General features: G+C 44.6%; 3 protein-coding genes and 2 long non-coding RNA genes across 12 annotated transcripts in view; 4 read left to right on the top strand and 1 right to left on the bottom strand.

Annotated features, from left to right (window-relative positions):
* The window catches only part of LOC125089979 (uncharacterized), an 11,082-nt gene extending 6,032 nt beyond the window's left edge, over nucleotides 1-5,050 (top strand). The window contains exons 2-3 of the long non-coding RNA XR_007124116.1: nucleotides 2,977-2,980; nucleotides 5,036-5,050. This is a non-coding gene — a long non-coding RNA (uncharacterized LOC125089979). The remainder of the gene's footprint in view (nucleotides 1-2,976; nucleotides 2,981-5,035) is intronic.
* Nucleotides 5,051-11,902: 6,852 nt separating this feature from the next.
* Nucleotides 11,903-22,256, top strand: LOC125089973 (ribonuclease P protein subunit p29-like). 3 transcript variants are annotated; one of them, XM_047712516.1, is made up of 7 exons: nucleotides 11,903-12,033; nucleotides 14,834-14,886; nucleotides 17,948-18,171; nucleotides 18,854-18,931; nucleotides 19,095-19,156; nucleotides 20,738-20,839; nucleotides 21,819-22,256. In XM_047712516.1, the coding sequence occupies exons 1-7, from the start codon at nucleotides 12,027-12,029 to the stop codon at nucleotides 21,953-21,955; spliced, it is 663 nt and encodes a 220-aa protein (XP_047568472.1). In that variant the 5' UTR covers nucleotides 11,903-12,026; the 3' UTR covers nucleotides 21,956-22,256. The 3 variants fall into 3 exon arrangements, with proteins under 3 accessions (XP_047568472.1, XP_047568470.1, XP_047568471.1); XM_047712514.1 differs by lacking the exon at nucleotides 21,819-22,256 and having other exon boundaries at nucleotides 20,738-21,193; XM_047712515.1 differs by lacking the exons at nucleotides 11,903-12,033; nucleotides 21,819-22,256 and adding an exon at nucleotides 12,757-12,994 and having other exon boundaries at nucleotides 20,738-21,193.
* A 28,057-nt stretch (nucleotides 22,257-50,313) lies between these two features.
* Nucleotides 50,314-52,953, top strand: LOC125089977 (protein C19orf12 homolog). The gene is made up of 2 exons (XM_047712518.1): nucleotides 50,314-50,476; nucleotides 51,932-52,953. Exons 1-2 carry the CDS (start codon nucleotides 50,368-50,370, stop codon nucleotides 52,165-52,167), a joined length of 345 nt encoding a protein of 114 aa, XP_047568474.1. The 5' UTR covers nucleotides 50,314-50,367; the 3' UTR covers nucleotides 52,168-52,953.
* A 10,757-nt stretch (nucleotides 52,954-63,710) lies between these two features.
* On the bottom strand, nucleotides 63,711-102,480 carry LOC125089981 (uncharacterized). 2 transcript variants are annotated; one of them, XR_007124119.1, is made up of 4 exons: nucleotides 102,381-102,480; nucleotides 97,010-97,062; nucleotides 96,031-96,104; nucleotides 63,711-63,843 (listed from the first exon to the last, which is right to left on the bottom strand). It is a non-coding gene; the product is annotated as an uncharacterized LOC125089981 (long non-coding RNA). The 2 variants fall into 2 exon arrangements; XR_007124118.1 differs by lacking the exon at nucleotides 63,711-63,843 and having other exon boundaries at nucleotides 95,724-96,104.
* LOC125089972 (uncharacterized) lies at nucleotides 72,764-92,931 on the top strand. Of its 5 annotated transcripts, none has more exons than XM_047712513.1 (4): nucleotides 72,764-73,153; nucleotides 73,274-73,332; nucleotides 83,457-83,602; nucleotides 92,222-92,931. In XM_047712513.1, exons 1-4 carry the CDS (start codon nucleotides 72,869-72,871, stop codon nucleotides 92,455-92,457), a joined length of 726 nt encoding a protein of 241 aa, XP_047568469.1. In that variant the 5' UTR covers nucleotides 72,764-72,868; the 3' UTR covers nucleotides 92,458-92,931. The 5 variants fall into 5 exon arrangements, with proteins under 5 accessions (XP_047568469.1, XP_047568468.1, XP_047568467.1 ...); XM_047712512.1 differs by having other exon boundaries at nucleotides 72,765-73,189; XM_047712511.1 differs by having other exon boundaries at nucleotides 72,765-73,189; nucleotides 73,274-73,334; nucleotides 83,447-83,602.
* Nucleotides 102,481-143,769: the final 41,289 nt, after the last annotated feature.

Raw genomic sequence — 143,769 nt, 5'->3', positions numbered from 1 at the left:
TAGGACTTCTAATACTATGTTGAACAAGAGTGGTGAGAGTGGGCATCCTTGTCATGTTCCTGATCTCAATGGGAAGGCTGCAAGCTTTTTCCCATTGAGGATGATATTTGCTGTGGGTCTTTCATAGATAGATTTTATGAAGTTCAGGAATGTTCCCTCTATCCCTATACTTTGAAGCATTTTAAGCAGGAACAGATGCTGGATTTCGTCAAATGCTTTTTCTGCATGAATTGAGAGGACCATGTGGTTCTTCTCTCTTCTCTGATTAATTTGTTCTATCACATTGATTGATTTTCGAATGTTGAACTATCCTTGTAACCTAGGAATGAATCCCACCTGGTCATGGTGGATAATCGTTTTAATGTGCTGTTGGATCCTGTTTGCTAGGACCTTGTTGAGAATCTTAGCATTCATATTCATAAGGGATATTGGTCAGGAATTCTCCTTTTAGGTGAGGTCTTTGCCTTTTGGGGGATCAGGGTAATGCTGGCTTCATAGAAAGAGTCTGGAAGTTTTCCTTCTGCTTCAATTTTTTGAAACAGCTTCAAGAGAATAGGTGTTATTTCTTCTTTGAAAGTTTGGTAGCATTCCCCAGGGAATCCATCAGGTCCTGGGCTCTTGTTTTTTGGGAGGTTTTTGATCACTGCTTCAATCTCATTAGTAGATATCAGTCTATTCAGGTTGTCAATTTCTTCCTGGTTCAGTTTTGGGAGTTTATAGTTTTCTAGGAATGCATCCATTTTATCTAGGTTGCTTAGCTTATTGGCATATAACTGTTGATAATAACTTCTGATGATTGTTTCTATTTCCTTGGTGTTACTTGTGATCTCTCCCTCTTCATTCATAATTTTATGAATTTGGGCTTTCTCTCTTTTCTTTTGGATTAGTGTGGCCAATGGTTTATTGATCTTATTGATTGTTTCAAAAATCCAGCTTCTAGTTTCATTGATACATTCTACTGTATCTCTGGTTTCTACCTCATTGATCTCTGCTCTAATCTTGATTATTTCTGTTCTTATGTGTGGAGTTGGTTTGATTTGTTGTTGATTCTCCAGTTCTTTAAGGTGTAGAGACAGCTGCTGTGTTCTGGATTTTTCAATTTCTTTGAGGGAGGCTTGGATGGCTATGTATTTCCCCCTTAGGACTGCCATTGCTGTATCTCATAGGTTTTGGACCGAGGTATCTTCATTCTCATTGGTTTCCATGAATTGCTTAAGTTCTTTTTTGATCTCCTGGTTGATCCAAGCATTCTTAACAAGGTTGTCTTTAGCTTCCAGGTGTTTGAGTTCCTTCCAAACTTTTCCTTGTGATTGAGCTCCTGTTTCAAAGCATTGTGATCTGAGAATATGCAGGGAATAATCTCGGTCTTTTGGTATAGGTTGAGTCCTGATTTTTTACCCAGTATGTGGTCTCTCCTGGAAAAGGTTCCATGTGCACTTGAGAAGAATGAGTATTCTGTTGTTTTAGGGTGGAATGTTCTGTAAATATCTATGAGGTCCATCTGGTCCAATGTGTCATTCAATGCTATTGTTTCTTTATTGATTTTCTGCTTTGATGATCTGTCTATTACTGAGAGAGGTGTGTTAAGATCTCCTACTATTAATGTATTCATATCAGTATGACTCTTTATCTTGATTAATAGTTTTCTTATGTAATTGCCTGCTCCCATATTGGGGGCATAGATATTTACAATTGTTAGATCATCTTGGTGGGTAGTCCCTTTAAGAATGATGTAGTGTCCTTCTGCATCTCTGACTACAGTCTTTAGTTTAAAATCTAATTCATCTGATATGAGGATCGCTACCCTGGCCTTCTTTTGAGGTCCTTTGGCATGAAAGATGCTTCTTCATCCCTTCACTTTCAGTCTGGGTGTATCCTTAGGTTCAAAATGGGTCTCTTGTAGACAGCATATGGATGGGTCCTGGTTTTATCCAATCTGAAACCCTGTGCCATTTTATGGGCACATTTAGGCCATTCACATTGAGAGTGATTATTGCTAGATACGTTTTTATTGACATTGTGTTACTTCGAAGTCTTTCTTTCTGTAGATTGTCTCTATATTTTTGTTCAATGCTATTCTTAGGATTTTTCCTCTTCTATAGAACCCCCCTTAATATTTCCTGCAGTGTTGGCTTGGTGGTCGCTTACTCTTTTAAGCAACCAGTCTTGGAAACTCTTTATCTCTCCATCCATTTTGAATGTCAGTCTTGCTGGATAAAGTATTCTTGGTTGCATGTTCTTCTCATTTAGTACCCTGAATATATCTTGCCAGCCCTTTCTGGCTTGCCAGGTTTCTGTGGACAGATCTGACGTTATTCTGATGGGATTTCCTCTGTATGTAAGGAGCTTCTTTGTCCTAGCTGCCTTCAACAGGGCCTGCCTACAATTATAATTATTCATTCTTACTATTAGGTGTCTTGAGGACTTTTGAGAATCTATAATTTTGGGGGGAAACCATTCTGCCTCTAGTACATCAACTCTGGTTCCATTCGTGAGACTGGGTAAATTTTCATGAAGAACTTGTTCCACTATATCTTCTAGACTTCTTTTTTTCTCCTCCCCCTCAAGGAATCCAATAAGTCTGACGTTGGAATGTTTCATGGCATCATTTATTTCCCTGATTCTGTTTTCATGGCTTTTAAGCTGTTTGTTCCAGTCTTCCTCCTGACCCTATCTGATCCTGATCCTTCTCTCTATCTGTTTGTCCTCCAGATCACTAATTCTATCTTCTGTCTCAGTTACCCTTGCTTTGAGAGAATTTAGATTAGATTGGAACTCATTGAGAGCATTGTGAACCTCATCCCTGGTGGCTTTCAGTTCTACCCTAACATTGTGAACATCATCCCAGATGGCTTTCAGTTCTGCCCTAATCAATTCTGTTTGGTCCTCCATGGCTTTCTCCAACCTAGCTATTGCCTGGATAATTGTTAGCCTGAATTCTCTTTCCAACATATTGTCTATATTGATAGCTGTTAGCTCTGTTGCAGAAGGCCCATCCTCTGTATTTTTCTTCTGTTGGGCATTCCTCCTCCTAGTCATTTTGGTGAGAGATGGCTGAATGGATGTAGCTGGATGTATCTACCATGGTGCAGTCAAAGTGCACCCTGGAACGCTTCTGAGCAATCAGGATTCCCCACCCAAATGAGAGAAAAAAGAAAATATAAAGAAAAAGAGAGAGAGAGAGACAGGAAAGTAAGGGAAGATAAAAGAGCCCAAATGGGCCCCAAGGTAAGATTTATGAAGTATACAAACAAAAACACACAAACAAAAAGACTGATAAGAGGAGTTGGGGGAAATTGGAAGGGGAGGTGAACCATGAGAGACTATGGACTCTGAAAAACAATCTGAGGGGTTTGAAGGGGCGGGGGGGTGGGAGGTTTAGGGAACCAGGTGGTGGGTATTAGAGAGGGCACAGATTGCATGGAGCACTGGGTGTGGTGCAAAAAACAAGGAATACTGCTATGCTGAAAATAAAAAAAAAGAGTATATGACAAGAGAAAAAAATTATACACATATATATATATATATATGCAAAAAAAAAAAAAAGAAGAACCTCATCAAAAAGGACCCCAAGTATAAGATTTATATACTATCAGGACAAACACAAATACACAGAAACACTGCCCACTGGCGTCTTCTGCACCTGTAGATATCCAGACGTGTATAATTCTGATTTCAGGCTGATTTCATGGGTGATCGGAGTTCTTTGCAATTCCTATCTTTAGGGTACAGGTTGAAACGGTGCCTCTTCCTACTTCCCCGCCATCTTGTCTCTGTCCCATATTGTTTTATAAATGTACCATACAATAGTTCCCAAAACTAATTACTCACAAAATCACCTGGGAACATTTTTTTTTCATTTTTTTTTAAATTTTATTTTTTATATACATATAATATATTTTTATCCCCAGGGGTACAGGTCTGTGAATCACCAGGTTTACACACTTCACAGCACTCACCATAGCACATACCCTCCCTAACCCCCCTCCCCCATCAACCCTCAGTTTGTTTTGTGAGATTGAGAGTCACTTATGGTTTGTCTCCCTCCCAATCCCATCTTGTTTCATTTACTCTTCTCCTACCCCCTCAACCCCCCATGTTGCATCTCCTCTCCCTCATATCAGGGAGATCATATGATAGTTGTCTTTCTCCGATTGACTTATTTCGCTAAGCATGATACCCTCTAGTTCCATCCATGTCGTCGCAAATGGCAAGATTTCATTTCTTTTGATGGCTGCATAGTATTCCATTGTGTATATATACCACATCTTCATTATCCATTTGTCTGTTGATGGACATCTAGGTTCTTTCCATAGTTTGGCTATTGTAGACATTGCTGCTATGAACATTCGGGTGCACGTGCCCCTTCGGATCACTACGTTTGTATCTTTAGGGTAAATACCCAGCAGTGAAATTGCTGGGTCATAGGGTAGTTCTATTTTCAACATTTTGAGGAACCTCCATGCTGTTTTCCAGAGTGGTTGCACCAGCTTGCATTCCCACCAACAGTGTAGGAGGGTTCCCCTTTCTCTGCATCCTCACAAGCATCTGTCATTTCCTGACTTGTTAATTTTAGCCATTCTGACTGGTGTGAGGTGATATCCCATTGTGGTTTTGATTTGTATTTCCCTGATGCCGAGTGATGTGGAGCACTTTTTCATGTGTCTGTTGGCCATCTGGATGTCTTCTTTGCAGAAATGTCTGTTCATGTCCTCTGCCCATTTCTTGATTGGATTATTTGTTCTTTGGGTGTTGAGTTTGCTAAGTTCTTTATAGATTTTGGACCCTAGCCCTTTGTCTGATATGTCGTTTGCACGTATCTTCTCCCATTCTGTCAGTTGTCTTTTGGTTTTGTTAACTGTTTCCTTTGCTGTGCAAAAGCTTTTGATCTTGATGAGATCCCAATAGTTCATCTTTGCCCTCGCTCCCTTGCCTTTGGTGATGTTCCTAGGAAGATGTTGCTGCGGCTGAGGTCGAAGAGGTTACTGCCTGTGTTCTCCTCAAGGATTTTGATGGATTCCTTTCTCACATTGAGGTTCTTCATCCATTTTGAGTCTATTTTCATGTGTGGTGTAAGTAAATGATCCAATTTCATTTTTCTGCATGTGGCTGTCCAATTTACCCAACACCATTTATTGAAGAGGCTGTCTTTTTTCCATTGGACATTCTTTCCTGCTTTGTCGAAGATGAGTTCATCATAGAGTTGAGGGTCTATTTCTGGGCTCTCTATTCTGTTCCATTGATCTATGTGTCTGTTTTTGTGCCAGTACCATGCTGTCTTGATGATGACAGCTTTGTAATAGAGCTTGAAGTCCGGAATTGTGATGCCACCAACTTTGGCTTTCTTTTTCAATATTCCTTTGGCTATTCGAGGTCTTTTCTGGTTCCATATAAATTTTAGGATTATTTGTTCCATTTCTTTGAAAAAAAAAATGGATGGTACTTTGATAGGAATTGCATTAAATGTGTAGATTGCTGTAGGTAGCATAGATATTTTCACAATATTTATTCTTCCAATCCAGGAGCATGGAACAATTTTCCATTTCTTTGTGTCTTCCTCAATTTCTTTCATGAGTACTTTATAGTTTTCTGAGTATAGATTCTTAGTCTCTTTGGTTAGGTTTATTCCTAGGTATCTTATAGTTTTGGGTGCAATTGTAAATGGGAGGGACTCCTTAATTTCTCTTTCTTCTGTCTTGTTGTTGGTGTAGAGAAATGCAACTGATTTCTGTGCATTGATTTTATATCCTGACACTTTACTGAATTCCTGTACAAGTTCTAGCAGTTTTGGAGTGGAGTCTTTTGGGTTTTCCACATATAGTATCATGTCATCTGCAAAGAGTGATAGTTTGACTTCTTCTTAGCCGATTTGGATGCCTTTAATTTCCTTTTGTTGTCTGATTGCTGAGGCTAGGACTTCTAGTACTATGTTGAATAGCAGTGGTGATAACGGACATCCCTGCCGTGTTCCTGACCTTAGCAGGAAAGCTTTCAGTTTTTCTCCATTGAGAATGATATTTGCGGTGGGTTTTTCATAGATGGCTTTGATAATATTGAGGTATGTGCGGTCTATCCCTACACTTTGAAGAGTTTTGATCAGGAAGGGATGCTGTCCTTTGTCAAATGCTTTTTCAGCATCTATGGAGAGTATCATATGGTTCTTGCTCTTTCTTTTATTAATGTGTTGTATCACATTGATTGATTTGCGGATGTTGGACCAACCTTGCAGCCCTGGAATAAATCCCACTTGGTCGTGGTGAATAATCCTTTTAATGTACTGTTGAATCCTATTGGCTAGTATTTTGGTGAGAATTTTTGCATCTGTGTTCATCAAGGATATTGGTCTGTAGTTCTCTTTTTTGTTGGGATCCTTGTTTGGTTTGGAGATCAAGGTGATGCTGGCCTCATAAAATGAGTTTGGAAGTTTTCCTTCCATTTCTATTTTTTGGAACAGTTTCAGGAGAATAGGAATAAGTTCTCCTTTAAATGTTTGGTAGAATTCCCCCGGGAAGCCATCTGGCCCTGGGCTTTTGTTTGTTTGGAGATTTTTGATGACTCTTTCAATCTCCTTACTGGTTATGGGTCTGTTCAGGATTTCTATTTCTTCCTGGTTCAGTTGTGGTAGTTTATATGTCTCTAGGAATGCATCCATTTCTTCCAGATTGTCAAATTTGTTGACGTAGATTTGCTCATAGTATGTTCTTATAATTGTCTGTATTTCTTGGGTGTTAGTTGTGATCTCTCCTCTTTCATTCATGATTTTATTTATTTGGGTCCTTTCTCTTTTCTTTTTGATAAGTCTGGCCAGGGGTTTATCAATCTCTTTAATTCTTTCAAAGAACCAGCTCCTAGTTTCGTTGATTTGTTCTATTGTGTTGTTTTTTTTGTTTGTTTCTATTTCATTGATTTCTGCTCTGATCTTTATGATTTCTCTTCTCCTGCTGGGTTTAGGGTTTCTTTCTTGTTCTTTCTCCAGCTCCTTTAGGTGTAGGGTTAGGTTGTGTACCTGAGACCTTTCTTGTTTCTTGAGAAAGGCTTGTACCACTATATATTTTCCTCTCAGGACTGCCTTTGTTGTGTCCCACAGATTCTGAACTGTTGTGTTTTCATTATCATTTGTTTCCATGAATTTTTTCAGTTCTTCTTTAATTTCCTGTTTGACCCATTCATTCTTTAGAAGGATGCTGTTTCGTCTCTATGTATTTGGGTTCTTTCCAAATTTCCTCTTGTGACTGAGTTCTAGCTTCAGAGCATTGTGGTCTGAAAATATGCAGGGAATGATCCCAATCTTTTGATACTGGTAGAGACCTGATTTAGGACCGAGGATGTGATCTATTCTGGAGAATGTTCCATGTGCACTAGAGAAGAATGTGTATTCTGTTGCTTTGGGATGAAATGTTCTGAATATATCTGTGAAGTCCATCTGGTCCAGTGTGTCATTTAAGGCCTTGATTTCCTTGTTGATCTTTTGCTTGGATGATCTGTCCATTTCAGTGAGGGGAGTGTTAAAATCCCCTACTATTATTGTATTATTGTTGATGTGTTTCTTTGATTTTGTTATTAATTGGTTTATATAGTTGGCTGCTCCCACTTTAGGGGCATAGATATTTAAAATTGTTAGATCTTGTTGGACAGATCCTTTGAGTATGATATAGTGTCCTTCCTCATCTCTTATTATAGTCTTTGGCTTAAAATCTAATTGATCTGCTATAAGGATTGCCACTCCTGCTTTCTTCTGATGTCCATTAGCATGGTAAATTCTTTTCCACCCCCTCACTTTAAACCTGGAGGTGCCTTCGGGTTTAAAATGAGTTTCTTGTAGGCAACATATAGATGGGTTTTGTTTTTTGATCCATTCTGATACCCTGTGTCTTTTGATTGGGGCATTTAGCCCATTAACATTCAGGGTAACTATTGAGAGATATGAATTTAGTGCCATTGTATTGCCTGTAAGGTGATTGTTATTGTACATTGTTTCTGTTCCTTTCTGATCTACTACTTTTAGGGTCTCTCTTTGCTTAGAGGACCCCTTTCAATATTTCCTGTAGAGCTGGTTTGGTATTCGCAAATTCCTTCAGTTTTTGTTTGTCCTGGAAGCTTTTAATCTCTCCTTCTATTTTCAGTGATAGCCTAGCTGGATATAGTATTCTTGGCTCCATGTTTTTCTCATTTAGTACTCTGAATATATCATGCCAGCTCTTTCTGGCCTGCCAGGTCTCTGTGGATAAGTCTGCTGTCAATCTAATATTTTTACCATTGTACGTTACAGACTTCTTTTCCCGGGCTGCTTTCAGGATTTTCTCTTTGTCACTAAGACTTGTAAATTTTACTATTAGATGATGGGATGTGGACATATTCTTATTGATTTTGAGGGGGGTTCTCTGAACCTCCTGGATTTTGATGCTTGTTCCCTTTTCCATATTGGGAAAATTCTCTCCAATAATTCTCTCCAACATACCTTCTGCTCCCCTCTCTGTTTCCTCTTCTTCTGGAATCCCAATTATTCTAATGTTGTTTCGTCTTATGGTGTCACTTATCTCTCGAATTCTCCCCTCGTGGTCCAGTAGCTGTTTGTCCCTCTTTTGCTCAGCTTCTTTATTCTCTGTCATTTGGTTTTCTATATCGCTAATTCTTTCTTCTGCCTCATTTATCCTAGCAGTGAGAGCCTCCATTTTTTATTGCACCTCATTAATAGCTTTTTTGATTTCAACTTGGTTAGATTTTAGTTCTTTTATTTCTCCAGAAAGGGCTTTTATATCTCCCAAGAGGGTTTCTCTAATACCTTCCATGCCTTTTTCGAGTCTGGCTAGAACCTTGAGAATCGTCATTCTGAACTCTATATCTGACATATTACCAATGTCTGTATTGATTAGGTCCCTAGCCTTTGGTACTGCTTCTTGTTCTTTTTTTTGTTGTGAATTTTTCCGCCTTGTCATTTTGTCCAGAAAAGAGTATATGAAGGAGCAAGTAAAATACTAAAAGGGTGGCAATAACCCCAGGAAAATATGCTTTAGCCAAATCAGAAGAGATCCCAAATCGTGAGGGGGTAGAAAGGGGATAAAAAAGTTCAGAAAGAAAAAAAAAAAGAAACTATTAAAAAAAGAAAACCAATAAAAAAAATAAAAAGGAAATATATATATATATATTAGATAAACTAGTTAAAAAACGTTAAAAAAGAAAAGGGTAAAAGTTAAAAAAAATTTAGCAGAAGTGAAAAAAAATTGAAAAAGAAAAAAAAATTAAATTAACTGCAAGGCTAGAGAATCATGGGGAGAAAGCCATGAGTCCCGTGTTTTGCTTTCTCCTCCTCTGGAATTCCGCTGCTCTCCTTGGTATTGAAACTGCACTCCTTGGTAGGTGAACTTGGTCCTGGCTGGGTTTCTTGTTGATCTTCTGGGGAAGGGGCCTTTGTAGTGATTCTCAAGTGTCTTTGCCCCAGGCGGAGTTGCACCACCCTTACCAGGGGCTGGGCTGAGTAATCCGCTTGGGTTTGCTCTCGGGAGCTTTTGTTCCTTGAGCGCTTTCCGTAGAGTTCCGGAGGGCGGGTATGAAGATGGCGGCCTCCCAGTCTCTGGCCCGGAGGAGCCGAGAGCCTGGAGCCCCACTCCTCAGTGTGCCCTCAGAGAACAGCGCCCAATTACTCCCGTCACCCTGGCCTCCGGCCGCGCTCCGAGCTGACCAAGCCTGCGACCGGTTCAAGGTAACCCCGAGCTGAGAGCTCACTCCTCGGCTCTGTCTCTGTAGCCGGCTTCCCCGTTCTAATACCTGTGAGCTCTGCGACACTCAGACACCCCCGATCCTTCTGTGACCCTGTGGGACCTGAGGCCATGCGGACTCCGTGTGGGCTTCAACCCAGTTAAGCCTCTGGAGTGATGTCCCTCAGTGGAACAGACTTTTAAAAGTCCCGATTTTGTGCTCTGTTGCTCCGCCGCTTGCCGGGAGCCCACCCCTCCCCCCGCGGTCTATCTTCCCGTCACTTTGGATTCACTTCTCCGCCAGTCCTACCTTTCAGAAAGTGGTTTATTTTCTGTTTCTAGAATTGCTGTTCTTCTTCTCTTTGATCTCCCACTGGATTTGTAGGTGTTTGCAATCTTTAGATAAGCTATCTAGCTGATCTCCCGCTACCTGAAGTAGTCTCAGCCTGCTACTTCTCCGCCATCTTGACTCCTTCCCCAACATTTTTTTTTTAATACAGATTCTTAGAACCCACATACTAACTAGAATTTCCAGGGATGCTGAGGAATCTGAATTTTTCAAGCTTACCCTGTGATTGCAATGCATTTAATTAGCCTACTTAATGAATTAGCACATACTCATTTATTTAATCCACTCTTGTGGAATATGGAGTGGTTTCCAAGCTTTTTACTATTGTAAATAACAATTGCAATAATACCAATATCTGTAAGGACAGTTACCAATATTCATACATTTATTTCCCGAGGATACTAAAGTGGTTTGTTTGTTTTTTAAAAAACCATTTAATGATCATGGAATTGTAAAGTATTGTAAAGTAAAGTAAATTGTAAAGTAACTGCAGTTTTCAGTGCTCACTCCACCACAAGCAGGGAACTCCATGGAAGATAGGCAATCCTCCAGGCTGACTTGACTACTTCAGAAGGGGTCCACTGGGAGATAAAGAGTCCTAATAACCCTTAAAAAAGCAGCTCTCAAGAAGGGAGAGGTCTGCCTCCCTCTTATCATAATCACAAATGTTCTCTCAAAAGGGCCCCCTTCAGACTATAGCACTGAAGTTGGCTCTTACTATCTTCTGCTTTCTCATGCTGCTTGTTTAAAGTTCACATTTGGTAGTTCACATGGTATGAGTCCCCAAGAGCAGTTTCTCAAGCTTAGTCCCATAGACTCCTAACTATTCTCTGGCATCTCCAAACGCAATCATTTAAATGTAATTCCACTTTGATGTTAATATACATACAAGGTTCATGTTCACTGGGACAAACCCCATGATAGCCACTGAATTCCAGGGCCTGCAGTCCTATGTTTAAGATCAAAATGGCTCAAGGTCACCACCCAAAAACAATTAAATCAATGTTTCCCAAACTAGGATCTGTGGACATAAAACCTCAGGTTTCCTAGACAATTTCTGCTCCCTTAAAAGGACTTTATAACTTACTGGAACTTTGACCCACTGACTTAAAATGGACGGGCTATACTGCTCTCCTGACCCGCACTCCGCAGAAATGAAGGCTGCACCGTGCTGCACACCAGGTCACTTCGGAGACGTCTGCACTGGCCTCCCAGCCGCAATTCTTGACCCTTCCCCAGAACAATGGGCATCAGATCCTTGCCTTTTGACTTCCTGACAGAAACTAACATTCTGGGTCTCAAGAAAACGTTCAGACTATCAGGCCCAACCTATCACAGTGATGGGAAAAGGGACGCTGGAGATGGGAAGTGCTTTAAGCGAGGTCACACAGCTAGTTTAGCAGCAGGACAAAACTAGAGCCTAAGCCGTCCATCCCAACTTCAGTGACTCGGCTACTCTGTAGAGACGGCTGATGAGCGACCCCATGGACCTCATTCCCACCATCCTTGTCCCACTTCTGTACTTCCCTGATACCCAAAGTCCCCGGAGTCCTCTTCGGGTCAGCTGGCCCCACTCTACTCCAGCTCTTCACAAGCAGTCCACATGCCCTAACCACAACTGGAGGTTTCTGGCCTTCCCCCGCCTACAGTACACGGGAGCTGAGGAAGCCCCACGAAGCAGAGACACTGTGAAGACTAGCACAGCCTCTGGTGTAGCAGAGCCACCACCGGGCGCATGTGTCAGTGATGTCACAGACGACACCATCTGGGAGCCCGTGCCCTGCAACTCCAGGTGAGAGTTGCACCGTCTCAGTATGGAGACTTAGCGTGGCATGCAAGCTGGAGTGCAATACCTCCCTCTAGCCCAAACTTTAACGAGAGAAGTTTTGATGGCCGAGGGCAGCTGAGAAAAGTGAAGAGAGGTAAAGAGTGAGGGTCACCAGCAGGAAACATCATCAGAACGCACCGGAAGCAGAGGGAGGATGAAGAGTAAGTGAGGTTGAAGGCCTGTGAGCAGGGGAGAGGTGGGATGTTGTTGGGTCCATGGTCAAAGGAGCCAGACTGATAGAAAGCGAAGGTCAAGCAAAGCTTTATTTTGCACCAAGCATCAAGAATCAAACTGACCGTCCAGGGCTGTCTCTTGCAAAGAGGTTGAAAACCCTCTGCCTTACAGACTAGCTTTTAAGGGCAAAGGTCATGTGGTTGGGCCTGGCCATGCACAGGTAGCCAATGAGAGTGTAACACAGAGAAAGCTGCACAATCCTGCTAGGTCACACATAAGTGACCAATTGAATTACAGTTTACCGTATAGTAGATATTTGAACTAGCCTATCACTTTGGTCAGAATTGGCGCCCAAAGGGCACCCAAAGGGTGGGGCCCATACTCCTTGGTAGCTAGGAGACAGTATGTGTCCCCACTGATTGAATACCTCCACCTAGCCTGACCCACCCTTGTATTTGGGCTTTGTTACCTGGAACTGGTTTCTGGAACTTGTTTTTAAGTAAGTTCCCTGAAGAAGGATGGACGGGGTCAGGATGGAGCTGCTCTGGCTAAACAGGCCCTTACAATGTAAAGGGTTGGGAACTTGGTGCTGGTAGGTGGACAGGTTCGCAGTGGAGACCGACTGAAACTGCTAGGGGAATTGTCCTGGTTACATAAGGGAAACCAAGGCCCAGAGTCCACATTTGCCTGGCACAGTCTCTGCACTGAAGATTGATATTGGAGCTGGCGGCAGGTCCCCATGGGGCCCGCTCAGTGTGCTAAAGGAGGGCCGAGGGCCTTAGGCCGACTTGGCCACTGCCTGCCACCTGCTGACAGTGGTTAAGGCCCCAATCCTCTCTGTGACCTGGTTTCCCCTTCTGTGAGGTGCTGATGGTGGTTCCTGCCCTGCCAGCTGTTCTGCGAATGACCCTTGTCTGGTGGAAAGCACTGGGAGCCTGCTGAGGAATGGTATTCCTCCCCAGACCCTGGGAGTTGAGCAGAGAAGAGCTATGCCTAGGAAGGGAGCAAGTGCCCAGGGCAGTTATAAGCAGAGGAGTGTAGATGCCGTTAAAATTGGATTTTGAACCAGTATGTTCATTTCCACCTCTGCCACTTCCCATCTCTGTAATTAAGTTATGGGTCTCGGCATATCTGAGCTTCAGTTTTCTCATGTGCATTATAGGAATAATGTCTGCTTTAAAAGATTGTTGAGAAAATATAATGAGATAAAATGTGTAGCATTTAGATAGGTGCATGGCAAGTAATGAGTGCTCAGTAACTGTTAGATGTGGATTGTTCCAGAAAAGACTTCCAAGTCTAATTGGAGCACCCATGACAGATGAAGCAGTCATTCCTGGGGTTGCTCTTTAGAAACAGATTTTAATGCCACTCTTGCTTTTGAAGGAGAACCAGACTCTGTATATCATATAATAATATGATATGATATGTATATAATATAATATACTGTGTATATTATATAATATAAACACTTTTGTCTGCTTGTTCAGATGTACTCAAGGAAGCACAAGTGAGCTGGGATGGAATTTACAGAGTGTCATGTGAACCAGATTTTCTAGTCCTTTGACCCTTATACCAGGCCTTTGTCTTATACTTATTCTATTTACACCCATACTCTATCCCCAGAACCATGTTTTTCTTCTTCACACACATGAAGTAAGGAACAGGCATGTGGAGTTTTTAGAGGCTGAAACCACATTGATCTATATATATTTTGAGCTTGAAGAAAGACCTACTGTGTTTTATCAGTGTAGGACACCATCTATTGTATGGACACTCCCATTTCATAGATATTGAAATGTGAAAAGTCTTTTTTTTTTTTAACATCTAACAGTCAACAAAATGTAATATTTGCCACCATCTGCATCCTGGGAAGCTCTGTGATATAACGTTTATATGAGTTACTTGGCTAGACTTACAGAGTGACTATTCAAGCCCCTAACCTGCAGCAGATTAAACCAGTCAACTCCTCGTGTGGTCTACTGACCTGCAGGAGCATCTGAAACTGGTTAGAGATGCAAGGTCTGGGGGCACCTGGGTAGCTCAGTGGGTTAACCCTACACCTTCGGCTTAGGTCATGGACCCAGGTTCCTGGGATGGAGCCCTGCATCAGATGCCCTGCTCAGAGGGGAGTCTGCTTCTCAGAAGCCCTACTTTGTGGGGGATCTGCTCCTCTTTCTCTATCTGACCCTGCTTGTATACACGTTCTCTTCTCTCTCTCTCTCTCTCTAATGAATAAATCTTCTTTAAAAATCATAAAAAAGAAAAAGAAAAAGAAATGCCAGACCTGGGTGTGGGGCCTAGGTATTTACATTTTAATAAGAACCTAGTTTCCTACATTAATTAATATATGGGAAGCATTGATTTAGTTTTATTTCTTTCTAAAGATTTCTTTATTTAATTGACAGAGAGAGAACACTTAGAGGGGTGGGGAAGAAGGAGAGAGATTCTCAAGCAGACTCGCCTAGAATGCAGAACCAGACACAGGGCTCAATCCCAGGACCCTGAGATCATGACCTGAGTTGAAATCAAGAGTTGGACACTCAACTGACTGAGCCAACTAGGCACCCAGAGAAGCACTGTTTGAAAGCACACTCTTGTAACTCCTAGGATGGGTGGCCAGAGGGTAGAATAAGAGGCATCCAAGAAAGCTTAGAAGTCTGTGCTCTCTGTAGCATCCCTGTCTTCTCCTATCTCTAAATAACCATAATTTCATAGCTAGAAAAGTCGTGAGTCTTATAGTCATGCCCAACCTGAATTGGCCATTTCTTGTTTGTTTGAATTCCCCAGGTGTGATCTACCATGCCTTTTCTCAGAAAGAGGCCAAAGAGCTCGACATTCAGGTACAGTGCATGGCAGGAAGTCTGGGAGCGGCAGAGGTGATGACAAGGATGGCTTGTTCCCCTAGCACTGTTTTAGATGTCCTTCCCATGTCTTACTCCTCAACCTTCCAGTAGATGTGTTAGGCTCCATTGAGATCTGTTGTTCTGATGGCCTGTTTCCAGATGCTGGCCTCTATTTTGTTTGGTTAACTGGGAACTCTTGATCCTGTGTCCTCTCCCACTGTGTAGGGGACACTGGCTATGCCCACCTGAAACCTGCCCTGGTGAGCACTGTCATTTGACTTTGTCACTGTGCCCCCTTTGCTCTTTTTTTTTCTTTAAAGATTTTATTTATTCATTTGACAGAGAGAGATCACAAGTAGATGGAGAGGCAGGCAGAGAGAGAGGGCGGGGGAAGCAGGATCTCCGCCGAGCAGAGAACCTGATGCGGGACTCGATCCCAGGACCCTGAGATCATGACCTGAGCTGAAGGCAGCGGCCTAACCCACTGAGCCACCCAGGCGCCCAACCCCCCTTTGCTCTTGAAGAGGGCAGGTGATCACATTTCCTAAGTGGCATTTCTGGATTATATCTGGATGCTGCCAGCATGCTTTGTCAGTTTGGCAGAAGCTCCACTGGGGACTCCTAATGAGGGAGTTAACAGGAAACCAAGATTTTGAAAGACTGATACACTTTTATTTGGTTTCTTCATGAAGAAGGCCACTTAGGTATTTTTAAAAAGTAAGTAATTGTCCTATCACAGTAATAATAATGACGAAAATGAATCTTTAGTTAGTATCTAAGGTGCAAACTCGAAGCTGACTGCCCTCCTGACTGTGAGCTGCCTTGAAGTTTGTGTATCACATCATCCCTTCGCAGGTCCCACTTCTCAATAAGGGAGAACGGGATTATTGACTCATTAGCTTCCTAGGGTTTACAGCGTGCTTGGCGCAGCAGGGGGTCAGAAAATCCCCAGCCAAGAGGCAAGACCTGCGTAGACAGTGCTGCCTGGGCTGTGGCTGACCTAGGACGAGGGCAGCTGAATGAGGAGTAGACTGGTGGAACTCCTTACATGAGAGGCAGTGATATTCGGAGTTCTCAAGAATTACACACAATCAAGGCAGTTCTTTTGCCCACATGTCCTAGGAGTCTGTGCTGAGTCACAGTTAAGTGCTGTTGTGCTCTTGGGAGAGAGTGAGCCCAGGAGGCTGAGATGCACTGGTACTTCCTTTCCCCAAGTGCTGCGGAGACCTAGTCAGTAGCCATGACACATCCTTGGGCTCAAACCCAAGTAAAGAGGATTGCCACGTGGGTACCGTGTCAGATTCCTAACTTTCCAAGGCATGACCCACCCTGGGACACAAGGTGGTACCATTTTCCCAAGTGTTTGGATGATTCCTTCAGAGGCCATAGTTTGCCTCCATCTGGTCGTGACTGAATAAATATTGTTGGCATACATTTCTCCAGCTTTCCACCCTGCCAAGGATCAGAGAAGCCTGTTCTTCCTCATATAAAGAGTCTTGGGGATTTTTTTTTTAATCCATTCAAAATAACCTCAGAGAGGTAGAGTAAAAAGTTGAATTCTTAAAAAAATTTTTAAAATTTATTTTCAGCGTAACAGTATTCATTGTTCTTGCACCAACCCAGTGCTCCATGCAATCCATGCCCTCTCCAATACCCACCACCTGGTTCCCCCAACCTCACACCCCCCGCCCCTTCAAAACCCTCACATTGTTTCAGAGTCCATAGTCTCTCATGGTTCACCTCCCCTTGCAATTTCCCTCCACTCCCTTCTCCTCTCTAACTGCCCTTGTCCTCCATGCTATTTGTTATGCTCCACAAATGAGTGAAACCATATGAAAATTGGCTCTCTCTGCTTGACTTATTTCACTCAGCATAATCTCTTCCAGTCCCGTCCATGTGGCTACAAAAGTTGGGTATTCATCCTTTCTGATGGAGGCATAATACTCCATAGTGTATATGGACCACATCTTCCTTATCCATTCGTCCATTGAAGGGCATCTTGGTTCTTTCCACAGTTTGGTGACTATGGCCATTGCTGCTATAAACATTGGGGTACAGATGGCCCTTCTTTTCACTACATCTGTATCTTTGGGGTAAATACCTAGTAGTGCAATTGCAGGGTCATAGGGAAGCTCTCTTTTTAATTTCTTGAGGAATCACCACACTGTTCTCCAAAGTGGCTGCACCAACTTGCATTCCCACCAACAGTGGAAGAGGGTTCCCCTTCCTCCACATCCCCTCCAACACATGTTGTTTCCTGTCTTGCTAATTTTGGCCATTCTAAGTGGTGTAAGGTGATATCTCAATGTGGTTTTAATTTGAATCTCCCTGATGGCTAGTGATGATGAACATTTTTTCATGTGTCTGATAGCCATTTGTATGTCTTCATTGGAGAAGTGTCTGTTCATATCTTCTGCCCATTTTTTGATATGATTGTCTGTTTTGTGTGTGTTGAGTTTGAGGAGTTCTTTATAGATCCTGGATATCAACCTATTGTCTGTACTGTCATTTGCAAATATCTTCTCCCATTCCGTGGGTTGCCTCTTTGTTTTGTTGACTGTTTCCTTTGCTGTGCAGAAGTTTTTTATCTTGATGAAGTCCCAAAAGTTCATCTTCGCTTTTGTTTCCTTTGCCTTTGGAGACATATCTTGAAAGAAGTTGCTGTGGCTGATATCGAAGAGGTTACTGCCTAAGTTCTCCTCTAGGATTCTGATGGATTCTTGTCTCACATTGAGGTCTTTTATCCACTTTGAGTTTATCTTTGTGTACGGTGTAAGAGAATGGTCGAGTTTCATTCTTCTACATATAGCTGTCCAGTTTAGAAAGTTGAATTTTGACGTGGCTGTTTTGTGCAGTGTCTGAATTGGTATTTGAGGGTGCCTTTCACATCTGGACAGCTGTGGGAAGCTCACCTTCAGCAGACGAGAGGCTGTGTGGGGCTCAGTGGGGAGACAGATGGGTCAGGAAAGGCATCCCACCTGCGGTGTCTAGGAGGGCCTGGGGCCTGGGGCTGCCCCCACCAGAACACTGGGCACCGTGCTGCCCTGTCTCCATGTAGCTTCCGGGAGCACAGCAGGCCGAGGCCTTCGTGAGGGCCTTCCTGAAGCACAGCACGTCCCACATGAGCCAGCAAGCCCGCGAGGACCAGCTGCAACGCAAGGCTGTGGTCCTGGAGTACGTCACTCGCCGGAAGCACAAGGAGAAGAGAAAGAAATCCAAGGGCCTCTCTGCCAGGCAGAGGAGGAAGCTGCACCTCTTCGACATTAAGCCAGAGCAGCAGAGGTATGCCAGGGCTTTCCTGCCTTTCTCCCTGAGGCAGCTTCCTCCTCCTGGAGTGGGTGTGGCTTTGGGAGACCCAGTTCCCCTGAAGCTAAGGGAGCTTCTTCCACTGCTGCCACAAGGGGGCAGCCTCCCTTTCCCAACTCGGGCAGGGTTTGCACTTGGCTTTCACAGCAAGGCACAGCCAGGCTCTTGCTGTTTGTCTGTCTGTGCCTTGCTATGAAAGCCAAGTGCAAACCTTGCCTGAATTTCTCCTCAGGGAGCAGTGGTGCAGCAAGACTTAAGTTTAGTTCGTGAAAAGCCGTCCAGATGAGCACCCCCAGGGCCCCGGGCTGGTGTGGCAGAGACTTGGGCGGTGCTGCCCTGGGAGCACCCGGCTGCTCTGCCATCTGTGTAGGGTGCCTCGTGGTGTGAGGGGTCTGCTGGAGCGCCGGCCATCCGGGCTGCATGTAGCCAGCAGGAAGGATGGAGGGACACCAGTAGGGTTCTAGCAGCGGAAACAGGTTCAGGAGGGGAACGCAGATGTCAGTCTGTCAGGTTATCTGCTGTGGAACTAGGATCCGCACCCACTTCCCCATGACCCGGGTAGGGTTCCTTGGCATCAGGCTGTGCTCTATGCCCTGTTGATGTCACAATCCCAAGCTCAGGTCGCCTAACTCTTTACTTCTTTCTACCTTTGCCACACATACAGTCTTTTTCTCCCTCTGCATGAACTCTGGAAGCAGTACATCCGGGACCTGTGCGGTGGTCTCAAGCCAGACACGTGAGTTGCATGTCTGCAGCCCTACCCTTTGGGGCAGAACCCAAGGCTTACGATGACTGAATGCAGCCTTCGGAGCCAGCTGGCTGCAGAAGTTCGTAGACCTGTGTGCCCCTTCAGAACTCTCGCTCATGGTCAACGCTGAGGCCTTCTGCTTACCTTCTAGGCAGCCGCACATGATTCAGACCAAGCTGTTGAAGGCAGATCTTCAAGGGGCTCTCGTTTCAGGTACCTCGCCTACGAGCCTACAGAGCAGCGTGGCTCTGTGATACAGGGCTAGACACACTCTTGGCACGTGGATGTTTCCACATCACCAGCGTTGAGGCTGGGAGAGGACTAGCGACCTGAGCCAGTTCTGGCCACTTTTTGGATACACTCTAAATGGTTTGTGTGCCTTTCCACACAGGGACCCCTGCTGCTCTCCCAGGGGGCACAGCAGCTGCTGGCACGTGTCCCCAGCCCTGAGCGGAGAGTCCCTTTCATCCATTTCCCCACAGTTTTCAGTCTCAGCTACAGACTCCCAGCTCCCAGTTTCATCTCCAGGGCAGACCTTCCCTTGAGCATCGTCATTCATCCAGCCGCCCTGCCCACAGCATGCATCACAACCTGTCCATACCCAGAACAACTCTGGCCTCCTCACATCAGCCCCTGCCATGGTGTTCCCAGCTCCGTTCCTGGTACCAGTGTTTACCCTGGTTATTCACCCCAAACCTGGGCTGTAACACCTTTCTTCTTCCCTGATCCCTCAGCACCGTCCATCAGCATATCCTACCACCCAAATCCAAGCCACCACCATCGCCCCTGGATTCCGGTAGAAGCTGCCTAGCCCTCTCCCTGCTGACACACTTCTTCTCCCCAACCAGGCAGCCCGAGGGAAGGTTTTAGGACAAAACTCAGGCCATGTTTGTCTTCTGCTTCCTTACTGTGGTCTAAAAGGCCCCTCTGGCTCTCCCGAGCACCAGGTTCAACCACCTTGGCCTGCTCTCTGGTTCTCACACAACAGGCTTGGCCCTACCTCGGGCCTTTGCCGTTGTTCCTTCCCTCTGCCCAGAGTTCTGTGTGTCACAGACCAACTGCTTCTCAGTATTCAGGTCCCTACTCACACATCACTTCCCCCAAGGACCTACCATGACTAACAGTGAACCTTCTCCCCATGACCTTGTGTATTTTCTTCATGACAGTTACCACGATCAGAAAATGCAGTCATCTGATGTGGCACACATTCCCTCCTACCTTTAGAACATCAGGTCCTTGAGAGCAGAACCGAGAACAGTCTTGTTCACTATCGTGCCCAGCACTGATCTCGGACAGTGCCAGGCACATGGAAGGTGCTCAGTGACCTGTCTACAGGCTACACAGAGACATGGGTCAGGACAGCCGAGGGGCCGGCTGCCTGTGGTGGCAGTTCGCCTCAGTCACTGCTTCACCGCCTGTAACAAGATCCATTCTGGCCAGAGTTTGGTGGGTCGTGGGAAGGATGTGATGCGCTGGTGTTCCTTCAGATCCCATCGCTGAGACTTGGCCCCATCCCAGCAACCTGTGGATCTTGGTGGTGCTGGACACACATGTGACCTCTTGGCTCCAGAGTCCTTCCTAAGACTCCCATGGCTGCAGGCCCTCCAAAGGACATCTTGTCAGAACAGCCCAGAGGCTCCAGAGCCATAGTCAAGGGACTGGGACCCCAGACTCTCATCCAGCTTGGTCCCTGTCCAGCTGAGGAGCCCCCCACTCCCCACCGCCCCCACCTAGCTGGTTGTGGCTGCCCAGCACCCCCGAGGCTGAGGCCTTGAATGCCCTTTTCCTTTGCAATCACGAAATCCAAATGCCCGTCCTATGTGGGTGTTACAGGAATCCTCCTACAGGAAACAAAGCATGTTCTCAAAATCCTCACCAAAGAAGACCATCTGAAAGGTACGGAACTGTCTCAGGGTGTGTGGCCTGTGGCCTCCCCGGCTTCGTCGGCCCTTTCCTCGTGGCTTCAGTGGGTCCATTTGGCCTCTCAGGTCAGCACAGATTGCAGATCCCTGCTGGCCGTGCGTCCCATGCCTGCCGAGAGCGCCCCTGCCCTCACAGCTCTCCCCAGGGCATCTGGAGCCCAGCCAGCAGCCGCAGCCAGATGGGACTGGAGACAGCGCTACTGGGCTGCACTTCCAGATACGAGGGTCCGTTTCCATGACTGAGACCCTTCCCTGCCCCAACCTACTGCCCTGCCCCAAGGAGTGGAGCTAAGCAGACCCTGAGGGGAGCCAGCTTAGTGCTTGTCCCTGGGGTATCTGGCCCTTTCCGGTAAACCTTTGGGTTCCGGGAAAGCAGGTGCAGCCTCACCTGCTCGGTGTGCCAGAGCTCCTTGTTCTGGCAGAGAAGAGCATAAGTCCCTGCGCTGTTGACATTTCCACAGCCCTTACCAGCAAATCTGAGATTGCAAAACCACAGCGGGAGGTTTTCGTTCCTTTATTTTGGACTTTGTTTTTTCTTGCTGCTTCCTTGTTTCCTTGTATGTTCTTGTCTCATCTGAAACCTCAGAAAGTGGTGTCTGCGTGCCCTCACTCATGGTCTAAAGCCATGAGTCAGTCTGAAAACTATGCAGTCTGAAAACTATGGCTGCTAAACTAAACTAAACTAAACTTTTCTCTCACTTTTTCTGGGAGTTTGGCTTAGAGCCTTTGACCGTGAAAATTAGTGTTAACTTATATTTAAAATCTGAATACATCGGTCTTATGGCAGAAAAACGCCCTGTCGTCCTGGTGCTGCTGAACTTTGTGGACTCTCCGTTCCTTACTAGCTTAGTTCTAATGCAGACATTTTAGGAAGGTCTTGTGCTTCAGCGTGAGCTTAACCGTCAGGATTTTTTTTGCCTTGTCCTTTTTCTCTCTCTTTTTTTTTTTTCCAGTCATCCTCAAGCTAAACTGTGTGTTCGCAGTGGAAATTGATGGCTTCATTTCCTACATTTATGGAAGCAAATTCCAGCTTCGGTCAAGTGAACAATCTGCCAAGAAATTCAAAGCGAAGGGAACAGCTGACTTGTAGCTCTCTGCTGCGGAGACGGCTGTTTGGGACCCCAAGGACTGGGGACACCCGCGTGCCCACCTTTCAGCGGAGACATGGCTGGGCTGGTTCTGCTTCTAGATCACCCCCAGCCCATTAACACCAGAGTTAAGAACAGTTCGTCATCCGGGAAGAAATGCGCCTTACTGAGCAAAGTCAGGGAACGGAGGGGTGTCTGTTTCTAGGTGATGACGGGTGTGCATTGCTCCCGTGAGAGAAAACCCTGGCAGGATCGGCACAGGTTGACCTGACTGGTGGCATTATTGGGTTTTTATTTCTCTTTTATCCTTTTCTCTGTTTCCTGAGTGTTCTGTGATGAATCCATTGTTTTGGTAATAATAAAATACACATGTTGGCGATAAGAGGATCCTTGTGAAGGACTGAGCCCTGCGGCCCAGCCTGACTGGGCCAGAAGGGAGGTGGGCTGGAGGCTGTCCCTGGCAGGTGGCCCTACTTCTGCAGTGAAGACAGAAGCTACCCTCAGGTGCCTGCTTGCCAAGGGTAGGGGCTTGGAGCATCTGACATGTTAGTTTAAGTCACGTCCCCTGTGGCACTCTTGCACCTAACTGCTGTTTCCAGAAAGCTGGAGAGTGAGGAGCAGTGAAGTCGCAGTGGGCCTTTGGGCTCACTGGCTCTGGGAAGTAGTACGGGACTGGGGCCAGGATGCAGGATGCCAGGTAAGCTGGTGCTTGCAGTGGTTGTTCAGTACAGGGAGCTCTGACCTGCAGTGGCTTCTCATCACCATGGCTCTTAGGCTCTAGGGTCGGCAGAAGGGGATCAAGACCTCAGCTCTTCCCAAACTCTCATGTCCTGGGAGAGTCTGAGTCCCCAACAGGGCCCTTGCTGTGTGCTGCCGCTGGAAGCCTTGGCTCTTCAGTCTGACTCGGCCTGTGTGCCGTGTGTCTACCGGTCACTACGTGAGGCGCTCGTAGGCAGCCTTGAGTGGGGACAGGGCATCGGCTGGCTTCCACTGTGTGGTGGTCAGGAAGCCACGTGGCTCGGTAGGACCGATAGCCTGTTCCTTTGAGAAGTCAGTGTTTGCTGACCAACCAAATGAGGGCAGAAACGTTGCTGGGAACAAACCGGCAGCAAAGCCATGAGCTTTTTCTTTTACTTCAGGAGAAGCAGTGGTGCCAGACACTTGGCTTTGTCCATATGTCCCGCTGGGCCCCTGCACTGGAGGAGAAAGGCTGTGGGAGGGGAATGTAAGCTCTGACTCTGATGGGAGAGCAGGAAGCCCTCACTCGGTGCACCTGCATCCGTCCATGTGGGGTCCCTGGCTCGTCAGGATGGTCCTGGGTTGACTCAGTTGCTCTCTCACTGCAGCCATCACTACCTGTGCTGCAGGTCTCAGGTCCCACCCCTGCTTGGGACAGGGCAGCTGGCCTAGCCACTGAGCCCTGTGCTCTGACGGCCTGTATTTCCTACAAGGGACTCAGCCTCAGGGCTCGCTTGCCCAGGGCCTCACCACCTCTTGGTGCGTGTGTGGAAGAGCTGTCTCCCTTGTACGATGAGGTGCCAAGAATGGACACTATAGCAGGCTCACCCCGGTGAGCAGTGAAAAACCAGCTAGACACACTCCAGGCCCCTGCCTGCAGGGTAGTAAGGAGCAGGGACATTCCTCCTAGTCTGGAAAGCAGGGGACAAGGTGCAGTGTTCATGTGATCCTGTTCCTCAGGCTCATATGTAGGTGGGCACATACGTCCCCAAAGATGCCAGCATCAGGATAATGGGCAGGGAGAACTCTCCTTGGCTATGACATTTTTGTTTTGCCTGGAGAATGTCTTTACAAATAATTTGATCCACTAGTCACAGAAGACTTCCAGTTGGGGCCACTTCCTTCTTTTATCCCATATATCCTGGGAGTCCAGAAATAGTCCTGAGGTTCAGGTCACCCCACCGTGGAGTCTTGGGCCCCAGATGGATGGAGGAGGGGTTTGGTTGAGAAGGGTTGGTAAGAGGGCCCAGCCAGACATGGCATAGCCACAGATCTGACCTGGAGGTTGGGCCCCATTGTCTCATGTGGGTCAGGTTCCAGCTCCTGAATAGAACACACCACCAGCCCCCACCCTGAGGGGCAGAAAGGTCAAGACCTAAGCTTGGTTTGGGAAAGGAGGTCTACCTCTCCTGGTTTCTGAGCTCACACAGTCTATAGCCATATAGGCCACTGCTCCAGAACATTTTGTCATCTCTAGAGAGTGGGATGGCCCACCTGGTGGGACCAGGCCTGCTTGGGGTGGCTGCTGGGAGGAAGTGCCCAGCCTGATCCTGAAGGAATATCTGGAGATGATCAAACATGTCAACGCAAGTTTTGGTGACTTTGACACTTTAACTTCCCAGCTACTGGAAAAAAGATGGTGTGGATGTATGAATCAAGAATGCCTCATCTTTGGATTCCCTCTGGCTAATACCTAGTTTAATCTGGTTGCATGAAACACTGGGAAAGGAGCTCATCTGATAGGCCTGTAAGCAGAACTCCCAGTTATCCAGCACTTCTGAGTGTCCATGCTGCTGTGAACGGCCTCGTGTCCCCAGGGATCTGCAGGCTCGTGGAGCTTCTGCTAAATTATCAACAAAACATTTAAAAAGTTCCACATACATTCAGTAAGCTATTGCTTATATCCCTGGCTGGTCAGTTGTTTTTTGAAAATGGTCGCACAATCCAGACCCCCTAGAGTTGTGCTAATGCAGCAGCCGTGAGTGCCCAGAGCTGCTCCTCTGGGGAGACGTATGCTCTTGTCCTCCTGACCTTCCAAGACTGTGAATTGTGGCTGCTTCCCTGAAGGGACCTCAGGTTCCTGTTGGACAAATGAAGACACGTTGATTATATGGCAATGAGTTCACGATCCAACCACGAATAAGAATCGAGAGATGGCCTAAAACTGGCCTAATCCCAGCATCCAGTTAGAATGGAGAGGGGCCCGAGTGTGTGTAAGTGGTGAGTGTGCATGTATGCATGTGTATGCATGGAAGGGCCAGTGGGAGTTTGGGGCCTCAGTGTGTGTGTGTGTGTGTGCAAGGGGGTTGTTGTTGGGGCTTTGTGTGTGTACACGTGGTCACTGTATTTCCTCGGGCCACCAGGCCTCCGCGCACAGAATGAGTGACTTAAACACCAGACATTTATATCCCCGCAGTTCTGGAGGCTGGAACTCTGAGATCAGGCACATGGTCGCTCCTCAGTGCACACACATCCCTGGTGTCTCTCCCTCTCTGTGACATCTCATAAGGATACCGGTCGGATTGGATTAGGACCCCCAATGGCCTAAGTTTAACTTAATCATCTCTTTATTAAAGGCCTTGTGTCCACACACAGTCACATTCTGAGGTCTCCTGGGCGTAAGGCTTCAGGGCAAATGGATGGAATTACCCTAGGTCCATCCAAGCCTTCAGGGTTCTAAATCAGGACCTGGACCTAAGGGCCTTTTGCAGAATATGCTTGGTTAGTAACCAGAGCAGCAAACTCCGCTCTGACATACTGGATGGTATTTATGTAAACAGGCCTCCTCTGAATAACCCCAGGTTGCAGAAGGAAACTTGGGCCTCCCTGTCAGAGTGGCTTTCTCTCTCACTGCTCCTCCTAGTAGATGTGGAAGCTTCTTCCTCACTTCCCCTGTTAAGGGGAATAACTGTGCTTAGTTTACCTCAGGACTATTAAAGAATATTCTTGGGGCACCTGGGTGGCTCAGTGGGTTAAAGCCTCTGCCTTCGGCTCAGGTCATGATCCCAGGGTCCTGGGATCGAGCCCCGCATCAGACTCTCTGCTCAGTGGGGAGACTGCTTCCTCCTCTCTCTCTGCCTGTCTCTCTGCCTGCCTCTGATTTCTGTCTGTCAAATTAAAAAAAAAAAATCTAAAAAAAAAAAAAGAATATTCTCAAGCAGCTGCTGAAACTCCCTTTGTTTCAGGAAAATTCCTTGTCTTCTCTGGACTGACATGGATATCCTAATTCCACTCGTTGGGGGAAAAATAAAAACCGCAAACCTGCATCTGCTCCTCTGCCGGAGCTGACATACTTTCGAACTGGGAGAACTTTTTCTCTGCTGTCCAGATTTTTATCTGCCTCCAGCCTTCCATGGGCCACCTCACCACTTCTGCCTTCCCCTCCCCCACCTCCTGATTCTGTACCACCATCCCTGCAGCCTGCCTACCTGGCTGCTGTACCCTCCTCAGTGTCTCTGGCACCACTGGCTCCTCCTCCTCCCCTTCCTGTCGAGGAGTGCAGACCACCCCCTGGACTTCACACCACTCACTTCTGATTTCCGACACGTCCCAGGTAAAAACTGACAATGGGGAGCAAATTGATTATCTTTTTTTAAAATCATTTTTTATTATGTTAGTCACCATGCAGTACGTCATTAGTTTTTGGTGTAGTGTTCCAAGATTCGTTGTTTATCTCTTTTTTTTTTAAGATTTTTATTTATTTATTTGACAGAGATCACAAGCAGGCAGAGAGGCAGGCAGAGAGAGAGGAGGAAGCAGGCTCCCTGCTGAGCAGAGAGCCCGATGTGGGGCTTGAACCCAGGACCTGGGATCATGACCTGAGCCGAAGGCAGCGGCTTAACCCACTGAGCCACCCAGGCGCCCCACGTTGTTTATCTCTTAAGTGGACCTAGGTGAAACATGCAGCATTTAAACTAATTTAAGTTTTTTGATTTAATTACGTTAGATATATTTTCAGCATTAAATATGAAACATTCTACCTAGGTTTGCTGAAGGTCAAATAAGCTTGTGTTATCTCTGTTGCAATTTGTCAATAAAAAAGATGACTTACAATGATGACTTCAGACTTGTCTGAAAGTTTTCATGGATAATTGTTAGGCTGGCTTTCAATGTCTTTGGTAACCTGAAATTTAAAGTTTTGATTGGATGATAAATGGGATTGAATTCTTGGACATCTAGGTCTTTTCCAACTGGGCTGGAGTGCTGCAGCACTGATTACTGAAAGTAGGTTTGTATTTTTGGCTGATTATTATGAGAAACTAAGGATATTTAAGTCTGTTGGAAAACATGATTTGCGCTTAACTGATTCATAAGTTTGCCATCTAAAGATTCTGGTGTAACTGTTCACAATTGGTTCCTACTTAGTTTTCCCTGGAGACAAAGGTTTCTTTTTTTTTTTTTTAAAGATTTTATTTATTTATTTAACAGACAGAGATCACAAGTAGACAGAGAGGCAGGCAGAGAGAGAGAGGGAAGCAGGCTCCCTGCTGAGCAGAGAGCCCGATGTGGGACTCGATCCCAGGACCCTGAGATCATGACCTGAGCCGAAGGTAGCGGCTTAACCCACTGAGCCACCCAGGCGCCCAAGACAAAGGTTTCCAAGAGTTAAGATTCTGCTAAATGTAATAAGGGAAGCAACTCTGTGTGTGTAAGAAAGATGTAAGGAATGGAAGTATACTTTTATTGAAGGAAAAAAGAAAGTAGTTTTGTTGTTAAATGAGACTGGTTTTCAGAGAGAAATGTCTTGGGATAAAATCTGAATGCAAGGAAAATGGTAGAAGGTTTTGTGAAGGGAAATAATTGGAAAGGAACTTCATATGCCATTAGGATGGACTAAAGTTGAAATTAATGGGTTTTAAAAGTACGTTGGTATAAGATTAAAATTCTGCTTTTCTCTCTGTTCAGAAGTCAAGCTTCATGGATTATTGGTCTGCTCTTGATAAAATGCAAACAAGGGTTTTTTTCTCTATCTGCTCAGGAAAACCAGATTCTATGTTTTGTCTTTATCAGGTTTTGATTACTTAGTTAAAACTTCTCCACATTAAAGGAGCTAAGCTTTGCTAATAACTATAGAACCCTACCTGTTTACCTTTGGACTCTCTTATTGTCACCTTAGTTAAATTAATTATTAAGTTTTATAATGATCTGTAATCCTATTATGCTTGTGCTTTAAAAACTTTCTAAGGATTTTTTAAACACACTTCTCAGATTTAAATTGTAAGTAAAGTCTTTTTGACCAGCTGGGCTTATTTATTTGGTATGGTAAGTTACTTGGAGAGCACTGTCAAACAAATAATAAACTTTAGGTTATTTTTGGGTAAATGCTGTAAGCTAGAGATTATATACAATTCCTAAAGTTTTAACATCTTCTGGTGTAAGGTCCTCACTTGATGTGGTGATTATTGAAGTGTTGTACCACAAAAATAACTGAATTTCCTTGCCAGCTGTATTACAACCTCTCATCAGATCTTTAACCATATCCATTTTTGAGTCTTTCTGTGTTTGTAGATATTGTTCTTATTCTCTTGCTAAATGTGTTACATCTTCAAGGAGACTCATAAAAGGACTTTTTAAAAAACAAATACAGGTTTTTGGTATCCTTAAAATCATGAAATTAAAATTGATAATTTCTGGTGAGCCTGGACTGGAGGCCAGGAACAGTGACCTTCTGGAACTGGGAGCCTCGTTCAGGGGGATGGGGCTGAGAGCTGCATGAGTGACCGTGATCTAGAGCTTGCCTGGGAGGGAGCAGATAAGGCTACACCATCAGGAATGAGTCTCTCTGGACAGGGAAGGGGGATGAGTCTCAGAGAATCTTTGGAATCTGAAAAGAATCTGAGGTCCTAAATCCTTCCAGCAGAGGCCCTGAGGCTGGTGATCAGAGGTGACCCATTTGCTGGGCCCACATACTGATTCAGACCATCTGGTCATGCAGTACCAGGAGGCATATCAGAGCCTCCATTCTCTCCCCAAACTCCCAGGTCTCCCCTAAGAATGCAGCCCTTCACCAGACACTGGGCAAAACAAGTAGACCTGATCCTCAAACACCTTTGTATCTGGTGACACTGACTATCCCATACAAGAGAAAGATCTCTGTAAGCCTATGCTAGGCCCTGTGCTGGCTTTGCAGTGACACACATTGATCAAACTGTGTTCAGTCCCTGCCCCCTAAGTGGGCTCCATGTCTGGGGCAGATGAACAGACTGATGGTGACAAGGTGGGACTATCCATGACACAAGTCAGCTGCTGTCAAGTGCTGGGGAAGCCAGAACACTTCTTTGAAACCTTCATCCAAACTCTTCTCCTAGGACCCTGAAGCTGGGCGCACAGTAGGTGTTTCCAGTGTTTTGTTGAAAGTTGAGTAGCAGGCAGACTCAGAGAGGCAGGCAGGGTGCAGGGTGGCATTGCTGTGACACAAATCTGCAAAAAGGAACATGCTAGGAGCCAAGTAGGACCACCTGCAGAGTGGGCCCAGCCTCGGCCCAAGGACCCCAGCCACTACTGGTGGGGCCAGCCCCCATTCTGCTTCCAGTTGGCCCAGGACAAGGCTTGGTGACCTGCTGCTGTGCCTCCCTGTGCTGCTTCTACCTTCCCACAGCCGTTGCTGCCAAATGTACTGGAGCCTTGGAGTCCTGTGCCTGATGACTGCTTAGGCCACAGAGCAGCTGGCTTCCTGTCCATGCTGTGAGGGCCCTCAGTGTGCTGGGCTTTAAAGCTTTCAGCAGATTCTGTTCTGTAAAGTTGTGCATCCAAACACCAGTTACAATTACCAGTAATGGAAAAGAAGACGTGTCTTCTTCTCCCAGGGCCTGAGCAGGAGCTGCTTTCAGGCCTAGGATGGTTAGATTCTCTCGTAAAGTCAGAGAATTAACAAGACTCCCAGGGTCCTGCCCTGTCCTCCTGAGGATTTAAAGGGGATGTTCTAGGTAAGAAATAACAAACTACCAACTGGACAATTCTTCAGTGCCTTAATATTTTTTTGCTTTAAATAGCTACTTTCTTGAGAGAGCTAAGATGGCAGAGGAGTAAGGGACCCTAATTTCTTCCAGTCCCTGGAATTGAGCTAGATAGCTATCAAATCATTCTAAACACCTGTGAACTCAACCAGAGATCTAAGAAAAGAATTGCTGCAATTCTACAAATAGAAGAGTGACTAGTTTTTGCAAAGAGGAGGTGTGGAGAAGTGAATCTAAGGCTATATATTGGAAGATAACCCACAGGGAAAGGGAGCTTCTATAACCCTCATACCAGAGAGTGATATAAACAGCAGAAAGCAGAACTGGAACTTTTAGAAGTTTGTTCCAGTGGGGAATGTCCCTGCCTGAAATGCACTCAGATGGTGAAGCTGGGTGAAATCCCAGGTGGGACAGTGTGGTCTCAGGATCCCTCATGTCACAAAAAGAACGTGGGTGCCTGAGTGCAGCAGCGTCCCCAAGCAACAGATCAGGGATGCTGGATGCACACAGAAACCCCGGGTGTGAGCTTTCTGCTGTTGTTACCACGAACCATGATTAGCTGCATGGCTGGTCAACTGCTCTCCAAGCAGGAGCCTACCAAGGGCAGAACCCCAGTGAGAGCCCTCCCAACTTCACTTGGGGAGAATGGTAGGAGTCCATGACTCAGGAACCTGTAAAGTTTGGAGACTCAAGACGGGGTGGCATTCCTGACATAATAACGCTCAGTCAGAGGCTGGGTGAAGAGTGTGGAAGGAATTCAGGGAGAAAAGAGTGATTGACTGCTTTTCTGTGGGGGCTCACTGAAGAGTGGAGGACAGGAATGTTCAGCTCTGGGTCTGGAGATCAGGGTGCTGCCATTTTCATCCTCCAAATTCATGCTGAAATCCTTTAGGGAGCAGAAGCTACATAGAGGAATCCAGAGCCATTTACACTGAGCCCAGCCCCCTGACATGGGTGGGGCAACTCAGCAAAGACAACTGAGAATGGGCGAACAGGTTCCTTGCCCAGAAGACCAGCAGGAATATCCAGCTAAGACCAAGTGTACCAATGACACAGAAGTACAAAACTCCAGGAAAGAGGAAATATAGTATATAGCATTCCTGTTTTTCTCTCATGATCCTTTGGTCTTTCAGTTTTAATTTTTTTTCCTTTTTAACTAATTTCTTATCATATAAACTCTTTTTATTTAGGTTTCTTTAATATTCAATTTTATTTTTGTATATGTATAAGTTTTTCATTTCTTACAATTTTGGGATCTATGTTCTAACAAACAGACTAAAACACGCCAAGGATGTTGTTTACTGTTCTGTTCTGAATACCTTCTGTTTGATTTTATTCTCCCTTTTTTTTCTTTTTGTTTCTCTCTCTCTCTCTCTCTTTTTCCCAGTTTCTGGTCTCTTGTTCAGTGTATATATTTCTGGTGTCATTGTTGCTATTTTTGTATTTTGTTCTCTCATCTATTCTCCTCTGGACACTAAGACAAGATGGGAGAACTCACCCCCCCCCCCAATAAAAAGAACAAGAGGCAATAATGACTTCCAGGGATATAATCAATATGGTCATAAGTAAGATGTCAGAACTAGAATTCAAAACAATGATTATAAAGATACTAGCTGGACTTGACTTGAAAAAAAAATAGAAGACACTAAAGTATTCCTTTCTGGAGAAATAAAAGAATTAAAATCTAATCAGGTCAAAATAAAAAAAGTCTAATACTGAGGTGCAATAAAAACTGGAGATTCTAGGGCTGCCTGGGTGGCTCAATGGGTTAAAGCCTCTGCCTTCGGCTCAGGTCATGATCCCAGGGTCCTGGGATTGAGCCCTGCATTGGGCTTTCTGCTCAGTAGGGAGTATGCTTCCTCCCCTCTCTCTCTGCCTGCCTCTCTGCCTACTTGTGATCTCTGTCAAATAAATAAATAAAAATCTTTTTAAAAAAATGGAGGTTCTAATTGTTAGGATAAATGAGGCAGAAGAGAATGAGTGATATAGAAGACAAAATGATGGAGAATAACCTGGAAAAAGGAGAGATAAACAAGTACTGGATCATGAGGGAAGAATTTGAGAGGTACACAATACCATAAAACAAAACAGTATTAGAATACTTGGGGTCCCAGAGAAAGGGGCAGCAGAAGGTTTATTTGAGTAAATTATAGGTAAGAACTTCCTTGATCTGGGTAGGGATTTAGGCATTCAAGTCCAGGAGGTACAGAGAACACCCTCAAAATCAATAAGAATAGGTCAACACCTCAACATGTAAGAGTGCAACTTGCAAATTTTGGAGACAAAAATCCTGAAAGAGGCTCAGAACAAGGGGTTTTTAACCTACAAGGATAGAAACATAAGGCTGGCAGCAGACCTATCCTCAGTGACCTGGCAGGCCAGGAAGGATTGGCGTGATATATTCAGGGTGAAAATGGGAAAAATAGGGAGCCAAGAACACTCATCCAGCAAGGCTGTCATTCAGGATAGAATGGAGGGGAGATAAAGAACTTTCAAGAGAAACAGAAACTGAAAGATTTTGTGATCACTAAACCAGCCCCGCAGGAAATATTAAAGGGGATCCTGTAAGTGAAGAGAAAGCCCAAAAGGAACAGGCCAGAAAGGAACAGAGACAATATACAGAATCAGTGATTTTACACGTAATACAATGGCACTAAATTAATATCTTTCAATAATGGCTCTGAATGTAAATGAGGTAAATGATCCAATCAAAAGACACAAGGTGTCAGATTTGATTAAAATAACAAGGGTTATTGGTATGCTGTCTAGTACAGACTCATTTTAGATCCAAAGACCCTTCCCACATGAAAATGAGGGGGTGGAAACCATTTATAAATGCTAATGGACATCAAAAGAAAGCTGGGGTAACAATCCTTATATCAGACAAATTAGATTTAAAAGCAGAGACAACAATAAGAGATGAAAGGTAAAGGATCTAACCAACAAGAAGATCTAACAATTATAAATATAAAAATGAATTAACAAAAAAATAAAGACACACATTGATAATATTACAATAAAAGTAAGGGACTTTACCACTCCACTCACATTAATGGACAGATCATCTAAGCAGAAAATTAACAAGGAAACAAGAGCTTGGGATGACACACAGGACAAAACGGATATCACAGATGCATTCAAGCATTTCATTCTAAAATAAAAGAATACACCTTCTTCTCCAGTGCACATGGAACATTCTCTAAATTAGATCTGGGTCACAAATCAGGTCTCAACTGATACCAAAAATTTGGGATTAATCCTGCATATTTCCAGACCACAAGGTTTTGAAACTGGAACTCAATCACAAGAGAAAAGTTGGAAAGAACGAAAATACATGGAGGTTAAAGAACATCGCCAAACTGTGGAAAGAACCAAGATGCCCTTCAATGGATGAATGGATAAGGAAGATGTGGTCCGTATACACGATGGAGTATTATGCTTCCATCAGAAAGGATGAATACCCAACTTTTGTAGCAACATGGACAGGCTGGAAGAGATTATGTTGAGTGAAATAAGTCAAGCAGAGAAAGTCAATTATCATACAGTTTCACTTATTTGTGGAGCATAACAAATAGCATGGAGGAAAAGGGGAGATGGAGAGGAGAAGGGAGTTGAGGGAAATTGGAAGGGGAAGTGAACCATGAGAGACTATGGACTCTGAAAAACAATGTGAGGGTTTTGAAGGGGCGGGGGGTGGGAGGTTGGGGGATCCAGGTGGTGGGTATTGGAGAGGGCACGGATTGCATGGAGCACTGAGTGTGGTGCAAAAATAATGAATACTGTTACGCTGAAAAAATAAAAAATTAAAAAAAAAGAGCATCCTACTAAAGACTCAATGGTTCAACCAGGAAATTAAAGAAATTTTTAAAAATCCATGGAAACTAATAAACATGAAAACACAACTATTCAACATCTTTGGGATCAGCAAAGGTGGTCCTAAGAGGAAAGTACATAGCAATACAAACCTTTCTCAAGAAACAATAAAAGTCTAAAATACACAAAATAACCTTATATCTGAAGGAGCTGGAGAAAAACAGAAGTAAAGGCTAAATCCAGCAGGAGAAGAGAATTAATAAAGATTAGAGCAGAAATCAATGAAACAGAAACAAAGAGAAGAGTAGAACAGATCAACAAAACTAGAAGGTGGTTCTTTGAAAGAATTAATAAGATCGATAAACCCTTAACCAGACATAGCAAAAGGAAAAGAGAAAGGATCCAAATTAATAAAATCATGAATGAAAAAGGAGAGATCACAACCAACACCAAGGAAATACAAAGAATTATTAGAACATACTATGAGCCACTATATGCCAACAAATTGGGCAATCTGGAAGAAATGGATGCATTCCTAGAAACTTATAAACATCCAAAACTGAAACAGGAAGAAATAGAAAATTGAAGGAGTAATTAAAAATCTCCCCAAAATAAGAATCCAAGGCCAGATCTCTTTCCAGTGGAATTCTATGAAATATTTAAAGAATTAATACCTATTCTTCTGAAGCTGTTTCAAAAAGTAGAAATGGAAGGAAAATTTCAAAACTCATTCTATGAGGCCAGCATTACCTTGATCCCAAAACCAAAGACCCCACTAAAAAGGAGAATTACACATTACAGTATCACTGATGAACATGGATGCAAAAATTCTCATCAAGATACTAGCTAATAGGATCCAATGGTACATTAAACAGATTATTCACCATGACCAAGTGGGAGTTATTCCTGGGCTGCAAAGGTGGTTCAACAATTGCAAATCAATCAATGTGATGCACTACATTAATCAAAGAAAGGAAAATAATCATATGATGCTCTTGATTGGTGCAGAAAAACCATTTGACAAAATACAGCATTCTTTCTTGGTGAAAACTCTCCATAGGGTAGGAATAGAGGGTACATACTTCAATATAAAAGCCATCTATGAAAAGCCCACAGTGAATATCGTTCTCAATGGGGAAAAATTGAGAACTTTTCGACAGGGATGCCCATTGTCACCTGGCTGTTCAACGTGGTACTAGAAGACTTAGTGTCAGCATTCAGACACTAAGAAGAAATAAAATGTATTCAAATTGGTAGAGAAGAAATCAAACACTCACTCTTCACAGATGTCATGATTCTCTATGAGGAAAACCCAAAAGACTCCAGTCTAAAATTGTTAGAACTCATCAGCAATTCATCAATGTGGCAGGATACAAATCAAGGCACAGAAATCAGTTGCGTTTCTATACACTAAAAATGTGACTGAAAAAAGAGAAATGAAGGAATTGATCCCATTTACAATTGCAACAAACCCATAAAGATCCCTAGGAATAAACCCAACCAATTAGGTAAAGGATCTGTACTGTAAAAACTACAGAAAACTTATGAAAGAAATTGAGGAAGACACAAAGATATGGAAAAACATTTGATGCTTATGGATTGGAAGAATAAATATTGTTAAAATGTCTATGCTACCCAAAGCAATCTACATATACAGTGCAATCCCTATCAAAATAACATCGACATTTTTCATGGAGCTGGAACAAACTGATCTTAAAGTTTGTGTGGAACCTAAATAGCCAGAGGAATGTTGAAAAAGAAAACCAAATATGGGGGAATCACAAAGCCTGAGTTTAGGCTATAAAAGGTGTAAGGATATAAACCTGTAATCATCAAGACAGCATGGTACTGGCACAAAAACAAACACATAGATCAAAGGAACAGAATAAAGAGCCCAGAAATGGACCCTGAACTCTATGGCAACCAATCTCGGCAAAGCAGGAAAGATTATCCAATTGAAGAAAATCTCTTCAATAAATGGTGGTGGGAAAATTGGACAGCTACAGGTAGAAGAATGAAACTGGACAATTCTCTTACACCCTACACAAAGATAAACTCAAAATGGATGAAAGAGCTAAATGTGAGGGGCGCCTGGGTGGCTCAGTGGTTAAAGCCTCTGCCTTTGGCTCAGGTCATGATCCCAGGGTCCTGGGATCGAGCCTCACATTGGGCTCTCTGCTCAGCAGGGAGCCTACCTCCTCCTCCTCTCTCTCTCTGCCTGCCTCTCTGCCTACTTGTGATCTGTCTGTCAAATAAATAAAAATCTTAAAAAAAAAGAGCTAAATGTATTATAGAAATTCATCAAAATCCTAGAGGAGAACACAGGCAGGAACCTCTCTGATCTCGGCCTCAGTGACTTCTTGCTATGCATGTCTCTAAAGGCAAGGGAAAGAAAGGCAAAATTGAACTATTGGGACTTCATCAAGATAAAAAGATTTGCAGAGCAAAGGAAACAGTCAACAAAACCAAAAGACAAGGGACAGAATGGGAGAAGATATTTGCAAATGACATATCAGATAAAGGGCTAGTATCCAAAATCTATAAAGAACTTATCAAACTCAACATGGAAAGAACAAATAATCCAGTCAAGAAATGGGCAGAAGACATGAACAGACACTTCTCCAAGGAAGACATACAAGTGGCCAACAGACGCATGAAAATATGCTCAACTTCACTTGCCATCAAGGAAATGCCATTCCAAGCCACAATGAAATACTACCTTACACCTGTTAGAATGGCCAAAATTAAGAAAGGAAACAACAAATGTTGGTGAGAATGCAGAGAAAGTGGAAATTTCTTACACTATTGATGGGAATGCAGGCTACTACAGTCACTCTGGAAAACAGCATGGGGGTTCCTCAAAAAGTTAAAAATAGAGCTACCCGACAACCCAGCCCTTGCACTACTAAATATTTACCCCAAAGATAACAAATGTAGTGATGGGAAGGGGCAACTGCACCCCAATGTTTATAGCAGCAATGCCCACAATAGTCAAACTATGGAAAGAACACAGAGAGAACACATATGGAAAGAACACACACACACACACACACACATATGTGTATATATATGTATATATATATATAAAATCAATTATTACCCAGCCATCAAAAAGAAAAGAAATCTTGCCATTTGTAATGACCTGGGTGGAACTAAAGAGCATTATGGATTATGGATGGGACTGGAGGAGATTATGCTGAGTGAAATAAGTCAAGCAAAGAGAGTCAATTATCATATGGTTTCACTTACTTGTGGAACATAAGGAATGACATGGAGGACATCAGGAGAAGGAGAGGAGAAGGGAGTTGGGGGAAATCAGAGGGGGAGATGAACCACGGGAGACTGTGGACTCTTGAGAAACAAACTGAGGTTTTTGGAGGAGAGGGTGGTCGGGGGTTGGATGAGACTGGTGGTGGGTATTAAGGAGGGCATGTATTGCATGGAGCACTGGGTGTGATGCATAAAAAATGAATCTTGGAACACTGAAAAAATAAAATAAAGTTAAAAAAATAAAATAAACCCAACACTTCCTAATAATAATAAAAAAGAGTATTATGCCAAGCAACATAAATCAATCAGAGGAAGACCATTATCATATGGTTTCACCCATATGTGAGACTTAAGAAACAAAACAGAGGATCATAGAGGAAAGGGAGGGAAAAATAAAAGATGAAATTATAAAGGAAGACAAATCATAAAAGACTCTTAATTGTAGGAAACAGAGTTGCTGGAGGTGAGGTGGGTGAGGGGATGGGATAACTTGGCACAGGCATTAAGGAGGGCATGTAATGTAAGGAGGACTGGGTGTTATATACAACTGATGAATCACTAAACTCTGCCTCAGAAACTAATAATATACACTATGTTAATTAGCTGAATTTAAATTAAAAAAAAAAAAGAATGGTGGATTTAGCTATGTAGTACTATTTTCCAGAGCCTCCAAACACCCCTGCAAAATCATATTAACGATAATCACTTCTGGAGACCAGTGTCCAAGAGAGCTCTCAGTGGTCCTCACATACTGGATTCATACCTTTGTGATGGGAATGCAGGCTACCATATTGCCAAATGTTGGGCTGCATGACCATGATGTTGAGGAAGTGACGGTGTGAAACTTTCAAAGCTAGATCATAAAGAGATGTGGCTTCTGCTCTGAGTCTTGGATCATCTGCTCTGGAGGAAGCCCACTGCTTCGTCATGAGGATGCTCAGGCAGCCCTCTGGAGTGGCCCATGTGTGGAGAAGCAGATGCCTCCAACAGCCATGTAAGTGTGCCATGGGGGAAGCCCCTCCTCCAGCCCCAGTCAACCCTTCAAATGACAGCAGCCTCATGACAGAACACCAGCTGGAATGGCCCAGGATAGGCATTTCCCAATAATTGAGCCATAGAAACTGTGAGACGAATGAGCCCTTTATTGTTGTCTTAAGCCACTAAGTTTTGCATTAACCCATCATGCAGCAATAATCACAGATAAGGTGATGTTGGTTTCAATTCTTGATCCAACTATTGACATTCCCTTGGTCTGGTATATAATTAGAAAAAGAACTTTAGAAAGTGTTACGTTTTTTAAAAGTTGTAACATCAAACCTTGGCAGTGTGCTCCCTTTGCAAATACACTTCAGAGAAGCTCCTCAGCCTCCAGCTCCTTCCCAGTACATGGCTGCCCCTGAGCCACCGACAGATTTTGAGCTTTCCCTGCAAGAAAAGAAGGCTGAACAAAGTGAGAGCATTGGTGGACTAGTTTATTCCCACAGCCAAGGTGGAAAGCAGGGGTTGGCTATCTGGCTCGAAGAACCGAAGCTGGGATCTGGCTGGGAGAAGACCATCCCTTTGCCCACTGTGCATCCTGCTCCAGGCTGAATTATTTCAATAATAAAGGGAAGAAAGGCTTTATGTCATCTAAATAAAATAAAAATTCATCCACAATTCATTTTTAGTGAAATGGCATGGAAATTATTTGAAAAGGAGGGGCCTTGAGAGTGAGGTTACATTCCTTTAAAATCCCACACACAACGTTCCACTGGGTCTTCATTGCTTGTCAGGTGCATACTGGCCAGGCTGAACCCTTTGTCTTGCTTGCTTTGATGAAGTGGGAACCAGTGCAGCTCCCTCCCAGGCCCAGAACAGATGGCCCCAGGGCCTTTATTTTTAGGATGAAGCAATGCATGTCCCCCACCCTGGGCCAGGGGAATGCAGGAGCTGAGATCCCTTCCTGCACCTTCCACAGATTGTCTGCTTCCTTATTGGAAGTTGCTTTGCTCCCATTGTGTGGGTGCTGTGCTCTTTGAGGTTCCTGGAGATGCTTTGAGGAGCTTACCTGAGAAAAACCCCTTGGCTCCTCAGATCACTCTCCATGCATCCCAGGCTCTGACAGGGCCACCACCGAGGCCACCAAGGCATGGGCCTCTGATTACCAGGGTGGGACTCTGTGGGCCCTGTTGTCCACTGACCTGGGCAGGCTCCCACCTTGGACTCCACTATAGTAAAGCCTGATGGCAACTGAAAAAGAAAATCCTAGGGTGGGAATTTCAACCAAGGAAGAGGGAATGAGTGCTTGAGGCCCAGTATAGGTGGGAAGCTTGTGTTGTGGTCAGAGGAGGGGGCCCTGGTAGAAATGGCTATTGGGGGTGCTGGACACCCTCTGTGCATCACTGAATTCCTGACCCACGGAAACTGCTAGAGATGGTAGCTGTTTATCTTCCCAGACCTTCACCCCAAACTCCCTGTCATCAGGGCCCGAGCACTGAGGAGAGTGGGGCATCACTTACCCCAGTGGATAGACACCCATGGTATTAGGGTGAGTCTGTGTTCTCACAGCAGGAAAGGGATGTGTGCCAAGAAGACCCAGTCCCCTCTGGTTTCCATCGTGACATCAGACACTTGCTCCCCCAAGACAATTGAAGTTTTGGGGTGGACAGCCAGCTGTGAGATGGGAAAGGATATAGAAGAGAAGGTGAGACACGAGGTACCTCCCAACACTGCTGAACCTCAAAGGAATGCTCTGTGAATTCCAGGGTGCCTCTCTTTTAGAAGCTCCAAATATGGGATTGTTTTCATGTTGGAGAATTCCCGGAACATTCTCCTGTCTCCTTTTGCCCATATTCATAATGTGCCTGTGTTTTACCCCCCTCGTCTTCCCTGCTCCATCCCTCCCATCATCCTCAAGACAGTGGCCTCCATCTTCCCTGCTGGAGAGTGTGCTATGGGGAGAACAGAGGCCGAGAAGACAAGAGGTTTGGGGTTTTGTTCTGCTTCTGTTACTAACAGTGTAACTAAACATGGAGAGTCGTTTCCTCTCTATATTTCTTGGGGAGCCCAAGAAATCATCTGGGAACCAGGGCCCCTAGAAGATTTGAGCTGTCTAGTTAAAGACTGTGATTGGGGAGCCACAGCTCTTCCAAGGGCCCAGGACCTGGGCTCCAACCAGCAGTTCTGAGCTCTAAGCTGAGAGTGTGTTTCACCAGGGACATGTGGAAATGGTGGCTGGTCTCAGAGGTGGTCTGATAGTGTGGGAGTGTGTGGGCAGGTATTTGGGGAATTTCATGGTCCTTATCTTTTCATTGTGGAGAGGTCCCCTGGGCCTAAAGCTAGATTTGATGTCCAAGATTCGTGAGCCTTCCTGGAGGTGGTGAGTTCCTGGCAGCTAAGACCATTGTGTTGGAGTCAAGGAATGTGCTATCAGATCCAGGCTGGGCTTCCAACAGCGGGGGGTCTGAGACCAGTGAATTAAGGCCCCTCCCCCGTCCACTCTTCTCCCCACAGTGGACTACCATCCGAAATAGGATATTACTTAATCGAACTATGCCCCAAGTTCCAAGGTCTCTATCCTCTATTCACTAACAATATTTACTCCTTCCTGAAATATTGTTATCAGGTTCATTCAATACAAGATCTCTGGGTATTTCTTCAGCAATAAATAAAGAAATTCAATGCTACCCACTAAATTGTGTGTCCCCAAATTCATGTTGAGGCCCTAGACCCAGTGTGACTGTCTTTGGGGATGGAGCCTATAAGGAGGTAATTAAGGTTTGAAAAGGTCCTAAGGTGGGGCCCTGATGTGATAGGATTCCTGTTCTCAGAAGGGACACCAGGGACTTGGATCCTCCCTCCCCGACACAGACACAAAGAAGAGTCCTGCGAGCCCACCGCAGGATGGCAGGCCTGCGAGCCAGAAGGTCTCTGAATGAATCCTGCCTTGCCAGCACCTCGATCGTGGGCTTCCAGGCTCCCGAACTGTGGGGAATCAGTGTTGTTTAAGGCTCCCAGTCTATGCCAGCTTGAGCAGACTGAAGCACACACATGTGTACAACAATGCAGCTGGCAGGTTAAAGAAACCGTGTGCACCGCATGCCAACAACACGGAAACAAACACACACCAGGGGGACTCGGCCACAGTCTGTATGGAGCAAAAAAGCAGAAAAACAAACAAACACCCCACATTCTGCCATGGAACAAAATCCCGGACACACCGAAGTTTAATACAGAAAACAAAAACCAAAGCAGCATTAAAGTGAAAACTACTGGGGAAAGAGAATTTCCATCCTATGAGCAGTTTGAAATAAAAACTCCAGAATCATAATAGTGACGCTACCATCATTTTCTGTAATAAAACATCTATTATAACAGATATGACAATACAATAAGAGTCCCATGGTTCCAGAAACTGTATTCTAACTGAAACAGGATAATTATAGAAATACCTACGTGAGAATTGCGTGTTCAACTGAACCATTGAAAATCATTCTTGTCAGACTGGAAATAAGTCTTCCACATACAGAGAACTCTTCAGTGAGATCTCAGAGGAAGACAAGGTGGGTTTTTTTTTTTTCAAGTCTTTTATAGCAGCATAACCTTCCAGAGCCCCCTCAGGGCATCTCCAGCTCATCTCCAAGGGCCCATCCGGCTCTGAGTTCCACACTGATTCAGAATACTAAAATCTGATGGTAGATTTTGAAGTAGGGCACCTCTCTATTCTTTTAACAAACAGATTTTAGGGTGAATCTCAGTTCTATCAAGTTCATTTTGTAAATTCTAATTTGGAATCTCTAGCTTTTAGAGCAGCAGACCCCTGGAACTTCTGCAGAGATCCACTCATGCATTGAAGGCATTGCTGGTACCACAACTCTCCCCACTTTGTAGTGTACAAGGTGCTTTCCATTCTGGTCTCATCCATCCTCACAGCAATCGTGGGGTGTTGAGAGCAAGGGTTCTTATCCTCATTTCACAGCTGAGGAAACTGGGGACTGTCCGGATGGAAGTAGGGACAGGGGATTTGTCTGGAAACTGCATTCGCACTGTAAGCACGCTGTGTTTTACTTAGCTCGTAAAGGAAACTGACAAAAATGACAGAGGAGAAGGGGGCCAGAGGGCCTGTGAGCTGTCCCTTGTCACCTGACTACTGACTTCTGATGCTCCATCCTGGTAACTTGGTGCTTGCAGGGCTGGGAACCTGCAGGAAATTCAGGCAGCAGTGATGGTGGCTGAGGGACCAAGTGAGTGTGCAGGGAGGACATAGGAACAACAACAATAATAATAACACCACACCTTGGCAAATATGCAGACAGGTGCTAAGTGATGACCAAGGGTCTACAAATATCTGAAGGATGTAAACTCCAAGGAAGAGAAAAATTTAAACATTCAGAAGAACAATGATGAAGCGGGGACAGGCTCATTACCACTCCCAAAGCCCCTTGTCTGGCAACAGTCCTTGCAGAATGCAGCTTCTCCAAGACCAAAGGCAGGCGTCCCGAGGGTCCCTCTGTGCACAGCGACTTTGACACAAGGCCTCGGCTGAGCCTGTAGTTTCCTTGTGCCAGCATGGACCGTGTGCATACTCATGTGCTTATCATCACGGCTGGCATTTGTTGACTTCCTGGTGTTTGGCATTGAATTGTGTCGTCCCAAATGGGTATTTGTTGTCCTAACCCATGGTACTTGTAAATGTGACCTTATTTGACAATAGAGTCTGCAGGTGTAATCGAGTTATGATGAGGTCTTCAGGGTGGGCATTCAATCCCGTATGACTGGTGTCCTTATAAGCAGAGGGAACCTGGGGCACAGACACAGACACACGGGGGCATGGCATCAGATGACAGATGCAGAGACACAGCTGCAAGCCAAGGGATTGCCAAGGACTGCCGGCCACTCCTGGAAGCTAGGAAGAGGCAAGGAATGATTCTCCCCCACAGATTTCAGAGGGAGCTGGGGCCTGCAGACTCGTGGACTCATCTCCACAACAGAGACAATAAAGTCCTGTTTTAGGCCCCCCACATTGTGGTCCTTGGGTATAGGGCCCTAGCAACGTAATGAATCCCCGATAGGTGCCTCCCACTGCACTGAACACTTCACATACCAAAAAAAATGGCATGCATCCTGGGGAAAAGACTGGGGGCTGCGGAGACCTCCTCCACCCTGGGACCAAGGAAGGAAGCGGGTCCTAGGCCCACCATATGAGGCTGGAACCTCTCCTGACCCCAAACCCTGGCTCTCTGTCTGCCTTGGGGAAAAATGACCTGCTGCAAGTCTGGATCCAGATTCCTAGATGGGAATCTACAGACTACGGTGCCTTCTTAGAAGTAATTTAAAGTAAAAAGAACATAGACTGTAAGATTTTAGTTTTCAAAGTGACATCAAGCTTACTCATATGCTTAATTAAGAGGTCACAGGGGTTTCTGTGTGTGTGACCCGTGTGTGGCATTATCCAGCCCTGAGGCTGAGTGGGATTATCCTGAAAAAGCCATATAAGTTAGGAGCTGCTGACTGGAACTCTGGAAAAGGTGAGGGGGAACCAGGCTCTGGCCTCAGAGGGCCCCTTGGCCCCCACACTACACTCTTTGTATCCAGCCTCCGCCCTCTACCGCAGCCCGCACACATTCTAGATGGACATTTCACCTTGAATCTTCCTCAAGCCTGCAGATGCTTGCTGGGGACCCTGTCTCCCTTTGGCCTTTGATTCAGGATCTCTGACCCTTAGGCCTAGGGCTGCTCCTCCCTCCCCTCAGCAGGCCCAGGAGAGAGCCCAGGGACCTTGGGAAGCTCGAGGTGCTAAGTTAATGTTTGGTGAATGTATGAGCCCAAGTCCCCGCTGGTTCTGTGAATGCAGCCTTGCATGCTGGGAGATTCTTGGACCCCCAGAATGGTGGATTGTGGATGGTGGGTTGTGACAGTGGGGGTGGGATCTGATTTCCTGCCACTCTGGACACGAGGCTCACTTTTGGGACTCTGGAGATGTTTTTCATTTTCACACACTATGGTATAAACAAAAATAATCTAGATCCCTACATATTACCTCCTTTAATCTTCAGAATAACCCTATGGAAGGCACGATTGTTGTCGTCATTTCCCAAATGAGCAAACTGAGGCATAGAGAAGCTGAATGACACTCCTGAGGTCACTCAGCCAGACTTCAGCATGGTAAGCATCATGAGAGCACTGTCTGGATGATGGGTCAGTGCACAGTAACCATGATGGGGACCCAACCGTGCACCTGTCATTCACAGGACCACGCTGCAGGAGGCCTGGCTGTCACTAGGAGACTGTGGTATCATGTGTTACATCCATGGGCTTTGGTGTCTGCATCCATTTTATGACTTCATTCATATCAGAATGAAGGTCACAGGTTGTCAACAGATTGCAACGTTTGCTGGACTTCTCATAGCTCACCTTCTCTGGAAGGCCCTGACTTTGCAGTTTGTTTTTTTTTTTTCCCTTCCAGTATCCTTCCTGTCTACTAGTGCTCCCCTTCCCACCTCTGGGGGAGTCAGCAGCCCAATTCTTTAATGAGCCTCCAGGGAGAGCTGCCCGCAGAGAAATGGGAAAACCTCCCCCAGGCCTGATCTGGAGATGGTTGTCACCCAAACTCAAGCAAAATCTCCTATTTAGAAATGGATGAGGTGATTCACTGTGCCCAGGGAACCCTTGTTAATGCTTGAGCCCCTTTCTCACAATGAGGACAGGAGGGAAAGGGAAGAAACAAAATGATGATAGTTAAAGAGTACAAAGTTTCAGTTCTGGAAGATAAGTAAGTGCTTATCTACACAGCATATGGCTATAGCTAATACTTTTGGTTCCAGTTCTGGAAGATAAGTAAGTGCTTATCTGCACAGCATACTGCCTATAGGTAATACTGTTGTATACTAAATTCATATTAAAGAGGGTATCTCTTATGTTAAATATTCTTAACACACACACATACACACACATACGCAGGCACATACACACCCACAAGTGATAATGATAATAAAGAGGGCAGGAAGAAACTTTTGGAGTGATGGAGATGATTATGGTGTAGATTGTGTTGATGGTCTCACAGGTATATACTTATCTCCAAACTCATCGATGTAGAACAAGACATTAGGGTTGGAAGCTAATGGCCAAGAAAGAATTCTTGAGACATCTTTGGTGCAAGAAGGTGGTTTTATTAAAGCATGGGGACAGGACTCGTGAGCAGGAAGAGCTGCACTGGGATGGTGAGGAGTGGCTCATTATATACTTTCAAGTTGGGAGGGAGTTAGTGTAAGCCTCCCAAGTAATATAGAAACAAGGTTTCCATGATCCTGAGGGGGCTAGCTATTGGGAGGAAATGTCATCTATTACAATTTAGTAAAAACTCAGTCATGAGTCCCTTCAGATGGGTATGGGGGGCCATATGCTTGGGGGATGATTGACAACATATATCTTGGGGGGTAGAGATAAAGGAAGTTTCCCAAGGAATTTTTGTATGTTAAAGTAGACTTACAGGGTTCTAGGGTTGAGTGTGCTAAGGGTGCTTTTTGCTCTTAGCGAAGTACTGACATTCCTTTTCTAGAGGAAAGTCATTCTGCCTGCCTGGGCTGTAAGTAGTAATGACATTTACTAATTTTTCTCCTGCCTTTGTTTCCCACATCATCATCAAGTTGTATATATTAAATATGTACAGCTTCTTGTAAGTCAGCAAATATATATCTTAAAAAAACACGTTACTAGTGCATGCATATACTATAGTATATATATGTACACATATATGATGTGTGTGTGTGTGTGTGTGTGTGTGTGGCATATATACTCTCAAAGTACTTTCCCTTCCAAAAAAGGAAAAGAAGAAAACAAAACGATGACTCTGGCAGTTGAAAGAGGCCCATCCTCTGGGTGCGCTCGACATCCAGGAAAGCCAGGCCCAGTGCGGGTTACAGCGAGGGCTTTGAGCCAGCTGGACCCAGGTTAGAGTCTGGACCCTGACACCCCATGGAAAGCCCCCAGAGCCTTTTTCAGATGTGAGATGGTTCAAGGCCTTTGAGTGTTAGTGTGGTGCGCGTGTGTGTCGGGGTGGGGTGGGAGTGGAGGGAATCTTCTCCACACTCCCTCTAAAATATTCCCTGCCTCATCCCCACATCTGCCCCCTCCCAAGAGGTTCCCCAAGCTCAGCTTTGTCCTGGAAGCTAGGCCTCCCCCTTCCCTTGGAACCCGAGGAGTAAAGCCAGCCCACAGCCTTTCAAACCACTGACCCAGGGGCACCTGGTGCGGGCACCTTATGCCTGTTTATATGGGATTTGGCCTATACATTCAGGACACATTATCCTTGCACCAGGGATTTCTCCAGGTTGTTGGGCTGTCTTCCACGCCCACTGAAGGAAGGAGGAGCTTCCGCAGACCTGAGAGTCAGAGATCCTGAACCAAGGGGCAAAGGGAGAGAGGCCTCTCCCGGGAGCTGAGGAAAGCGCAAGGGAAGGCCCGCTAAAACGTGTGCGGGCTGCGGTAGAGGGCTGGCGGTGCATGTGAAGGAGCGAGGCCTGAGCGCCACGGGGACTTCGGTCCACCTCGGGGTCTGACCCAGCCAACCGAGAGCGGGCCAGGCAGCAGAAGCCCGAGCAGCAGGACACGGCAGCGGTGGCTGTGAAGGTGTCACCAGAGGTGGTGGCAGCGATGGGGGGGACACCGGCTAAGGCCACGGGGGCCAGGTGGTGAGTGATGACTTGAAGGTCTCCAGCGCGGGCGAAGCTGAAGGCAGCGGGGCAGAGCCTGCGCCCTGGGCGGCCCCGCGGACAGGAGACCCTGGGCGGGGCGGGGGCTGGGGAAGAGCGGACTCAGGTCTCCCTCGCGCCCGCGACCAAGTCCCAGCAGGTGAAGGGCTCGGTGCCCCCATGGCTCTGGTGAGGCGGGGCGCTGAGGCGCGGTGCCTGGGGGGTCTGCGGGCTGGGGAGCCGTGTCCACGTCGCTAAGGTATTCATTTGCCACATGAAGACACCGAGGCACGGAGAGGCTGACCTCACACCAGAAGTAAGCTGAAGCTGCCCAGCTGGGGTTACAACCCAAGCAGCCGGACCCAGGGCCTGGGACTCCGGTGCGTGTCTGAGCTCCCCAGTTACCTGCCTGTCCCTGCCTTCCTCAGTAACCCGGGCTGTGCGTCACCTTCCTTTGCATCCCAGGTGCGTGGGTGGGGCGGCAGGTGTTACAAATACTGGATAGAGTCCTAGGATACCCTGTGAGTCAGCATCCCTGGCCTCACCCTGGGGGGAAAGTTCAGAGATGATCAGGAATGGATGTCAGGGATCTCAGAGGGGACAATTCCTACGGTGGGAACTGGTGGCTTCTTTAGCCTTTAAAAGAGGAAGCAGAGGGACTTTGAGAGGTTGCAGATGATCTACTTATGGGTTCCTGATCAGGTAAGGTCGCCCTGCCAGGGCCTATGGCAGACAGAAGGCAGGACCAGCTCAGCTTTGGCTTCTGTGGCTATGGAAGATGGTCCAGGGGACTTGCTGTTTTGATTTTTCAAAAGACATTAGGAATCAGATGTATGTGAAATCTTGTTTTTAAATACTGGCAACACTTCGGTCATTAAAAAGTCTGGGGGCTAATCTGACAGTGCTGGTGGGGTCCACATGGGACCTTTGCACCAGGGCTACAGAGGTGGGGACACAAGGCTTGCAAGAGCCAGGCCACGCAGAGGAGTTTCATAAATTCAACAGAGAAGTAGAAAGTACTGAGGATGGCAGGTGAGCAAGATCACTCTGACTCCTTAAGAGGCTCTGCTTTTCTCTCTTCCTCTCATCCTCCCCTCCTTCCTTCCTTTCTCTCTCTTGTTTTCTTGTTTGTTTATTTGTTTGTTTGTTTTTTTTACAGGGTGCCTAGAGGTCTGTGTTAGCTCTGAAGCCTTCCTCTCCCTGCTCTCTCACAATCTGGTCCATCTCAAGAAGCCGGGCTGCAGTCCCAGGGATGGGTTCATCTCCCTCTTCCCCAGAACCTTGCTGTCATCAGCAGACCAGCCTAGTGCTTGCAAGAAACCAGGGCTTCAAGTTGGCATTTGCCTTCCCTGTGGCTGGCAGATGGGCTTTCTGTGACCAGAGCCCATGTTGTAGAAAAAGCTGATACTGAATAGGTGTGAAGTGGGATGGGGAGACCCCATTCACACACTTTGAGCTCGGTCCCCATCAATGTACTATTCCTCCCTCCTCCCTCCTTCCTGGCTTCCTTGTTGCTCACAGACAAAGGCAATTTTGGAGTGGGAGGGGGAGCAGGACTGGCTTTCTTCCTCAATTTGGCAATCCCTGAGAAGTCAGGAGGGTGGCCTTTCCAGCAAGGACTCAGGAGATGGGGTGACAAACCTTTCTTCCACAAGAGTCTGTTGATGCTCTAAAGTCTAAAATGATTCTCACACAGAAATTAAACCAGCTCTGTCTTGCATTGAGTCCACCATAGTGCTACGTCTTGCTGTGGTGTGAAGCTGTTGAACCCAGCCAGAGGTGAGCCATATCCGCTTGTGTCCTCCCACACACCGGGACACCTGCTGGCCCTCCAGGTCCTTAGAGCCTTGGGCTCCTGCCTTGGGCTGGTCTACCTGGGCCGAGAGGAGGTTGGACGTAAGTAGTCTTTGCATGATGATGCTTTATTTGCCCCTCTGGGTTTGTATGAAGTCATTCAGAGCAGTTGGGAAGCTGGGTTCTTTGATGGACCAGAGTGTGACATGGCTGTTTCCTGCTTCCTTTCCACACATTTTCTTGCCCTGCAGAAAGTGTTTCCAAGTGCAGGTCAATAATTGTGCAGAAACCCAGTTTTAGGAGTGGTGTCTGGGCAGAGTGCCCTGGCCAGGGAGCCAGCCTTAAAGACCATGCTTGGGGTCTTCATGTGCCTGGAAATGGGAAACTCACTGCAGCCCTCAGAGGGGCCTTTCCAGGTCTGAGCTTCATCTCCATTTTCCCCAGGATAATGGACAGATATTCCATTCCCTGCAAGAGGTTGCCGTAGTGAGCAAAGGGGCAGGAAGCTCAGAGGTGTGCTGGCAGGTCCGGGACACATGGAGCCAGAGTGGGGGAAGACACTCCTGACTTCTCCTCCAGTCCCTTGAGCACCCCTGCAGGGACTGCCCCTTCAAGGCCTCTACACCCCACATGGTCAAACAGACACTTTTGGGGGGTGCTTGTTTGCACTTTCTGAACTCAAGGACTAAGTAGCTGATGTCAGATGTCTGGGTCATGCTCTCTTAGGGTCTTGCTGTCCGAAGTGGGGTGCACTTATGGAGAGTCACTGATTTAGAACATGGCAGGGGCCAGAGTCCAGGACACTGACTTATCTCTTCAGGAATGGCAGAGAGGTTCTGAACCCCGACTTTGGTGATCCACTAGACCTATAGACTAATTCTAGGGGCTCAAAATTCTTCCCCAGGATTGAGAGGATGATTTCTAGAGGAGTGTCTGGTTCTGGATTTTCCTTGGGTCAAAAGGAGATGTAACCAAGAGTTCTTGAGCAAAGGGTCTGCCCCAAACTGTGTCAAGATCCTTTAGGGATTGCTTGCATGAAAAGGGGAGTGAAGGAAAGAAAGTGCCCTTCCAGCCTTGGGTCCAGTTGAAGCCAAGAGGAGAAGCACCAGCTCATGGCCACTTTGATTTGGGTTCCGGGTCCTGTCAGGTGTCCCGTCAGTGTGTGGTTCTCCATGCCCATTGACCCTGGGGCAGAGCCCACCCTGCCTTTGCCCTGTGTGCCTGCCAGTTTCCCACCAGTGTGGATAACAGTTTCCTGATCACAGAGAATTGTTCAATGGTCATTGTTCCAAAAGTCCATCTGTCTGTCTATGCAAACACATGCAAACCTCTGGAATTCTTTGGTTTATTTTATACTCTGGTTGTTCCATCTTACTGGTCATCCTTAGGGCCATCCTGTTTCTACCTTTATTATCCCCCACACAGAACTGGATGGGCATTAGGAGCGGCTGCTTACAGAAAAGCCAGTGGTGTGTATCAGTAACAGAATATTCATTTAGAGCCATCCGGTCTCAGGGCCACATGTTCCAGGCTCACAACAGGTACTTTGCATCCATTCCATTCAGACCTTTCCAGAATCCAGCTTGTAGGTGGCTTATCTCCCTTTACAGGTGAGGAATCTGCTCAGGGTCATGGGGCAGGCAGGTGTGGGCACAGGCCAGGGTGGTCACAGAGCCCAGTACTTTCCCCTTCTCAGGCTTGGCATGAGCTCCGTTGCCCTGTCACACGACAGCGGACTCGAGGCTAGGACAATCTGCCCTCTGCCAAGCTCTGTGCACTGGGGGTGCCTGAGCCGGTAGGAAGGCTACAGACACAAGACAGGGCACACCTGCCTCACTTGTGATGAACAGATGCAGCTTGTGGCTGGGCCTGTTCCATAATCTGTCATGATTGAGAAGTTACATAGAGGGCAAGGAAGACCTCTCATGCATTCTGTGGGTTCTGTGTGCTTATTAACTAGCAGCTCCATGACTTCCTCTGTGACAAGGAACCCATCACATTGCTGGGTGCTGTCAGTTCCACATACAGCAGAGCTCCTGTTCTCTGCATGAGGCTGTCCTCCAAACTCTAGGAAGAGTGACATTTGGGTGCAAATACTCTGACACTCATTAGAACTCTCCCTTTGAAAGTCTTCCTTTGAGGTTCTCCAGGAAACCTCTCAAGGTGGAAGACGTCATGAAGCTGTTGTGCTGCATCGCTGAGGAGAGGGAAAAAGGGAGCTTGAAGCCAGCTGTGGGTAGAATGATTGGTGGTCTGGTCGGAGGCCCACCTGGAGCTGCTGTTGGTAAGCCTTGCAGGGCAGCCAGACTTTGAAACCTCACAAAAGTCTCTGTCCCATGGGACATGTTTGCTGGGTTGAGGTTGCTTCTGAGACATGATCTTTGTGTCCCTAATTCACCCTATTGAAAACACATAGAGGAGCACCTGGGTGGCTCAGTCATTAAGCATCTGCCTTTGGCTCAGGTCATGATCACAGGTTCCTGGGATCGAGCCCCACATTGGGCTCCCGGCTCCACTGGGGTCCTGCTTCTTCCTTTCCATCTCCCTCTGCTGTGTTCCTTCTCTAGCTGTTTCCTTTTCTGTCAAATAAATAAATAAAAATAATTTAAAAATGAAAACACATAGAAATGGCTAGCAGACACATGAAAAAAATGTTTAATATCATTAGCCATCAAGGAAATTCAAATCAAAACCACACTGAGAAGCCACCTTACACCAGTTAGACTGGCAACAATTAATAGGGCAGGAAACAAGTGTTGGAGAGGATGTTGGGAAAGGGGAACACTCTTGCACTCTTGTTGGGAATGCAAGTTGTTACAGCCACTTTGAAAAACAGTGTGGAGTTTCCTCAAAAAATTAAAAATAGAGCTACCCTATGACCCTGCAATTGCACTGCTGGGTATTTACCCCAAAGATACAGATATAGTGAAATGAAAGGCCATTTGTACCCCAATGTTCATAGCAGCAGTGTCCACAAGAGCCAGACTGCGGAAAGAGCTGAGATGCCCTTCAACAGTCGAATGGATAAAGAAGACGTGGTCCATATATATAAAAGAATATTACACAACCATTAGAAAGGATGAACACCCAACTTTTGTGTCAATATGAATGGGACTAGAGGAGATTAAGCTAAGTGAAATAAGTCAAGCAGAAAAAGTCAATTAATATATGGTTTCACTTACTTGTGGAGTTGAGTAAGTTCTATTTGATAGTTATCATCATACCACTCTGGAGGGCTGGCATGAAAAACAGTTGCTTCCAGAGTTACGGTCTCCTTTTCTGTCCACAGGGTCCTTTAACCATAGGATTTCACTGAAAATTTCCAAAGTTCAGGGGCAAAGTGCATATTATGAAGAAAACTCAGCTTCACCACTGAGAGGATTCTCTTTGCAAATGCCCTGGCTTCTCAGCTCTGTCCTTTAAGATGAGAGAGTTTTGTGGGAAGCAGGAAACCTGCGGGCCCTGGGAAGATTTCAATTCTCAGAGCTGTGTGGTGGGAGATGCTTTGTGCTGCGTCTGTGAGTGCACAGCTTAGGGAAGGGCACACTGGGTGTCAGTTATCTGAGCCAAATGGAACAAGGACCCCAGAAACCCTTGCCCCCTCACCAAGGGGTGGAGTAGGCACAAAGCCGAGCCCATTCTGGCCTGTGGGTGAATGTGCTCACTCATCACGGCAGTGGACATGCTCCCAGCAAGAGCACACATTGAACCAACTAATTGAACCTTCCTTGTTTTCTAGGGGAGGCTGTTGGGGGCCTCTTAGATACATGGATGATAAGCGGACAGTTCAAGCCAATTCCTCAGACCATAATGGAGCTGCCACCTGATAAGAAGCAAAAGCTCTATAAAGAAGCCAGGGCCATCCTCAAGCACCTGAAGTGGAGGGACACCAAAGACCTGACCACATTGGTCATGGGCAGTGAGGACCTGAAGAAGCAGCTGCTGGCCATGCTGGAAAAGTGCCTCAAAGGCTGAAGTCCAGTACATTAATTTCAAAGCTATTTCTGGAAAACAGGGGTCTCATTTAGATGATTCTTCACAGGTTGGTGGGCCATTTAGATGGTTTTCCTAACTCATAGAGGTGATTGGGAGTTGGGGGAAGCCTCACCCATTCATTGCTCATGGCTTGGGTCCAACCCTCCCAGACCCAGGGAACATGGGGTCCTGGTAAGTGGTCCTGCCCTGATGGCCACTGAAGTCCCTCCCCTGGCCGGCCTGCATTCATTCCTGGGAAAAACCCTGACCCAACTCCTGAGCAATTTGGGGTCAGATAGAGCAGATCTTGCTGAGTGAAGTCAGTGTGGACTAGCTGGGTCCTGGGGTGACTGTAATGGGCAAAGGGCCTGAGAGGACAGGCTGGACCTCAAGTCCTATCTCCCCAAGAGGTGAAAACACTTTCCTGGCTTTCCCCTCAGGCTTTCCTCTTGGCTCCTATGGTTTTAGTATTCTTACTTTTGTCTTACATTGTCTGTAAGGAACTTAAAAAAAGAGAAATGGACTAAGAGTCATCTGTTTGTATCATTCCCACAGCTTTGCCATTCCAAACAATGTCCAACATGGAATACTGCTCCTCCCTGTGCCCCAGGACCCCTGCTTCATCCCTGCCTCGACGCACCGCTGTTCAGAGTCTACTCACTGGAATCTTCTTTAAAGAAATATTCTATATCACTTAGGGTTATTTGCTTGCCCTGCATGTGGCTACTATGGTGGCATGAATGCTTAATTCTGTCTTTTTAATTAAGCCCCATATTTTGTTCTTCATTGCATGTGACACATTTTGTTTTTGTGCATTTGTTTATTTGTTTGGAGCCCTCCTTCCTTCAGAAGGTAGCTACACAAAGGCACGTGGGAGGCATTCAGTCTCAAACATTTGAGTGAAAGGTTGCTGAGTGAGGCCAGGAGGGGTGAGCGGGCTGTGGTCTGAGGTGGGGTGTGCAGAGGGAGGGTTCAGAGGCTAGAGAGAGTGTGGTCCATCCTGGAAGTGACTGACGGTCGTCAGGTGTGTCTGGGGCTGAGTGGAGGTGGGAAAGGAAAGCATGAGGCTGAGGAAGACTCGAGTAGGAGCGCAAGGAGCACACTTTGTGGCATGCTTCATGAGGAGTTGGACCCTATCCTGGGGACTGAAGGGCTGTAAAATCTCTGTGCCCAGCCCCGTCCTGCCCACGACCTCCTGGGTAGAGCCTGCCCTCCACAGGAGGCACACATAATTCTGGAGACTTGGCCACGGTCTCAGGCAGCACCCGCTTCCTCCCTCCCTCTCTAATTGCTCTGTTTTCCTTCCACTTCACAAGTGGGTTGGCTAGTTACACCGAAGTCTGTTTTATACACATATAGATAGTCAGCAAACAGAAAATGTGTGGTAAGCTATGTTCCGTCTTTATGTTATTAACACACAAAAGCAAGAAAGCTCCAAGTTAGAGCATCTGCAACTCAGCCCAATGTGCAGCAAGCCATATGGCAAAAACACGGGACAGAAGGAAACAGAAGTGCATCGTCTCTGCCTTCGTCTGGAGAGCTGCCTCTGCAAGCCAGGGCCACGGGCTCCTCTGGCCTGCATGTCCCAGCCAAGGCTGTCTGGCTTCCATCCATCCATCCATTCATTCATTCCATTCATTAATTCATCAAATATTCTTTGAATTCCTGTCAAGGGCCAGAAAGTGTTCCCTTACCAGGAGAGAGGAACCAAGACAGGCAGAGGTCTGTCCTCAGGGAGGGAGAAGGGGTCAGGACATAGGTAAGCAAAACACATGAGAAAGACACCATGATTGCCTCCAGTTACAAGAACTCTTGAAAAGTAATAGGGCGATGTGATAGAAAGTGGAGCAGAGGCCTGCCACTAAGGATAAGGTGGCTTCAGGAAGGCCTTTCTCAGGAGGAGACAGTAGAGCCAAGCTCTGAAGCATGATGAAAATCCAGCAAGAATTGCTGTGAAGAAAGTAGCCCAGATAGAGGGAACAGTATGTGCAAAGGCCCTGAGGTGGGAATGAACTAGTGCTTTAGTGGAATTGCAAGAAGCCTGGAGTAGAGGGACAGTGGGACAAGACAACAAGATAGCTGGGTAACAGAGGCATCAGGGTCTTACAGACTTGTAGGGAGTTTGAGTTTTACTCTGGTGCTATTAGAAGACCCTGAAGCGTTTGAAGTAGAAGAGTGACTACTCTGATTTACATGCTTTTTAAAAGATTATTTATTTATTTATTTGACAGACAGAGACCACAAGTAGGCAGAGAGGCAGGCAGAGAGAGTGGGGGAAGCAGGCTCCCTGCTTAGCAGAGAGCCCGATGCAGGGCTCGATCCAGGACCTGAGATTATGACCTGAGCTGAAGGCAAAGGCTTAACTCACTGAGGCACACAGGTGCCCCTCTAATTTACGGTTATAGATCACTCTGCTGCTGAGGGAGGTGTGGATGGGGAAGCAGGCATATCCTGGTGTCTTAGAGGCAAGTTGCCCAAGCCAGGCAAGATGGCAGCTTGGCCAAAGTTGGGGCAGGATGGTGGTGGTCACAGGGGCCAGATGTATTTGCAAATAGGTGGGGGAGGGCTGCCCATTGCCTGCTGAAAATGCAGACCCATGACCTTGGGTCCATGGTGGCTGACAAGGACCAGGGCAGTGTAGCTGGGCAGAGATGTGAAAATACAGCTTCCCTGCTCTCAGCAGGTGAGGAGCCCCATCTGTGTCATTGCCCATGGAAGGCCTGGTTTTCCTTTCCTCTCCCTTCACCTCCATGGTCATAAGCATAGTGACTCATCACTGGCATTCTCCTGCCAGGTGGAAGAGTAGGGAGAGGAAGTCACTGCCTAGGATCACACAGGACAAGGGGCACCTCAGGAGGACCCTTTTCCATAGACTGCATGAAGCCTTGGGGTGTTAGCCAGCCCTTTCCAACGTCCACCTAACTATCTTTCACCGCAGCTGGCAGAGGAAAGATGGCACTGCCCATACCAGCAAGGACACACATTCCCATGTAGCCCACAGTGACATGGCTTTTCATCTTCGTTGTGAGAGTGGACCGTTGCCTTCTCCTAGAATAGTGGGAAACTGCACATAGCAGTGTGCGGACCCCAGAAGCAGAGTGCAGCATGTGGGAGGTGAGGAGGGACTGCCGAGAAGCCATGACCTAAGTACAGGGGAGTGTAGAAGTAGGAGTGGCCAGAGGGCCCTGGAGTGGACATGGCCCTAGGGCTGTCCTGCTTTGGCCAAAGTAACCAGCCTTTTCTATCTCTGCCTCCATCAGCTGCTGTGTGGCAGCATGTGGCCCTGGCAAGGCTGAGGAAGTCCTAGAAGGCTGGCAGCTGGAGGCTGAATCTGGCGACACCCCCGCAGCTGGGGCAACTAGCACCTCCTACAGGGGCCTTGAGAGGTGTGTTTCCATGTCCACCACATTCCATCCCGCTAACTCAGCCATGACCCATTTATAAACCAGCAGTTGGGGTTGTGCTAATGTGACATCTTCCTTTCCCTAAAGCAGGAATAGCCAAACGTCCATGACCATGAGCTGACAGCTCTGAGATTCAGTAGGGTCTTTCTAGGCCACAGCCAAAGGGGCAAAGATAAATGGTCTTTCTCCTCCATCCAGATACATCAGAATTAGGTGATGTCATGTGATATCTAATCCTTATCAAATTTTCCCATTACCCCAGATTCCTGTTTTCAGTCAGGATTCAATAAAAGTCCCTGCCTTGATTTTGCTTCTTGGGTCTACTTTTTGGTCTCCTTCTGTCTAGAACCCCCAATTCCTCTCATCCCCACCCCCTTTCTTCTCATGATTTGGTCTTTGACAAGTCCAGGCCAGTTGTCTTGTAGGACATTGTCCACTCTAGATTTGTTTGATGATTGGAATTCTTTAACTTCTTCTTCTTTTAGCTTTATTTAGCTATAGTTTTCCCATGTAAAGTGAACAATTCCATAACTTTTAACACATTCACAGATAATGGGTGGCCATCACCATATTTGGTTCTATGACATTGTCATCTCCTCAAAACCCATTTGCTGTTATCCTCCTAAGCCCCTCTCCCCAGCCCTAAGCAACCACTAACCTACTTTCTCTCTCTTTGGGTTTTCCTAATCTGGCTTTTCATAGAATGGAATCGTGTGGTATTGTGTCTTTGGTAACTAGCTTCTTTCTCATAGCATAATGTTTTCAGTTTGTTCACTTGGTCACATTTCTTTTTATGACTAAAGAGTATTCCTCCATGTGGGGATGGCATATTTTGCTTATCCACTTGTCCACTGAGGGACATTTGGGCTGTTTCCACCTCTTAGGACGAATATGCTACTTTCCACACTTGTGTACAAGTCTTTGTGGGGACGTATGCTTTCATCTCTTGGGTAAATGCTGGGTAAATTGCTGGGTTACTTTATGTTTAATGTTGGAGGTGCTGCCAGACTACTTTATAAAGCTGCTGAAATATTTTCTATTCCTGTCAGCAGTGTATGAGGCTGACTTCTCCACAACCTGACCAGCCTGACTAGTGCGTGTCACTCTCTGACTTTTTGATGCAGTTCTCCTCAGTGTTCCATGGTGGAGGCTTCTCTCTAAGGTAGGGGGTCTTCTACTCCCACAGCCTCACCCCAGTTGACTAGGCCTCCTAGACCCAGATAATGAAGGATACAAATGACACAGAACCTGATGGCATCATTTTCTTATTTTTGTAGTTGGTCAGATCCTGCAATTTCCTACCAAGTTTCACTCAGTGCCCTAATAAGATCCTCAGGAAGCCTCCAGGGTAGAGCTGTAAGGTGAAGACACTTAGGCCTCTGAGAGGTGAAGGTTGCTCAGGTGAGCTGGTGCTGGAGATGGGGCCAGGGATCCTGGGAGCTGCAGTGTGTAGTACTGGGGAAAGTGGCCTAAAGGAGGAATTTCCTGAGAGCAGGTGACTCATAGAAACAAGCCTCCATTCTAATCTGCATGCTAGGCTCCCTGTCCAGGATGCTTCTGTTCCCCATTACTGTTTGCCAAAGAGGTGCTGATGCTGTGGGAAACTCAGCATCTCTGGAAGCAGACAAGGCCAGGCTGTAACAGCCCATGTTCCCAGCCTGGGAGGCTGATTTGAGGAGGCTGGGCCCAGCATGGCACTTGCAGTCTCTGCCAACTCATCTAGAAGGCAGTTGGTCCCTCCTCTGGGGATAGTGCCCCAGTCAGAACTAAGAAGTCTCCTTGGGGTGGCTGCTTCTGTGGAGTTGCAGGGTTTGGGCGTTTGCTCTCTGTGACCAGGTGAGGCCAGGGCAGGCAGGTGTTTACCCAGGCAAGGACAGTCTCTCCCAAGGTCCAAGTCTTCCTGCCTACCCTGCACCAAGCCTGTGCTTCTTGGGAGACAGAGTCCTCTGAGATTCTAACCTCTTCTTCTAGTCCCTTGCTATTTTCTTTCTTGCCTTGTACATCTGTCCATCTTCAACTGCCAACATCAGATTCAAGGCCTAGCCAGATATCACCTCCTCTCTGGAGCCATCTTTCTCTGCCCTCCTCTGAATGTCTGTGTATTAGCACATCTGCACCTCCTTTAGACACTAACCTAGGGTCTTAGTGCTCTGTGTTCTAGGTGATCAGAGCTGTGACTTCTGGTCTGAACAGATACTACAGGTTCTGCTTGAGGGCCGTGCCTGAGTCCTGCTCACCTTTGTCTTCTTTAATGATTTGCTCAGAATTATTTTTGTCACCAATAACAGACTCTTAGCTCAAACTGACCTAGGGGAAAGGATCCCCTGGTACATGTTACTGAAAGTCTAGTGGCTTTAGGTATAGCCGGTCCAGAGCCCATTTGTTTCAGCTGTGTCTCTTGGTCCTGCTGCCAGTAGCCTCTTCTTGGGTGATGGCAAAGGTAGCTAACTCAGCTATCCTGGCGGAATCCCATACTGGAGGTCCATTGGTCTGGGTTGGGTCACATGCTCACTCCTGTGTCTGTGGCTGCTCAAAGAGAAGCTTTCTGATCGGCCAGGCTTGTGTCATAGTCTCACTCTAGGATTAGGGGTTTGTCATGGACCAGTTTTCAGGGAAGAGGTACTTTCCAAGGGAAATCCTGGTCACTGGGCAGGCAAAACAGCACCAACTCTGTGGAGATGATTTTCCTTGACTCCTTCCTCCCTCTCAGGCCCTATTCTTAGGGCCCATTCATCCATCCTCCTGGGTATTTCTCACACTTGCTCCTTGTTCTCAGGAACTTGCCCCCTATTCCTCTCCTTGGCCCTGGCCCATCATTGTTTATTCTTCATGTAACAGCCAGAGGTGCTTTCCTAAAACATATGCAGAGCACATACTAATTAAAATTATTGATGGTGCCTCATTGCCCTTTGGGTGAAATTCATTCTTCTGAGCAAAGCATGTGCACCCCTTGGTGATCTAGCCCTCCAGCCCTGTCTCTCTCTGTTTCTTCCTCCCTCTGGGGCTTATGTTCCATGCTCCTCAAATCATCCCGAGCTGTCCTTTGTTTCTGCCTGGGATGCCCTTTCCCAGCTTCTCTGACTGGCAGAATTTTACTTTTTAGTACTCAGCTCAGGCATCTCCTTCTCCAGGAAGGCCTCTGGGACTTCTGTGAACAGATAAGAAGACCTTCGACTTGGTGCCCATATCTGCTCACCTCTATGAGTTAGGCTGATTCTGATGATCAAATGTTCTGGCCTCTGCTTGCCCTTCAGGTGCTTCTTCCCATTTACCTTCCTAGTGCTTAGCTTGGCGCTAGGCCCAGTGATGCATCGTGAGCAGTGAGTATTGACAATCAGTGGACCCAGGGGAGCAAGGATCCTGGTAGGCCCTGCATGACCTGGGCAAAACAGAGTTGCAAGCTTCCTGCCTGGACATGTTCAGCCCTGGGTTTATATGCCCTTCCTCCACCTGCCCTCCCCACAATGGTGGGTTGCCCTCTAGCCACCTTACTGTAGGACTGCTTTTATTTTCTTCCTAACATTTTGCTTGGCTATTGTTCTTCTGTGTGTTTACTTATTATCTCTCTCCCAACCCCTGTGACTATGACCTGCCAGCTCCACTAGACCAGATTTCAGTACTGACCATATCTAAGTACTGGGAACAGCATCCCACATTAAAGGGGCTCAATAAATATTCAGTAAATGAATGGACTCCAGGTCACCCTGAGTGGGACATTTGATCTACATTTGGGAAGAATTGCCATTGTTCCTGGGTTCAAGGAGCTGATGTGAAACTGGGGGAGGTTCCAATATCGTTGGTGATCCTCTCCCCCTGGGGACCTCTATCTACTCCAAGCCACTGGCTGGCAGAGGCTATTCCAGAGAAAGAAGAAATGACTCATTCTAGGTTGGGCATCTCAAGATTTAATTCTCAGCAAAGCACCAATAATGACAAAGCAGATAAATCTGCAGGTGGCAGTGGGAAGGGTGAGCTTTCTCAGTCCTGTCTTCCTTTTTGCTGAGCTGCTAGGTTCGCTCATAGTCATCCCCAACCTCACTATCCTGTCCTTGCAGACTTGGGCCTTGCTGTCTCTTTCCAGTTGTCTATCCCTGCTCTGCTCTCTTTCATTATCTTTTCCCCTTTTTCATATCATCTTCTTCATCCACTGCACAGATGGTGGCATACAGTATGTGCACTAGCTATCCATGGGCTGATTCCACTTACAACATTTTCCTTTTCTAGTTAATGAGAAGGAGATGCAAACTCCAAACACTAACTGATTATTTTCTTCTAGTTTCAAGGTTCCTGATGCAGAATAGCTTGACACTTATGAGTCATGTGTTGATTCTATTTAAATTGTATCATCTATCCACCCACTAATCAATCCATCAATGCATCAATGTGTCTCTCCATCCATCCATCCATCCATCCATCCATCCATCCATTCACCCATCCATTTATCCACAAACTCATTCACTATCCACTCACCTGTCTTTCAGTCCATACATCCCTTATCCATCTGTCTGTCCATTCAACTATCCATCAAATATTCTATCCAATTGTTCATCCATATGTCTATTCATCCACTCTTCCATTTATTCATTCTTCCATCTGTCTAACCATTTGATGGATTGTCCATCCTTCCATCAATCCATCCATCCATCCATCCTTTTATTAACCCACCCATCCACTCATCTACCCATCCATCCATCCATCCATCCATTCATCCATCCATACATCCTTCCATCTGTGTATTCATCAATCCATCCATCCATCTGTCCACTCATGCCTGTATGCATGCACCCATCCATCCATTCATCTGCCATTCAACTAAAGAATCATTTGTCTATCCATTGGTGCATCCGCTCTTCCATACACCCATCTATCCTTCCATCTAACTATCCACTCATCTATCCCTCCATCATCCATCAATCCATACATACATACATACATACATTCATCCAGTCATCCATCATTCATCTATCCATCTACCATTCTGCAGCTATCTGTTCATCCATCCATCCAACCATCTGTCCATTCCTCTTCCATCTACCCATCCTTCTGTCCATCTGTGCCTCTGCTATCCATCCATTCATCTTTTAATCTACCTGTATTTGTATGTCCTTTCATCCATCCATTCATCTGTGCATGCATTTATCCTTTCTTCTGTCCATCAATCGGTTCACCCATCCATCATCCATCCATCCATCCATTCACTCATCTATATATCCATCCTTCCAACTATCTCTCCATCCTTCCACCCACTCATTCATCCATGCATCCATCCATCCACCCATCTATCCATCCATCCATACTCCATCCACTCTCCATCCATGCACACATCCATCCTTTTATCCATCCATCCATCCATCCATCCATCCATCCATCCATCCATCCATTTGATTACCTTCATCTTTCTGCCTATTCATTCACTCATTCATTCATCTATCTACCAATCCATTGGCCTCCATCCATTTTTCTACCCATCCAGGCATCCATCCACCCATCCATCCATCCATCCATCCATCCATTTATCCATCCTTTCACCCATACCTACATAATTTCATAAATCTGTACATCTACCTAAACATCCATTCATCCATTTATCGATCATTCACCCATCTATCCTTCCTGTCAGCTATCCATCCATCTGTCCAACCATCCATCCCTCCATCTGTACATACAAACATACATACTTTTATCCATCTATTAATCCATCCATCCACCCATCCAATCATCTATTCATCCATTGATTTGTCTGTCCATTCATCTATCCATCTGTCCCTCCATCCATTCATGCATTCATCTGTCTTTTTTTTTAAGATTTTATTTACTTACTTGACAGAGAGATCACAAGTAGGTAGAGGGGCAGGCAGAAAGAGAGAGGGAAGAAGGCGCCCTGCTCAGCAGAGAGACTGATGCAGAGCTTGATCCCAGGACCCCAGGATCATGAGCTGAGCCAAAGGCAGGAGCTTCAACCCACTGAGCCACACAGGCACCCCCATTCATTTGTCTTTATCTGTCTGCCATCTAACCATCCATCCACCCCTCCACATGTCCATCCATCTTCCCACCAGTCTCTCTATCAACTACTTATCCATTCATCTGTCTCCATCCATCTGCCCACGCATCCATCACCCATAATCTATCTATCCATCCATCCATCCATCATTCCTTAGCCATCCATCCATCAATGACCCATGCACACAATCCTCCACCTATGCAACCATCCATCTGTCCATCCATCTATCTGTCTACATCCTTTTGTCCTTTTGTCCATCCTCCCATCCATGCATTCATCCTTTCATCTGTCTATCCACCTGCCAACCCATCCTTCACCCACCCTTCCATCTATCCATCCACCCATCCATCCACCCATAAATATATCCATCCATCCATCCATCCATCCATCCATCATTTATCCATCCATTAACTCATCTATCCATCCATCTACTAATCCATCCAACTATCTATCCATCCATACACACATCCATCCCACTATCCATCCATCCAGCCAGCCAGCCAGCCATTTATTGACCCATCTGTCTACCCACCCATCCATCTATCCATCAACCCATTCACATAACCATCCATCCATCCTTCCTTCCATCCTTCCATCCATCGATCCATCCATGCCATCATCCATTGGTCCATCCATCCCACCATCCATCCATCCATTTGTTCATCTGTCAACCCATCTTTCCATCCTCTCAACTCTCCATCCATCCATCCATCCTTCCATCCATCCACTACACGGGCACTGGTCCTTGATGAATATGACACAAGAGGCTGTGTGGTGGGTGGAGGAATAAATCAAATGTACCCATAGATGCAATGTTAATTGGAGACTACAAGCTCAAGTGCTGGCAGCAAGAGACACAAGGCATGGTGTCTATAGTGGTAAAAAACATCTCAACCCATCAGTCTCATATCACAAATTATCTCCCTCTGCCTGTTAATGGCCTGCTGGCTGCTGGTCTATGTATCTGACCTGAAACTTGTAGCAGGAATCTTAGCTAGGGGAGATCCTATGTGGCTACAGGCAAGAATGAGGGTTCTAGGCAGGGCTTCTAAGAAGTGAGAATGTTTGAACTCGGCCTGAAGGCTGAATAGAGTCCATATGCCCAGGACACATGGAAGAGGCTTTGCAAAGAGAGAAAAAGGCCTGATGTCATCCCATTTCCTGGCCGATATATGATTTTCATATGCTCTGGGACAGCCTATTTGCTGTTCCCTTTCTTCTTCACCTGTCCTTCCACTCAAGGATGAAGGAAAATAACTGCCATTGTTCCTTTCCCCTCTCTCGAGGTGGCCAGTGGGACTATGGAGGAGACACACATGTGCAAATGTGTATGTGCATATATGCACATGGATGGGAAATCCTGGGGTGGGGACCGTATCTATTTTGTTCTCTGCTGCAGCCCAGAACCTAGAGTGGGTGCTCAGTAAATACTTGTTGGGATGAATAAATGACAGGAAAATGGTACATATTAAATGCATGAATGAATGAAAGAATGAATGGAGTAGATATAAAGAGTTTCAAAATGGTTTGGGTTGGGTGGACTGTCCCACCTCGGACTATGATCAGGAATGTGATGGCAGAGACCAGTATAGTTTGTATTTCATTCCTTTTATACTGATTTATATTTTTAATTACAGTAGCATACATGAATATATCTCATCATGATAAGAGTAATACAAACATTACAGATAAGGCTAACACACCCATTTCTCACTAGCTCCTCTTCTCACCCCAGAGGGGGACATTGTTGATGCTGTGAGATGTTCCCTTCCACAGGATTCTCTGTGCATTTCAGATATATATGTGTGTGTGTGCATGTGTGTGGATGCACCCAATCACAGTATACAGCAACCTCTTGTAAGATTAAAAAAAAAGTTGAGGCACCTTGGTGGCTCAGTTTGTTAAGCATCCATCTCCTGATTTCAGCTCAGGTCATGATCTCAGGTTTGTGAGATTGAGCCCTGCGCTTTTCTCTGTGCTCAGAGGGGAGTCTGTTTCTCTCCCTCCGTCCCTTCCCTCAGAATCTCTCTCTCTTAAATAAATAAATAAATAAATAAATGTGTAAAAAGGATTTTAAAAAGTGAAATTACGTTGTAAGCATTATTTGAATCTTATTTTATTTTCAACTTACTTTCTTTTCCCAGAATAACATTTCCTGGAGCTTCTTCTATAAGAGAGCACATCTCATTCTTTTTCCTTGCTGCTCTTGTGGCCTGAGGTTCCATAGGTCATTTAGGCACACCGTTTTTCCCATGAGTTTGGGATATTCTGAAGTATTTGTTCAGAGAAAGAGAGAGAGAGAGTGCACTTCAGTGAGTGTTTTTGGATCCAGCTTCTCATGTCCCTGTATCATTGCCCCGTCCTAGATTGGTATAATTGTCCCTTTCCTGATGATCCCAGTGGAAAGAATGCCCCTCCCTGCCTACAGCTTGCAGCACTGGAGACCCAGAAGGCCACACAGCCCAAGTGTCAGCGGGAAGGGCCCACTCCCGAGAGAAGGAGTCCTATGACCTGGCCTTAACTCAGACTCGAGGTACTTCCCCGTACCCACGATGTGCCAGGTCCAGGGTAAGGAATAGAGCATATTGGTGGCCTCATTCCTACCTCATGAGGCTCTCAGTCTACCATGTGTTTGTATCAGTCTTGTGCTGGAGGTCTGAGGGAAGGATGAGGTGAGGTGGCTGCCAACAGGGTCCTGGAATGAGTGGCTTCTCCAGAAACACAGAAACCTAGGGCATGAGGGTATTGGTATCACCTGGCCCCCTCCTGTGCAGCATCACTGCAGCCTGATGGACAGCTCTGATGAGCTCACATCTGCATGGCTTGGAGTCAGCCCGGCTTGGCCCTCCATGCCTCTGCTCTCCTCTGCCCTTCCTCTCCTCCAGGGCTGGAAAACATCTCTAATCCCAGTGGGCATCACAGTCTGCAGCTCCTCCTCGGGCAAACTGGGCACAGGTGCCAACTGTTAGTGCACTCTCCCGACTTCCATTTCCATAGCTCAGCACCTACAAAACTCCCCCATCAGAGTCATGCCAGCAAGAGGGGGCTGTGGCTGTGCGTGTGTGCCCATGTGCATGTCCATGTGCCGGCTGCTGGAGCCTGTGGGAAACCAGGAGGGAAATTTCCAGTACAACGACTGTATGCCTGAGAATGAGGGGATTGCTCGGCAAACTTCAGAAGTGATCAAAATGTCCTTTCTCTAAAGTCCTGGCTTAACATGGAAGGGATTGGAGGAGATTATGCTGAGTGAAATAAGTCAAGCAGATAGAGTCAATTATCATATGGTTTCACTTACTTGTGGAGCATAAGGAATAACACAGAGGACATTGAAAGAAGGAGAGAAGTGAGTTGGGGGAAATCGGGGGTGGGTGGTTGAGATGAACCATGTGGACTCTGAGAAACAATCTGAGGGTTTTGGAGGGAAGAGGGTGGGAGATTGGGTGAGCCTGGTGGTGGATATTAAGGAATGCACGTATTGCATGGAGAACTGGGTGTGGTGTATAAACAATGAATCTTGGAACACTGAAAAAATAAAATAAAATTTTAAAAATGGGCAGATAATACAACATAGGGACTAAGTCAATGGTATTATAATAGCAGTATATGGTGTCAGAGGTAGCTACACTTATGGGGAGCATAGCATAATGTTTTGAATTGTCAAATTCTATGTGGTACATCTGAAACTAATGTAACATTGTGTGTCAACTATGCTTCAATAAAAATATTTAAAACTGGGTGGAAAAATGTTAGCAGGTGCACATAAAATAGTGAGTCAGTTGGGATGGATTACTATAGAATACAATTTCTGCACATGCCAGATTATGAATTCAGGGCATAATTTTCTGTAAATTGTAATTCTTGTTTGGTAAGGAAGACTAATTTTTTTCCTCATATAGAAGAAAAAAAATGCCACTCTCCTGGGCCACTGCTCTTTAGAACAGGCTCTACCAGCCCATCTCCCATGGGGACGGTTGGATGGGTGAAGCTGTGTCCCAGAGTGGCTGCAGTCAGAGACACTGCAGGAGGCCTTTCACTCCTGGGGTGACCAGGTAGCTGACATAGGTTGCTGAGGTGGCTTTTGGGTGGAAGAAGAAAGAGTCTTGCTCATGGACACTGCACTGCTCTGGAATGAGGATGGATAATGAGGATGGGCTGCTCTGGATGTGTGGGGTGAAGATGAGATGCAGGTAACCAGGAGAGAGGGAGGTTGTTGGCAAGGCATTGGAGGCTGTGTTCATCATTCATTCATTCCACAAGAGTTTACTGAGTGCCCAAGGGGTGGGGTCTTCTTCCAAGCTACGGGGTCACAGCAATGCTAAGTTCCAGTGGAGAGAAGCCACCAATCAACAAGGACTAAGACAAGCATCCATCTTAGCTACAAAGGAAGGCAGAGTGAGTGGTGGGGGCTCATCAGAGAAGGCCCCAGTGGGTAGATGACCATGGGGCTAAACCACACAGAAAGGAGGAAACAGACATGACAGGTGAGTGGTCTTCCCACTGTGCTAAGCCACTGTGAGTATGAAGCCTGGAGGTCGAGCAAGCCAGGCCTGTTCCGATAAGAGAATAGGCCAGCAAGGCTGGAGCCTAGGGAGGAAGGGCGAGTGGAGAGGCTGGGCTGGGTTGGGGACAATTGAAGTGCATGAGAACTGGATAGTTTTGAGTTAGGGAGAGACATGACTGGTTGTTGCTAGAAGCTTCCTCAGGCTGCATGTAGAGAACTGTCAGCAGAGGTGCCATGGTAGGAGAGGGAGCCTCTGGGAATCGCTACACTTCTGGTTCTTCATCCCAGCTCCCAAGGCCTTGGGGTGTGTGGGTGGCTCTGTGCCAGCTGCCTCTTCTCCTGATGGAACGCAAGGAAGGACAATACTTCCAGAATACCTAAGGCCGCTCGCTCCAGTGTGATGGCTGGAGACTCTTGAAGGCAGGGGAAAGCAGAGGACTTATTCTAGTGTGGACCCATATTTGTCCAGATTCATTCAAATGAAAATGACGGAAACCCAAGTCAACAGGCTCAAGTGAAACTTGAAAGAGTATCAACAAATTACTGGCCCTTGCTGTCAAAAAGTCTAGGGATTTCAGTCATAGCTGGATCCAGGGGCTTGAACAATATCGACAGGAATCTTTCTTGCTTTGTCTCTTACTTTCTTCTGTGCTGACTTCATTTTCAGGCAGAAGGTCCCCATGTGGTGGAAGAGATGCCATCAGCACTTTCAGACTTAACCTCCTCTCAGCTGAGGAATGTTCTGTGCCCAAATGAGACTCCTTGTGGGAGTCCCAGAGGTAAGCCAGACCAAGAAGGAGGTGCTGTGGCTGAGTTGGGGATGTCCCTTCTGCTCACTGTCCTCTTCCCTTCAGACTTGATGGTAACTTCTGACAGAACTCTGGAAACCACACCTGCAGACCCTGCTTCCCCCCAAGCAGTACACCTGTCGATTCTGGTTCTTTCTGCTAATGACCATACAGACCCTTGCCCAGAACTCCCAGCCACACTGAGGGCCTGGCCAGAATGGCTTCTGGGCATCACACACACACCCTGTCTAGGGAGTCTGCCCTGGGAACATGATATGCTCCTGCCTCACTGGGGACCAAGATTGTTGTCAAGGCCCTTATATTCCCACAGTAGAGGAGGTGTAATGTGGAGAAGTCACTTTATCCACATACCCCACATACCCACATACCCTCAAGATGCCAGAAGCCACTGTGCTCTTTTGAGTCAGACCAGCATGCTCCTCTAGAATGCAAGTTCTGGGGACAGAGGGCCTGAGGTGCTCGCTGTGTGACCTTGGATGGGTTCCTTGACCTTTCTGTGCCACAGCATTCTCCTCGGTGAAGTGGGCCTTCTGTTAGGGCTTCTGTGAAGCCCAACTGAATTAACCCAACAGGTGCCTGGGACGTAGCAGGTGCTCCCCACACACTAGCTCTGGTCTTCATCAGGTGTGACAGAGCGTGGGGCATGCTGGACCAAGGTTGGGTGGCAGCTGATAGTAACCAACTCCAGCCTATCCTAAAACATGTAAAACATGTACCACCTGGGGATTGGGCCCAGGCTTTGGAGCCGTGAGATTATCTGAGGTCCTGGGGTCCAATCAGCATCACACCCAGGATCCCGGATCCACCTCCTCACCATTCACCAAGTTCCAGGCTCCAGGCTGAGCAGCACATCCTTGCCCTTGATGAAGGTACACTGCTTAAGAAGTACGCCCACACGAGGAAGGAGAGAACACTCACCTTTCTCCTGGAACATTTAGCCTCTGGGGGACATGGCACTTAGGGTGACCCCTCCTTTCCACCCACACACTGGGAATGCAACAGCAGCTCAATCCTGTGGGGTCCCACACCATGTGCTCTGAGCCTCCTGGAAATGGCCCCAGGGACACTGAAAGTGTTATTACTATATTTTAATTTCTTTTCAGTGTGTCAGAATTCATTGTTTATGCACCACACCCAGTGCTCCACGAAATACGTGCCCTCCATAATATCCACCACCTGGCTCCCCTAACCTCCCACCCCCCTCCCCTTCAAAACCCTCAGATTGGTTTTCAGAGTCCATAGTCTCTCATGGTTCATCTCCCCTTTGAATTTCCCTCAACTCCCTTCTCCTCTCCATCAAGGTGTTATTACTATTATTACTGACCATAAAATACTGGACAAATGACTGTGGATCTGCAGACGAGGAGGAGTCTTCCTTCCTGGGAAGAGATTTGAGGGCTGGTTTAAGAGCCTTTCGGAGCCACAAGGCCAGCAGAGGGAGCAGGCTCTGCAGAAGCCTTCAGGAGCAGAGCTACTGGGGCTGGGAAGTCTTTGATTACCTACATCTGTATGTATGGAAACTTCTGGGAGCTGCGGAGGGGAGAGGGAAGTGTAAACAGCGAGAAGTCAGTGGCCTCCTCACCAGATTGTTGGTGGGGCATGGGCCACACAGATCTGGCCTGTGCTCTGCGGCAGGGGCTGCTAAGTGATCCGGGAGCAGAGAGCAGGATGGAACCCAGGAGAGGAATCAGGGCTTTATGATGCCCTTGCTTGTGTGTAGCAAGAGAAAATAACCCTCGGAAGTGTGAATCCATTGGCTCGGTCATTGGCGCGTGGTACTGTCCTGGCCTCCTGGTGGGCTGGGGGGATCCAAGGCCTGTCCACAGCAGCAGAGGCCATAGGGCCTGAGGGCAGGGTGGGGGTCCACGTAGGCCCACTCTGCTGACGAAGCCGTTCCTGCTGTTCTGCACCCAGGCTGCTCTAAGCAGTGCTCTCTTTTGGCAGGTACTGTCTGTAGCTGGCTGGGCTGTCGGCCTGCCTGCCTCTGGGCTTCTCGCTGTCGGTGGTGGAGGAGCGGGTGGGGGCGGGTGTATCCTTACTTCCATTGTATCTTGTTGCTGCTTGCTGCTACAGGAGGCTGGGTCCTAGTCAGGACTGTGGGACACACACACACACACACACACACACTAATAAGAGAAGAGACAAGAACCATAAGATTCTCTCAACTGATGCAGAAAAAGCATTTGACAAAACACAGCATTCTTTTTCTTTTAAAGATTTTATTTATTTATTTATTTACTTATTTGATAGAGAGACACAGTAAGAGAAGGAACACAAGCAGGGAGAGTGGGAGATGGCGAAGCAGGCCTCCCTCTCAGCGAGGAGCCCAACATGGGGCTTGACCCCAGACCTAGGGATCATGAGCTGAGCAGAAGGCAGACACAAAATGACTGATCTGCCAAGGATCCCCAAAACACAGCATCCCTTCAAGATTAAAACTCTCCAGATTGTAGGGATTTAGGGAACATTCCACAATTTCATAAAAACCATCTATGAAAAGCCCACAATGAATATCATTCTTGATGGGGAAAAGCTGGGAGCCTTTTCTTTTTTTTTATTTCTTTCTCTCTCTCTCTCTCTTTCTTTCTTTCATTCCTTCTCTCTTTCTTTCCTTCTATCTATTTTTATTAACCTATAAGTCTTTTCCATAAGATCAGGAACACTACAAGGATTTCCACTCTCACCACTGTTGTTCAGCATAGTACTAGAAGTCCTAAAAACAGCAATCAGACAACAAAAAGAAATAAAAGGTGGGCACCTGGGTGGCTCAGTTGGTTAAGCAACTGCCTTCAGCTCAGGTCATGATCCTGGAGTCCCAGGATCAAGTCCCACATCAGGCCCTCTGCTCATCAGGGAGCTGGCTTCTCCCTCTGCCCCTCGCCCCTTTCATGCTCTCTCTCTCTCTCTCTCTCTCAAATAAATAAAAAAATCTTAAAAAAAAAAGAAATAAAAGGTATTCAAATTGGCAAGGAAGAAGTCAAACTCTCTCTCTTCACAGATGACATGGTATTTTATGTGAAAAAACCCAAAAGACTCCACCCCCCGATTACTTGAACTCATACAGCAATTCAGTAATGTGTCAGGACACAAAATCAATGCATAGAAATCAGTTGCTTTCCCATTCACTAACAATGTAACTATAGAAAGAGAAATTAGGGAATCGATTCCATTTACTAAAGCACCCAAATGCCTTAGATACCTTGGAATAAACCCAACCAAAGGGGTAAAGAATTTATACTTGAGGAACTATAGAACACTCATGAAAGAAATTGAAGAAGACACAAAAAGATGGACAAACATTCCATGCTCATGGATCAGAAGAATAAACATTGTTAAAATGTCTATGCTGCCCAGGGCAATCTATCTTTCAATGCCATCCCAATCAAAATGCCAATGACATTTTTCTAAGTGCTGGAACAAACAGTCCTAAAATTTGTATGGAACCAGAAAAGACCCCAAATCACCAAGGAAATGTTGAAAAAGAAAAAACAAAGCTGGGGGTATCACATTGCCTGATTTCAAACTTTATTACAAAGCTATGAAAATCAAGATAGCATCATACTGGTGCAAAAACAGACACACAGACCAATGGAATAGCGTAAAGGGCCCAGACATGGACCCTCAACTCTGTGGTCAAATAATCTTCAATTAAGGAAGGAAAAATTACCCATTGGAAAAAAGACAGTCTCTTCAATAAATGGTGCAGGGAAAATTGGAGAGCTACATAGAGAAGAATGAATCTCGGCCATTCCCTTACACCATACACAAAGATAAACTCACAATGGATGAAAGACCTCAACATTAGACAGGAATCCATCAAAATTCTAGAGAAGAACATAGGCAGTAACCTCTTTGACATTGGCCACAACAACTCCTTTCAAGACATGTTTCCAAGGGCAAGGGAATCAAAAGAAAAATGAACTTTTGGGACTTCATCAAGATCAAAAGCTTCTGCACAACAAAGGAAACAGTCAACAAAACAAAGAGGCAGTCACAGAATGAGAGAAAATTTTTGCAAATGGCACTGCAGACAAAGCGCTGATATCCAAGATCTAGAAAGAACTCCTGGAACTCAGCACCCAAAGCCAGATAATCAAGTAAAAAAATGGGCAGAAGACATGAACAGACACTTCTCCAATGAAGACATACAAATGGCTAGCAGACATGTGAAAAAATGTTCATTATAATTTGCCATCAGGGAAATTAAAATCAAAACCACAATGAGATATCACCTTACACCAGTTAGAATGGCAAAAATTAACAAGGCAGGAAACAATGAATGTTGGAGAGGATGTGGGGAAAGGGGAACCCTCTTACACTGTTGGTGGGAAATCAAGTTGGTGCAGCCATTTCAGAAAACAGTGTGGAGATTCCACAAAAAATTAAAGCTACCCTATGACCCTGTAATTGCACTACTGGGTTTTAACCCCCATCCCAATGTTCATAGAAACAATGTCCACAATTGCCAAACTGTGGAAGGAGCTGATATGCCCTTTAACAGATGAATGGATGAGAAGATATGGTCCATATATGCAATGGAATATTACTCAGCCTCCAGAAAAGATGAATACCCAACTTTTGCATCAATATGGATCGGACTGGAGGAGATTATACTCAGTGAAATAAGTCACGCAGAAAAAGCCAATTATCATATGGTTTCACTTACTTGTGGAACATAAGGAAGAACATGGAGGACATTAGGAGAAGGAAAGGAAAAGTGAAGGGGGGGAATTGGAGGGGAGATGAACCATGAGAGATTGTGGACTCCAGAAACCAACTGAGCATTTTAGAGGGGAGGGGGGAATGGGTGAGCCTGGTGGTGGGTATTAAGGAGAGCACAAATTGCATGGAGCACTGGGTATTATACATAAACAATGAATCTTAGAACACTACATCAAAATCTAATGATGTATGGTGACTAACATAACATAATAAAAAATTTTTAAAAAGTGGGAAAAAAGAATACTACAAAGATGTTTACCGTCACTACTATTGTTCAACTTAGTACCAAAAATTCTATCCTCAGCAATCAGATAACAAAAAGCAATAAAATGCATCCAAATAAGCAAAGAAGTCAAACTCTCACTCTTTGCAGATACATGATGTGTATGTAGAAAACCCAAAAGTCTCTACCCCAAAATTGCTAGAACTGATACAGGAATTCAGCAATGTGTGTGCATATTTATATGTTGAATATTATGGTGTATATATGTGTGTGTATATGTGGCATATATACTCCCAAAGTACTTTCCCATTAAAAGGAGGGAAGAGAAGAAAATGAAACAAAAAGACTGTGTGTGAAAGAGGCCCAGTGAGGACTTTGAGCCAGGTGGACCCAAGTTAGAGTGTGGACCTTGATACTCCCTACCTGGGTGGCCTTGGGCAGACCAACCTCTTGTAGCTTTCTGTAATACTGCAGTGGCAACCATACCTAGGTGGGAGGACAGTGTCAGGATTAAGTGGGCTAGTTCATAGAAAGCCCCCAAAACCTTTTTCAGATTTCAGATGGTTCAAGGCCAGCCTATGTGTGTGTGTGTTTTGGGGTGCGGGATGGGGAGGGAATCGTCTCCATGCTCCCTCTGAAGGACTGCCTGCAAGCCCACCACACACAGCTCTGCCCCCTCCCAAGAGGTTCCCCAACCTCAGCTTTGTCCTGGAAGCTGGAATCCACCTTCTGTTGGAACCCTAGGAGTGAAGCCAGTGCTTAGCCTCTCAAACCCCCCCACCCAGAGGCCTGTGCTGCTGCAGCAGATGCGGGACAGCCTATGTTGGACTTTGGCCCATATATTCAGCAAACATTAACTTAGCACCTTAAGCTTCCGTGTGTTGCTGGGCTCTCCCTCAAGCCCAATGAAGAGGCGGAGGAGCTTCCTTAGGCCCAAGGGTCAGAGATACTGAATCGAAACCAAAGAGAGAGGCCTCCTCCAGCTTCAGGAAGGTGCAAGGGAAGCCCAGATAAAACGTGTGTGGTAGAGGGCTGGAGATGGACCCTCAGGAGAGGCTTCCCAGGAGCCCTCAGTCTCCAGGTCCTAGGCAACACCTGGCCAGCAAGCCGAAGTCAGAGAAGCATCGAGTGAAGGTGAAGGCGCCAAAGCAGCACAGCCTGTCTGTGAGGGTAGTGGTGCTGGTGGCCATAGTGGTGGCAGTGGTGGCGGTAGTGGCTGTGGTGGTAGCCGCCAGGAGGACCATGGTAGCGGAGTTGGCGGCAGAGAGGATGCAGGCGGCAGCGGCAGCGGCAGTGGAGGCAGCGGCAGAGAGGATGAAGGCGGCAGCGGCAGTGGAGGCAGCGGCAGAGAGGATGAAGGCGGCAGCGGCAGCGGAGATAGCGGCAGAGAGGATGAAGGCGGCAGCGGCTGCAGCAGCGGAGATAGCGGCAGAGAGGATGAAGGCGGCAGCGGCAGTGGCAGCAGCAGTGGTGGTGATAGTAGTGGTGGCATTGGTGCCACGGTGAGTGGGGACCAGAAGGCCCTCCTGCGTGGGCGAGCCGGAAGGCGTCAGGGAGTGGGTCTGCACTCTGGGGCAGCCACGGGGCTAGGAGACCCTGGGTGGGGCCGGAGAAGCCAGTCCTTAGGTCTTCCTGGCGCCAGGGGTCGCATCCCAGCAGGTGAAGGGCTGGGTGCACGGGTGTGGTGCAGGTGAGGTGGGGCGCGGAGCCGGATCCATGTCGCTAAGGTATTCATTTCCCACAAGAAGACACTGAGACAGGGAGAGGCTGATGTCACTCCAGAAGTAAGCAGAAGCAGCCCAGCTGGGGTTACAAACCAGGCAGCGGGACTCAGGGCCCTGGCACCCAGCAGAGTGTGTAAGACCTCTTGAGTTACCTTCATGTATGTGCCATCTTCAGTAACCCAGGGTGTGCGTCACCCTCGTCTGCCTCCCAGGTGCGTGGGTGGGGCGGCAGGTGTTACAAATCCGGGATGGAGTCCTAGGATACCCTGTGTGTCACCACCCCTGGCCTCGCCCTGAAGATAAAGTTTAGAGATGATCAGGAATGGATGTTAGGGATCTCGGAGGGGACAATCCTGTGGTGGGGACTGGTGGCTTCTTTAGCCTTTAAAAGAGGAAGCAGGGGGACTTTGAGAGGTTGCAGATGACCTGTTTAAGGGCCTCTGCTCAGGTAAGGTTGCCCTGCCAGGACCTGCTTAGCTTTGGCCTCTGTGTCTATGGGAAAGTGTTCTTTTGATTTTTCAAGAGAAATCAGAAATCAGGTGTACGTTAAATCTGGTTTTTAAATACTGGCAACACTTCAGTCATTGAAAAGTCTGTGGGCGAAGTAAGAGTCAAGATGGCGGAGAAGTAGCAGCTGAGACTACTTCAGGTAGCGGGAGATCAGCTAAATAGCTTATCTAAAGATTGCAAACACCTACAAATCCAATGGGAGATTGAAGAGAAGAAGAGCAGCAATTCTAGAAACAGAAAATCAACCACTATCTGAAAGGTAGGACTGGCAGAGAAGTGAATCCAAAGCGACGGGAAGATAGACCGCGGGGGAGGGGCCGGCTCCCGGCGAGTGGCGGAGCAACGGAGCACAAAATCGGGACTTTTAAAAGTCTGTTCCGCTGAGGGACATGGCTCCAGAGGCTTAACTGGGGTGAAGCCCAGTAGGGTCAGCACGGCCTCAGGTCCCACAGGGTCACAGAAGGATCGGGGGTGACTGAGTGTCGCAGAGCTTACCGGTATTAGAACGGGGAAGCTGGCTACAGAGACAGAGCCGAGGAGTGAGCTCTAAACTCGGGGTTACCTTGAACCGGTCGCAGGCTCGGTCAGCTCGGAGCACAGCCGGAGGCCAGAGTGACGGGAGTAATTGGGCGCTGTTCTCTGAGGGCGCACTGAGGAGTGGGGCCCCGGGCTCTCGGCTCCTCTGGGCCGGAGACCGGGAGGCCGCCATCTTCATTCACGTCTTCCAGAATTCTACAGAAAGTGCTCAGGGAACAAAAGCTCCCGAAAGCAAACCCAGCAAACCCAAGCAGATTACTCAGCCCGGCCCCAGGTAAGGGCGGTGCAACTCCGCCTGGGGCCAAGACCCTTGAGAATCACTACAACAGGCCCCTCCCCCAGAAGATCAATGAGAAACCCAACCAGGACCAAGTTCACCTACCAAGGAGTGCAGTTTCAATACCAAGGAGAACGGTGGAAATCCAGAGGAGAAGAAAGCAAAGCATGGAACTCATGGCTTTCTCCCCATGATTCTTTAGCCTTGCAGTTAATTTAAATTTTTTTTCTTTTTCAATTTTTTTTCTCTTCTTCTGCTAAATTTTTTTAACTTTTATCGTTTTCTTTTTAACGTTTTTTAAATAGTTTATCTAATATATATATATATATTTTTCTTTTTATATTTTTTATCGGCTTTCTTTTTTTAATAGTTTTTTTTTTCTTTCTGAACCCCTTTTTATCCCCTTTCTTCCCCCTCATGATTTGGGATCTCTTCTGATTTGGCTAAAGCATATTTTCCTGGGATTGTTGCCACCCTTTTAGTATTTTACTTGCTCCTTCATATACTCTTATCTGGACAAAATGACAAGGCGGAAAAATTCACAACAAAAAAAAGAACAAGAAGCAGTACCAAAGGCTAGGGACCTAATCAATACAGACATTGGTAATATGTCAGATATAGAGTTCAGAATGACGATTCTCAAGGTTCTAGCCGGGCTTGAAAAAGGCATGGAAGATATTAAAGCAACCCTCTCGGGAGATATAAAAGCCCTTTCTGGAGAAATAAAAGAACTAAAATCTAACCAAGTTGAAATAAAAAAAGCTATTAATGAGGTGCAATCAAAAATGGAGGCTCTCACTGCTAGGATAAATGAGGCAGAAGAAAGAATCAGCAATATAGAAGACCAAATGACAGAGAATAAAGAAGCTGAGTGAAAGAGGGACAAACAGCTACTGGACCACGAGGGGAGAATTCGAGAGATAAGTGACACCATAAGACGAAACAACATTAGAATAATTGGGATTCCAGAAGAAGAGGAAACAGAGAGGGGAGCAGAAGGTATGTTGGAGAGAATTATTGGAGAGAATTTCCCCAATGTGGCAAAGGGAACAAGCATCAAAATCCAGGAGGTTCAGAGAACCCCCCTCAAAATCAATAAGAATAGGTCCATACCCCGTCACCTAATAGTAAAATTTTCAAGTCTTAGTGACAAAGAAAAGATCCTGAAAGCAGCCCGGGAAAAGAAGTCTGTAACATACAATGGTAAAAATATTAGATTGGCAGCAGACTTATCCACAGAGACCTGGCAGGCCAGAAAGAGCTGGCATGATATATTCAGAGTACTAAATGAGAAAAACATCCAGCCAAGAATACTATATCCAGCTAGGCTATCATTGAAAATAGAAGGAGAGATTAAAAGCTTCCAGGACAAACAAAAACTGAAAGAATTTGCAAATACCAAACCAGCTCTACAGGAAATATTGAAAGGGGTCCTCTAAGCAAAGAGAGACCCTAAAAGTAGTAGATCAGAAAGAAACAGAGACAATATACAATAACAGTCACCTTACAGGCAATACAATGGCACTAAATTCATATCTCTCAATACTTACCCTGAATGTTAATGGGCTAAATGCCCCAATCAAAAGACACAGGGTATCAGAATGGATAAAAAAACAAAACCCATCTCTATGTTGCCTACAAGAAACTCATCTTACACCCGAAGACACCTCCAGGTTTAAAGTGAGGGGGTGGAAAAGAATTTACCATGCTAATGGACATCAGAAGAAAGCAGGAGTGGCAATCCTTATATCAGATCAATTAGATTTTAAGCCAAAGACTATAATAAGAGATAAGGAAGGACACTATATCATACTCAAAGCAACTGTCCAGCAAGAAGATCTAACAATTTTAAATATCTATGCCCCTAATGTGGGAGCAGCCAACTATATAAACCAATTAATAACAAAATCAAAGAAACACATCGACAAGAATACAATAATAGTAGGGGACTTTAACACCCCCCTCACTGAAATGGACAGATCATCCAAGCAAAAGATCAACAAGGAAATCAAGGGCTTAAATGACACACTGGACCAGATGGACATCACAGATATATTCAGAACATTTCATCCCAAAGCAACAGAATACACATTCTTCTCTAGTGCACATGGAACATTCTCCAGAATAGATCACATTCTTGGTCCTAAATCAAGTCTCAACCGGTATCAAAAGATTGGGATCATTCCCTGCATATTTTCAGACCACAATGCTCTGAAGCTAGTACTCAATAACAAGAGGAAATTTGGAAAGAACCCAAATACATGGAGACTAAACAGCATCCTTCTAAAGAGTGAATGGGTCAACCAGGAAATTAAAGAAGAATTGGAAAAATTTATGGAAACAAATGATAATGAAAGCACAACGGTTCAGAATCTGTGGGACACAACAAAGGCAGTCCGGAGAGGAAAATATATAGCGGTACAAGCCTTTCTCAAGAAACAAGAAAGGTCTCAGGTACACAACCTAACCCTACACCTAAAGGAGCTGGAGAAAGAACAAGAAAGAAAGCCTAAACCCAGCAGGAGAAGAGAAATCATAAAGATCAGAGCAGAAATCAATGAAATAGAAACCAAAAAAACAATAGAACAAATCAACAAAACGAGGAACTGGTTCTTTGAAAGAATTAATAAGATTGATAAACCCCTGGCCAGACTTATCAAAAAGAAAAGAGAAAGGATCCAAATAAATAAAATCATGAATGAAAGAGGAGAGATCACAACGAACACCAAAGAAATACAGACAATTATAAGAACATACTATGAGCAACTCTACGCCAGCAAATTTGACAATCTGGAAGAAATGGATGCATTCCTAGAGACATATAAACTACCAGAACTGAACCAGGAAGAAATGGAAAGCCTGAACAGACCCATAACCAGTAAGGAGATTGAAACAGTCATCAAAAATCTCCAAACAAACAAAAGCCCAGGGCCAGACAGCTTCCCGGGGGAATTCTACCAAACATTTAAAGAAGAACTAATTCCTATTCTCCTGAAACTGTTCCAAAAAATAGAAATAGGAGGAAAACTTCCAAACTCATTTTATGAGGCCAGCATCACCTTGATCCCAAAACCAGACAAGGATCCCATCAAAAAGGAGAACTACAGACCAATATCCTTGATGAACACAGATACAAAAATTCTCACCAAAATACTAGCCAATAGGATTCAACAGTACATAAAAAGGATTATTCACCACGACCAAGTGGGATTTATTCCAGGCCTGCAAGGTTGGTTCAACATCCGCAAATCAATCAATGTGATACAACACATTAATAAAAGAAAGAACAAAAACCATATGATACTCTCCATAGATGCTGAAAAAGCATTTGACAAAGTGCAACATCCCTTCCTGATCAAAACTCTTCAAAGTGTAGGGATAGAGGGCACATACCTCAATATTATCAAAGCCATCTATGAAAAACACACGGCAAATATCATTCTCAATGGAGAAAAACTGAAAGCTTTTCCACTAAGGTCAGGAACACGGCAGGGATGTCCGTTATCACCACTGCTATTCAACATAGTACTAGAAGTCCTAGCCTCAGCAATCAGACAACAAAAGGAAATTAAAGGCATCCAAATCGGCAAAGAAGAAGTCAAACTATCACTCTTTGCAAATGATATGATACTATATGTGGAAAACCCAAAAGACTCCACTCCAAAACTGCTAGAACTTGTACAGGAATTCAGTAAAGTGTCAGGATATAAAATCAATGCACAGAAATCAGTTGCATTTGTCTACACCAACAACAAGACAGAAGAAAGAGAAATTAAGGAGTCCATCCCATTTACAATTGCACCCAAAACTATAAGATACCTAGGAATAAACCTAACCAAAGAGACTAAGAATCTATACTCAGAAAACTATAAAGTACTCATGAAAGAAATTGAGGAATGTGAGGAAGACACAAAGAAATGGAAAAATGTTCCATGCTCCTGGATTGGAAGAATAAATATTGTGAAAATGTCTATGCTACCTAAAGCAATCTACACATTTAATGCAATTCCTATCAAAGTACCATCCATTTTTTTCAAAGAAATGGAACAAATAATCCTAAAATTTATATGGAACCAGAAAAGACCTCGAATAGCCAAAGGAATATTGAAAAAGAAAGCCAAAGTTGGTGGCATCATAATTCCGGACTTCAAGCTCTATTACAAAGCTGTCATCATCAAGACAGCATGGTACTGGCAAAAAAACAGACACATAGATCAATGGAACAGAATAGAGAGCCCAGAAATGGACCCTCAACTCTATGGTCAACTCATCTTCGACAAAGCAGGAAAGAATGTCCAATGGAAAAAAGACAGCCTCTTCAATAAATGGTGTTGGGAAAATTGGACGGCCACATGCAGAAAAATGAAATTGGATCATTTCCTTACACCACACACGAAAATAGACTCAAAATGGATGAAGGATCTCAATGTGAGAAAGGAATCCATCAAAATCCTTGAGGAGAACACAGGCAGCAACCTCTTCGACCTCAGCCACAGCAACATCTTCCTAGGAACATCACCAAAGGCAAGGGAAGCGAGGGCAAAAATGAACTTTTGGGATTTTATCAAGATCAAAAGCTTTTGCACAGCAAAGGAAACAGTGAACAAAACCAAAAGACAACTGACAGAATGGGAGAAGAGATTTGCAAATGACATATCAGATAAAGGGCTAGTGTCCAAAATCTATAAAGAACTTAGCAAACTCAACACCCAAAGAACAAATAATCCAATCAAGAAATGGGCAGAGGACATGAACAGATATTTCTGCAAAGAAGATATCCAGATGGCCAACAGACACATGAAAAAGTGCTCCATATCACTCGGCATCAGGGAAATACAAATCAAAACCACAATGAGATATCACCTCACACCAGTCAGAATGGCTAAAATGAACAAGTCAGGAAATGACAGATGCTGGCGAGGATGCGGAGAAAGGGGAACCCTCCTACACTGTTGGTGGGAATGCAAGCTGGTGCAACCACTCTGGAAAACAGCATGGAGGTTCCTCAAAATGTTGAAAATAGAACTACCCTATGACCCAGCAATTGCACTGCTGGGTATTTACCCTAAAGATACAAACGTAGTGATCCGAAGGGGCACGTGCACCCGAATGTTTATAGCAGCAATGTCTACAATAGCCAAACTATGGAAAGAACCTAGATGTCCATCAACAGACGAATGGATAAAGAAGATGTGGTATATATACACAATGGAATACTATGTAGCCATCAAAAGAAATGGAATCTTGCCATTTGCGACGACATGGATGGAACTAGAGGGTATCATGCTTAGCAAAATCGGAGAAAGACAACTATCATATGATCTCCCTGATATGAGGGAGAGGAGATGCAACATGGGGGGTTAAGGGGGTAGAAGAATAAATGTAACAAGATGGGATTGGGAGGGAGACAAACCATAAGTGACTCTTAATCTCACAAAACAAACTGAGGGTTGATGGGAGGAGGGGGGTTGGGAGAGGGGGGGTGGGGTTATGGATATTGGGGAGGGTATGTGCTATGGTGAGTGCTGTGAAGTGTGTAAACCTGGTGATTCGCAGACCTGTACCCCTGGGGATAAAAATATATGTTTATAAAAAAAAAAAGTCTGTGGGCATATCCGAAAGTGCTAGTGGGTCCCACATGGGACCTTTGGAGCAGACCTACAGAAGTGGGGACACAAGGCTTGCAAGAGCCAAGCCATGCAGAGGAGTTTCATAAATTCAACAGAGAAGTAGAAAGTACTGAGGATGGCAGGTGAGCAAGATCACTCTGACTCCTTAAGAGGCTCTGCTTTTCCAATTTTTTTTTTTAACACAGTGCATGTGGGTCTCCATTAGCTCTGAAGCCTTCCTCTCCCTGCTCTCTAACAATCTGGTCTATCTCAAAAAGCCAGGCTGCAGTCTCAGAGATGGGTTCATTTCCCTCTTCCCAAGAACCTGATGTCATCAGCAGACCAGCCTGGTACTTGCAAGAAACCAGGGCTTCAGGTTGGCATTTGCCTTCCCTGTGGCTGGCAGATGGGCTTTCTGTGACCAGAGCCCATGTTGTGGACAAATCTGATTCTGAAATAGGTGTGATATGGGGAGGGGAGAGTCCATTCCCACCCTCTGAAGTCTGTCCCCTTCAGAATACTCTTCCTCCCTCCTCCCTCCTTCCTGGCTTTCTTGCTGCTCACAGACAAAAGCAAGCTTGGAGTGGGAGGGAAGCAGGACTGGCTTCCTTCCTCAATCTGGCAATCCCTGAGAAGTCAGAAGGGTGGCCTTTCCAGCAAGGACTCAGGAGATGGGGTGACAAACCTTTCTTCCACAAGAGTCTGTTGATGCTCTAAAGTCTAAAGTGATTTTCACACAGAAATTAAACCAGCTCTGTCTTGCATTGAGGCAGCCACAGTGCCACATCTTTCTGTGGTGTGAAGCTGTTGAACCCAGCCAGAGGTGGGCCTCTCGTGCCCTCCCACACACCAGGCCACCTGCTGGCCCTCCAGGTCTACAGAGCCCAGGGCTCCTGCCTTGGCTGCTCTGCCTGGGCTGAGAGGAGGTTGGAAGTAAGTAGTCTTTGCATGATGATGTTTAATTAGCCCCTCTGGGTTTGTATGAAGTCATTCAGAGCAGGTGGGAAGCTAGGTTCTTTGATGGACCAGAGTGTAAAATGGCTGTTTCCTGCTTCCTTTCCACACATTTTCTTGCCCTGCAGAAAGTGTTTCCAAGTACAGGTCAATAATTGTGCAGAAACCCTGTTTTAGGAGTGGTGTCTGGGCAGAGTGCCCTGGCCAGGGAGCCAGCCTTAAAGACCATGCTTGGGGTCTTCATGTGCCTGGAAATGGGAAACTCACTGCAGCCCCCAGAGGGGCCTTCCCAGATCCAAGCTTCATCTCTCCTTTTCCCAGGATAATGGACAGATATTCCATTCCCTGCAAGGGGTTGCTAGCAGTGAGCAAAGGGACAGGAAGCTTAGTGGTGTGCTGGCAGGTCCAGGACACATGGTGCCAGAGTGGGGGCAGGCACTCCTGACTTCTCCTCCTATCCCTTGAGCATCCCTGCAGGCCTGGCCCCATCATGGCCTCTATACCCCACATGGTCAAACAAACACTTTTAGGGGATGCTTGTTTGCACTTTCTGAACTCGAGGACTAAGGAGCCGATGTCTGATGTCTGGGTCATGCTTTCTTAGGGTCTTGCTGTCCAAAGTGGGGTGCACTTATGGAGAATCACTGATTTAGAACATGGCAGGAGCCAGAGCCCAGGACACTAATTATCTTTCTGGAATGGCGGAGAGGTTCTGAACCCTGACTGTGGTGATCATGTAGACCTACAGACTTGTTCTAGGGGCTCAAAATTCTCCCCCAGGATTGAGAAGATGATTTCTAGAGGAGTGTCTGGTTCTGGATTTTCCTTGGGTCAAAAGGAGATGTAACCAAGAGTTCTTGAGCAAAGGGTCTGCCCCAAACTGTGTCAAGATCCTTTAGGGACTGCTTGCATGAAAAGGGGAGTGAAGGAAAGAAAGTGCCCTTCCAGCTTTGGGTCCAGTTGAAGCCAAGAGGAGAAGCACCAGCTCATGGCCACTTTGATTTGGGTTCTGGGTCCTGTCAGGTGTCCCCTCAGTGTTGTGGCTCTCCATACCCACTGACCCTGGGGCAGAGCCCACCCCGCCTTTGCCCTGTGTGCCTGTCAGTTTCCCACCAGTGTGGATAACAGTTTCCTGACCACCGAAAATTGTTCAAAGGACATTGTTCCAAAGGTCCATCTGTCTGTCTATGCAAACACATGCAAACCTCTGGAATTCTTTGGTTTATTTTATTCTCTGGTTGTTCCATCTTACTGGTCATTCTTAGGGCCATCCTGTCCCTACCTTTACTATCCCCCATGCAGAACTGGATGGGGGTTAGGAGGGGTTGCTTACAGAAAAGCCAGTGGTGTGTATCAGTAACAGAATATTCATTTAGAGCCATCGGTTCTCAGGGCCACGTTTTCCAGACTCACCACAGGTACTTTGCATCCATTCCCCTCAGACCTTTCCAGAATCCAGCTGGAAGGTGGCTTATCTCCCTTTACAGGTGAGGAATCTGATGCTCGGCTCAGGGTCACAGGGCAGGTGTGGGCACAGGCCAGGGTAGTCATGGAGCCCAGTATTTTCCCCTTCTTGGGCTTGGCATGAGCTCGGTTGGCCTGTCACATGACAGAGGACTCGAGGCTGGGACAATCTGCCCTTTTCCAGGCTCTGTGCCCTGGGGGTGCCTGAGCCAGCAGGAAGGCCACAGACATGAGAAAGGGCACACTTGCCTCACTTGTGATGAACCACTGCAGCTTGTGCCTGAACTTGTTCCGTAATCTGTCATGAGAAGTTATGCAGAGGGCAAAGAAGACCTCTGTCCCTCTGCGGGTTCTGTGTGCTTATTAACTAGTGGCTCCCCGACTTCCTCTGTGACAAGGAACCCATCACATTGCTGGGTACTGTCGGTTCACATACAGCAGAGCTCCTGTTCTCTGCATGAAGCTGTCCTTCAAACTCTAGCAAGAGTGACATTTGGGTGCAAATACTCTGACACTCATTAAAGCTTTCTCTTTGAAATGCTTCCTTCGAGGCTCACCAAGAAACCTCTCAAGGTGGAAGATGTCATGAAGCTGCTGTGCTGCATCACTGAGCAGAGGGAAAAGAAGGGGAGCTTGGAACCAACTGTGCGTGGAGTAATCGGTGATCCGGTCAGAGGCCCACCTGGAGCTGCTGTTGGTAAGCCTTGCAGGACAGCCAGTCTTGGGGGTGTTGTAATAAAAGACTTTGAAACCACAGAGACCTCACAAAAATTTCTGTCCTGTGGGACATGTTTGCTGAGTTGCAGTTGCTTCTGTGACATGATCTTTGTGTCCCTAATTCATCCTATTGAAAACACATAGAAGGGCACCTGGGTGGCTCAGTCATTAAGCATCTGCCGTTGGCTCAGGTCATGATCCCAGGGTCCTGGGATCGAGCCCGACATTGGGCTCCCTGCTCTATAGGGGGCCTGCTTCTCCCTCTCCCACTCCCTCTGCTGTTTTTCTTCTCTAGCTGTTTCTTTCTCTGTCAAATAAATAAATAAAAATAATTTAAAACAGAAAACACATAGAAATGGCTAGCAGACACATGAAAAAAATGTTTAATATCATTAGCCATCAGGGAAATTCAAATCAAAACCACACTGAGAAGCTACCTTACACCAGTTAGATTGGCAAAAATTAACAGGGCAGGAAACAAGTGTTGGAGAGGATATGGGGAAAGGGAACAGTCTTACACTGTTGGTGGGAATGCAAGTTGGTGCAGCCACTTTGGAAAAGAGTGTGGAGTTTCCTCAAAAATTAAAAATAGAGCTACCCTATGACCCTGCAATGGCACTGCTAAGTATTTACCCCAAAGATACAGATGTAGTGAAAAGAAGGGCCATCTGTACCCCAATGTACATCAGTGTACCCCAATCTGTACCGCAGCAGTGTCCACAAGAGCCAGAGTGTGGAAAGAGCTGAGATGACCTTCACCAGACGAATGGATAAAGAAGATGTGGTCCATATCGTTAGGTCCGTTATTAAACGAAATGAGACTGAGACAAAGTAAAAGTTATTTAAAGCTCTATTTATGCCAAGTATTAGAAATCAGACTGATTGGCCAGGGGAAGGAGACTGAGACAAGGTGAAAGTTATGCAAAGCTCTATTCTATGCTAAGCATTAGAAGTCAGACTGACCGGCCAGGGCCATCTCCGAAGAGAGCGACCACCTCCAGCTTACAGGCTCAAGAATTGACTGACTGGGGGCGCCTGGGTGGCTCAGTGGGTTAAGCCTCTGCCTTCGGCTCAGGTCATGATCCCAGGGTCCTGGGATCGAGCCCCGCATCGGGCTCTCTGCTCAGTGGAGAGCCTGCTTCCTCCTCTATCTCTGCCTGCCTCTCTGCCTACTTGTGATCTCTGTCTGTCAAATAAATAAATAAAATATTAAAAAAAAAAAAAGAATTGACTGACTGACCGGTCAGGGCTGCCTCTGAAGAGAGCGACCCCTCCCCATCTTACAGACTACCTTTTATAGAGCAAAAGTCTGGCCACACAGAGGTGGCCAATGAGATTGTAGTCATGTTAGGTCACACACAGGTGGCCAATTGAATTACAATTTACCTATAGTGGCTGTTTGAACTAACCTATTACTCTGGTCAGAATTGGTGCTCAAGGTTGGTGCCCAAACAGCGGGGTTTACATTCTTTGGTGGTTAGGGAAAAAGTATGTATGTTTCTTACTGTTTGGATGTCTCCATCTGGCCTGACTCATCCTTGTATTCTGGGCTCTGTTATCAAGAACTGGCCAACATGGCCTTGTATTCTGGGCTCTGTTATTAGGAACTAGCTGACCATATTTTACTGGTTTCCCAGACTTTTTTCTAAGTAAGTTCCTCTGGGGGGGCGAGGGGGCAGGGTCAGTTTAAGTTTTACTGCACAAACAACAAAATGGCTTTTAACCAAGATGGAGTTGCTCTGGCTAAATAGGTCCTTACACACACACACACACACACACACACACACACACAAATATATATATATATATATATATAATGGAATATTACACAGCCATTAGAAAGGATAAATACCCAATTTTTGCATCAATATGAGTGGGACTGGAGGAGATTATGCTGAGTTAAGTAAGTCAAGCAGAAAGAGTCAATAATATATGGTTTCACCTACTTGTGGAACATAAGGGAGAACACGGAGACATTAGGAGAAGGAAAGGAAAAGTGAAGGCAGGGAGAGTCAGAGGGGGAGATGAACCATGAGAGACTGTGGTCTCTAAGAAACAAACTGAGGGTTTTAGGGGAGGGGAATGGGGCTGGTTGAGCCTGGTCGTGGGTATCAAGGAGGGCACGAAGTGCATGGAGCACTGGGTGTTATATGCAAACAATGAATCTTGGAACACTACATCAAACTAATGATGTATTGTATGGTGACTAACATAATACAATTAAAAAAATAAAGCTTCTTAGAAGAAAAAAAAAGAAAAGAAAACACAGGCTTCTGAGTGTGAAGGTCTCTGAAATGCAGGCCATCCTTGTAAATGGCATGTGAGTGATGCAGACCTGGAGGGCGCCTCTCCTCTCAGGAATGTGTCCAGCCTCTGAAGACATCAGGGTGTCCTGGGTCCTTTGGATGGTCTCCTCCCCCGTCACCATTGTATGTCACTGCAGAGGGGAAGCAGGGAGGAAGCTGGGAGGTGCTGAGCACCTCCTAGGAGCAGATGCAGTCTGGCCATTTCACATGAGCTCATTCATGGAGACCACCCCATTCTGAAACCAACAGTCTAATGCAGCAAAAGCAGCAAACTCTCCTAGGTGGCCATCCCTGTCCCCGTTTTTGCCACCTGCTTCTACTTGAGAGCCAGTTTTGGGCTATGAAGGGAGATTTGGCTGATTTTTCCCATCATTTCTTGAAGCTAGGAAGGGTTGCCTCCTTTGTCTTAGGAGTAGGAAGAATTCTGGTGTGGTCTTCCCCTTGGGCCAGGGTGGCATCAGAGAGCGGGCTGCTGTGTGGGTCTGACATGAGGAGGGGCTGGATTACACCTCCGGTGAGGTGCCTCAGATGGACCCTGCAGCACAGGGGAGCAGCAAAGGCATGGTCTGCCACACTGGGCTCAGCAGATACATAACTGAATGCCTGCTCTGTGCCAGCCAGCCTGTGCTGGAGACGTGGGAGAGCTCACAGTACATCCTTCAGTCCTCCCATGAACACAGGCTGGGGAGGTGACTGCCTGTCTGCCCAGGTTGGCTTCTGTTTCTGGCTCCTGGCATGGCTTCCTGCCTTGTTCTGCCTTTCTATGGCAGGATTGGCGTTCAAGGACATTTTGTGATGCAGAGCTCACACTGGGGAGTAAATCAGTGTGTGGGTGGCCCCAGACCTTCCACCTGTACATGTCCCTTTCCCACCTGTGAATTAGTGAGTCCTGAATTCAGTTTCTCAACATCCAATGGGCAGCCAGTGAGGGAGGAAATGTGGCCATGGACTTCTTCCTCAGTGACATTCTACATCTTTGTCCCCCACCCACAACTAATGTGCTCAAGGGAGGGCTTGGTGGGATCATTTATCCTATAGCTGTTCCCAGATGCCATTGTGGGAGCACATATCTTATGCGGATTCTGTCAAATCTGATAGAGAACAGGACTTCTGCCAGGAGAATCCGGGAATTTGCTACCTGAAGCCACTAGTCGTGGGTGGAGCATCATTTTACCCAGAAAACCAGGGAATTTTCTCTTGTCCAAAGAGCTAGTAATTTGCTGGTCGATATTGCTGGTGACTTTTTTTTTTTTCACTTTTTATTTATTTTTATTTTTTTCCCTATCATATTATTTTTTTAAATTTTTTATTTCTTTTCAGTGTAACAGTATTCACTGTTTTTGCACCACACCCAGTGCTCCATGTAATCTCTGCCCTCTCTAATACCCACCACCTGGTTCCCCCAACCTCCCACCTCCCACCCCCTCAAAACCCTTAGATTGCAGAGTCCATAGTCTCTCATGGTTCACCTCCCCTTTCAATTGCCCTCAACTTCCTTCTCCTCTCTAACTCCCCTTGTCCTCCATGCTATTTGTTATGCTCCACAAATAAGTGAAACCATATGATAATTGACTCTCTCTGCTTGACTTATTTCACTCAGCATAATCTCTTCCAGTCCCATCCATGTTGCTACAAAAGTTGGGATTTCATCCTTTCTGATGGAGGCATAATACTCCATAGTGTATATGGACCACATCTTCCTTATCCATTCGTCCATTGAAGGGCATCTTGGTTCTTTCCACAGTTTGGCGACTGTGGCCATTGCTGCTATAAACATTGGGGTACAGATGGCCCTTCTTTTCACTACATCTGTATCTTTGGGGTAAATACCCAGTAGTGCAATGGCAGGATCATAGGGAAGCTCTCTTTTTAATTTCTTGAGGAATCTCCACACTGTTCTCCAAAGTGGCTGCACCAACTTGCATTCCCACCAACAGTGTAAGAGGGTTCCCCTTTCTCCACATCCCCTCTGACACATGTTGTTTCCTGTCTTGCTAATTTTGGCCATTCTAACTGGTGTAAGGTGATATCTCAATGTGGTTTTAATCTGAATCTCCCTGATGGCTAGTGATGATGAACATTTTTTCATGTGTTTGAGAGCCATTTGTATGTCTTCATTGGAGAAGTGTCTGTTCATATCTTCTGCTCATTTTTTGATATGATTGTTCGTTTTATGTGTGTTGAGTTTGAGGAGTTCTTTATAGATCCTGGATATCAACCTTTTGTCTGTACTGTCATTTGCAAATATCTTCTCCCATTCCGTGGGTTGACTCTTTGTTTTGTTGACTGTTTCCTTTGCTGTGCAGAAGCTTTTGATCTTGATGACTTTTTGCATGAAGTGTTGTTCTAAATCAAATATTGGTTTAGTGCAGATGAGTACATTTCTTGTTGGCACAAAGTGCTTCATGGGAGTCATGGGGAAAGTTCAGTAAAACCTGTAAATGACTGGTTTTCCCTCCCTAAATCCTCCCTTCTTTTGGAGCAGAGCAGAAGGCTGACCAGGGCCAGTCTTCAGTCTCCTGGGCCTGATGCTGGCCCGGGCCCACCCCCAGGGGAGCTGTGTGTTTCCAGATGCCTCCACCCTTGGCTTCCTGAGTGGGTTCAGGTTTTGCTGCCTGTTGGCGGGGTCCGGCCCACAACTGGGCTCTCTCTGGCCTGGGCTCTATTCTGTCAGATAAACCTTCAATTTTGCAATAGTAGTAGAATTACAGACACATTGCTGAGACTGTGCAGAGAATGCCTAGATATCCCTCACCCAGTTCCCGTAACGTTACCACCAAGGTGCACTTATGAAAACTATGAAGTCAACACTGGGATCACTAACAACTGGTCTCCAGACTTTATTTGTACTTTTCCAGTTTTGGCATTAAGATCTTTTCATTTGTCTTAAGATCTTTCCCAGAATCCAGCTCAAGAGATCACAGTGCATTTAATCCTCAGGTCTCCTTAGTCTCCCAGGCTCTGTGACAGTTCCTCAGACTTGGCTTTTTTCATGATCTGGTACTGTTGAGGAGTACCGGACAGGTACTTGTAGAATGCTTCTCCGTTTGGGTCGGCCTGATGTTTTATCATGCTTATCCTGGGGTTGTGTACCTTGGGAAATCATACCACAGACAGAGGGGGAGCACCTGTCTCATAGCACCATTTTAGGGACATGTGACATCCACCGTCCTTCCTGGTGATGGACACCTTGATCACCTGGTTAAGGTGGTGTTTGCCAGGTTTGTCCATTTTGAACTCAATGTCTCCCCTTTCCACACTCTGCTTTTTCAAAGAGAGTCCCTAAGTCCAGCTGGGTTGCATCTATTAATATCTGATATCAATATTTAATAGTCATGAGACTTCTCAGGATATACATCTTGCATTCTGTGTAGTAGCAATGAACTGTCAAGAGGTAGCCACTGCTCCTTTATTTTTTATTTCTATTTAAATTCAATTTAAATAGATAGATAGAGTACATCATTATCTTCAGATGTAGTGTTCAACAATTAACCAGTTGCATATAACACCCAGTGCTCATCACAACCTCTGCCTTGTTAATGCCCATCACCTAGTTACCTCACACCCTAACTACCTCCCCTTTAGTAATACTTCATTTGTTTCCCATAATTAAGAGTCTCTCCTGGCCTGCTCCCTTTCTTTTTCTTCCTGTTCAGGTTTCACTACCTTCCCTTATGGTTCTCTGCACTGTTTTTTATAGCCCGCATATGTGTTAAACCATACGATATATGTCTTTCTCTAATTCACTTATTTCACTTAGCATAATACCCTGAAGTTACATCCATGTGGGTGTAAATAGTAAGTATTCATCCTCTCTGATGGCTAACATTCCATTGTGTGTGTGTGTGTGTGTCTATACATTGCTGCAATGAACATTGGGGTGCAGCTGCTCCTTATTTTCAGTACATCTGTATCTTTGGGATAAATACCCAGTGGTGCAATTTTTGGGTCATATTGGAGCTGTATTTTTAACTTCTTTGGGAACCTCCATACCGTTTTCCAGAGTGGCTTTAACAGATTGCCTTGCCACCAACAGTGTAGAAGTTTTCCCCTTTCTCCTCCTCATCTCAAACATTTGTTGTTTCCTGCCTTGTTAATTTTAGCCATTCTGACTGGTCTTGGTCATTTTAGTTTCAACTTATATTTCCCTGATGCCACATGATGTGGAACATTTCTTCATGTGTCTGTTGGCCATTTGTGTGTTTTCTTTTGAGAAATATTTGCTCATACCTTCTGCCCATTTCTTTTGAGTGGATTATATTTGTTCTTTAAGGGTTGAGTTTGAGAAGTTCTTTATAGATCTTGGATATCAGTCTGTAGGGTCATATATAAATATCCTCTACCATTCTGTAGGTTGCCTTTTAGTTTTGCTGATGGTTTCCTTTGTTGTGCAGAAGCTTTTTATATTGAAGAAGTCCCAATACTTCATTTCTGCTTTTGTTTCCTTTGACATTGGAGATGTGTCTAGGAAGAAGTTGACATGGTTGAGGTCAAAGAGTTTCCTGCCTATGTTCTTCTCTAAGATTTTGATGGATTCTTGTCTCACATTGAGGTCTTTCATCCATTTTGAGTTTACGTTTGGGTAGGGTTAAGAGAATTTTTCATTTTCATTCTTCTACATGTGGGTATCCAATTTTCCCAGCACTATTTATTTAAGAGACACTATGTTTTCCATTGAGTATTCTTCCCCGCTTTGTCAAAGATTAGTTGACCATAGAATTGAGGGTTCATTTCTGGACTCTCTATTCTGTTCCATTGGTCTATGTGTTTGTTTTTGTGCCAGTACCATGCTGTCTTGATGATCCCAGCTTTGTAATATAGTTTGAAGTCAGACATTCTGATGCCCCCAGCATTGGCATTCTTTGGAACATTACTATGGATATCCAGGGTCTTTTCTGGTTCCATACAAATTTTAGGATTGATTGTTCCGCCTCTGTGAACAATGTCGATGGTATTTTGATAGGGATTGCATTGAATATGTAGATTGCTCTGGACAATGTAGACATTTTAACAATATTTGTTCTTCTAATCCATGAGTGTGAGATGTTTTTCTATCTTTCTGTGTCTTCCTCAATTTCTTTCATAAGTGTTATGGAGTTTTTAGAGTACAGATCCTTTACCTTTTTGGTTCAGTTTATTCCTAGGTGTCTTATGGTTTTGGTGCAATTGTACATGGGATTGATTCCTTAATTTCTATTTCTTTAGGCTCATTGTTGGTGTAGAGAAATGTAACTGTTTTCTGTGCATTCATTTTGTATCCTGCTATGTTGCTGAACAGCTGTGTAAGCCCTAGGAAACTTGGGGGTACCATCTTTGGGGTTTTTCCACATAAAGTATCATGTCATCCTGAATGAGTGAGAGTTTGACTTCTTCTTTGCCAATTTGAATGTCTCCTCTTTTTTTTTTTTTTGCTGTTGTCTGATTGCTGAGCCTAGGACTTTGAGCATTCTGTTGAAAAACAGTGCCACTGCCCATTTAGACAGGGACCCCGCTCACCATCACCCACAGACTCACTCATGCTTCTTCATTCCTTTCATCTATAGCCTGCCCCCTGAAGGCACTTGAGTTGGAGACCCCTGCCCCAGGGCACCTTCCTGTAGCAAACCTACATCCCACCTGCTGAGAAAGAACTTTCCATTGACATAGGGCCTCAAGTCCCAAAATCATACACCTTAAATCGATCATAAATTTACACTTCAAAATAACGGTTATGCCCTTTCGGGGTCACAGGAAGAGAAATAGTTGAGTAAGCTCTATTTGATAGTTATCATCATACCACTCTGGAGGGCTGGCATGAAAAACAGTTGCTTCCAGAGTTAAGGTCTCCTTTTCTGTCCACAATGTCCCTTAACCATAGGATTTCACTGAAAATTTCCAATGTTCAGGGGCAAAGTGCATATTATGAAGAAAACTCAGCCTCACCACTGAGATGATTCTCCTTTCAAATGCACTGACTTCTCAGCTCTGTCTTTTAAGATGAGAGAGTTTTGTGGGAAGCAGGAAACCTGAAGGCCCTGGAGAAGATTTCAGTTCTCAGAGCTGTGCGGTGGGAGATGCTTTATGCTGCATCTGTTGAGTGCACAGCTTAGGGAAGGGCATGTTGGGTGTCAGTTATCTGAGCCAAATGGAACAAGGACCCCAGAAACCCTTGCCCCCTCACCAAGGGGTGGAGTAGGCACGAAGCCGAGCCCATTCTGGCCTGTGGGTGAATGTGTTCACTCATCACGGTAGTGGACGTGCTCCCAGAAAGAGCACACATTGAACCAACTAATTGAACCTTCCTTGTTTTCTAGGGGGTGCTGTTGGGGATCTCTTAGGTACATGGATGATAAGCGGACAGTTCAAACCAATTCCTCAAACCATAATGGAGCTGCCGCCTGATAAGAAGCAAAAGCTCTATAATGAAGCCAGGGCCATCCTCAAGCACCTGAAGTGGAGGGACAGCAAAGATCTGACCACACTGGTCATGGGCAGTGAGGCCCTGAAGAAGCAGCTGCTGGCCATGCTGGAAAAGTGCCTCAAAGGCTGAAGTCCAGTACATTGATTTCAAAGCTATTTCTAGAAAGCAGGGGTCTCTTTTAGATGATTCTTCACAGGGTGGTGGGCCATTTTGATGGTTTTCCTGACTCATAGAGGTGATTGGGAGTTGGGGGAGGTCTCACCCATTCATTGCTCATGGCTTGGGTCCAACCCTCCCAGACCCAGGGAACACGGGGTCCTAGTCAGTGGTCCTGCCCTGGTGCCCACTGAAGTCCCTCCCCTGTCTGGCCTACCTTCATTCTTGGGAAAAACCCTGACCCAACTTGAGCATTTTGGGTCAGATAGAGCAGATCTTGCTGAGTGAAGTCAGTGTGCACTATCTGGGTCCTGGGGTGACTGTAATGGGTGCTCAGCTTGAGAGGACAGGCTGGACCTCAAGTCCTGTCTCCCCCAGGAGGTGAAAACACTTTCCTGGATATCCCCTCATGTTCTCCTCTTGGCTCCTGTAGTTTTAGTATTCTTACTTTTGTGACTCCTTGGCAAACTATTTACTTATTCATTTTTGAATAGGTAATAAGAGCCTGGTGCAAAACTTATAACCCTCCAGGTGGTAAAAATGGAAAAGCAAGGCTTCCTCCAGCATGAACTCTTCCCCAGACCCTCCCCAGAGTTAGGGTTAACTTGGTTTTTAAATAGTCTTTGAAAAACATTCATTTCCTTTTATTTGTCAGTGTTTACTGATGAAAGCTGAGAGCAATTGAGAAGAGGATAATGAAACTGCTACAAATTTTACCACTCAGGAAATCATTCTTAACACACTATGTTGCAATGTCTGTTTCTTGCAAACATTTAGCTGTGTATGTGCTTTTCCAACATATTTTCATTCTTCCTGTTTAGACCACTTCAACTGCTTTTACCAGTTAACATTAAATAACATTGATGATGTAATTTGAAAGTCCTTGTAAATATGTGTCGTGGCTGTATAATATCCCATCCTACTGAGCCCTACCCTATGGTAGGTGTGGTTTCCATTGTTGCAGTGAACAGTTTTGTTTTAACATTCTGTTTGTATTTTAGGCTCTCATAGATAGTCTTTTGGCTAGATTCCTCCAAGTGAAATTGCTGTATTAAAAAGTATGCAATATTCGTTAAGGTTGTTATATTCAGTCAAAATTCATTCTAGATGTTGACTGTAGATAACTTGTTCTCCCTGCCACAGGGTTTGGGGTACAATCTCACTGCATCTTCACCAGGAATGGGATGATAGTGTCTTCGACTTTTATTGATTTGATGGGTGATTACTGACATCTTGGGTTGATTATTTTTTCTTTGCTAGTGGGGGAGACAAGACTGGGGTCACTTGCTGGTGCCCATCTTTCCAGGTGGTCTTGAAAGCTTCCCAGACCCCATTGCTGGTTCTCAGCAGAAGGTGAGGGGGCCCTGTCTTGAGCAGAGGGCTGGCTGTAGGCTAGCTCCCTGGGCCTGGCAGGGCACTGGCTGGCTGGGCAGTGGTAGCATGGTGGCCAGGAAACAGCAGGGGGCTGCCAGCAGGGCATGGAGGCATCTGAGGAGGAAGTCTTGGTGGGGGGACCCACTAATTATAAAAAGAAACCATCTGTTCCGGGCTAGTTATTAACCCACTTTGGGTGTTGACATGACATTGCTGAGCAAAGATTTTTCACAAGCAGATGGTGTATTTTTTTGCTAGAAAGAACTTTTTTATTTTTCTGTTTTTTGAGATGTCAGACTTAGAAGTAAACATGACTGGGGTGTGTTGCAATGCAAGGGGTTCCAGGTTTGGAAGGAAGTGATCCTTTCCCCGTTAATTATTGAGAGGTGCCTTCTGGTTGGCAAGTAGGGACATCCTCTCTCTTTTCCCTCCCTGCCTTCCTGGGTCACCTGCCAGGCCAGAATGTGGCTGCACAAGGAGACCTTTACTGAGTTTCCCTGGGGAGGGGGCTGAGGTCTTCCTGAGGTTTTAATAAACCATGAACAGAACATCAGCCACATCTCCTGCAAACTTTTTTGCATATAAACCAGAATGTGTCTAATCCTGAACAATCAAATTATGGCAACTAAGAAATGCCAGGATTTGTCTCTACAGAGGGAAGAGGGACTGTCTGATGTGCTTTCCGTTTATTGGAGAAGATAAATGGCTTCATTAACTTATAATTAATGTGATAACAGTTGTGATAACAGTGGGTCCGGAGGTGAAGCTGGCGTCTGGCCAGCTGACTTGCAGCCTCTGTGTGGCTGTGGTGGGTACACAAAATGCTGGCAAGCAGAGGTAGGATATTGAGATGGTGGCTGTTTCTTGAATTCGTGTGAGTTTTAAGGGAAGGACTTTCTTTACTCATTCTCATCGACAATTAAGCAATACCAGGATAATATATAAGCAGTATCTGTTAGATAAAAATTAAATGGTAAAAGAAATACAGATGATCAAACCCAGAGCTGGCAGGGCCAGAGGAAGTCAATGCATAAGTGCGCACACACAGAACACATGTACATGGAGCACACACCTGGAGCACACACAAGCACACCCCACGGACTGCACAAGACTAGGTGTGGGTGCACTATGGGGTGCCAGAGAACGTACATGGTGATGCCTTCCGCTGGGAGGGTGACTTGAAGAAAAGAAGTCACAGGAACCATACAACTGTATATACTTTCCAGCCAACACATTTCACTTCAGGGGAAATATTCCAATAAAATAATGCAAGTGGAAATAAGATAGAGATAGTCATAGCACTGAGGTTTACGGCAGCAGGAGAGAAGGGAGCCAGCCCAGGCCTGAGCAACAGGGATGGAGTCAAGCTGCCTTTGTGCAGTATCATGGCCTATTTTAATAAGTAGTAAATGGGGATGAGTGTACGAAGTTCAGTAACACTGCTCCGCACACATTATTTACCTTACAGCAATCTCACACGTGCATGCATGCGAAGCAGGAATAAAGAGAAAGACCAGTTGTAACAGGTGCTGGGGACCTACCGGCTTCCCAGGCAAGGAGACCATGGCTCAGAGGAAGCAGGGGAAGCCGAGATTATCCAGGTGTGGAATCTCGTTCCTGGGGCAACTCCAGTGTTGCAAAATGGGCATTACTTTCCTGTCCCTAAACCAAAAAAGAACCAGCCTGGTCCCCAGCTCCGCGGGGCTGCCTCCCAGGGACTGTCCAAGGCTCCCTGAACTGGGCTCCAGGCTGTGTCCCCAAAAGGCTGTGTCCTCACGAGCCTGACCCAGGGGCCCTACCTCCTTAGAGACAAGGCCCTGCTGTAACACAGACTTATAAGGCTCATCCCTCCTGGTGGCACAGGTGCCCATGGACCCCGGCAGGAGGGCCTGCCATGCTGGGGGCCATTTTCAATGTGGGGTCCTCTCTCCAGCATCTCTCCAACAGAATCCCATACAAGCCACAAATGTGAGCCACATATATAATTTTACATTTTCTAGTAACCACATTTTTAAAAGTAAGAACAAACAGACTAAATTCATATAATAATTTAACCCAGTATCCCAACATATCATCATTTCAACACATAATTGATATAAATGATTATTGAGATCTTTTACTTTTTTAAAAATATTAAGTCTTTGGAACCTGGTGTATATGTTTTTCAATTACAGCACATCTCCATTCTGACTACCGATGTGTCAATCCACATGTGACCTGTGGCTACCATATCAGGTCTGACAACTCTGTAAGGTAGAATGATAGAAAATGTAAAGATGAAAGATTTTTCTTTTCCATGTGGTTTGCCAATGATGTGGATAGCTCCCTGTAAGGGCCCGGAACCTTTTTCTGTCCCTTCTCTGTTGTGAAGTTCAGATCGAGGCTTCCTGGAGGTCAAGAGCAGTTTGGGTGGTGTTGTGGACTGAAATTTGTGTGTTCCAAATTCCTATGCTGAAGCCCTAACCCCCAGTGTGATGGTATTTATGGTGGGGCCTTTTGGTAGTGATCAATGTAGATGAGGCCATGGTGGGGATTCCCGAGAAGGGATTAATACCCTTATGAGAAGAGACACCAGAGACCTCACTCACTATCTCTCTGCTTTGAGGACACAGTGGGAGGACAGCTGTCTGCAAGCAAGGGCTCCCATCAGAATCCAACCATGCTGGCAACTTCTTCTGGGGATCCCAGCCTCCAGTAGGTGAGCAATAAATGTTCACTGTAAAGTTAAGTAGAAGCCCATTGTTAGTTACGTACCCAGGCTTTGGTAATTTGTTGTGGCAGCCCAAGCCCACTGAGACAGATGGGGTATTGGGAGAGTTGAGGACTTACTGGTGACTCCCTCGCCACCCTCTCTAATTAGATTTAGGGACAATGGCATTGTCTCCTGTTTTGAGAGGACAAGCTGGCCTCTGCACCACTAAAGACCTCCTCCTTGAAATGATGCTGACCATCCTCAGGGAGGGCTACTCCCTGCAGCCACTAAGAACCAGCTTTCTCCTTACATCCCAGCACAGAGAGCCCTCAGAGGCCTTGGATCCCTCCACTCTCTCCCTCTGCACCTGTTTCAGTTCATCATAGCTAAGCTCAGAGGGGGCTGCAATTTTCCGGGCATTGTCCTGCATTTTTTGAGCCGACTTCCACAGCTGCTCACCTCTTCTCCCAGCTCCCAGCCCTTGTCCTCTGCTTCTCTGCAGTGCTGAGTCACTGTGGAAAGGAGAGAAAGTTCACTGCTGACATCTGTGCCCATCTCTTCTGATACTACACACTGACCTTGACCTTAACCTTGACGATGCCAGCCCCTCCACTGGGCAGCCCTCTCCCTCTGGAGGCCGCTGCTCCAGTCATTCTCCTCCTTCCCCTTCATCACCATTCCCAGCTCTGTGCAGGGTGTGGCCCAGCAACACGCACAGCGGGGTTATTTCTCCCATGGTAAAAAATACTAAAAATTTCAACAAAGTATGGGGACAATTCCATGGGGATTAATTGTCTTTTCAACAGATGGTTTTGAAACAGGGTTATAGCCAGTTGCAAAAAAAGTGAAGTTGGACAACCCTGTGTCTTATGCCATATATAAAGTTAACTCAAAATAAATAATTTCTTAGATGAAAACATGAGAATACCTCTTTATGACCTTTCTTCAGTAGTGGCTTCTTAGATATGATTTGGAACACAAATGACCAAAAAAAAAAGAGATAAATGGGACTTCATCAAGATTAAAAAATTGGTGCTTCACCATCTAAAACATGAAAAAAGCACAAGAAAGGTGAAAATTATAAATCAGGTATCTGATAAGGGACTAATATGTAGAATATATAAAGAACTCTCACCATTCAATAATAAAGAGACAATCCAATTCAAAATGGGCAAAGGATTTGAATAGACATTTCTCCAAAAATGATATTTAGATGCCCAACAAGCACATGAGAAGGTGCTCAACATCATTAGTCCAAAAAAAAAAAAAAAAAAAAAAAAAAAAAAAAAAAAAAAACCACAGTGAGGTGCTGCTTCTTTTCTACTCCGATGGCTAAAGTATAAAAGGCAATGACAAGTGTTCATGAGGCCAGGAAGAAATCCCAACCTTTATATGTTGCTTGTGAGAAAGTAAAACAGTGCAGCCCCTTTGGAAAATGGTTTGGAAGTTCCTCAAAGTATTAAGCATAAGGTTACCACGTGACCCAGCAATTCCCGTCCTGGATATACCCCAGAGAACTAAAAACATGTCCACACAAAACCTTGTATAGGAATGTCCATTAGCAGCATTTTACACAACAGGCAAAAAGTGTTCACAACCTAGATGCCCATCATCTGATGAATGGATAAACAGGATGTGGTTTATACATTGCATATAATATGCAACTGGATATTATTCAGCAAAAAAAAAAAGGAATTATATATGATACATGCTAGCTACAACAGGGACAAACCTGGATAGAAGCTAAGTGGAAGAAGCCAGACACATAGTAAAGGACTGCACTTGTATGAAATGTCAGAAGAGATAAATCCATAGAAACTGAAGGCAAATGGGTGGTGGTCAGGGGCTGAGGAAGGGGAGAATGGGCAGTGAGCTCTCATGGGTATGGGGTTTCTCTCTAGGGTGGTGAAAATCCCCTGGAATTAGAGAGTGGGATGGGTGCACAATCATGCAAATACACTAGCAATCACAGAATGGCAAACTTTAAAGGGTGGGTAGATTTTATGGGATGTGAATTATATCCCAGTAATGTTGTTTAAAAAGCGACTTTTCCATCTCTAGCCCCTGCTCTGTTTCTTGCCCTTTGCAGTGAAATTCCTCAAATGACTTTGCCAGTTTGGCTCCTGTTCTCTGAGTGCTTTCCAGCAGGCTCCTGTTCCCAACACCCCACTATGGTCTCCGATCACGATGGCCACGCTGTAGGTGACACTGCAATGACATCTGCATTACTGAACACAGGTGGTTCTCGGTCCTCTTGCCACCTGACCACCTCCTGGGCAGCGTCTGGCAGTCTGCTCCCTTATGCCCACCTCTATCGCTGCACTGTCCAGGCCCTCCTCCCCCTGGCCGACTGCTCCTCCTTCACCTCTGCTGCACCCATGTCCATTCTCTCCCGTGGTGCTCTCCTCCCACAGGGCATGTGTCAGCTCAGCTGTCCCCCTGGCTCTAGTTCCTCCCACACAACCACCCAGTGGGTCTCCAACTTTACACTCAGAAACTGAGCTCCTGAATGGATATTCAGGACATTTGTAATCTCATAGCTGTCCAAGCTCCACTTCCCAAATTTTAAGAACTTTAATCAAAAGTTTAAATTGAAGGTGCTGTTTGTAGACACTTAACACCCGATGAAAGCCCAGCCATCATGACAAACCCTTGAGTGTTTTCTTGAGAAAATGATGCTGGTCATCACAGCTTCAGCATCTTCTGGTTTTTGATGTTTGGCTCCCCCTGCTGATAACCAGAGTTTCCTGGCTTCTCCTCCTCCCCCTATCACCCCTTTGCTGTCCTGTGTAGTGATTTGGTGAGAGAAATTATTGCTGCCTACCCCCCTTCCCCCACCTCTCCGCACTATGTATGAGTTTCAAGTTTTATTATTGCAATAAAAGTGCTTTATGCTGGCTTTTCTCAAAAAAAAAAAAAAAAAATTCCCCACATTCCCCACCTAAAACCCACAACAATCAGCCACCACAACAAACCAGGCTGGTCCCAAGGAACTCCACGCTTCCAGCATGCCTTTCTTTCTCTTACACCCTGTATCCAAACCACCAACAGATTCTGTTCGTTCTACCTTCAAATATACTGGTATTCAATCTGTTCTCTGCACCTCTGCTTGGAGTCTGGTCCCAGCCATCATCCTCTCCCACATCCTCAGCACTTGCTGCCTAGTCAGCCTGGCTCAGGGCAGCAGGTGGTCTAGCTAATAGGTGAGTCAGATGTGTCACGTCTCTGCTCAAACACCTCCCATGACTCCTGTTATCTCACTCCAAGCAAAGCCAAACTCCTAAGGATGCCTTCAAGGCCCTACTTCATCTCCCCTGCCTTGTCATCTCCACGCGCTCTCCCCTCTCTCTGTCTCTGCCAGGCACAGTGGCCTCCTCCCAGCTCCATCACCAGCTTGGGGATGTCCCCATCCCAGGGCATTTGCACTTGTTGCTTTATCTGTCTTCGACGTTCTTCTCCCAAATGGCTGCCTCATTTCCTTCAGGTCTTGACTCAAGTTCACATTTTCAGTGACACCTTGCCTGGCCACTCGATCTGAGATTGTAGCCACCCAGCCCCCACTGTCCCCGTCTCTGCATTGTTGTTATCTGTAGACTCAGTCCTTGTAACATCCTCCATTATATACTTATTCCCGCCCACCCCCACGGAGAGGACCTACATGAAGAAGAAGAGGCTGACATCACTTTTTCAGAAAACAAAATGGATAAAGGCACATCAAGGGAACTGAGCTAATGAGAGGCAGCCACCAGTATTTCCACAGTGCACCCCTCTGGGTTGGGCATCTTCCTAGTGCTGGAAAAGACCCCAGAGATGTGAGAGAGTATAATATCCTTTTCAGTTTTGTTTGTGATCATTCTCTATTCAGTAGTACGAGGTCCATGGGGTGGGGGTGGGGGGATTTTTGTCTGTTCGCTTCACAGCGGTGGCCCCAGTGCTGTAGGTGCTCAGCAAACATTCCTGGAAGGAGGGAAGAAAAGTAAAGACAGTGGGAAGGTTTTCTCAGGTTTCATTTTCTATCTCACCTGCATGTGGGGCGGGCCAAACACCCACATCACCTCAGTCTCCCACCCCTGCCTCTCCCGGTGCTGGAGGAAAGGCTGCCTCCCACCAGCCCGGTGAGGGGAGCTCCCAAGCCAGGCTGGTGTCTGAGCCCTTGTTCCAAGTGACCTTCCAGAGTCACTGCAGTGAGAGAGCCCGTCAGTGCCTGGTGTTGCTGAGGATGGGGAGCACCTGCAGCCTCCTTGGCTGAGGGGGTGCAACCTGGTCTAACTCCTGCAGGGAGCTCTCGGGCAGCATCTGCTAAAGCCATATGTACCTATGTCCTGTGGGCCCAGCATGCCAGCCCTGTCATGCATCTGATGGAAGGGAGAGCTTCATCGGCCAGACATCCATGGGAATGGTCCCAGTGGAGTGATGGGGGAGCCCAGCTCCAAGAAGGCTGCTCTTGACAAGACAGAATCAGAAATCCTCAAGTCCAGAAGGCAGGGTCCCTCTCCAAACACTTGTTCCCCTGCCCCCTCCATCCCAACTCAGGAATCCCTTGGGGGTGGCCAGGGTAGGTCCCTTAGCTCAGCTGGGCTGCCTCCCCTCTTGTTTTGGCAGCCCTGAGGGCTGTCATGTGCAGAGACACAGGCAAAATTCAGAGTCATCTCTCAGCATCAACAGACCGCAGTGGAAATTATGTGCCCAGGAACAGCCCAGTACTAAGTGGAAACTCTGTGCCCAGAATGACCCCAGCAATGATCTTTCCCTCCCCACTGGCTTTTCACCCTCTGGGTGAGAGAAGGGCTTTGTTCAAACTGCAAACCAACATTTTCCATGCACCGTGGATATCAAGGTTCAGAGTGCCTCCAGACTTCAGAACCTTCTGGAACCTTTGAAACCTTCGTTTTCTCCACAGTAAAAGAGGCTGAAGACACCACTGCCCTTTTTAACCCTTCGGTGTTCAGAGAGAGAGAAAGGAAAGGAATTCCAGCTGATTCCAGGCTGGGAAGGAACAGCTATCTCTATGGGTCTGCCTTGGGACTTCCTCTGTGAAATGGGAGATGAACCCCAGCCATTTCCTTTGATGACAACTATCAAAATCACAAACGCCCGAAGGGGCGGGAGGTGGGAGGTTGGGGGAACCAGGTGATGGGTATTGGAGAGGGCACGGATTGCATGGAGCACTGGGTGTGGTGCAAAAACAATGAATACTGTTACGCTGAAAATAAATTTTAAAAAATTTTTAAAAAATCACAAACGCCAACGCTTTGGGGAGGCGAGGGGCGGCGGTGGGTGGGCAGGCTGTTCCACAGTGAGAGAGGACAGAGAGGACCAAGGCCGCCCAGAAAGCACTTACACCCTCCCCCCCACCTCCCGGGTCCACTGGGGCAGCTGACTCTGCTCACTTGTGCAGACCCCGAAAACTGGTACCAAGATGTGAGGTCCTGATGGCAGTATCAGGGCAGGACTCTCCACCAAGGGACGAAGGGTGTGCGGAGATCCCTGCTGCCCCAGGGACAGCACCCGCGGGCGCCTCTGGACCTCCTCCACTCACAGGTCTCTCATCCCCCGGCACCTGGCTTCGACCCCAGAGCTTCTTTCTGTGCTCACCCGCCTCTCCCTGGAGCCCCTGCAGCCTCCACCTTGCCTCCAGCACTCCCAACCAGCAGTAAGCGCCCTTCTCCGCGCCTCTGCTCTGGGTCAGACTCCGAGGTGGCCCCTGCTGCTGCGTGCCTGTCCCTCCCGAGCCCCGGAGCCACCTCGACAGGGCGGCCAGGGTACATTGGAGGGGGTGGGCAGGCAACCTGCTTTCCCCGCGCATCGCTGTCGGGCCCGGGGACCTTACCTGCTTGGTCCGGTCCCTGCGCTCCTGCGCCCCGCGGGTACCCCCTCCGAAAGTCCGCTTTTGGCTCCAGGTTCCCCAGCTCCCCGAACGCCCTAGGCGCTGCGGCTATCACACCCTCTCCGGACACGCCCCTCGCCGCGGCTCCACCAATCCGGGCCCCGGCGAGGGTGGGGGCGGAGCCTGGGCTCCTGACTCTTGGTGCAGGAGTTCTCGCGAGGAGCGCAGGAGCAGAGCCTCCGCAGTTAGAATGGGCTGGCGGTAAGTGGCCACCGCAGGCAGAACCTAGGCCAAGGTACTTTCGGGATCTCCCAGGTCTAGTCTCCAGGCGGACTCCCCCGGCACCTGGCCAATTTCCCGTGGCGCCCGCCACAGCTCCGCACCCTTCCTGCTCGCACCTCGCTGGAGACCATCCTTGCTGGACTCCCAAGGGAGACTTCGGAATTACTGTGCTTTGTGCTGCCTCTGGCGAGCCTCATTGTTGCTCACTGACACAGTCATCCCCTCTCCGCAGCCGAGAAACTAATAATCATAAACTTAAAAATCAGCAGCACTTAATGCTTTTTATATTTTAAACTTCTTATAGAGGAAGCTTGCAAACCTGCATTGAAGGAGAGCCCAGTTTAGTGGACTGCATGATCTCATCACGCCCTCCAGCATTCCCAGCACCTGATGCTGCTGCCCCACCCAGACCCTCCCCTGCCTGTTTGGACACTGGAATGAAATTCCAGGCCTCACCGCTCCAGGAGGACTGTTCCAGCCTCCTTTTGGTTCCCTCCCAGCACCTCATCTCACACTGACTTCTTCCTGTTCCTCAAAACCCCAAGGTTGGTCCCACCTCTGGGCCTTTGCACGTCCCTTGCCTCCAGATCTTCCCATGACTGCATTTTTGGCATTCAAGCCTCAGCTCAAACTGCCATGTCCTCACAGGCTTCCCTGACCACCCAAAGCAGCCCCCCACCTCCACCCCATCACTCTCAACTACCTCACCCAGTTTTATTATTTTGTAAAGTATTTCTACAGCCCGAAGTCATCTCATTCAGTGACTTGTTTACGTGTTCTTGGCTTGTCTCCCTCTCCTAGTCAGTGAGACCCATGGACTGGACTATATTGATCTTGTTCCTTTATCTCCAGTGCCCAGAACCGAGTTGAGCACTTAGTAGAAATGCGGTCACTGTCTGTCCCCAGATGCAGTTTGTCTTGCCAAATAGGGCAGACGCTGGGCACTTTGGAGAAGTGCCGGCTCTGGCTGGTGCAGTGTCTGCTGGCCAGGACCATGACCAGAGACAGCAGCAGGAGCAAGAGCTGATCCCACCTGGAGGCTGCAGCAAGGAGGTCTGAGCTGAGCAGGTGTGACCTGCCCTCCTGGGTGGTACTGGCAGAACCTGTGAGTTGGGGAAGGGCCTCTCCCAGCCCAGGTGGAGTGAGGCCAGGACATGGGCTAAGAAGGGAAGGGGAGGAGAAAAGGGAGGAGAAGACGCCCGCAGAAAGAAGAAGCGTGGAGGTGGTGGACCAGTGAGAGGGCCACCAGTTGTGGCCTTGGAGAGCCCACCCTACTACTGCCATGAGCCCCCCTCCACCACCTTCATGCTGTTAGCTCCGCAGTAGGACAGACAGTGCTTACTGAGAGTCCGACAGAAGCCACAGCCTCAGAGAAGTAAACATGTATGAAATGCATTGCCAACCTTCATATTGTGAGCTATCATGTAAAATTCAGGATCTCCACCTTCTCGTAAATCAGAGGATTTGAAAACACGGTCCCCCATCTGCTCGTGGAACTGTCCCCGTCAGATTGGGACATGACCCCATTCACCACAGTCCCACCTCACTCTGTGTCTTCCCTCTTGCCCCATGTTACCCGTTTATGTGCTTCCAGTCAACTAAGCAGGTGCAGTGAGGAGTCTTGATGGGACAGCCAAGCCTCTACACCATCGGAGGAGAAGGACACCAGCCCCAACCATCTCATAGGCTGACGTAGAACCAGGCAGGTCAGTTGGGACACTGAGACACTGGGAAATGCCATCTCATGTGTACACACAGCTTGTTGCTGGGGGTAGATCCTGGAGGAGGACACTGCACTGAACCTTCAAGGCCATGTTGCATGACTGCTTCAGGACCAGGTCCCCCACCTCCCTAGCAAGAGGGGCTTCATGGGGAAGGTAGGCCCTGCCTGGGGTCAGAGGGCCATGAAAGGGAGTCAGAAAGCCTTTGAAGTCAGAGCTATACAGTTAGAGATGGCACCCTGCCACCTATCACTGCCTGCCATGCAGCAAGTATCCAGGAAAGGGAGGCCTTTCCACGGTTCTGGTAAACCAGAGGGAGTAGGCACACCTGTTGGTCTGGAGGTTGGAGACCCCAACTAGCCTTGTCTCACTGCTGGTCCATGACCCACTGGGGCCTCAGTCTCCTCCTCTGTCTTTGGTTCCAGTGCTAATGTTCTGTGCCTCTGGGTGAATAAGGCAGAGATTCTACTCATCTGGCTGTCTGTCCCTTCCCAGCAGAGATCAGCTGGGGGTAGAGAAGACCCGGGCAGAAGGCCTCCTCCTTCAAATAAAAGGAAAACTCATGACTCAGGGAAAAGCAAAAGTTGACTCAGCCAAGCCAGAAACTGGAAAAAAAATGAGCTCTCCTGAGGACTTTTCTTTTTCATTCCCCCCCGCCCAAGGTAAGAAGCCCTTTTCGAGGAAAAGCTGGCTTCTGGAGTTCAGGAACCAGGCTTTCAGGAAACTGCCAAGGCTTCAATTTTCAAGTTAGGAGTGTCAGTGATCACCTCGGTGGACAATATCAAAACTTTATATTGGCTCTTTTTCTTAAGTTTTGTCTAAGTGCCTAGTGCTGTGAGCTAAATACTTCATGTTATCTTATGTCTCCTCTGCGAAGAAGTGTCATTCCCGCCTTGGGCTTAATAAAGTTAGGCAGATGCAAAGTATTTAGGGCGAAGGATCTGGACCAGCACAAATGTTGCAGCAAGAGAGAGGGAAAACAAATTGGGCAAGGTAATAACAGGTGATGACGCTAGGTCAGAGGGCAGTAGACTTTTTCTGTAAATGGTCATATAGTCAAGAGTTTGGTGACTCTGAGCCCAGATCCCTGGCAACTATACAACTCTGCTGTTGCACCAAGAGCAGCCCTAGAGGGGGTGCCCATCCATGAGCAAGCATCACTCAGCAACGCTGACATCCCACAATCTGATCAAGACCATGTGTTATGAAACATTATTCTCCTTTCCATTTTTTTTCCAGCAAAAACTTCCATAGGCCGGAGTTTGCTGACACCTGACTTATAGATGTCTACATTGCTTTCTTACAATTCTTCCACTCAGGTGGAAATTCAAATCAGAAAGTTGGGGAAACAGGAGACAAGATGGCTGGGAAGTAGGAGGAGGCGCCGTTTCAACCTCTACCCTAAAGTGAGCTGATTACCTACCAATGAATTCCGATCACGCACGAAATCAGCCGGAGATCAGAATTATACATGTCTGGATCTCTACAGGGGCAGAAGATGCCAGTGGGCAGGTAAAGCGGAGTGGGAACATCGGGCTGATATCGAAAGATAAACAAAAGGGGGAGGGAGCCACCAGAGGCGGCCGATTGGAAAGTAATACGAGCAAGAGTGCCCTGCATCTGGGGACCAGAATTAACTGGAGACTGGTTGAAAGCATTCAGAAAGAGCAAAGGATCGCGGGGTGGGGGGGTGTGGGAATCCTGTGGCTAGGGACAGGGGCTTAAGTCCCCAGACCCAGGACAGCCTCCGCTGGCACTGAGCCGGAGAGAGTGCAGCAGAGAAACCAGGTCTTGGTCCCTGAGCCACCAGCGTGCCCGAGAACACGTGGGGTCTGGCTCCTGTGAGGGGCTGGGAGCCTCACCAGACAGCAGAATGCCGAGCCCTGCAAACAGAGCCTGAGACGTGCGCGCCCCTCACCCTCCCCTGAGAGAGGTGCGCGAGGCCCAGCCCTGTGCTCTTAGACCCGCACCATACTATTAGAGCCTGAGGTGCATGCGCGCGCGCCCCACACCCTCCCCTGAGAGAGGTGTGTGCAAGCCCGGCACTCTTAGACCCAGAAAGACCAGACACTCTCAGCCCGGGCCAGCGGGAAAATCTCAGTGTGTGATCACTGCTTGGAACCTCTCTGGCGGTCTGGAGCTGCCAGGACAGCCGCTGCTGCCTTGGTTTTGGATACAAGCAGAAGATCCTGTGTCCCCAGGGACCGCGACTCGGAACCTGCTCTGCCAGTGGCCAAGGGGGAATTTATATGGGCTCTGCAGCACCCACAGGGGAGCAGATTGAGGCCTCTCTTTGAGAGGGAGGTTGGGGTGCAGTTTGCTTTCCTCTAAACCTCCAAAAACCATCAAAAGTGGTCCAGGCAAGAGAAAAAAGTGAACAAACATAAAAACCTCCAGAGAACAAAAGTCTGAAAAAACCGGTTTCCTCAGAGCCCACCCCCTTGAGGGGGGCGGGAGGACTTAACTCAGGGAACATCATTGACTGAAAACCCATGTAGCAGGCCCCTCCCCCAGAAAACCAACCAGGAAAGAAAAAAAAAAAAAAAAGACTACAAGAGAACATCCACCACTACTTCATAGATACAACTTTTATTTTTAACTTGTTCCCACTATTCTGGTTCATTTTTTTATATAGATAATTTTTTAATGTATTTACCATCACAGTGAGCTGTCCAGTACATCAAACTCCATAATAACCTTCTAACCTGAAATTTTTGATACATACACATGTGTTTTTCTTTTGCATTTCTATTTTTTTAATTTTTTTGAATTTTAATTTAGTTTAGTCTAGTTTATTCCTTTTTTATTTTTATTTTCTAATATTCATATAAAGTTAAACTTCAAGGTAATCCCCTTTCCCCAATCAATGCTATGCCTATAGGTAAACCAATTTTTAATCCCCCTTTATCTTAGGAAAGTTGGGTAGTTTAACAGAGATATCAAGATACATCCATGGGACGCCTGGGTGGCTCAGTTGGTTGGACGACTGCCTTCGGCTCAGGTCATGATCCTGGAGTCCCGGGATCGAGTCCCACATCGGGCTCCCAGCTCCATGGGGAGTCTGCTTCTCCCTCTGACCTTCTCCTCGCTCATGCTCTCTCTCACTCTCTCTCTCTCAAATAAATAAATAAAATCTAAAAAAAAAAAAAAAAGATACATCCAGGAAGAATCAAAATAACCTTCCTCGCCCACACTGAAAATTTATAACCACTCTCCCATCTTTTTCTTCTGCCAGTGTTTCTGTGTTTTTGTGTTTGTCCTAATAGTATATAAATCTTATACTTGGGGTTCTTTTTGACGAGGTTCTTCCTTTATTTGCATATATATATATATATATATATATATATATATATATTATAATATATATATATTTTTTTCTCTTGTCATATACTTTTATCAGTCTTTTTGTCCGTTTTTGTTTGTATACTTCATAAATCTTACCTTGGGGCCCATTTGGGCTAAACCTTCTCTTTTATCTTCCCTTTCTTTCCTCTCTCTCTCTCTCTCTCTCTCTCTCCCTCTTTTTTTTTCTTTTTCTTTTCTTTTTCTCTTGTTTGGGTGGGGAATCCTGACTGCTCAGAAGTGTTCCAGGGTGCACCTTGACTGCACTATGGTCGATACATCCAGCTATATCCATTCAGTCATCTCTCACCAAAATGACTAGGAGGAGGAATGCCCAACAGAAGAAAAATTCAGAGGATGGGCCTTCTGCAACAGAGCTAACAGCTATCAACATAGACAATTGTTGGAAAGAGAATTCAGGCTAACAATTATCCAGGCAATAGCTAGGTTGGAGAAAGCCACGGAGGACCAAACGGAATTGATTAGGGCCGAGCTGAAAGCGACCAGACAGGATGTTCACAATGTTAGGGCAGAGCTAAAAGCTACCAGGGATGAGGTTCACAATGCTCTCAATGAGTTCCAATCTAATCTAAATTCTCTCAAAGCTACAGTAACTGAGACAGAAGATAGAATTAGTGATCTAGAGGACAAACAGATAGAGAGAAAGGATCAAGAGGAAGCCTGGAGCAAACAGCTTAGAAACCATGAAAACAGAATCAGGGAAATAAATGACGCCATGAAACATTCCAACGTCAGAATTATTGGAATCCCTGAAGGGGAGGAGAAAGAAAGAATTCTAGAAGATATAGTGGAACAAGTTCTTCATGAAAATTTTCCCAATCTTGCGAATGGAACCAGTGTTCATGTACTAGAGGCTGAACGGTCACCACCCAAGATTATAGATTCCAGAAAAAACATCAAGGCACCTGATAGTCAAATTGAGGAATCATAATTGTAGGTATAATCTCTTGAAAGCCACTAGGACAAAGAGGCTCCTTACTTACAGAGGAAAGCCCATCAGAATAATGTCAGACCTGTCCACAGAGACCTGGCAAGCCAGAAAGGGCTGGCAAGATATATTCAGGGCACTAAATGAGAAGAACATACAGCCAAGAATACTTTATCCAGCAAGATTGACATTCAAAATGGATGGAGAGATAAAGAGTTTCCAAGACTGGCAAGGCTTAAAAGACTATGCAACCACCAAGACAACACTACAGGAAATATTAAGGGGGGTTCTATAAAAGAGGAAAAATCCTAAGAATAGCATTGAACAGAAATATAGAGGCAATCTACAGAAAGAAAGACTTCAAAGGTAATATGATGTCAATAAAAACGTATCTATCAATAATCACTCTCAATGTGAATGGCCTAAATGCGCCCATAAAACAGCAAAGGGTTGCAGATTGGATAAAACGACAGGACCCATCCATATGTTGTCTACAAGAGACCCATTTTGAACCTAAAGATACACCCAGACTGAAAGTGAAGGGATGGAGAAGCATCTTTCATGCCAATGGACCTCAAAAGAAGGCTGGGGTAATGATTCTCATATCATATAAGTTAGATTTTAAACTAAAAACTGTAGTCAGAGATACAGAAGCACACTACATCATTCTTCAAGCGACTATCCACCAAGAAGATCTAACAATTGTAAATATCTATGCCGCCAATATGGGAGCAGCCAATTACATAAGAAAACTGTTAATCAAGATAAAGAGTCATATTGATATGAATACATTAATAGTAGGAGATCTCAACACGCCTCTCTCAGAAATAGACAGATAATTGAAGCAGAATATCAATAAAGAAACAAGAGCATTGAATGACACATTGGACCAGATGGACCTCATAGATATATACAGATCATTCCACCCTAAAACAACAAAATACTCATTCTTCTCATGTGCACGTGGAAGCTTCTCAAGAATAGACCACATACTGGGTCACAAATCAGGATTCAAACGATACCAAAAGACTGAGATTATTCCCTGCATAGTCTCAGATCACAATGCTTTGATACTGGAGCTCAATCACAAGGAAAAGTTCAGAAGGAACTCAAACACCTGGAAGCTAAAGACCACCTTGCTTAAGAATGCTTGGATCAGCCGGGAGATCAAAGAAGAACTGAAACAATTCATGGAAACCAATGAGAATGAAGACACTTCGGTCCAAAACCTATGGGATACAGCAGAGGCGGTCCTAAGGAGGAAATACATAGCCAAGCCTCCCTCAAAAAAAATAAAAAAATCCAGAACACACCAGCTGTCTCTACACCTTAAAGAACTGGAGAACCAACAACAAATCAAACCAACTCCACACATAAGAAGGGAAATAATCAAGATTAGAGCTGAGATCAATGAGGTAGAAACCAGAGATACAGTAGAACGTATCAATGAAACTAGAAGCTGGTTTTTTGAAAGAATCAATAAGATTGATAAACCATTGGCCACACTAATCCAAAAGAAAAGAGAGAAAGCCCAAATTCATAAAATTATGAATGAAGAGGGAGAGATCACAACTAACACCAAGGAAGTAGAAACAATCATCAGAAGTTATTATCAACAGTTATAGGCCAACAAGCTAAGCAAACTAGATGAAATGGATGCATTCCTAGAAAACTATAAACTCCCAAAATTGAACCAGGAGGAAATTGACAACCTGAATAGACTGATATCTAGTAACGAGATTGAAGCAGTGATCAAAAACCTCCCAAGAAACAAGAGCCCAGGACCTGATGGATTCCCTGGGGGTTTCTACCAAACTTTCAAAGAAGAAATAACACCGATTCTCCTGAAGCTGTTTCAAAAAATTGAAGCAGAAGGAAAACTTCCAGACTCTTTCTATGAAGCCAGCATTACCCTGATCCCCAAACCAGGCAAAGACCCTACCAAAAAGGACAATTTCAGACCAATATCACTGATGAATATGGATGCTAAGATTCTCAACAAGATCCTAGCATACAGGATCCAACAGCACATTAAAACGATTATCCACCATGACCAGGTGGGATTCATTCCTGGGCTACAAGGATGGTTCAACATTCACAAATCAATCAATGTGATAGAACAAATTAATAAAAGAAGAGACAAGAACCACATGGTCCTCTCAATTGATGCAGAAAAAGCATTTGACAAAAAATCCAGCATCCGTTCCTGATTAAAACGCTTCAAAGTAAAGGGATAGAGGGAACATTCCTGAACTTCATAAAAATCTATCTATGAAAGACCCACAGCAAATATCATCCTCAATGGGAAAAAGCTTGCAGCTTTTCTGAAGAGATCAGGAACACGACAAGGATGCCCACTCTCACCACTCTTGTTCAACATAGTATTAGAAGTCCTAGCAACAGCAATCAGACAACAAAGAGAAATAAAAGGTATCCAAATTGGCAATGAAGAAGTCAAACTCTCTCTCTTCGCAGATGACATGATTCTTTCTATGGAAAACCCAAAAGGCTCCACCCACAAACTACTAGAACTCAAACAGCAATTCAGTAACGTGGCAGGATACAAAGTCAATGTACAGAAATAAGTGGCTTTCTTATACACTAACAATGAAAATACAGAAAGGGAAATTAGAGAATCGATTCCATTTACTATAGCACCAAGAACCATAACATACCTGGGAATAAACCTAACCAAAGAGGTAAAGGATCTGTTCTTGAGGAACTATAAAACACTCATGAAAGAAATTGAAGAAGACATAAAAAGATGGAAGACCATTCCATGCTCTTGGATCAGAAGAATAAACATTGTTAAAATGTCTATACTACCCAGAGCAATCTATGCTTTTAATGCCATTCCAATCAAAATTCCACCGGTATTCTTCAAAGAGCTGGAGCAAATAATCCAGAAATTTGTATGGAACCAGAAGAGACCCCGGATCGCTAAGGAAATGTTGAAAAACAAAAATAAAACTGGGGGCATCACGTTACCTGATTACAAGCTTTACTACAAAGCTGTGATCACCAAGACAGCATGGTACTGGCATAAAAACAGATACATAGACCAGTGGAACAGAGTAGAGAGCCCAGATATGGACCCTCAACTCTATGGGCAAATAATCTTCGACGAAACAGGAAAAAATATACAGTGGAAAAAAAACCAGTCTCTTCAATAAATGGTGCTCAGAAAACTGGACAGCTATATGTAGAAGAATGAAACTCGACCATTCTCTTACACCGTACACAAAGATAAACTGAAAATGGATAAAAGACCTCAACATGAGACAGGAATCCATCAGAATCCTAGAGGAGAACATAGGAAGTAACCTCTTCGATATCAGCCACAGCAACTTCTTTCAAGATATGTCTCCAAAGGCAAAGGAAACAAAAGCGAAAATAAACTTTTGTGACTTCATTAAAATCAAAAGCTTCTGCACAGGAAAGGAAACAGTCAACAAAACAAAGAGGCAACCCACGGAATGGGAGAAGATATTTGCAAATGACAGTACAGACAGAAAGTTGATATCCAGGATCTATAAAGAACTCCTCAAACTCAACACACATAAAACAGACAATCATATCAAAAAATGGGCAGAAGATATGAACAGACACTTCTCCAAAGAAGACATACAAATGGCTATCAGACACATGAAAAAATGTTCATCCTCACTAGCCGTGAGGGAGATTCAAATTAAAACCACATTGAGGGGCGCCTGGGTGGCTCAGTGGGTTAGAGTCTCTGCCTTCGGCTCAGGTCATGATCCCAGGGTCCTGGGATCGGGCCCCAACATCGGGCTCTCTGCTCAGCAGAGCCTGCTTCCTCCTCTCTCTCTGCCTGCCTCTCTGCCTACTTGTGATCTCTGTCAAATAAATAAATCTTAAAAAAAAAAACACATTGAGATACCACCTTATACCAGTTAGAATGGCCAAAATTAGCAAGACAGGAAACAACATTTGTTGGAGGGGATGAGGAGAAGGGGGAACCCTCTTCCACTGTTGGTGGGAATGCTAGTTGGTGCAGCCACTTTGGAGAACAGTGTGGAGATTCCTCAAGAAATTATAAATAGAACTTCCCTATGACCCAGCAATTGCACTACTGGGTATTTACCCCAAAGATACAGATGTAGTGAAAAGAAGGGCCATCTGTACCCCAATGTTTATAGCAGCAATGGCCACAGTTGCCAGACTGTGGAAAGAACCAAGATGCCCGTCAATGGACAAATGGATAAGGAAGATGTGGTCCATATAGACTATGGAGTATTATGCCTCCATCAGAAAGAATGAATAGTCAACTTTTGTAGCAACATGGACAGGACTTGAAGAGATTATGGTGAGTAAAATAAGTCCAGCAGATAGAGTCAATTATCATATGGTTTCACTTATTTGTGGAACACAACAAATAGCATGGAGGACATGGGGAGTTAGGAGAAGGGAGTTGGGGGAAATTGGAAGGGGAGGTGAACAATGAGAGTCTATGGTTCTGAAAAAAATCTGAAGGGTTTGAAGAGGTGGGGGGTGGGAGGTTGGGGGAACCAGGTGGTGGGTATTAGAGAGGGCACGGATTGCATGGAGCACTGGGTGTGGTACAAAAACAATGAATACTGTTATGTTGAAAATAAATAAAATTAATGATTTTTAAAAAAGGATGTAATGTGTTGTGATGAACATTGGTGTAATATACAAGTAGTGAATCACTGAGAACTACATCAAAAACTAATTTTGTACTATACAGTGGCTAACTGAACATAATTAAAAATTTAAAAAGCACCTATTTTGATTAAAAAATTTTTTACAAATTTGTTCACCTCTGTAAGTTCCACCTGTTTCCTTTTCTTTTGTTTACATTGCTTTTGTGGGCAGATACAAAGAATCATCACCAAGACTGATGTCAATGAATTTAACACCTGTGATTCCTTCTAGGACTTCCATGCTTTCAGGTCTTATGATCAAGTTCTTAATCCATTTCGAGTGGATTTTTGTTTATAGTCTAACACAGTGGTCCAGTTTCTTTCTTTTACATGTGCCTGTCAAGATTTCCAACACCAGGGCGCCTGGGTGGCTCAGTGGATTAAGCCGCTGCCTTCGGCTCAGGTCATGATCTCAGGGTCCTGGGATCGAGTCCCGCATCAGGCTCTCTGCTCAGCAGGGTGCCTGCTTCCCTCTCTCTCTCTCTCTGCCTGCCTCTCCATCTACTTGTGATCTCTCTCTGTCAAATAAATAAATAAAATCTTAAAAAAAAAAAGATTTCCAACACCATTTATTAAACAGACTGTCTTTTCCCCACTGTATGTTCTTGGCTCCTTTGTTGTAAAACAAGTGATCATTAATACATGAGTTTATTTCTGCACTGATGTTTCGGTTCCACCAATCTATGTGTCTATTTTTATGCCAGTACCATACCCATTTGATTACTATGGCTTTGTAATATAGTTTGAAGTCAGGGAGTGTGATGCCTCAACTTTGTTTCCCTTCACAAGATTGCTTTGGTTATTTGGAGTTTTCTTTCTTTCTTTCTTTCTTTCTTTCTTTCTTTCTTTCTTTCTTTCTTTCTTCTTTCTTTCTTTCTTTCTTTCTTTCTTTCTTTCTTTCTTTTTCTTTCTTTCTTCTTTCTTTCTTTCTTCTTTTTCTGGAGTTCTCTTCAAACAGAAAAATCATCACCTCTTTCATGATGCATTCTATTACTGTTTCTTGAGACAAATTCCAGGAGCATCTTCAAAAACATTCCTCATCAAACTTCAGTGCTTAGACTCCATGAAGAGATTGAGGAAGGGGAGTGTTTTAACAAATGGTGCTGGAATACCTAGATGTCTGAATGCAAAAAAAAGGAATTTCCAGCTCTATTTCATATCTTTTGCAAAAATTTATTAATGGTTAATTGGTGATTTAAGTGTAAAACCTCAAACTATAAAACATTTAGAGGAAAACATTGGGGAAAATCTTTGAGTTCGGGTTAAGCAAATAGTCCTCAGATAGATACCAAAAACATAATCCAGAGAGATTAGAAAAAGGAAAAATTGAACTTTATGAAACTTAAACTTTTGTTCTGTGAGACACACTTTTAAATCATAAAGAAAAGCCACAGGTTAGATATTTCAAGTCACATATCTGACAAAGGGATATATATTCAGAATATATAAAGAACTCCAAAAACAGAACAAAAAGGGAACAAACTGTCCAATATGAAAATGGTCAAAATATTTCAGAAGATGCTTTACGAAGGAAGATACATGGATGACATATTAACATGTACGAAATGATCAATATCATCAGACAAAGAAACAAAGCAGGAAAAAATATACAGCTGAAAAAAGAAAGTCTTTTCAATAAATGGTGCTCAGAAAACTGGACAGCAATGTGTAGAAGAATGAAACTCAACCATTCTCTTACACCATACACAAAGATAGACTCGAAATGGATAAAAGACGTCAACGTGAGACAGGAATCCATCAGAATCCTAGAGGAGAGCATAGGCAGTAACCTCTTCGATATCAGCCACAGCAACTTCTTGCAAGTTATGTCTCCAAAGGCAAAGGACACAAAAGCGAAGATGAACTTTAGGGACTTCATCAAGATCAAAAGCTTCTGCACAGCAAAAGAAATAGTCAACAAAACAAAGAGGCAATCCATGGAATGGGAGAAGATATTTGCAAATGACAGTACAGACAAAAGATTGATATCCAGGATGTATAAAGAACTCCTCAAACTCAACACACACAAAACAGATAATCATATCAAAAAATGGGCAGAAGACATGAACAGACACTTCTCCAATGAAGATATACAAATGGCTATCAGACACATGAAAAAGTGTTCATCATCACTAGCCATCAGGGAGATTCAAATTAAAACCACATTGAGATACCACCTTACACCAGTTAGAATGGCCAAAATTAGCAAGACAGGAAACAACGTGTGTTGGAGAGGATGTGGAGAAAGGGGAACCCTCTTCCACTGTTGGTGGGAATGAAAGTTGGTGCAGCCACTTTGGAGAACAGTGTGGAGATTCCTCAAGAAATTAAAAAGAGAGCTTCCTTATGACCCTGCAATTGCACTATTAGGTATTTATCCCAAAGATATAGATGTAGTGTAAAGAAGGGCCATCTGTACCCCAATGTTTATAGCAGCAATGGCCACGGTCGCCAAACTGTGGAAAGAACCAAGATGCCCGTCAACGGACAAATGGATATGGAAGATGTGGTCCATATACACTATGGAGTATTATGCGTCCATCAGAAAGGATGAATAACCCACTTTTGTAGCAACATGGACAAGACTGGAAGAGATTATGCTGAGTGAAATAAGTCAAGCAGAGAGAGTCAATTATCATATGGTTTCACTTATTTGTGGAGCGTAACAAATAGCATGGAGGACAAGGGGAGATGGAGAGGAGAAGGGAGTAGAGGGCAATTGGAAGGGGAGGTGAACCATGAGAGACTATGGACTCTGAAAAACAATCTGAGGGTTTTGAAGGGGCCGGGGGGGGAGTTTGGGGGAACCAGGTGGTTGGTATTAGAGAGGGCATGGATTGCATGGAGCACTGGGTGTGGTGCAAAAAACAATGAATACTGTTGTGCTGAAAATAAATTTAAAAAATTAAGTAAAAAAAAGAAAATGTATACAATGAAATTCATATAAGCTTTAAGTAAACACTCTTCCATAACTAAAAAATAAAAGTTGTGAATCACTGAATTTTACTTGTTCAAATAAAGGATAAAGGAAATTTTAAAAAATTTAAGAAATTATTAGACATTAGGGAAATGCATATTAAAACCATAACAAGGTGCTGCTATGCATTGAGTTAAATGGCTATAACACCATCCCAAGGGCACCTGGGTGGCTCAGTCGGTTGGACCTCTACCTTCTGCTCAGGTCATGATCTCAGAGTCCTGGGACTAAGCCCCATGTCACGCTCCCTTGTCCATCCTTTTCCATGGAGACTCTGCTTCTCCCTCTCCCTCTGATGCTCCCCCTGCTTGTGTGTGTTCTCTCTCTCTCTCTCTCTCTCTCTGTCAACTAACTAACTAAATAAAATCTTAAACATAAGATAAAACAAAAAAATGACAATACCAGGTGCCAATGAGGATGTGGATCAGCTGACACCTTCATAGTTTGCTACTAGGATTGCAAAATGGTACAACCATTTGAAAGACATTTTGACAATATCTGGAGAACTTAAACATACTCTCACCATATGGCCCAGCCATCTCACTCATGCTTACTCAGGAGAAATGAAGACTTTTATTCACACCAAACCCGTTAACAAAAGCATATAACAGCTTTATTTATAAAAGCCAAAAAATTGGAAATGGCCCAAATGGCCTTCAGGTGGTGACTGGATGAACAAATTATGATACATTCATACAGTGGAATGAAAAGGAGTTCAGTCCTCCTAAGGCACAAACTTTTACACACCCAGCAGCATGGCTGGATCACAAATGGGTTGTGCTAGAGGAAGAATCAAAGACTCAGAAGTTCCATCTTGCATGTTTCTATTGATAGGACATCCTGAAAGGCAAAACTATAAAGATGAAGACCAGACCAGCATTGTTTCTGGTTAGGTGTGGACTCACCACAAAGGACCAATATGAGGGTAACTTTGGGGACTTTGGAAGTGCTTTTGGATTCTTATCATGATAGTGGTTATGTCTACCTTTACCAGAACGCGTGACACTGTAAACTAGCAGAATGACATTGAGTGTAATTCAAAAAATAAAAATGAGTATTAGCTTCCTCTAGAACATAGAGCATTTCCCACATTTGTTCTTCACAAGTTTGTCAATTACACTGGAGTGTGTGTTTCAAAAGTTTAATGTATTAGATTAAAAAAAAGAGACAGGGTAGGGACAAGGTGGTGGTAGAGTAAGGAACCTCATTTCATCTTGTCCCTCAAATTAGCTGGATATCTACATCCCTTTCTGAGGAAGGTGCAGGAGATGAAGAGGGTAGAATGAAGGTGGGTCTTTGTGGTCTCAGGATCTCAGGAGACCCAGAAGGAATGGAGGAGCCTGAAATGATAGAGTGCCAAGCAGTGGGGTGGGGAAACTGGTTATGTTCAATGAGCCCAGAAGGGACTCTCAGCTCCTGTCACCATAAACCACGAGCAGGGCTGGTAGGGAGATAGCTCTTTGCCCAAGACCCTGAAAAGTTCTGGAATGTGTGGACACTTTACCATCCCCTGGGAGGGAAGAGACATTTATGCCCACAACTGGGCAACAGCTCTTGGGCCAGCAGTGGCTCCAGAAAGGACTGCAGGATCGCAGCTAGCCATGACCTGGGAAAAGCAGAGTGGGGTGTGCATGCAAGGCCACAACTGCTGTCAGCTGTGAAGACATGGGGCGCAGTGACACTCTTTGGTCCTGAGGACCACATCTGGCGAAGTTGCACTGGGAGTGAACTGCATGAATCAGTGGTTTAGTGCATGCAGAGGTGGAGATGATTTGATCTGGAGGGTTTATTGAGGATAAGGGGCCATGATATTGTGGCTCTTGACTAGAGATCCCAGAGTGACTACATTTGCTCTGACCACCTGAAGAAGTAGAGAAACTCACCAGGGAACAAAAGCCACACTGACAACCAGCTCACTTTAAGCCCATTCCCCGACCAGGCGTGGGGTAACTCAACACAGGCAAAGCCACCTGAAAAACCAAGCAGCAGGCCCTTTCCCAAGAAGACACACTGGAAGAACGGGTGAATGACAAGCTTATGGAATCTAGGAGACTGTAAAAGTCCAACACTAGTGGAAAATAGTATATTGAGATCCAGGTTTTTCCTCATGCTTTGATAACCCTTCAGGCTAAAAATTTTACATTTCTTTTTTTTTTTTAACTTTGTTTCCCATTTCAAATAGATTCTATTCTCCAACTTATGCTTTTAATTTGTTTATCTTATTTTTTCACATCTACATTTTATAGATTTATGCTCCATTCTAGTCCCTTTTTCACTCCATTTAAGAAATATATATATATTTCTTAATATTATAATAATATAATATCATAATATTATATTATATATTAATATAATATATTAATATTATGTTTCTTAATATGTATATATTTCTTAATATTTCTTAATTACTTAATTATTAATTAATTATATACATATATGTGTGTGTATATATATATTTTGATTTCTTTGCAATTTTGAGATATAGTGTCTTCCAACACAGAGACCAAATATGAATCAGGAACAGGTGTATCACCCTACTTTGTCTACCCTGAGAGGTCATAGTCTCTCTCCCACCCTGTTTTTTTTATTGTTTTGGATCATCTTGGATTTGTGTATCTGTGGTAGCTTACAACCATTTCAGATTTTTTCTATGGTGCATTTTGCTTGGGTTATGGTTGATATTTTAGACACTGTTGATTCACTCACCCATCTTTTGCTGGACAAAATGACTAGGAGAAGGAACTCACAACACAGAAAAGAACCAGAGATAAATCCTTTGCCACAGAGCTAATGGATATGGATATAAGGAAGATCCAAAGACAGAATTAAAGACAGCAAATATAAAGTTTATAGTGAGGCTTGGAAAAGGATCATGACAATACAGAACCTCTAAGGGCAGAAATGTGATTTAATCAGGCCTAACTTAAAAATGCTATGAATGAGATGCAGTTTATATTGGATGCTCTAACACATAGGGTCAATGAGGCAGAAGAGGAATAAGTTATCTAGAAAACAGGCTGATGGAAAGGAAGGAAATTGAATAAAAGAGGGAATAACAACTAATAGCCCACAAAGAGATGTTTTGAGAATTTAACGGTACATCGAAAGGGACCAATAACAGAATCATCAGGATCAAAGAGGGGATGGAGAGAGAGAGGGGGCTAGATGGTGTGTTTTAGAAAATAATGGCTGAGAACTTCCCTAATCTGGGGAAAGAAACAAGCATTCCCTTCCAAGAAGCAGGGCAGACCCGTCCCAAAATCAATAAAAAACAGATCAACACCCCAACATATAATAGTGAAAGTAGCAAATCTTAAAGCTAAGGGAGCTATCCTGTGAGCAGCAAGGGGGAGGGTTTTCTTACTTACAGATGGAGGACATCAGAATAACATCAGACCTATTCACAGAAACCTGTCAGGACAAAAAGGGCTGGCACAAGATATTCAGTGTACTAAATGAGAAGAACATGCACCCAAGAATACTTTACCCAGCATGGCTGTCATTCAGAATGGAAGGAGAAGTAAAGAGTTTCCAGGAAAAAGAGACACTGAAAGAATATGTGACCACCAAGCCAACCCTGCAAGAAATATTAAGGGGAATTCTGTAACCAAAGAGATCCCAAGAGTAACAGACCAGAAATAAACGGAGACAATCTACAGAAACAGGGACTTTGCAGGCAATACAATGGAACTAAATCCATATCTTTCAATAGTGTGTCTGAATGTAAATAGGCTAAATGCTCCAATTAAAAGTATCATATCAGAATTTTAAAAAAGACCCATCCATATGCTGTCTACAAAATACACATTTTATGACAGATGCTGGCGAGGGTGCAGAGAAAGGGAACCATCCTACACTGTTGGTGGGAATGCAAGCTGGTGCAACCACTCTGGAAAACAGCATGGAGGTGCCTCAAAAAGTTGAAAATAGAGCTACCCCAAACCCAGCAATCGCACTACTAGGCATTTACCCTAAAGATAGAAATGAGGTGATCCAATGGGGCACGTGCATCAGAATGTTTATAGTAACAATGTCCACAATAGCCGAACTATGGAAAGAACCTAGATGTCCATCAACAGATGAATGGATAAAGAAGGTGTGGTATATATATACAATGGAATACTATGCAGCCACCAAAAGAAATGAAATCTTGCTATTTGCGACGATGTGGATGGAACTAGAGGGTATTATGCTTAGCGAAATAAGTCAATCAGAGAAAGACAATTATCATATGATCTCCCCGATGTGAGGAAATTGAGAGGCAACGTGGGGGGCTTGGGGGTAGGAAAGAAATAAATGAAACAAGATGGGGTCAGGAGGGAGACAAACCATAAGAGACTCTTAATCTCACAAAACAAACAGGGTTGCTGGGGAGGAGAGGGGTAAGGAGAGAGTGGTTGGGTTATGGACATTGGGGAAAGTATGTGCTATGGTGAGTGCTGTGAAGTGTGTAAACCTGGCAATTCACAGACCTGTACCCCTGGGGCTAATAATACATTATATCTTAATAAAAATACTAAAAAACTAAAAAAGAAAAGAACTATATGATCCTCTAAACTGATACAGAAAAAGTATTTGACAAAATATACCCCCTTTCATTTTTTGTTATTTTTAATTATTTTAAAATTTTATTTTTTCAGGGTTCCAAGATTCATTGCTTATGCACCATGGTGTAGGGATAGAAGGAGCATTCTGCAATATCATAAAAGTCATCTATGAAAAGCTCATAGAAAATATCATTCTCAATGGGGAAAAACCGAGAGTTTTCCCCCTAAGGTCAGGAACATGACACGAATACCAATGTCTCCTCTACTGCTCAACATATTAGTAGAAATCCTAACCTCAGCTATCAGATAACAAAAAGAAATGAAAGTCTTTCAAATTGGCAAGAAAAATTCAAACTCTTTTTTTAAATTTTATTTTATTTTTTCAATGTTCCAAGATTCATTGTTTATGCACCACAAATGACACTACAGACAGGGCTGATATCCAAGATCTACAAAGAACTCCTCAAACTCAACACTCAAAAAACAGATAATCACATCAAAAAATGGGCAGAAGACATGAATACACCTCTCCAAAGAAGACATACAAATGGTTAACAGACACGTGAAAAAATATTCATCATCTTTGGCCATCAGGGAGATTCAAATCAAAACCACATTGAGATACCACCACCTTACACCAGATAGAATGGCCAAAATTAACAAGAATTCAAACTCTTTCTCAATGCAGATGACATGATACTTGATGTGGAAAATCCAAAAGACTCCCTCTGAAATTGCTAGAATTCATACAGCAATTCAGCAACACGACAGGATACAAAATCACTGCACAGAAATCAGTTGCATATCTGTACACTAACAATGAGACTGAAGAAAGAGAAAGTAATGGATCCCATTTATAACATCACCAAAAACAGTAAGATACCTAAGAATAAACCTAACCAAAGAGGTAAAGGAACACTAATCTAGAAACTACAGAAGGCTTATGAAAGAAATTGAGGAAGACACAAAGAAATGGAAAAACATTCCAAGTTCATGGATTGGAAGAATAAATATTGTGAAAATATCTATGCTGCCTGTAGCAATCTACACTTTCAGTGCCATCCCTATAAAAATATCATCAACATTTTTCAGAGAGCTGGAACCAACAATCCTAAAACTTTGTATAGAATAAATTTCTGTTCTATGACACTCTTGGGTTCTTTCTTCTTTTATAGAACCTCCCTTAATATTTCCTGTAGATCTGGTTTGGTGGTCACATACTCTTTTAAACCTTGCCGGTCTTGGAAGCTCTTTATCTCTCCATCCATGCTGAATGTCAGCCTTGCTGGATAAAGTATTCTTGGCTGAATGTTCTTTTCATGTAGTGCCCTGAATACATCTTGCCAGCCCTTTCTGGCTCACCAGGTTTCTGTAGACAGGTCTGATGTTATTCTGATGGGCCTTCCTCTATACATAAGGAATCTCTTCCCCCTTGCTGCTCTCAAGAGCTCCTGTCTAAAATTATGATTCATGAATTTCACAATTAAGTGTCTGGATGTCTTTCTAGATTCTATGATCTTGGGGGGAAACCTTTCTGCCTCTAGGACACAAACGCTGGTTCCACTCCCCAGATTCGGAAAATTTTCATGGAGAATTTGTTCAACTATATCCTCTAGTCTTTTTTCTTCTCCCACTCAGGGATTCCAACAATTCTGACATTGGAATGTTTCATGACATCATTTATTTACCTATTTCTATTTTCGTGGCTTTTAAGCTGTTTGTTCCAGTCCTCCTCCTGATCCTTTTTCTCTATCAGTTTGTCCTCTAGATCACTAATTCTATCTTCTGCCTCAGTTACCTTAGCTGTTAGAGAATTTAGATTAGATTGGAACTCATTAATAACATTTTAACTTCTTCCCTGGTGGCTTTAACTTCTGCCCTAATCAATTCCATGTTGTCATTAATGGTTTTCTCCAACATAGCCATCGCCTGGATAATTGTTACCCTGAATTCCCTTTCTGACATACTGTTTATGTCCATATCCAATAACTCTGATGGAGAGGGCACAGTCTCTGAATTTTTCCTCTGTTGGGTATTCCTTGTCCTAGTCCTTTTGGTGAGAGATGGATGAGGGGTTGTGTAGCTGAATGTATCAACTGTGATCCAGGCAAGGTGCACCCTGGAACACTTCTGAGCAATTGCGAGTCCTTGAGAGAGAGAGAGAGAGAGAAAACTGAGCCAGAATGGGCCCCAAAGGTAAGATTTATAGAGTATACAAACAAAAAAGGACAAACAAAAAGACTGACAACAGTATATGACAAGAAAAAAAAAAAAGAACCCAGCCAAAATGAACCCCAAGTAGAAGATTTATATAATACCAGAACAAAAACAAATACACAGAAGCACTGACAGAAAAAAAATGGGAGGGTGATTATAAATCCTCTATGTGGGCGAGGAAGGTTATTTTGATTCTTCCTGGGTTAGCTTGATATCTTTTTTAAAGGACACAACTTTCCTGAGATAAAGGGGGATATATAGAACTGGTTTATATATAGGGGAGTATTGATTGGGGAAAGAGATTACCTTGAAACTTATCTCTATGTGAATATGAAAAAAATAGAAAAGAAAAAGAAAAATACAGGTATATGTATCAAAAAATTTCAAGTTAAAAGATTATTATAGAATTTGTTGTATTGAACCTCTCGTTGTGATGGTAAATATGTTAAAAAACTAAAAAGAATGATAATAGTGAGAATGAATTAAAAATAAAAGTTGTGAAACTCGACCATTCTCTTACACCGTACACAAAAATAAACTCAAAATGGATAAAAGACCTCAATGTGAGACAGGAATCCTTCAGAATCCTAGAGGAGAATATAGGCAGTAACCTCTTCGATATCAGCCACAGCAACTTCTTTCAAGATATGTCTCCAGGGCGCCTGGGTGGCTCAGTGGGTTAAGCCGCTGCCTTCAGCTCAGGTCATGATCTCAGGGTCCTGGGATCAGTCCCACATCGGGCTCTCTGCTCAGCAGGGAGCCTGCTTCCCTCTCTCCCTCTCTGCCTGCCTCTTTGTCTACTTGTGATCTCTCTCTGTCAAATAAATAAATAAAATCTTAAAAAAAAAAAGATATGTCTCCAAAGGCAAAGGAAACAAAAGTGAAAATGAACTTTTGGGACTTCATCAAAATCAAAAGCTTCTGCACAGTTAAAGGAAACAGTCAAGAAAACAAAGAGGCAACCCTCAGAATGGGAGAAGATATTTGCAAATGACAGTACAGACAAAAGGTTGATATACAGGATCTATAAAGAACTCCTCAAACTCAACACACACAAAACAGATAATCAAGTCAAAAAATGGGCAGAAGACATGGACACTTCTCCAATGAAGACATACAAATGGCTATCAGACACATGAAAAAATGTCCATCATCACTAGTCATGAGGGAGATTCAAATTAAAACCACATTGAGATACCACCTTACACCAGTTAGAATGGCCAAAATTAGTAAGACAGGAAACAACATGTGTTGGAGGGGATGTGGAGAAAGGGGAACCCTCTTACACTGTTGGTGGGAATGCAAGTTGGTGGAGCCACTTTGGAGAATAGTGTGGAGATTTCTCAAGAAATTAAAAATAGAGCTTCCCTATGACCCTGCAATTGCACTACTGGGTATTTACCCCAAAGATATAGATGTAGTGAAAAGAAGGGCCATCTGTACCCCAATGTTTATAGCAGCAATGGCCACGGTCGCCAAACTGTGGGAAGAACCAAGATGCCCTTCAATGGACGAATGGATAAGGAAGATGTGGTCCATATACACTATGGAGTATTATGCCTCCATCAGAAAGGATGAATATTAGGATGATATTAGTCCAGGAAGCCCGCTTCCAGTGACTGCCTTTGCCGCCACTGTCTGGGCAGGTCCAGACCACCAGAGAGATCCCAACCAGAGATAATGTGCTGAGATTTTTCCATCAGCCAGGGCTGGGAGTGTTCAGACTCTTGGCTGATCCTAGAGACCACTGGCTAGCCCCAGCATGGACCTCTCTCAGGGGAGGGTGTGGAGCATGGCTCAGGCCCCAGTCACTTGTGCAGTGTGTGTGTAGAGTGCAAAAGGCTGTGGTTCTAGGAGGCACTGGCTGGTATCCACCCAGACTCTCATGTCCTGGCGGTTTAGGACCACAGCCTGGATGTTTGCTTCACTCTCTCTGGCAGGGCACTGGCAGTGGCTGTCCTGGGTCCATGGGCTTAAACCCATGCCCATAACCCCCCAATTTCACTAGTTTCCCATTAAGATATTTTGCTCCTTTTGAGTGCTTTTTTTTTTTTAAAGATTTTATTTATTTATTTGACAGAGAGAGATCACAAGTAGATGGAGAGGCAGGCAGAGAGAGAGAGAGAGAGAGGGAAGCAGACTCCCTGCTGAGCAGAGAGCCCGATGAGGGCCTCGATCCCAGGACCCTGAGATCATGACCTGAGCCGAAGGCAGCGGCTCAACCCACTGAGCCACCCAGGCGCCCCTTTTGAGTGCTTTTAACTAGGCTCCAAGTTAATGCTGGTCCTCAATCACAGGGCACTCTCATATTGGGGTATTACTTTCCAATGGGTTGCTTCTGGTGGCTCCCTCCCCTTTCTGTTTATCCTCAGATATCGGTCCAATCATTCAAACTCCACTGCTTAAACTCACTACTGGCATCTTCTGCCCCCATAGAGATCCAGAAGTGTATAATCCTACATCTCAGGCTGATTTCGTGGGTATTCAGAGTTTTCTGGTAGATAATCAGCTCACTTTACAGGACCAGTTGAAACAGCGTCTCCTACTTCTCCTCCATCTTTCCCCCTCTGCCAAGACCCAGAATCACAAGGGGAATGTTGGGAACAACAATAACAGCAACAACAACAACAAAAGGAAAGCTTGAGGCATCACAGTGTCAGATTTCAAGCTATATTACAAAGCTGTGCTAATCAAGACAACTGGTATTGGCACAAAAACATTTAGGTCAATGGAACAAGATGGAGAATCCAGAAATGTACCCTTAAATCTATGGTTAAATAATCTTCAAGAAGGAGAAAAGGAAATCAAATGGAAAAAAAGTCTTTTCAATAAATGGTGCTGAGAAAATTGGACATTCATATGCAGAAGAATGAAATTCGACCATTCTGTTACACCATACACAAAGATCAAATCAAAAGGGATGAAAGACCCAAATGTAAGACAGGGTCCATCAAAATCCTAGAGGAGAACACAGGCAATAATATCTTCGACCTTGGACACAGAAACTTCTTTTAAGACATTTCTCTAAAGACAAGGGAAATGAAATAAAAAATGAACTTTTGGGGCTTCACTGTCTGCACAGCAAGTGAAACAGTCATCAAAACTAAAAGGCAACCTACAAAGTTTTGTAGCAACATGGACGGGACTGGAAGAGATTATGCTGAGTGAAATAAGTCAAGCAGAGAGAGTCAATTATCATATGGTTTCACTTATTTGTGGAGCATAACAAATAGCATGGAGGACAAGGGGAGATGGAGAGGAGAAGGGAGTTGAGGGAAATTGGAAGGGGAGGTGAACCATGAGAGACTATGGACTCTGAAAAACGATCTGAGAATTTTGAAGGGGTGGGGGGTGGGAGGTTGGGGGCACCAGGTGGTGGGTATTGTAGAGGGCACGGATTGCATGGAGCACTGGGTGTGGTGCAAAAATAATGAATACTGTTATGCTGAAAAAAAATAAAAAAATTAAAAAAAAAAAATAAATAAATAAAAGGCAACCTACAGAATGGGAGAAGATATTTGTAAATTCCCTATCAGATAAAGAGCTGATATCCAAGATATATAATGAACTTGTCACACTCAACATCCAAAAAACAAATAACCTTGTCAAGAAATGGGCCAAAGACATGAACAGACATTTCTCTGAAGAGTACATACAAATGGCTCAGAGACACATGAATAAATGCTCCACATCACTTGGCATCAAGGAAATACAAATCAAAACCATAATGAGATACAACCTCATGCCAGTTAGAATGGCTAAAATTAACAAAACAGGAAAAAACAAATGTTGTCAAGGATGTGGAAAAAGGGGAACCCTCCTTCAGTGTTGGAATCCAAACTTGTGCAGTCACTCTGGAAAATAGTATGGAGTTTCCTTAAGAAGTTAAAAATAAGGGCACCTGGGTGGCTCAGAATTTAAGTGTCTTTCTTCAGCTTGGGTCATGGTCATGCGGTCCTGGGATCACATCGGGTTGTGGGATCACATTGGGCTCACTTCTTCCTCTTATCCTTCTTCCTCTATTCTCTCTCTCTCTCAAGTAAATAAATTTTTTCAAAAGAAGTTAAAAATAAAGCTACCCAGATCCAATAATTATACTACTGGGCATTTATCCCAAAGATACAGTTGTAGTAAAAAAGAGGGACATCTGCACCCTAATGTTCATAGCAGCAATGTCTACAATAGCCAAACTATGGAAGGAGATGAGATGTCCTTCAGCTGATGAATGGATAAATATGGATAAAGTTATGGTTCATATGTAGAATGGAATATTACTCAACTGTCAGAAAGGTTGATGGTTGCATAGCATTGCACCTGCCATTTGCATTGACATGTGTGGGACTAGAGGAGATAATGCTAAGTGAAATAAGTCAATCAGAGAAAGACAATTATTGTATGGTTTCACACTTACATAGAACATAAGTAATAGTGCAGAGGACAGTAGGGAAAGGGAGGGAAATCTGAAGAGGGAGAAATCAGAGAGGGAGACAAACCATATAAGACTCTTGACTCTGGGAAACAAACTGAGGGTTGCCAAAAGGGAGGTGGTGGTGGGATGGGGTAACACAGTGATGGGCAGTAAAGACCACATGTGATGTGATGAGCACTGAGTGTTATATACAACTAATGAATCAGTAAACATTTTGTTTAAACTAATGATGTACCATATTTTGGCAAAATGAATTTAAATTTAAAAAATAGGCAAAGTCTGGGAGTTGGGACTTGGCGGCCATTTAGGTATTAAAGAAAATCATGCTGGAAAACTTCCAAGTTGCCTATTGTTATAGAGGAGGAAAAAAAATGCAAGCTCAGCCTTCTGTTTTCAGGAGCTTCTTACATTCAGCTGGGAATTCTTCAGCTATTTCCTGACTGGGAGGCCAGTGTAGGGACTTCCCTCCCCTTCCTGAAGCCCCCAGATGGAATTTCCCAAGTAGAGCCCCACAGTCTTCCTCCCCCAAATCCTGACAAGCAGAACTCAGAATGCATTAAAATCATCAGCAAAATAAAAAACACACAACAACAACTCCAACAAGAAGCAAAACCTCACACACCAAATGAAATAATATACAATAGGAAGAACAACAAAACAAAACAGTACAAAAACCAACCCAGGCATAGAAACAGCCTTATGAAGGCCTGGGCAAAATAGCACACCAAAAATCCTTCTAAAGCGGCAACTGGAGTTATAAGAAACAAGATTTCAGAAATAAGCCTAGTTCTGAACACTGCCCTGACCCCTCTCCCCAACCCCCAAAGCTGTAAGGGGGAAGAAAGGGACTGCTGGGACAGTAACACCTTCCAATCAGAGACAGATACACTGAGATCCTGAGTGGCTCAAGGAAGAGATGCAGAAATTATTAGTGGCCTCCAATCCCCCCACAGTCTCCAGGGACTTATGGAGGCAAATTGGACCACCTGGCCTTCTATTGATTTTTCCTGGCTGGGGAGCACAGCTAGAGGTGGAAGACAGAACAATCATATCACATTGCTCTAATTTTCTCCAGTCTCACATTCCATTGGGACTTGGGAAATAGATGGCTGCTTCTGGGTCTGACCAAACCTCAGAATATCTTCCCACCTAGAGATTTCCTTTGATGACAATGAAAAAAAAAGTTCTAGACCCCCGAGGCAAAAAAAATGTTCCTATTTCCCATCAAAATCAGCACTAAACTGTACCCAGGGGCTATGTGCCCTTGTCCTGCCCATGTGTTGATGGTAGGAATCTCACCATCCCAGCTGCTTTGCCATCCAGAGCAGGCAATGACTATTTGGTACTCAGGGGCTTTGCCTGGAGCCTGGAGCCAGGCTCCTGCAGGAACTAGAGGGAATCCAAATGTCCACCAAATGGAGAGACATTAACCCCACACAAAGCCCCCTCTCACCAGGCTAAAACAGCTCACAGGGCTCTCCTGACATTGTGGTATTAATAGAAGAAAATACAAAGAAGTTAAAACAGCCAGTGTCAGCAAAGATAAACTCAAAATGGATAAAAGACCTCAACGTGAGACAGGAATCCATCAGAATCCTAGAGGAGAACATAGGCAGTAACCTCTTCGATATCAGCCACAGCAACTTCTTGCAAGTTATGTCTCCAAAGGCAAAGGAAACAAAAGCCAAAATAAACTTTTGGGACTTCATCAAGATCAAAAGCTTCTGCACAGCAAAAGAAACAGTCAACAAAACAAAGAGGTAACCCATGGAATGGGAGAAGATATTTGCAAATGACAGTACAGACAAAAGGTTGATATCCAAGATCTATAAAGAACTCCTCAAACTCAACACACACAAAACAGACAATCTTATCAAAAAAATGGGCAGAAGATATGAACAGACACTTCTCCAATGAAGACATACAAATGGCTATCAGACACATGAACAAATGTTCATCATCACTAGCCATCAGGGAGATTCAAATTAAAGCCACATTGAGATACCACCTTACACCAGGTAGAATGGCCAAAATTAGCAAGACAGGAAACAACATGTGTTGGAGGGGATGTGGAGAAAGGGGAACCCTCTTCCATGTTTGTGGGAATACAAGTTGGTGCAGCCACTTTGGAGAACAGTGTGGAGATTCCTCAAGAAATTAAAAAGAGAGCTTCCTTATGACCCTGCAATTGCACTATTAGGTATTTATCCCAAAGATATAGATGTAGTGTAAAGAAGGGCCATCTGTACCCCAATGTTTATAGCAGCAATGGCCACGGTCGCCAAACTGTGGAAAGAACCAAGATGCCCGTCAACGGACAAATGGATATAGAAGATGTGGTCCATATACACTATGGAGTATTATGCTTCCATCAGAAAGGATGAATACCCCACTTTTGTAGCAACATGGACAAGACTGGAAGAGATTATGCTGAGTGAAATAAGTCAAGCAGAGAGAGTCAATTATCATATGGTTTCACTTATTTGTGGAGCGTAACAAATAGCATGGAGGACAAGGGGAGATGGAGAGGAGAAGGGAGTAGAGGGCAATTGGAAGGGGAGGTGAACCATGAGAGACTATGGACTCTGAAAAACAATCTGAGGGTTTTGAAGGGGCGGGAGGTGGGAAGCAGGGGGAACCAGGTGGTGGGTATTGGAGAGGGCATGGATTGCATGGAGCACTGGGTTTGGTGCAAAAACAATGAATACTGTCATGCTGAAAAGAAATTTAAAAAAAAAAAAAAGCCAGTGTCAGGATTGGCTTGTACAAAGGGCCTTTTACAAAGTGTGTGTTTGTGTGTTAACCAAAATTTAAAATTTTTTTAAAAGATTTTATTTATTTATTTGACAGAGAGAGATCACAAGTAGACGGAGAGGAAGGCAGAGAGAGAGAGAGGGAAGCAGGCTTCTTGCTGAGCAGAGAGCCCGATGTGGGACTCGATCCCAGGACCCTGAGATCATGACCTGAGCCGAAGGCAGCAGCTTAACCCACTGAGCCACCCAGGCGCCCCTAAAATTTTTTTTTAAAGAGTTTATTTATTTGACACAGAGAGAGAGAGATCACAAGTAGGCAGAGAGGCAGGCAGAGAGAGGAGGAAGTAGGCTCAGTGCTGAGCAGAGAGCCCGATGTGGGGCTCGATTCCAGGACCCTGAGATCATGACCTGAGCCGAAGGCAGAGGCTTAACCCACTGAGCCACCCAGGCGCCCCCAAAATTTAAAATTTTAACCAAAATTTAAAATACTGTAAAACAAACAGACAAAAAAAAAGCAAGAAAAACTCTGAAATACGTTATCAATGTAAATCTCAAGGTTTAAAAAACTAAACAAAACAGGACCCAGAGGCTTACCTTGAAATCCCTCCCTCATCTCCTGTCCTCCCCGAGCCAGCCACTTGGATCTCATCTGGCTGGTTGGTCTGGAACACGCAAGATTGTTAAAACCTTGTTGTTAGCCTCAGCCAGGCCTGGAGGTTCCTGAGCTTCTTGAACCTAGGGGATTGTGCATGGACTTAAAGGCTGAATTTGCAGCTTCTTTGCAGAAGAGATCAGCCCTCCTCCAAGTGTGTGGACTAGTGCACCAGAAACATTGAAGGCGGTGTAAACACACAACAGCTCTCTGCATTTTGACCAGGAATGATTTTTTAAATATTTATTTCCTGTTTAAGAATGCAGGTCCCTTCTGGTTTTCCATTCTCTTGTGCTAAAACTGCCCTCAACCCCCTGTCCCCTTCTCACCACCCTCCATGGCAGAAGCACTGGTCACATGGGGCTCTGGCTAAAGTCAGGGTCAATTAGGGTTTCACCTGGCCAAAGGGTGTTTGACCATTGAGAGTTCAAATCCTCCTGCTAGTTTTACATTTTGTCCTGAATTCATCCTTTAAAGCATAGAACAGACTTTCCCAATGGGTAGTGCTGCATCTAACTAAAACCTGGAAAGTATTTATTTGCATTTAGGTTTGGACTATTTCCCAGTTCTGAGCCCAGAAGGCAGTTTTCCTTTCAAGGTCACAGCATACAGTTGAGTAGGTTGTTCACTGCACGAAGAGGCTCAGCAGAGATGAGAGAGAGCCAAATCCAACCTTCATTTTACTTTACAAGTTGTGTCCTATAGGCTGCACCAGCCCAGGGGTGGCACCATTTTTAAGTTGTTAGAGTAGAAAGGAAAAGTGCAGAGAATGGAGATTCTTTTTCTATTCTTTTTCTACAACTACCTTGGGATTATTATAGGCTCTCCCATTGCATAAACATACACTTGATGTTTCTGTGGCCAGGTCAGTCTCCTGGGTCTCTTGGAGAACAGCCTGAATTTGGTCTTCATGAAATTCATCCTTAGAATCAATGAATCTTGACTGGGGACAATTCTGGTCCCCGGGGACATTGCCCAATGTCTGGAGATGTTTTTAGTGGTCACAACTTGGGATATTCCCATCTTTAGTGGGAAGAGGTCAGGGATGCTGCTAAACATCCCACAATGCACAGGACAGTGCCCCAAACAACAAATTGTACAGCCCCAATGTCAACAGTGCTGATTTTTGAGGAACTCTATCCAAAATGAACACAACAGAGCCATCAACTAAAGAAGATTGTCCTGTTGCCATTCTAGGAGTGCCTGGCTCATTGGCAGCTGCAGCCACAATGGGAGTTTTCCCCCTTCCCATGTCTACTCTTATTTCCCATTTGTTGCTGCACAGGTCTTGGAGGCCGTGTTGGAGCCTTGGCCTGTGTCCTTTCTCGGGTCAGAGTGCAGGAGGTGGCCAGGGCTCTTCCTTATTTCCATTGCCTGCTGAGAGGGCTGCAGGAGACAGTGAAGCCACTCAGAGGAAGAGGAGCTGGGTGGCAGGTGCAGCTGCCTTCACCATGCTGGTCTCCTCGCCCTGCACCCACCTTGGATTTCTGGGGTTGGGCAATCAGGGAGAGCTGTGGTTTCCACCCATACCTTTAGCCCTTCAATCTGCTCTTTCATGAACCCTCAGAGGCTTGGAAGCCCAAAAGTCCAATACTGGGTTTTGGAGCATTTTTTTTGTCATTAGTCACACTCTCCTTTTCCAACCACAGCATCCCTGGTGGTCCCTCATCCTGCTCTGTGGCTCCAGTATCCTGGATCCTTCTGTGACTCAGCCTCCCTGGAGACTAAGGCCCAGAGGACAAGAGCCTAGGGCTCGGTCCCCATGTGCAAACCTACAGCAATTGCTCAATACAGGTTTTTGTTGATTTGAGTTTCCACTTAGAAGCACAGCTAGAGTCAGAGAACACAATAGAAATGTTCTGAGGCCAACTGTCTCCCGTTCAGCCACACTCCATAAATGCAGAAGCTATTTTCTCTAAGAGGAATTCCTTTTGACCCTCTACATCACAGTTGCATTTGAAAGCACTGGCCTATGTCTGCTGTTTATGGGACTTGTTTCCTTTTGAGGTCTTCTGCTGGAGAAAGAAACCTCATGTCCACATCCCAATTCATAGTACATTAAGAGGTTCCTGCTTATTTTAGGACAACTCTCAGAGAAAAATCACTTAATGTAAGTCAACTCATAATCAGACAAAATTAAAAAAGGAAAAAGTGACTAGACCTTCACAGATGACATGATTCTTTATAGGGAAAACACAAAAGACTCCATCCCCAAACTCATACAGCAATTCAGCAGCGTGGCAGGATACAAAATCAATGTACAGAAATCAGTGGCTTTCTTATACACTAACAATGGAAATACAGAAAGGGAAATTAGAGAATTGATTCCATTTACTATAGCACCAAGAACCATAACATACCTGGGAATAAACCTAACCAAAGAGGTAAAGGATCTGTTCTCGAGGAACTACAGAACACTCATGAAAGAAATTGAGGAAGACACAAAAAGATGGAAGACCATTCCATGCTCTTGGATTGGAAGAAAAAACATTGTTAAAATGTCTATACTGCCTAGAGCAATTTATACTTTTAATGCCATTCCAATCAAAATTTCACTGGTATTTTTCAAAGAGCTGGAGCAAATAATCCTAAAATTTGTATGGAACCAGAAGAGACCCTGAATCTCTAAGGAAATGTTGAAAAACAAAAATAAAACTGGGGCATCATGTTACCGGATTTCAAGCTTTACTACAAAGGTGTGATCACCAAAACAGCATGGTACTGGCATAAAAACAGACTCATCGACCAGTCGGACAGAGTAGAGAGCCCAGATATGGACCCTCAACTCTATGGGCAAATAATCTTCGACAAAACAGGAAAAATATATAGTGGGGAAAAAAGACAGTTTCTTCAATAAATGGTGCTGGGAAAACTGTACAGTTATATGTAGAAGAATGAAACTCGACCATTCTCTTAAACCATACACAAAGATAAACTCAAAATGGATAAAAGACCTCAATGTGAGACGAATCCATCAGAATCCTAGAGGAGAACATAAGCAGTAACCTCTTTGATATCAGCCACAGCAACTTCTTTCAAGATATGTCTCCAAAGGCAAAGGAAACAAAAATGAAAAAAAAAATTATGAAAGTGTTTATCTTCCATTTTAACAAAACAAAGGTTATGCTCATAAATGCTTGAGCATTCTTTTTCTTTTTTTCATTATTTTTAAATTAACATATAATGTATTATTTATTTGAGAGGTACAGGTTTGTGATTCATCAGTTTTAAACATTTCACAGCACTCACCATAGCATATACCCTCCCTCCCTCCATTAGTCCATCACCCAGACACCCCATCCCTCCCATCTCCTTCCTCTCCAACAATCGTCAGTTTGTTTCCTGAGATTAAGAGTCTCTCAAGGTTTGTCTCCCTCTCTGGTTTTATTTTGTTTCATTTTATCTCCCTTCCACTACGATCTGTCTTGTTTCTCAAATTCCTCATATCAGTGAGATCATATGATAATTGTCTTTTTCTGATTGACTTATTTCTCTTAACGTAATACCCTCTAGTTCCATCCACATCATTGCAAATGACAAGATTCCTTTTTTTGATGGCTGCATAATATTCCATTGTATATATATACACACCACATCTTCTTTTTCCATTCATCTGTTGATGGACATTTAGGCTCTTTCCATAGTTTGACTATTGTTGACGTTGCTGCTATAAACATCCAGGTGCACATGCCCCTTAGGATCACTACATTTGTATCTTTAGGGTAAATACCTAATAGTGCAATTGCTGGGTTGTAGTTTAGTTCTATTTTCACCTTTTTAAGGAAGCCCTTTACTGTCTTCCAGAGTGGCTGCACCAGCTTGCATTCCCATCAATAGTTTAGGAGGGTTCCCCTTTCTCCACATCCTCACCAATACCTGTCATTTCCTGACTTGTTGTTTTTAGGCATTCTGACTGTGTGACATGATATCTCACTGTGGTTTTGGTTTGTATTTCCCTGATGCTGAATGATGTTGAGCACTTTTTCATGTGTCTGTTGGCCATTTGGATATCTTCTTTGCAAAAATGTCTGTTCATGTCTTTTGTCCATTTCATGGATTATTTGTTCATTAGGTGTTGAGTTTGAGATGTTCTTTATATATTTTGGATACTAACCCCTTTCCTTATATTTAAGTTGAAGTTGTATATGGTTTTTAAAATTTTTTAAAATTTATTTTCAGTGCACCAGAATTAATTGTTTATGTACCACACCCAGTGTTCCATGCAATATATGCCCTACATAATACCTACCACCAGGCTCACCCAACCTCCTGCCCCCTGCCCCTCCAAAACCCTCAGATTGTTTTCAGAGTCCATAATCTCTCATAGTTCATCTCCCCCTCCAATTTTCTCCAACTCCCTTCTCCCCTCCATCTCCCCTTTTCCTCCATGTTATTTCTTATGTTCCACAAATAAGTGAAACCTTGATAATTGACTCTATATTCTTGACTTATTTCACTCAGCATAATCTCTTCCAGTCTCATCCATGTTGATATAAAAGTTGGGTATTCATCCTTTCTGATGGAGGCATAATACTCCATAGTGTAAATGGACCACATCTTCCTTATCCATTCATCTGTTGAAGGGCATCTTGGTTCTTTCCACAGTTTGGTGACTGTGGCCATTGCTGCTATGAACATTGGGGTACAGATGGCCCTTGTTTTCACTACATCTGTATCTTTGGGGTAAATACCCAGTAGTGCAATTGCAGGGTCATAGGGAAGCTCTATTTTTAATTTCTTAAGGAATCTCCACACTGTTTTCCAAAGTGGCTTCTGCCCATTTTTTGACATGATTATCTGTTTTGTGCGTGTTGAGTTTGAGAAATTCTTTATAGATCCTGGATATCAGCCTTTTGTCTGTACTGTCATTTGAGAATATCTTCTCCCATTCCATGGGTTGTCTCTTGTTTTTGTTGACTGTTTCCTTTGCTGTGCAGATGCTTTTGATCTTGATGAAGTCCCAAAATTTCATTTTTGCTTTTTTTCCTTTGCTTTTGGATACATATCTTGAAAGAAGTTACTGTGGCTGATATCGAAGAGGTTACTGTCTATGTTCTCCTCTATGATTCTGATGAATTCCTGACTCACGTTGAGGTCTTTTATCAATTTTGAGTTTATCTTTGCATATGGTGTAAAAGAATGGTCGAGTTTCATTCTTCTACATATAGCTGTCCAATTTTCCCAGCACCATTTATTGAAGAGACTTGGATATTAACCCTTTATCTTATATGTCATTTACAAATATCTTCTCCCAGAACATTCTTAGAATGAACAAAGTTGATTGGGTGTGGAGAAGGCAAACATTTTCAGATATGATGTGTGATTGCTTGATGTGATATCCTTCACTAAATTTGTGACTCTTACTTCTTGGTCGTAAGAGTCAAGTTTTGCAAAAACTTTTAATTATTTTATCAATTGTTTTAATCCATGAAAATTCAAATCATTCTTTTTTTAATTACCTGCCATGTCATTAACCTAGTTGATGTTCTCTGACTCTTATCTGGTCTATTATATTTTTATTCATTTTATCAAAATGAGACAGTGTTTTTTAATATTTTATTTTATTTTACATCTTAATTTAATTTTTTTCATGTTTCAGAATTCATTGTTTATGCACCACACCCAGTGCTCCATGCATTATGTGCCCTCCTTAATACCCACCACCAGGCTCACCCATCCTCCACCCCCTCATCTCTTAAACCCTCAGTTTGTTTCTCAGATTCCACAGCCTCTCGTGGTTCATCTCCCCCTCTGATTCCCTCCTTCACTTTTCCTTTCTTTCTCCTAATGTTCTCCTTGCTATTTCTCTGCTCCACAAGTAAGTGAAACCATATGATAATTGACTTTCTCTGCTTGACTTATTTCATTCAGCATAATCTCCTCCAGTCCCAACCATGTTGATACAAAATTTGGGTTTTCATCCTTTCTGATGGCTGTGTAATATTACACTGTATATATGGACCACATCTTCTTTATGCATTCATCTGTTGAAGGGCATCTTGGCTCTTTCTACAGTTTAGCAATTGTGGACATTGCTGCTGTGAACATTAGGGTATAGATGAACCTTCTTTTCACTACATCTATCTTTGGGGTGAATACCCAGTAGTGCAATTGCGGGTCATAGAGTAGCTCTATTTTTAGTTTTTTGAGGAGTCACCACACTGTTTTCCAAAGTGGCTGCACTAGCTTACATTACCACCAACAGTGTAAGAGGGTTCCCCTTTCTCCACATCCTCTCCAACACTTCTTGTTTCCTGTCCTATTGATTTTGACCATTCTAACTGGTGTAAGGTGGTATCTCAATGTTTTGGCAATATTTGTGTGCCCAAAAATTGTTTAACAAATACTAACAATATGAGGGGTGGACTATAAATGTATTAGCAATAAATAGAATTCAATGTAAAATCCTTCTTTAAAGACTTTCTCATTTTGAATTCTCAGGGAAATTAAAATGAGACAGTCTTTTTTAAATTTATATTTTATTTTTTCAGTGTTCCAAGATTCATTGTTTATGTACCACACCCAGTGCTTCATGCAGTATGTACCTTCTTTAATACCTGCCACCAGTCTCACCTATCCTCCCACCCCTCTCCTCCAAAACCCTCAGTTTGTTTCTCAGAGTCCACAGTCTCTCATGGTTTGTCTGCCCCTCCAATTTACCCCAGTTCACTTTTCCTTTCCTTCTCCTAATGTCCTCCATGTTATCCCTGATGCTTCACAAGTAAGTGAAACCATATGATAATTGACTCTCTCTATTTGACTTGTTTCACTCAGGATAATCACCTCTAGCCCCATTGATGTTGATACAAAAATTGGGTATACATCCTTTCTGATGGAGTTATAATATTCCATTGTATATATGTATCATATCTTCTTTATCCATTCGTCTGTTGAAGGGCATCTTGGCTCTTTCCACAGCCTGGCAATTATGGACATTGCTGCTATGAACATTGGGGTACAGATGGCCCTTCTTTTCACTACATCTGTATCTTTGGGGTAAATACCCAGTAGTGCAATTGTAGGATCATAGGGTAACTCTATTTTTACTTTATTAAGGAACCTCCACACTGTTTTCCAAAGTGGCTGCATCAACTTGCATTACCACCAAAAATGTTAGAGTGTTCCCCTTTCACCTCATCCTCTCCAACACATGTTGTTTCCTGTCTTATTAATTTTGGCCATTCTAACTGGTGAAGGTGGTATCTCAGTGTGGTTTCAATTTGAATGTTTAATGATGATGTCTAATGATGGTGATGTCTAATGATGATGAAGATTTTTTCATGTGTCTGTTATCCATTTATATGTCTTCCTTGGAGAAGTGTCTGTACACGTCTTCTACCCATTTTTTGACGTGATTATCTGTTTTTTGAGTGTCGAGTTTGAGTTCTTTATAGATCTTGGATGTCAGCCCTTTATCTGTAGTGTCACTTGAGAATATCTTCTCCCATTCTGTGGGTTGCCTCTTTGTTTTGTTGACTGTTTCCTTTGATCTTGATGAAGTCCCAAAAGTTTATTTTCACTTTTGTTTCCTTTGCCTTTGTAGACATATCTTGAAAGAAGTTGCTGTGGCCGATGCCGAAGTCATTACTGCCTATGTTCTCCTCTAGGATTTTGATAGATTCCTGCCACACATTGGAGTCTTTTATCCATTTCAAGTTTATCTTTGTGTATGGTGTAAGAACATGGTCAAGTTTCATTCTTCTATACATAGCTGTCCAGTTTTCTGAGCACCATTTATTGAAGAAACTGTCTTTTTTCCACTATTTTTTCCTGCTTTGTCAAAGATTATTTGGCCACAGAGTTGCAGATCCATATCTGGACTCTCTACTCTGTTCCACTGGTCTATGTGTCTGTTTTTGTGCCAGTACCATGCTGTCTTGGTGATCACAGCTTTGAAGAAAAGCTTGAAATCAGAAAGCTTGAAAACTTTTGTGCCAGCACCATGCTGTCTTGGTGATCACAGCTTTGTAGTAAAGCTTTGAAATCAGACAATGTGATCCCCCAGTTTTGTTTTTCTTCTTCAACATTTCCTTAATGATTCAGGGTCTCTTCTGGTTCCATACAAATTTTAGGATTGTTTGTTCCAGCTCTTAGAAAAATGCTGGTGGAATTTTGATTGTGATGGCATTGAAAATATAGATTGCTCTGGGCAGTATAGACATTTTTACAGTGTTTATTCTTCCTATCCATGAGCATGGAATGCTTTTCCAACTTTTTGCATCTTCAGTTTCTTTCATGAGTGTTCTGTAGTTCCTCGAATACAGATTCTTTATCTCTTTGGTTAGGTTAGGTTAATTCCCAGATATCTTATGTTTCTTGGTGCTATAGTAAATGGAATTGATTCTCTAATTTCCCTTTCTATATTTTCAAAAAGTAACTGATTTATGTGCATTGATTTTGTATCCTGCCACACTACTAAATTGCTGTATGAGTTCTAGTATTTTGGGGATAGAGTCTTTGGGTTTTCCATATAAAGTATCATGTAACCTGGGAAGAGAGAGAGTTTGACTGCTTCTTTGCCAATTTGAATACTTTTTTATTTCTTTTTGTTTTCTGATTGCTATTTCTAGGGCTTATAATGCTATGTTGAACAACAGTGGAGAGAGTGGACACCCTTGTCGTGTTCCTGATCTCAAAGAGAAGGCTGCCAGTTTTTCCCATTGAGAATGATATTTGCTGTAGGTTTTTCATAGATAGATTTTATGAAGTTGGGGAATGTTCCCTCTATTTCAATTTTTGAAGAGTTTTAATCAGGAAACGATGGTGTATTTTCTCAAATGCCTTTTCTGCATCAATTGAGAGGACCATGTGTTTCTTCTCTCTTCTATTATTGATTTGTTCTGTCACATTGATTTGTTTGCAAATGTGGAGCCACATGTGCATCCCAGGGATAAATCCTACCTGGTGATGGAGGATAATCTTTTTTTTTTTTTTTTGGACGATAATCTTTTTTTTTTTTTAATTTTTTATTTTTTTCAGCATAACAGTATTCATTATTTTTGCACCACACCCAGTGCTCCATGCAATCCGTGCCCTCTACAATACCCACCACCTGGTGCCCCCAACCTCCCACCCCCCACCCCTTCAAAATTCTCAGATCGTTTTTCAGAGTCCATAGTCTCTCATGGTTCACCTCCCCTTCCAGTTTCCCTCAACTCCCTTCTCTCCATCTCCCCTTGTCCTCCATGCTATTTGTTATGCTCCACAAATAAGTGAAACCATATGATAATTGACTCTCTCTGCTTGACTTATTTCACTCAGCATAATCTCTTCCAGTCCCGTTGGACGATAATCTTTTTAATGTACGGTTGGATCCTATCAGTTAGGATCTTGTTGAGAATCGTGGCATCCATATTCATCAGTGATATTGGTCTGAGATTCTTCTTTTTGATGAGTCTTTGCCTAGTTTGGGGATCAGGGTGATGCTGGATTCATAGAAAGAATCTGGAAGTTTTCCTTCTGTTTCTATATTTTGAAAGAGCTTGAGGAGAATAAGTATTATTTCTTCTTTAGATGTTTGGTAGAATTCCCCAGGGAATCCGTCAGGTCCTGGGCTCTTGTTTTTTGGGAGGTTTCTGATCACTGCTTCAATCTTGTTACTAGATATTGGTCTATTCAGGTTGTCAATTTCTTCCTATTTCAATCATGGAAGTTTATTGATTTCTAGGAATGCATCCATTTTGTCTAAGTTGTTTCATTTATTGGCATATAACTGTTGATAATAATTTCTGATGATTGTTTCTATTTCCTTGGTGTTAGTCGTGATCTCTCTGTTCCTTCCATAATTTCATTAATGTGGTTTCTCTCTCTTTTCTTTTGGATTAGTACAACCAGTGCTTTATCCATCTCATTGATTCTTCCAATGAACTGGCTTCTAGTTTTGTTGATGTGTTCAAATGTATCTCTAGTTTCTACCTCATTGATCTCTGCTCTAATCTTGATTATTTCCCTTCTTGTGCATGGGGTTGGGTTAATTTGTTGTTGATTTTCCAGTTCTTTAAGGTGCAAAGAGAGTTGGTGTATTGTGGATTTTTCAATTTCTTTGAGGGAGGCTTGGATGACTATGTATTTCCCGCTTAGAACCACCTTTGCCATATTCCATAGGTTTGGGACTGATGTGTCTTCATTTAATTGGTTTCCATGAACTGTTTAAATTCTTCTTTGATTTCCTGGTTGATCCAAACATTTTTTTTAAAGATTTTTTTAAATTTATTTGACAGACAGATCACAAGTAGGCAGAGAGGCAGGCAGAGAGAGAGAGAGGAGGAAGAGGAGGCAGGCTCCCTGCTGAGCAGAGAGCCTGATGCGGGACTCGATCCCAGGACCCTGGGATCATGACCTAAGCCGAAGGCAGAGGCTTTAACCACTGAGCCACCCAGGCGCCCCAATCCAAACATTCTTGATCAGGTTGGTCTTTAGCTTCCAGGTATTTGAATTCCTTATAAATATTTTTTGTGGTTGAGTTCCAGTTTGAAAAAATTTTGTTCTGAGAAATTGCAGGGAAAAACCTCAATCTTTTGGTATGGGTTGAACACTGGTTTTTGACCTAGTATGTAGTATATTCTGCAGAAAGTTCCATGTGCACTCGAAATAAATGAGTATTCTTGGGGCGCCTGGGTGGCTCAGTGGGTTAAGCTGCTGCCTTTGGCTCAGGTCATGATCTCAGGGCCCTGGGATCAAGTCCCGCATCGGGCTCTCTGCTCAGCAGGGAGCCTGCTTCCCTCTCTCTCTTTCTCTGCCTGCCTCTCCATCTACTTGTGATCTCTCTCTGTCAAATAAATTAATAAAATCTTAAAATAAATAAATAAATGACTATTCTGTTGTTTTAGGGTAGAATGTTATATATATAATATAATATAATATAATATAATATATATATTAAATAAATATATAAGTATATATATATTATAACATATATATAACATATATATATGGTCCATCTGGTCCAGTGTGTTAATGAAAGCTCTTGATTCTGTATTGGTTTTCTGCTTGGATGATCTGTCTGTTACTGAGAGTGACATGTTAAGATCCCCTACAATTAATGTATTCATATCAATATGACCTTTTTTTTTTAATTTTCAGCATAAAAGTATTCCTTGTTTTTGCACCACACCCCAAGCTCCATGCAATCTGTGCCCTCTCTAATACCCACCACCTGGTTCCCCCAACCTCCCACCCCCAGCCAATTCAAACCCCACAGATTGTTTTTCAGAGTCCATAGTCTCTCATTGTTCACCTCCCCTTCTAATTTCCCCCAACACCCTTCTCCTCCCTAACTCCCCTTGTCCCCCATGCTATTTGTTATGCTCCACAAATAAGTGAAACCATATGATAATTGACTCTTTCTGCTTGACTTATTTCACTCAGCATAATCTCTTCCAGTCCCGTCCATGTTGCTACAAAAGTTGGGTATTCATCCTTTCTGATGGAGGCATAATACTCCATAGTGTATATGGACCACATCTTCTTTATCCATTCGTCCATTGAAGGGCATCTTGGTTCTTTCCACAGTTTGGCAATTGTGGCCATTGCTGCTAAAAACATTGGGGTACAGATGGCCCTTGTTTCACTACATCTGTATCTTTGGGATAAATACCCAGTAGTGCAATGGCAGGGTCATAGGGAAGATCTCTTTTAAATTTCTTGAGAAATCTCCACACTGTTCTCCAAAGTGGCTGCACCAACTTGCATTCCCACCAACAGTGTAAGAGGGTTCCCCTTTCTCCACATCCCTTCCAACACATGTTGTTTCCTGTCTTACTAATTTTGGCCATTCTAACTGGTATAAGGTGGTATCTCAATGTGGTTTTAATTTGAATCTCCCTGATGGCTAGTGATGATGAACATTTGTTCAAGTGTCTGAGAGCCATTTGTATGTCTTCATTGGAGAAGTGTCTGTTCATATCTTCTGCCCATTTTTTGATATGATTGTCTGTTTTGTGTGTGTTGAGTTTGAGGAGTTCTTTATAGATCCTGGATATCAACCTTTTGTCTGTACTGTCATTTGCAAATATCTTCTCCCATTCCGTGGGTTGCCTCTTTGTTTTGTTGACTGTTTCCTTTGCTGTGCAGAAGCTTTTGATTTTGATGAAGTCCCAAAAGTTTATTTTGGCTTTTGTTTCCTTTGCCTTTGGAGACATATCTTGCAAGAAGTTGCTGTGGCTGATATCGAAGATATCAGCTATGTTCTGTGGCTATGTGGCTATGTTCTCCTCTAGGATTCTGATGGATTCCTGTCTCATGTTGAGGTCTTTTATCCATTTTGAGTTTATCCTTGTGTACGGTGTAAAAGAATGGTCGAGTTTCATTCTTCTACATATAGCTGTCCAGTTTTCCCAGCACCATTTATTGAAGAGACTGTTTTTTTTCCACTGTATATTTTTTCCTGTTTTGTCAAAGATTAACTGACAATAGAGTTGAGGGTCCATATCTGGGCTCTCTACTCTGTCCCACTGGTCGATGAGTCTGTTTTTATGCCAGTACCATGCTGTCTTGGTGATCACACCTTTGTAGTAAAGCTTGATATCTGGTAACGTGATGCCCCCAGTTTTATTTTTGTTTTTCAACATTTCCTTAGCGATTCGAGGTCTCTTCTGGTTCCATGCAAATTTCTGGATTATTTGCTCCAGCTCTTTGAAAAATACCAGTGGAATTTTGATCGGAATGGCATTAAAAGTATAGATTGCTCTAGGCAGTATAGACATCTTAACAATGTTTTTTTCTTCCGATCCAAGAGCATGGAATGGTCTTCCATCTTTTTATGTCTTCTTCAATTTCTTTCATGAGTATTTTGTAGTTCCTCGAGAACAGATCTTTTACCTCTTTGGATAGGTTTATT

Source organism: Lutra lutra, chromosome 17, assembly GCF_902655055.1.
Source record: "Lutra lutra chromosome 17, mLutLut1.2, whole genome shotgun sequence".
Taxonomy (NCBI): domain Eukaryota; kingdom Metazoa; phylum Chordata; class Mammalia; order Carnivora; family Mustelidae; genus Lutra; species Lutra lutra.
The sequence above is the reverse complement of the archived record's forward strand: the minus strand, read 5'-3'. Positions and strand labels throughout refer to the sequence as shown.

Bases quoted from the DNA above. Each gene is read 5' to 3' on its own strand.
- LOC125089973 (XM_047712514.1), top strand. The intron at 14,887-17,947 runs GTACAGTGCATG...GTCTCCATGTAG, and splicing joins CCAAAGAGCTCGACATTCAG to CTTCCGGGAGCACAGCAGGC. The intron at 19,157-20,737 runs GTACCTCGCCTA...TTTCCTTTGCAA, and splicing joins TCAAGGGGCTCTCGTTTCAG to TCACGAAATCCAAATGCCCG.
- LOC125089977 (XM_047712518.1), top strand. From the start codon at position 50,368: ATGAAGCTGTTGTGCTGCATCGCTGAGGAGAGGGAAAAAGGGAGCTTG. The intron at 50,477-51,931 runs GTAAGCCTTGCA...CTTGTTTTCTAG, and splicing joins CCCACCTGGAGCTGCTGTTG to GGGAGGCTGTTGGGGGCCTC.
- LOC125089972 (XM_047712509.1), top strand. From the start codon at position 72,869: ATGGACCCTCAGGAGAGGCTTCCCAGGAGCCCTCAGTCTCCAGGTCCT. The intron at 73,333-83,444 runs GTGAGTGGGGAC...TCTCTTTGAAAT, and splicing joins GTGGTGGCATTGGTGCCACG to GCTTCCTTCGAGGCTCACCA. The intron at 83,603-92,221 runs GTAAGCCTTGCA...CTTGTTTTCTAG, and splicing joins CCCACCTGGAGCTGCTGTTG to GGGGTGCTGTTGGGGATCTC.